The sequence below is a fragment of the Manis pentadactyla genome, chromosome 10, assembly GCF_030020395.1.
Source record: "Manis pentadactyla isolate mManPen7 chromosome 10, mManPen7.hap1, whole genome shotgun sequence".
NCBI lineage: Eukaryota > Metazoa > Chordata > Mammalia > Pholidota > Manidae > Manis > Manis pentadactyla.
In genome coordinates this window covers 19,060,998-19,191,296 of record NC_080028.1, presented here as the reverse complement: position 1 = coordinate 19,191,296, position 130,299 = coordinate 19,060,998, and the positions used below count along the sequence as shown (strand labels likewise).

The 130,299-nt window shown below is 38.7% G+C and overlaps 1 protein-coding gene across 10 annotated transcripts; it reads left to right on the top strand.

Moving 5' to 3' along the window:
• The first annotated feature begins 36,324 nt into the window (after positions 1-36,324).
• On the top strand, positions 36,325-119,831 carry MYBPC1 (myosin binding protein C1). 10 transcript variants are annotated; one of them, XM_057486471.1, is made up of 33 exons: positions 36,325-36,480; positions 52,304-52,357; positions 54,094-54,135; positions 61,589-61,627; positions 62,144-62,179; positions 63,877-63,984; positions 65,329-65,477; positions 65,813-65,930; positions 67,412-67,463; positions 69,559-69,615; positions 74,716-74,882; positions 76,734-76,866; positions 78,347-78,471; positions 79,405-79,510; positions 80,725-80,891; positions 82,176-82,338; positions 83,284-83,390; positions 83,720-83,853; positions 87,287-87,446; positions 88,541-88,645; positions 89,413-89,601; positions 90,489-90,623; positions 93,709-93,762; positions 94,641-94,808; positions 98,500-98,588; positions 105,533-105,728; positions 108,472-108,611; positions 111,303-111,462; positions 112,909-113,045; positions 115,004-115,190; positions 116,850-116,908; positions 118,362-118,404; positions 119,557-119,831. In XM_057486471.1, exons 1-32 carry the CDS (start codon positions 36,456-36,458, stop codon positions 118,383-118,385), a joined length of 3,585 nt encoding a protein of 1,194 aa, XP_057342454.1. In that variant the 5' UTR covers positions 36,325-36,455; the 3' UTR covers positions 118,386-118,404; positions 119,557-119,831. The 10 variants fall into 10 exon arrangements, with proteins under 10 accessions (XP_057342454.1, XP_057342453.1, XP_036747236.2 ...); XM_057486470.1 differs by having other exon boundaries at positions 116,850-116,917; XM_036891341.2 differs by lacking the exon at positions 93,709-93,762 and having other exon boundaries at positions 116,850-116,917.
• Positions 119,832-130,299: the final 10,468 nt, after the last annotated feature.

Genomic DNA, 130,299 nt, shown 5'->3' with positions numbered 1-130,299 from the left:
TCAATCAGATTTGCCTTTTGAAAAGATAACTACATAAAATGTGGGGTTAAAAGGGTTAGAGGAGGTTGCCAGAGAATGCAGGGAGAGAAGAACATCACTGCTGTCATCGATGTGAAGACAAGTAAGTGGATTTGAAAAACAGAAGGTAACACCAACTAGACTTAAAGATGTATTGGCTACAGAAAGTACGAGGGAGATGTCAAGAATACTAGAATTTTAAGTTGTATAACTGGATGGATTGCCATACCTTCTTCAAGGTATGGAGCACAGAAATATCAAGATTTGAGCAGAAAAAAGTGGGGAATTTATTTTTCACCTTGTGGAATAAAAAATAAATGTAAGCCTGGTCTTACAGGAAGATATTAAAAAATTATCACACAAACCTGACTGGTGATTGTTGATGTTATAAACTGAATGTATGTGTCCCCACCAAACTGTTGAAAGATAGTTTCCTCTAATGGTGTTTGGAGGTGGCCCTTTGGGAGGTGATTTGGTCATGTGGGTGGAGCCCTCATGAATGTGATTAATGCCCCCATAAAAGAGACCCCAGAGAGCTCCCTTGTCCCCTTCTACCATGTGAGGACTCAGTGAGAAGATGGGAATCTAAATTGGTGTAACCACAATGGAAAACAGTATGGAGGTTCCTCAAAAAATTAAAAATAGAACTCCTATATGATCCAGCAAGTCCACTTCTGGGTATCCATCCAGAGGAAATAAAATAATTATCTTGAAGAGATATCTGCATTACCATGTTTATTGCAACATTATTTACAATATTCAAGATATGGAAACAATCTAAATGTCTGTTAATGGATAAAGAAAATGTGATACACACACATGTATCTACAAAGGAATATTATTCAGCCTTAAAAATGAAGGACATCCTGCTGTTTGCAGCAACATGGATGAACCTGGAGGGCATTATGCTAAGTGGAATAAGCCAGACACAGGGAGACAAATACTGAATGATCTCATTTATATGTGAAATATAAAATAGTTAAACTCATAAAAGCAGAAAGTAGAATGGTGGTTTACCAGGGGCTGGGGTGAGGGGGTAAATGGAGAGATGTTGGTCAAAGGGTATATACATACTTTCAGTTATGTAAGATGAGTAAGTAAGTTCTGGAGATCTAATGTACAGCAATGTGAATACAGTTAACAATACCATATTGTACACTTGAAATTTGCTAAGAGGGTAGATCTTAACTGCTCTCAACACACACACCTACAAAAGAAAATAGTAACTGTGAGGTGCGATAGATATGTTTATTAGATTGACTGTGGTGATTGTTTCACAATGCGTATGTATATCAAAGCATCCAGGGTGGCAGGTAGACAACCAAAGGGGCTGAGGAAGGGGGTAAGTGGTTCCTCAAGAATAACTGGGGTTCCAGAAGAACGAGGAATGGATGCCAAGAAAGCTCAAGGATTCCCATCAGTGGTTTGTGGGAGAAGGTGACGGTATCAGCCTAGTTGGGTCAGGTGCTGTGCCACCACTGGCCCCCAGGGGAGTAGGTTACTACTTCGGGGTTACACATAATAAAAGGTTTTGTTTCCTTCAGACCAGCTCAAGCCAAGCTATTTGTCAGCCAGATTAAGTCCCAAGTTTTCCAGGGTCCTGGCTCCCAGAGGTTTTGGTTTGCTGATAATCATTGGGTTGCAAGAACTGCAAGGGGACTGAGCACTCCTCATTTCCCAGCTTCCGGTGATTTGTGACCTTGGCCATGTGCTTTTATTCCAGTTTTGACTTTTGTGTTGCTGAATCCATGTAGTGTGGCTCCTCAACTTCCACTCTCCATCTCTGTTTATAGTTTGAAAAGGGAATTTGAAAATCCATTAATTACATCTGCCTATCTTTGATTCACTTTTCTTCTAGTTATTATGTCAGCTTGATTAGTATTCCATTGAAGAGGGAAAAGAGAGACTGATTCTATCTAAAATTTCATGATTTTTAAAGCAGCCCAGGTTGGCCAAACTCAGGAAATAAATTTGAAGTGACTCATGGCTTAAATGTAAAACTTCTGGCTATTACTTTAATATGCAACTCCAAGAGGGACAACGTTATATGGTGCTTTGGCCTATGCTTTTTGAAAGAGAGGCTTATGCTGAAATTTGACACCTGCTTAGGTTGACCTGCATCCTAATATGGAAAAGAATCTCTATTAAGAACATCAACAATACCAAGTGAAAAGCCTGGTTCACTTACTTGAGTATAATTTTCCAATGCTGTGAGTTGACTTTTTTCAAGATGTACATGTCCTTTTTTAAGAAACACCCTATTAATTTCCTCTTTTTATTTATGCCCCCCTTCCTCTAAGCTTTAAATAGGTTCAGTTCATTTAAAAATATTTTTCAAGTTACCTTTGCAAACTCCTACAACACAGACCCCTGTAAATGTCACAAGGATATCCACTATAGTCCCTTCTCCAGGGAAAGTGGACTTACATAATTCTCCGTGCTTCCGTTTTCTCATCTGTCAAAGGAGAGTGACCTCTCAGAGGGTTGTTGCGGGGAGTAAATCAGTCAGTAAGTGTAAAGTATCTATACACGTACAATGGTTTCTGTATATAGTAATCAATTAAAAAGTGTTAGCAATTACTTAATTATTTTCAATGTTAGTGTTACATGAGAGTTGGGTGGCTGGTGCGAGGCATTCCTGGTCCAGCATTTTCTTGGGATGCTGTCAGAGAGAGAGAGAGAGAGAGTGAATTGGTCCTTGAGAGTTCTTGATCTGTCCAGGATGGATGAGTGTGGCATAGCGTGTACCCACCACAAACTCATGTGGGCCTTAAACTCTGCCCTTGAGATTTTTCTAGAGTATACAGAGTCATTAAGCAGAATGAAGATTCCTTGAGTTTTTAACCACTTGCAATTTAAACTGATAGATTCAAATGATAATACCTTCCACCCTCGTAAGGAACCCAGAGTAGACAGGATTTGTTATCCATCCCTGTATCATATTCCCAAAGGAACAACCTAAAGTGAAGGTGGTATGACTGTGACCGTGAGAGAGTAAGTGACGTGGTTAATGTGGCAGAGCACAATCTCACATCACAGGCCCTGCACAGCTCTTTTATACGGAACATTAGGCCATGCTATTCCTAGAGCTGATCCATCTGCATAGCAACTCCTGCCACTAGTCCTTACCCAGGGTGTGATTTATGAGTGGCCAAAGCACACCAGCTAATTCTCTTTGAGCCTGAATCTCTCCCCAGCTTTCCATTTGAAGGTGGTTTATGGGCCCAGATCTCATCTCTACAGTGCTGAAAGAACTAAATATTTGCCCAGTGGTCACTGCACCAAAGGCGGCCCCAGCTTTTTAGCTTTGATGGTTGCTTCAAAGTAGGATTTTTTTGCAAATCTGTCTTGCTGCATGCTTAGCCATAGAGACAGACTTCTCGGCTTTGGGCAGGCAAGCCAGCTCCCAAATTCCCTTTATCTAAATTGAATCAGGTCTCCATGACTGCCCCTGTTCCTGATTCCAAGTGGAATCCTTTCATGTTACTCCTGCAAATTAGACTGGAGAAGGGTCAAAGAGCTTCAGATAAAATTCAAATTAATTTTGAAGTAAGGGCTTATCTCAACTGAATTTGAGAGTCCATTCCTTTCAGCAGCTGGTGGTGTATTTTCACATGTATATATAAAAGTGTTCTGTAGAAATGTCAGTCCTACAGATCTGGGGGCAGGACAGAAGGTAGATTTAACCAATCGGGAGATATTTTTCATGCCATCTCAAAGTAATTCACAGATGCCTGACAGCTGCAGCTGTCCTGGCCCCTTGCGAAGGCATTGCTCTGTGACTCAGAGGGATGTTTATGCCAGAGAATGCTGCCACTGCAACACTACCCCAGAGATGCCCCAGCAGAAAATAATTTGGAGCAATGGGCAAGAAAGGAAGGTCCCTGGGCAGATTTAGTCAAACCCAGCCCCATAACTGAATGTAAATAGCAATATATGGAGAGGTGGAAATGCACAGGCTTTGTGGTCAGACAGACGCAGCCATAACCTTCAGCTCTGGGCACTTGGTATTCAATCAGTCAGTCATTTATCCATTCCCTCACTCATTCAGCTAATATTTATTGGGGATCTACTATGTGCCAGATGCTGTTCTAGGTGCAGGGATGTAATGATAGGCAGGACTAGGTGTGTACTTTGTGGGGCCAGCGAAAAAGGAAAAGCAGGTCCCTTTGTTCAAAAAGTATTCGGATTTCAAGATAGCAGCAGAAGAATGTTAAAGGAAATACAGGGTTCTTTTGAGCCCTGTGAAACAGCACTGCATGAAGCCAGGCCTTACGGCAAGCCTTAGGAGACAAAAGACTTTGTTCGTGGAGCTGAATTTCTGGGGAGAAACTCCTTAATCACAGTAATATAAAAGCCTGTGGATGCCACAGCAAAATGCCAGAGACTGGGGGCTGCAACAGCAAGGATCTATTTTCTCCCAGTTCTGGAGGCTGGAAGTCCAAGAGCAGGTCCTGGTGGGCTCTGGGGAGAGTTCCTGCAGGTCCTGGCTTGAGGAAAGCCTCCTTCTCTCCATGTCCTCACATGGCAGGGAGAGAGCTCTGGCCTCTTGCTCTTCTTATAAGGACTCTTTAAATTCTTCACAGAGTCCCCACCCTCGTGACCTCATCTAAGCCTAATTATCTCCCAAAGGCCCCATCTCCAAATACCATCATACCAGCAGTTAGGACTTCAAGATAGGAATTTGGGGGGGGACACAAACATTCAGTCCATAGCAAGGGGGTCGATTAGTGGAGAAGATCACCAAGGAAGTGATGCTTAGGATGAGGTTTGGGTGATGACTAGGCATGAACTAATGAAATGGCAGCTGATCTTTGAGGGCCCCCATCATTCCAAAGCCTGGTGGACAGCTATGAGCCTGTGAAGGAGAAAGAGTAGAAAATGACAACATAGGAGGAAACCAAGAGAGGCATGAGTCGTGGGGACCAAGGGAGGGAAGTGTTTCAGGAAGCACAGAGAATTGACATCAGGGACCCTGGCAAGTGGTCTCACATATCAACACAGGGATACACTCCCAGAGGTGTAGTGGGATTCCTGGCACATATCATTTTTTATTTCCTTCCTGGTAATTAACTGTCTCTAGCAGGTGCCTCTTTTCCCAAACAGGTGATTCAGTTCTCAGTCTTGGTGCAGAGAGGGAATCGAGACACAGAGAACCGAGTTGGAGAGACTCTTCTCCAAGGAGCGAGGTAAGGATCTTGCAGGGACAGACTCAGGGTACACGTGGTATGGAGCCACCAGTATTCAACTGCACCCCCATCTCCCCACTCTTCATCTCACTCACTAGACCCCACCCTCACTGCGCTTTCCGTCCCAGGATACAGCATCTGCTCTCCCACCCCACAACCTTTGCAAGCTGCTCCCCCCTGGATCATCCTCCTCTCCACCCTGGACATGGCTCGTGACACATACTCATTCTCCTGACCCAAGTTTACTAATCCTTCGTTAGTGAGCCTCCCTCCTCCAAACCAAAGTAGATGCTCTCTGTTTTCCTCTTTTATGTTGTCACAAATACAACATGGACATAAAGAACAAATATAGAATACAATTCTCCTTATAGCCCCTGTTCTTTTCGTGTTACTATTTATCCTGCTTATGTACCTGCTTGCTAACAGGGGTGCCTCTTTCACCATCAGCTCCTGGCAGGCAGCTACTGTGTCCCTGTTCCCCACTATGTGCCAAGCACTTGACCCACTGATGTTATTAAATGAATGAACATAGAAATGTGTTCACCACAAGTCAAGGAGAGCAGCAATACTTTTACCCAAGCCTGACTTGGAAAGGGAATGTTCTTGAAGATTATTTAAGCCTCCTTTACAGTCACTTCTGGAAGCACTTCTCAATTCTATTGTTCTCCTATCACTATAGCAACCCACAAATCAAAGTTTTCTGAAACTTATACTCTGTCACTTCACCGAGATAATGTGTGTGTGTATGTAATGAGATCTATCAACAAAAATTTTAAAATAGTAAATAGAAACACCTTATATATAAATATATACAAATAAATAAATACAATCAGCCTCTCTATACAGCTCCTCTCTCCATCTGAAATAACCACTTTTACATTTTCCAGTCTATAAAGATTATTGTTTCTCATGCATGGATTTCTAAACAGAGAAACACATTAGAAAGTATTTATAAATAAAAGTGGATTCATAGAAGAGAAAATTCCCTAAAGGGCTAATAACCATAACAAATCTATGAAAAGATATTCTATCTTACTGGTAATCAGGGATATGAATATTAAAGCAATGTGTTACCATTTTGGGGGAAAATATTAAAAAGATTAATAATATCAATGTTGACAAGGATTTGGGGAATAGACATTGCCATGCATTGCTGTTAGGAATTTGAGTAACTGCAACTTTGGGGGAAAGAAATGTAACAGCATACATTAAAATTAAAACACACATGCCCTTTTGTTCTGTCTGGAGTATCTCCTGAATAAATAAAAACACCAGAATATAAGGATTAGTTATACAAGGGTGTTTATTGCAGCATTATTTGGGCAAAAATATTAATTTCATTAACATGCTAAAAATGAAAATTTGTGGTATATCCATACTAGTAAAAAAAAAAAGTAAGTGCTGTATGTACTGACTTTGAGTAATATTCATGACATAGTAATAGATATCAAGATATCAATACGTTGTAATGTGTATAGTTCAATTCACTTGAGGAAAAAAAGGAAAAAGAAAAATGCTTGCAAATGTACCTATGTGTTTGTAGGCAACAGAGAAAGGAATCGAAGGATATGCTTCCACTGGAACCGCCAGGTCCCTTGAGGCTGGGAGGGCACTGGGGAGATTCCGAGTGGAGGGTGTACCACCGGCGAGAACATCTGTTTTGTCATTGTACTGTTTGGCTTGTGGCAAAAAGCAGATACTTCTTTTGAGGTTTGAAAGGCAAAGCAAAGTGGGAAGGAAAATGCCCTCAGTGCTGGCAGGACTGCAGAGAAGCAGATATGTTGGCAGACGATTTGGGGCCTGGAGAATCATGGAATCACTGTGGGAAGGATCAGAGCAGGACAAACAGGGGTCTTAAAACGGATGTTCCTCACGTTGGCATCACATCCCAGAGCAAGAGCCCCCTCTCCCCTCTCTGTGATTCCTTTTCTCTTCTTTTGTTTTGTTTTCTTTTCTTTTCATTAAGGTATTACTGATATACACTCTTATGAAAGTTTCACATGAACAATGTGGTTACTACATTCACCCCTGTTATCATGTCCCCCCATACCCCGTTACAGTGTGACTACTTTTCTTAAAAAAAAAAAAAAAAGGCATTTTTTTCTTCAGCGGTGCTATAGAAAATCCACATGGCCAGAAATTAGGGAGCAGTTGAGTACCCCATAATGTACCGGGTACATTGCAGTAGACAAGTAAAGGCCAGAATGAGGTATCTGTTGGGTCTACATTTAAGTTCAGACTCTTACTTGGTGGCTGTGTGATCAGAAGCATGTCATTCAAAAAAGGGATGGGGTAACAACAGTATCTAACTCACAGATTTGTTCTGAGGATTAGATAAGATGTACATATCAGTATGAGTACTTCTACTACTTTATAACTTATATATAAAATGAATAAGTGAAGACAGAGATGAATGGAGAACTCTATGACATACTGCTAAGTGAAAACATAGAACAGGACCTATGTGCTTTACATTAATTATGTAAAAATTATTTACACAATGATTAAAATAGGAAGGTCAAAAACTTTTATAAGTGCCATTTTTAAATGTATTTTGACGTGAAATTGTCTCTTTAATTTTAGTGATCTTTTATTTTAAAGGTGGTTAATTATGTCATAGCTTAAGTGCATATATAATATGAAAGCAAATCCCAGAAACGAAATTGCATAGGGGTTTTCCCTTTGACAGTAACAATTATGACTTGTGGTGTGCTTGGGAAAAATATTCATTTTGTCTTTCCCTGTTTGCCTTCACACACACACACACACACACACACACACACACACACACCCCTTAGGCTGCTGTTCACTGAGCTTATGGCGCTGGCAGTTGCAGTCTTACCAAAACACAGATCTCCTAGGATGTCTTTCCAGAAGAACAAGGTCCAGGTTAGCAGAGGCATTTGGAGCAGGTTCACTCAGATGGAGCTTGAGGGGCAAGGAACACACAGCTACTGGCAGGGAAACAATATAAACCTGGTTGTTAAATAAAAAGAGGAAGCCCAAGTTCCTTAGCAGAGCAAATAGGGCCCCTCAGAATCTGGCTCAGCTGCCTTGCTGGTCTCCACTCCTGGCACTGTGCAGGGCCCTGCCAGGCACCCTTGTGCCCACTTTCCAGTCCCTGATCTCAGCCTGATGGACATGCCTCCATGCCCTCGCTTGGGCAGCTTTCTCTGTCAGGAATGCCCTTCACACCCTCTGAGCTTCCTCTGGAAAATTTTCCCTGACATTCTTTTCTTTTCTTCCCACAGAGGATGGAATCGCTGTCCGCTGTGCGTAGCATCGGGCACATTTCTCCACCGAGCACCTACCATCCTACAGCTAACTGTTTGGTTCTCTAGTGTGATGGCACCAGCCTGTCTCTTTCACCCTGTGCAATAACTAGTAAACAGCGAGTGTCCAAACCTGTTGGTTGGCAAAGGACATGGGGAATGAAAATACAGCAAGAGAATTGTGTATTCAGTGACAACCAAGGACAATTTAATTTAGAACCTCACTATTACACAACCAGCTCTACCACAGAATTAAGTATAAACCGAGGTCATGGTTCAAATATTATCCAAAGGGTTCTAGTTATAAGAAGCAAAAAAAGAGCTATCTTAATAATTTTACCTAATCTAATCTCTGCCCTCCATGAACTGAAGCAGAGTAATAGACTCCACTTGATACTGATTTCCTTTCTTTCCTTCCTTCTTTTCCCTCCTATCCATTTCACTCATACTATAAAGTTTGACCAGGTACCTAGTATTTGCTTAGCACTGTGCTATGGAGATACAAGCTTTAATAAGATATAGTTCCTGCAATATTTAGATATAGAATCTTGGCAGTATCACTTAATAGCAGAATGAACTCTGGGGAAAACAACCTCTCTGACCCCCTGTTTCCTCATCTGTGAACTGACCTAGCTTTTTTCCCATCAAGCAAGAATCCTCCCTCTTTAGGACACTGGGAAGAGGGAGAATTCTCTTTGGCAGGACAGGGAGGAAAGGAAAGTTGTGGATACTCTTACATGACTTCTTTTTGTCCCATCACAAGGATGTTTGGCAACCTTTGGGAAAGAATGTATCAGGGTCAAATGCAAGAGGAGAACCAAGTTAGGGGCGGAAAGGCACGTGAACCAGCAGGAGGGTTTGCCAGGATGGAGAGGAGAAAGGGGTGACCCAGCCACCTGACTGTAGCTTTTCTATTCTATTGATATGGTTATTGGACATTACTAAGGTGGGAGAATTTGCACAGTTAATGAATGAATTCTATCCATGGGTATAAGGCTATCTGATGTCCTTGGAGAAGATGTTATGGCTTAAATTTTCAAGTGCCATATGTGAAAGTGAATTCTTGGAGAACTGAATCAGGAATAAGCACACCACTGGATTGTTCTCAAAACATATGAACAAGCTTATTCTTGGGTGGGGGAGCTAAAATGAGAGACTGAGGGTGTTAGTTAGCTTATATTTTCTCCAAGATTCAGAATACAGCCTAACAATCTAAAATCAGATTTAATTTTCACCATTTACTAGCTGTATAACCTTGAGCAAAATACTGCAACTTTTTTTTTGGATTTCTTTTTTTTCTTTTTAAATTTTATTTTGGTATCATTAATCTACAATTACATGAAGAACATTATGATTACTAGGCTCCCCCCTTCACCAAGTAGCCCCCACATACCCCTTCACAGTCACTGTCCATCAGCATAGTAAGATGCTGTAAAATCACTGCTTGTCTTCTCTGTGTTGTACAGCCCTCCCCATGTTCCACCCCCCCACATTATACATGCTAATCATAAAGCCCCCTTTCTTTTTCCCTTCCCTTATCCCTTCCTTCCCACCCATTTTCCCCAGTCCCTTTCCCTTCAGTAACTGTTAGTCCATTCTTGGGTTCTGTGATTCTGCTGCTGTTTTGTTCCTTCAGTTTTCCTTTGTTCTTATACTCCACATATGAGTGAAATCATTTGGTACTTGTCTTTCTCCACCTGGCATATTTCACTGAGCATAATACCCTCTAGTTCCATCCACGTTGTTGCAAATGGTAGAATTTGTTTCCTTCTTTTGGCTGAGTAATATTCCATTGTGTGTATGTACCACATCTTCTTTATCCATTCATCTACTGATGGACATTTAGGTTGCTTCCATACCTTGACTATTGTAAATAGTGCAGCAATAAACATAGGGGTGCATCTGTCTTAATTCTGCAACTTTTATTCCCAAGTTTCTTCCTCTGCAAATAAAAATAATGATATTATCTACGCATAGGATTGTTGTACTGGATAAATAGTCACCAGCAATATTACATTAGCCCTCTTGAGATGGAAAGTTGAGAATGTTTTTTTCTGACAGTAAACCTTTTGACAAAATAGAACTTGAGCATTATAATTAAATCTGCAAAGGATGAAGAAAGAAAGCAAAGGGGCTGGGAGACATTTCATTTGACTGAGTTGTTATTAGGTTGGATAATACAATCACAACATTCGACAAGCAAAGAAAGCTCTGCAGATTTTCAGCCAGGTATTCGCTGAAGCCATTAGCACTTCGTTTATCAGAAGTGAAAACCTAACCCTTGAGTAAGGCTTGCGTAAGGCAGTTTGAGCTTATATTTATAACTGCTCTGGAAGTCTGTTGCTAAGTTGAAAGGTCCTTGCTCACTTGGGATCTTTGTCAAGCTCAGGCCAATGGAAAGAAAAGGAGAAAGACTCCAGTTAGCTGCTGCTAATCTAAAGTGGGCTTGGGATTGATGTTTTAACTTGTCTAAGTGATGTTTTCCAGAATGGACCCTAAGTGATATAAAATTTGGAGAGAAGTTAGTATTAATCCCATTAACCATAGTGTGACTTGTTTATTCCTTTTTTTTTAAAGTGTATTCTCTGTATTATTTAAAGCTTATTCTCCTGTATTTGTCACAGGAAAGACTTGAAAGTTTGAATATTCCTGAATTGCTTATCTGCAAAGGGAACTGAATTTAGGCATATGTTATTGGTATCACTATTTTTCCTTTCCTGAATTCAGCCCCCACCAGGACCCAGAGCCATGCCACACAGACAAAGTTGGCTAAAACCAAGTGTAACAAGAGTTATTAAGATTTTCTTACTGTATCTGTCACCAGCTATGTCCTATGCCCACTCTATATTTCATCGGTCCTATCAAATGTTCCTTGAAGCAGATTGTTAGAAACGCTATGCCAAAACAGGGCATAAACATCGGCTTCGGAATACTATGGGTTTTTTTAGGAGAAAGGCAGACCCCCAAAATAGAAAAGACCTGTATTCACTAGCCTTTTAATGGGGGTCTCACAGTTGCTGCAGATTCTGGGCACTCAAAACACTTTACTCCCATCTGCAATGAGATAAAGCAAGGAGAGCTTCTTTGTTCAGGGTTCAAGTACTCTTGTGGCCATCCCAAAATAACTCTAAGTGTAATACAGTAGGGCCTCGCATGGCTAAACCCTCCAGCCTTCGACCTGTCACCATTATCACCCTAACTGTTCATTCCTTCTTAGGCAAGCCAGGCCCTTGAATAAAATTTTCTGTCAACACTTGGAGTTGTGTAAACCCCTTCTTTTGCTTTTCCAGATCTACTAGGAGTCTCCCTGTCAGTTAAAGAGAAAAGTGCATAAACTGGATTCACCAAGCATGTCTCTTCTCAATAAATTTTCCTAGTAGTTTACATTGTTCTTCACTCAGATTCTAATCAGATTACATCAGTCTTCTTGGTTGGCTTTTGGCTTCATTTCACCAAAGGATCTTATTTTCTTAATTTGTCAGATTTTGCAAACATTGGGATATGTTCGACCAACCTTTCATTCATGAAGCCATGTGTGCCACTGTTCCACATCTATTTAATCCATCAGCCAAGTTATTATGCTGAGTTAAACATTAAAGAAATCTGATCATTTCCTTGGTCTTTATTTTGGAAGATGCAGGAGTTTTATCCTTGGTGACAGCATGAAAACAATATTTAAATGAGGTTAACAAAGAGAAGGGGTTGAGATGGGAGGGTAAAACTGCAAATACTTTATTTTAAATTACCTCATAATGCAGCATTGGAAAAAATAAGAGTTTCTTTAAAACTGAGCAGTTTCTAGAGCTATTGTCATGTGACACAGAAAAGCAGCACATTAAATATATGTATACAGAACAGTATGAAATGGACACCAAAAGGAAGGAAATATACAAATAACATTAAATAGTTGGGGAATGGAATTTCAGGTGATTTATGTTTTTCTCTTGTATTTCATGTGGGATTTCTTTCCCTTTTTATTTCTACAGCTTTCCTGTATCTTCTTTATAGCTATGTGATTTTACACAATATTTTTTATTTCATGCAAGTGTTTTTCATAGAATAAATTCCTAGAAAATGTGTAAACCAAAGTTTTTAAAAATGGCATGAACCAGTTTTATTTTAGAAATGTATAAAATTTAAATACCGAAATATTACATAGCTAAAATTTTGCACATCTTTCATTTTTCTTTAAATGTTATGTGTTGGTTTCCTTTTATCCTGGTTACAAATGGCACATGATATAAAAGAAAGAAACCTGTTGCTCCTTTAATGAATAATCCTCCATATTATTATTATTATTATTATTTACAAAATAGGATCATATTATAATACTGAGCAGCAACTTGCTGGTTTCCCCTGACGTATCTGGAGCATGTGCTTCATGCCAATCTGTGTAACTCTACTTTTTCTCTTGGAATGACAGCAAGCTCCTCTGTATGTGCAATTTCACTGTGTAACACATACACGTATTTAATCAGACTCCCATTACCGGACGCTTGACCTATCTCCTTAGTAATTACAAACAGTTCACAGTAAACATCCTTTTATGTAATCTTTACCATCTTGTGTGTGGAGTTTTGTAGAGTAAGTGTTTAGAAATGAACATGTCAGTTCCCAAATCAGGCTGAGGAATGGGTTAGACAATCTTCCCACCTCCTCATGACACAGGATGACGATTTGTGTGGCCTACAACCAGCCGCTGCTCACAGCATTGTCTGAAAAGACCCTTTTTGCTGGGAAAATGGAGTTTTCAGCTTCTTCACCAGTAGATGGCATCTAGTCTTCCTTTATAGTGATGAAAATCCCCTCTAACTTCAGTGCATTCCCAGCGTGTCCCTGCGTCTGCTCTAACAAAGCGATGATCACATCACGTACAAATGCTCCTTTCTCGTTCCACTCATCCCGTGTTTGTATTGTTCTGGTTCCAGGGCGCTGAGACTTTAAGCCCGAGGCTCTAACTTGAGCAGGAAGAGTTTATTTCGGGATGAAGAACCTTCCCCCATAGGAGGGCCTCTCAACCAGTGTCTCGATTTCGCTGTCTTTAGAAACTGGGAAATTCAGGAGGGGAAAACTTTTCCTATGCTGCAGAATTGCCTCTTTCTCTCAGAAAATATCAGGCTCATGTGTTGGTCAAATTTATTCAGTTGATAGAGAGGAACACAGAGCTGCAGGGAACTTGAGGGGTCCTGTTGAGAGAGATTTCAATCAATTAATGCTTAGGAAAATGACCCTATAAATCTCCTTAAGTATGTCGAGTTGATGGGATAAATATACACAAAGTATCCATTCCATCAAACCTATAAATATACATGTTTAAACTGGTCAAGGAGGAAGGAAGGAAGAGCAAACTGTAATTTTAAAAAATGTGATGACACATCATTTTGTTTTATGTAGGTATCAGTTTTCTTTGAGATAAGTATTTCAGAAAATATATTTATACTCAACTTAGTATTAGACTTTAAAAAAAAATCACACAACTGTTCACTGCAGGATTCCTTTTATAATAGCTTTCTTGGTGAAGTTCTTGATGGTTATTAGATCGACCATGAAGCTCAAGCGTCCGTGCTCAGCCACAAATGGAGAAGAAGTTTTTGAAATGATGGTTAGAGAGTGGGGTGTTCCAGTTACAGTGGCCTTTCAGAAATGCCTCCATTTGTATAAAGTGAGGTACATCTGGAGGAATCCTTCCTCGGGACCAATCAACCGCACCACTTGGTCCTTAAAATCTGACTGTTGTGACCTGTGGTTTCAGCCTTGGCTGCACATTATAATCACCTGGGGGAACATTAATAAAAACAACACTGACGCTAGAGCCCCATCCCACCCACCCCAGTGAAGTCTGAATGTGGCCCTGGACAAGGCAGTGAAAGCCCCAGTCTGGGTGTTCTTTCAAAGACCCCCCAGGACATTCTGATGTGTAGCAGGGTTGCAAACCACCTACATCAAAAAGAAATTGTACATTTCAAATTCTGAGCAACTTACAAGCATCTGGGTGGAATCTGAAGTTTTTCTTCCCTTCCTCAGAAGGGGGCAACTGGACTGTGCTAATGATAAAACCAAGACAGATGAGGAAAGAAGAGAATCTGATGTATGTAAAGATCCAAAGATACCCACTGAAATTATTTAAAGAAAGTGAACTTTTCTTGCTGAGGGTGCCTCATGGGTGTTATTTATGATGTGTTTGTCAAGGTCTTTTCCTCCTTTCAGAGCCAGTTTGCTAAAAAAAGGATGAAGCCAAACAGTTGGCCTCCTCCAGTATCTTGCCCCATCCCCTATTCAGTAAGCCCTCGTGATGATTTGAGCCTGTAACATTTTTCAAGAAGAAGACGTTTCTGGTCAAATGGGGTTCTAGTGTAGGTAATGGGAAAGCATTTTATCATTTCTTCCCAGCTTTCCTGGGTGATTGAGCAAGAGAAGTAGATAAGAGCTTGTGTTGGAGACACACCATCTAGATTCAAATTCTGACTCCTCTACTTTCTAAACGGTGATGATAATTTTCAGGGACATTGTAAGAATTAAACAGAATCATGAACAAAGAATGTGAGGATTAAATGGAATAATTTATGCAAAATGCTCAACATAGTGCTTGACTCAAAGTAGGTAGTCAAGAAATAATGGGTACCATCAGCCACTGTGGAAAGCAGTATGGAGGTTCCTCAAAAAACTAAAAGTGGAAATACTATACAATCCAGTAATTCCACTTCTAGGAATTTACCCAAAGAAAAAAATACCCCTGATTTGAAAAGATATATACACCCAAATGTTTATTACCACATTATTTACAATGCTAAAGATATGGAAGCAACCTAAGTGTCCATCAACAGATGAATGGATAAAAAATATGTGGTACATATACACAATGGAATATTATTCAGCCATAAAAAAGAAATCCTGCCATTTGTAACAACATAGCTAGACCTAGAGGGTGTTATGCTAAGGGAAATAAACCAGGCAGAGAAAGACAAATACCTTATGATTTCACTTATTTGTGGAATATAAAAACAAAACAAAACAAAATGAACAAAATAGCAGTGGACTTATAGACATTGAGAAGTCACTGATGGTTACTAAGGGGGAGGAGTTGGGGTGGGTGGGTGAAGAATGTGAGGAAGGTAAAAGGGCACAAAAATTCTCAGTCATAATATAAATTGATCACAGGGATAGTAGTACAGCATTGAGGATACAGTCAACGATTTTGTAACATACTTCTGCATTGACAGTAACCACATTAGTGGGAGCGAGAATTTAATAATATGGGTAACTGTTGAATCACTGTGTTGTATATTTGAAACCAATTTATCAACAATACTTCAATAAAAAAATAATGGGCATTATGATCTTAATCCACTTAACTGATTAAAATTAATCACCTCTCTACACTCCCTCTAAAAAAATATGCTGACTGATGCCCAGGCACACTAGAATATCCTTAAGTACAAAGGCTACATTTTGTGAGTTGAGTTATGGCCTCATCAAGAGTACGTATTGTTTGTTTCCAAACCTGTTTATGCCAGTTCCACTTGTAATTGGAATTAATTCAATGTTATACAAACAAATGAAATATGAATGTGGAAAGCTCCTTCTATAAAAACTAGGTTGAATGCATAAAAGTATTCAAATTGCAAAAATAAATACCGAAACAGGCAAGGTGAAACAACAGGACTATAACAGAAAATGGTGATAACCTAGAAGAATTCTAGGCCTAGAGTGATTTTAAAGTGACTTTAAGTTTTGGTTCTACTTTTGAGAAACAAATATCAGAAGTCATATGGATGTCATTTATGTAATAAAGACAACAAAGACTCAAATAAGCATATCTAATAAAAAAAAAGACTTGGTCTTATGTCAAAAGATTGATGGCTGACTATATACTTACAGAGTTTACATAAAAATATTGGTACATATCACTTTTTAAAAATCATCAGATTTTCTCATTAATGTGCTATCTTATCATGTTTGATAAGAGGAATTTATTAAATTATTTACCAAAGATTCACACTAGGAGAAAGTGTGTAAAGGTGCAGCCTCTTTCCTCTTTATTCGCTCAGTAAATACGCATTGAGCTGAATTGAATTGAGATCCCTTATAAGCATTGGTCATAGGAGTCTTGTATATCTAAGAGGAATGTAATTGAATAAAATCACAGAGATGCTTCCAGTTCGTGGAAAGTTCAGGATGCACTGGAGGGTTTTGTATGCAGAAAAGATGGTTCAGAAATTACTTTAAAATAAACAGTTGGTATTAAATGCATGTAATTACACATATATAAACCTGGTTTTCAAAAAGCTTTTAAATTAAGCTTACAAATCTAATAATTATATTCTTACCCCTGGCAAAATTTAGCCATCGCTTTTTAGGAGAAAGCATAGTAAGATTGTTCCATTTACAAATCCAGTTAGCTAAAGTATCTTTCTAAACAGCATGTCACTCTAATAGGTCAGATTTTATAAATTCAATATATTTGGTTTTCTTTTTAAGTATTTTACTTTTATTAATTAAATAAAACCTTAAATACTTAAATTACTTCTGTATGCGTAAATTGAAATTCTTTGAGGTATGCTAATTATATTCATAAATTCAGTGAGATTTCAACTTACAACCACAAGTCGAAATCAATCACTCAGTTACACATTTTATTTTATTGTATTTATTTTTTCTCATTTTAGTTTTTGGGTTTTGGCTATACCCTTAGCTCTGCCTTTGAGTAAGTCTAGATTTCCCAGGCACCAAACCTAGACAGAAGGGAAGGGAAACTTTTTGTTTTTTCAATGTTCACAGAAGGTATTTTTCCAATTTTTTAATATTGAAATACATACAATAAAATGCACAAATCTTAGTGTACAGCTTTGTGGAATGTGACATGTGTACACATTCATATAACCATCACCCAGATATCAAATATTCCCACTAATTTTTTCCCCTTCACCGACCTCACCCTTCTCCCACTCTCCTCCCCTATGGTAACCATCAGTCTGCTCTCTGTTTATGAGTCTATTTCAGTTTTTTTGTTTTTTGTGTTTTTTTTGTAGATAATTATTTTTTATTGAAGGGTAGTTGACACACAGTATTACATTACATTAGTTTCAGGTGTACAACATAGTGATTCAACATTTATATACATGATAATCCTAGGTACCAGCTATCACCATACCAAGTTGTTACAATATTTTGACTATATTCCTTATGCTATACATTACATCCCGGTTACTTATTTATTTTACAATTGGAAGTGTGTACATTTTTTTTTTTTTTTTGTGAGGGCATCTCTCATATTTATTGATCAAATGGTTGTTAACAACAATAAAATTCTGTATAGGGGAGTCAATGCTCAATGCACAATCATTAATCCACCCCAAGCCTAATTTTCGTCAGTCTCCAATCTTCTGAGGCATAACAAACAAGTTCTTACATGTAGAACAAATTCTTACATAATGAATAAGTTACATGGTGAACAGTACAAGGGCAGTCATCACAGAAACTTTCGGTTTTGCTCATGCATTATGAACTATAAACAGTCAGTTCAAATATGAATACTCATTTGATTTTTATACTTGATTTATATGTGGATACCACATTTCTCTCTTTATTATTATTATTTTTAATAAAATGCTGAAGTGGTAGGTAGATACAAGATAAAGGTAGAAAACATAGTTTAGTGTTGTAAGAGAGCAAATGTAGATGATCAGGTGTGTGCCTATAGACTATGTGTTAATCCAAGCTAGACCAGGGCAATAAAACCTCCATGTATGCAGAAGATTTCTCTCAGAACAGGGGGGGTGAGGTTCTAAGCCTCACCTCTGTTGATCCACAATTTCTCACCTGATGGCGCCCCTGCGACTGTGCCTGTCTTAGGTTGTTCCTCCCTTGAGGAATCTTACCCGTCTCTGGCTAACCAGTCATCTTCCAGGGCCATACAGGAAAATGTAAAGTTGGTAAGTGAGAGAGAAGCCTTATTGTTTGAAATGGTTAGCTTTTTACTTCTTTGCATATTTATGCCCTGTAGCTTCTATGCCCAGCATTTGTCTTGAGGTATCTTTACCACTTGGAAGAATTATGATACTCGGTAAATTTGATATGAGGCACGAATTCTATTTAAGGGTTGTAATTAGGAAGGAAGAAGAAAAGCTATAGAAGTAGCAGGCGGCAGAAAACATGGGAAGATTGATTATTTCTTTGACATATCTTCTTGTAGAGTAACTTCAGCATGTATAGGTTTTAAACTACTACTTAAATTGCGCACACACATTAACATAATAGGAGTATAGTTACATAACCAAAGCATACCTGTAATTACCAGCCATTTCCAGTGAAACCAAGAAAACCAGTTAGGCACCTTAGGCATTTGTGAAAACTTATCTATGATATGGTGGATATTGTCCAACTGAACTTGAACAGTCTGAGAGAAATCAGACAAATTAAAACAACCCATTCCTGGGTAGTGTTCACATCCCTTATGTTCCTTTAACAGTAAATAGTCTGTAGTTGTAAGATTTTGGAGCGCTACAATTTGCACTTCTCCTAATTCTTGGTTGAGTTCCAACAGTACAGATCCAGTCAAATTTGTTGTTTTACTGTATGCACAGGCCAGCTTAGATATCTCCTTCCTCATTCCCATGGCAAGTCCAGGAACTGGTGGGATGAGTGCATCTACAGCTGTAGCAGTGCGTGGATCTTTGTTGGGGTTTTTTGATGATCATCTTCTGTCATGAGTCTTCCAGAGAGTGCTGATGTTGGAAGTTCTTTTTCATATCGTATCTTAGTTCATTTTCGGGGTAGCCCAATTAGGCTTTGATCCTCTGTATAAACACAAACAGACCCTTTGTCTACACTTTTATATGTCCTTTATACCCTTGTGTAGAACTCATTGGAGGTTACCACACAGGAACTGCCCTTTTTTTTTTTTGTGGTATCACTAATCTACACTTACATGTTGAATATTATGTTTACTAGGCTCTCCCCTATACCAGGTCCCCCCTATAAACCCCTTTACAGTCACTGTCCATCAGCATAGCAAAATGTTGTAGAATCACTACTTGCCTTGTCTGTGTTGTACAGCCCTCCCTTTTCCCCACCCCCCCCATGCATGCTAATCTTAATACCCCCTACTTCTCCCCACCCCTTATCCCTCCCTACCCACCCATCCTCCCCAGTCCCTTTCCCTTTGGTACATGTTAGTCCATTCTTGAGTTCTGTGATTCTGCTGCTGTTTTATTACTTCAGTTTTTCCTTTGTTCTTATATTCCACAGATAAGTGAAATCATTTGGTATTTCTCTTTCTCCGCTTGGCTTGTTTCACTGAGCATAATACCCTCCAGCTCCATCCATGTTGCTGCAAATGGTAGGATTTGCCCTTTTCTTATAGCTGAGTAGTATTCCATTGTGTATATGTACCACATCTTCGTTATCCATTCATCTATCGATGGACATTTAGGTTGCTTCCAATTCTTGGCTATTGTAAATAGTGCTGCGATAAACATAGGGGTGCACTGATCTTTATCATACTTGATTGCTGCATTCTTAGGGTAAATTCCTAGGAGTGCAATTCCTGGGTCAAATGGTAAGTCTGTTTTGAGCTTGATGTACCTCCATACTGCTTTCCACAATGGTTGAACTAACTTACATTCCCACCAGCAGTGTAGGAGGGTTCCCCTTTCTCCACGGCCTTGCCAACATTTGTTGTTGTTTGTCTTTTGGATGGCAGCCATCCTTACTGGTGTGAGGTGATACCTCATTGTAGTTTTAATTTGTGTTTCTCTGATAATTAGCGATGTGGAGCATCTTTTCATGTGTCTGTTGGCCATCTGTATTTCTTTTTTGGAGAACTGTCTGTTCAGTTCCTCTGCCCATTTTTTAATTGGGTTATTTGTTTTTTGTTTGTTGAGGCGTGTGAGCTCTTTATATATTCTGGACGTCAAGCCTTTATCAGATGTGTCGTTTTCAAATATATTCTCCCATACTGTAGGGATCCTTCTTGTCCTATTGATGGTGTCTTTTGCTGTACAGAAGCTTTTCAGTTTAATATAGTCCCACTTACTCATTTTTGCTGTTGTTTTCCTTGCCCGGGGAGATATGTTCAAGAAGAGGTCACTCATGTTTATGTCTAAGAGGTTTTTCCCTGTGTTTTCTTCCAAGAGTTTAATGGTTTCGTGACTTATATTCAGGTCTTTGATCCATTTTGAGTTTACTTTTGTACATGGGGTTAGACAATGGTCCAGTTTCATTCTCCTACATGTAGCTGTCCAGTTTTGCCAGCACCATCTGTTGAAGAGACTGTCATTTCGCCATTGTATGTCCATGGCTCCTTTATCAAATATTAATTGACCATATATGTCTGGGTTAATGTCTGGATTCTCTAGTCTGTTCCATTGGTCTGTGGCTCTGCTCTTGTGCCAGTACCAAATTGTCTTGATTACTATGGCTTTAAAGTAGAGCTTGAAGTTGGGGAGTGAGATCCCCCCTACTTTATTCTTCTTTCTCAGGATTGCTTTGGCTATTCGGGGTCTTTGGAGTTTCCATATGAATTTTTGAATTATTTGTTCCAGTTCATTGAAGAATGTTGCTGGTAGTTTCATAGGTATTGTATCAAATCTGTATATTGCTTTGGGCAGGATGGCCATTTTGATGATATTAATTCTTCCTAGCCACGAGCATGGGATGAGTTTCCATCTGTTAGTGTCCCCTTTAATTTCTCTTAAGAATGACTTGTAGTTTTCAGAGTATAAGTCTTTCACTTCTTTGGTTAGGTTTATTCCTAGGTATTTTATTTCCTTTGATGCAATTCTGAATGGAGTTGTTTTCCTGATTTCTCTTTCTGTTGGTTCATTGTTGGTATATAGGAAAGCTACAGATTTCTGTGTGTTGATTTTGTATCCTGCAACTTTGCTGTATTCCGATATCAGTTCTAGTAGTTTAGGGGTGAAGTCTTTAGGGTTTTTTATGTACAATATCATGTAATCTGCAAATAGTGACAGTTTAACTTCTTCTTTACCAATCTGGATTCCTTGTATTTCTTTGTTTTGTCTGATTGCCGTGGCTAGGACCTCCGGTACTATGTTAAATAACAGTGGGGAGAGTGGGCATCCCTGTCTAGTTCCCGATCTCAGAGGAAATGCTTTCAGCTTCTCGCTGTTCAATATAATGTTGGCTGTGGGTTTATCATAGATGCCCTTTATTATGTTGAGGTACTTGCCCTCTATTCCCATTTTGCTGAGAGTTTTTATCATGAATGGATGTTGAACTTTGTCAAATGCTTTTTAAGCATCTATGGAGATGATCATGTGGATTTTGTCTTTCTTTTTGTTGATGTGGTGGATGATGTTGATGGACTTTCGAATGTTGTACCATCCTTGCATCCCTGGGATGAATCCCACTTGGTCATGGTGTATGATCCTTTTGATGTATTTTTGAATTCGGTTTGCTAATATTTTGTTGAGTATTTTTGCATCTATGTTCATCAGGGATATTGGTCTGTAGTTTTCTTTTTTGGTGGGGTCTTTGCCTGGTTTTGGTATTAGGGTGATGTTAGCTTCATAGAATGAGTTTGGGAGTATCCCCTCCTCCTCTATTTTTTGGAAAACTTTAAGGAGAATGGGTATTATGTCTTCCCTGTATGTCTGATAAAATTCCGAGGTAAATCCATCTGGCCCAGGGGTTTTGTTCTTTGGTAGTTTTTTGATTACTGCTTCAATTTCGTTGCTGGCAATTGGTCTGTTTAGATTTTCTGTTTCTTTCTGGGTCAGTCTTGGAAGGTTGTATTTTTCTGAGAAGTTGTCCATTTCTCCTAGGTTTCCCAGCTTGTTAGCATATAGGTTTTCATAGTATTCTCTAATAATTCTTTGTATTTCTGTGGGGTCCGTCATGATTTTTCCTTTCTCGTTTCTGATACTGTTGATTTGTGTTGACTCTCTTTTCTTCTTAATAAGTCTGGCTAGAGGCTTATCTATTTTGTTTATTTTCTCGAAGAACCAGCTCTTGGTTTCATTGATTTTTGCTATTGTTTTATTCTTCTCAATTTTATTTATTTCTTCTCTGATCTTTATTATGTCCCTCCGTCTGCTGACCTTAGGCCTCATTTTTTCTTCTTTTTCCAATTTCGATAATTGTGACATTAGACCATTCATTTGGGATTTTTCTTCCTTTTTTAAATATGCTTGGATTGCTATATACTTTCCTCTTAAGACTGCTTTTGCTGTGTCCCACAGAAGTTGGGGCTTAGTGTTGTTGTTGTCATTTGTTTCCATATATTGCTGGATCTCCATTTTGATTTGGTCATTGATCCATTGATTATTTAGGAGCGTTTTGTTAAGCCTCCATGTGTTTGTGAGCCTTTTTGCTTTCTTTGTACAGTTTATTTCTAGTTTTATGCCTTTGTGGTCTGAAAGGTTGGTTGGTAGGATTTCAATCTTTTGGAATTTTCTGAGACTCTTTTTGTGGCCTAGTATGTGGTCTATTCTGGAGAATGTTCCATGTGCACTTGAGAAGAATGTATATCCTGTTGCTTTTGGATGTAGAGTTCTGTAGATGTCTATTAGGTCCATCTGCTCTACTGTGTTGTTCAGTGCTTCTGTGTCCTTACTTATTTTCTGCCAGGTGGATCTATCCTTTGGGGTGAGTGGTGTGTTGAAGTCTCCTAGAATGAATGCATTGCAGTCTATTTACCCATTTAGTTCTGTTAGTATTTGTTTCACATATGCTGGTGCTCCTGTGTTGGGTGCATATATATTTAGAATGTTTATATCCTCTTGTTGGACTGAGCCCTTTATGATTATGTAGTGTCCTTCTTTATCTCTTGTTACTTTCTTTGTTTTGAAGTCTATTTTGTCTGATATTAGTACTGCAACCCCTGCTTTCTTCTCGCTGTTGTTTGCCTGAAATATGTTTTTCCATCCCTTGACTTTTAGTCTGTACATGTCTTTGGGTTTGAGGTGAGTTTCTTGTAAGCAGCATATAGATGGGTCTTGCTTTTTTATCCATTCTATTACTCTGTGTCTTTTGATTGGTGCATTCAGTCCATTAACATTTAGGGTGACTATTGAAAGATATGTACTCATTGCCATTGCAGGCTTTAAATTCGTGGTTACCAAAGGTTCAAGGTTAGCCTCTTTAGTATCTTTCTGCCTAACTTAGCTCGCTTATTGAGCTGTTATATAAACTGTCTGGAGATTCTTTTCTTCTCTCCCTTCTTATTCCTCCTCCTCAATTCTTCATATGTTGGGTGTTTTGTGCTGTGCTCTTTCTAGGAGTGCTCCCATCTAGAGAAGTCCCTGTAAGATGTCCTGTAGAGGTCGTTTGTGGGAAGCAAATGCCCTCAGCTTTTGTTTGTCTGGGAATTGTTTAATCCCACCATCATATTTGAATGATAGTCGTGCTGGATACAGTATCCTTGGTTCAAGGCCCTTCTGTTTCATTGTATTAAATATATCATGCCATTCTCTTCTGGCCTGTAGGGTTTCTGTGGAGAAGTCTGATGTTAGCCTGATGGGTTTTCCTTTATAGGTGAACTTTTTCTCTCTAGCTGCCTTTAAAACTCTTTCCTTGTCCTTGATCTTTGCCATTTTAATTATTAAGTGTCTTGGTGTTGTCCTCCTTGGATCCTTTCTGTTGGGGGTTCTGTGTATTTCCGTGGTCTGTTCGATTATTTCCTCCCCCAGTTTGGGAAAGTTTTCAGCAATTATTTCTTCTAAGATACTTTGCATCTCTTTTCCTCTCTCTTCTTCTTCTGGAACCCCTATAATACGGAAATTGTTCCTTTTGGATTGGTCACACAGTTCTCTTAACATTGTTTCATTCCTGTAGATCCTTTTATCTCTCTCTATGTCAGCTTCTATGCGTTCCTGTTCTCTGGTTTCAATTCCATCAATGGCCTCTTGCATTCTATCCATTCTGCTTATAAACCCATCCAGAGTTTGTTTCATTTTTGCGATCTCCTTTCTGGCATCTGTGATCTCCCTCCGGACTTCATCCCATTTCTCTTGTGTATTTCTCTGCATCTCTGTCAGCATGTTTATGATTCTTATTTTGAATTCTTTTTCAGGAAGACTGGTTAGGTCTGTCTCCTTTTCTGGTGTCTCTGTGATCTTTGTCTGCCTGTAGCTTTGCCTTTTCATGGTGATAGGAATAGTTTGCAGAGCTGGGACGAGTGACGGCTGGAAGAACTTCCCTTCTTGTTGGTTTGTGGCCCTCCTCTCCTGGGAGAACAGCGGCCTCTAGTGGCTTGTGCTGCGCAGCTGCGCGCAGACAGGGCTTCTGCTTCCTGCCCGGCTGCTATGGAGTTTATCTCCGCTGCTGCTGTGGGCGTGGCCTGGCTCGAGCAGCTACTCCAAAATGGTGGAGTCGCGTTGGAGCAGGAGCGGCTGGGAGGCTATTTATCTCCGTAAGGTGCCTCCCTGCTCCCTGCAGCCCAGGGGTTAGGGTGCCCAGAGATCCCCGGATTCCCTACCTCTGGATTAAGTGTCCCGCCCTGTCCCTCTAAGACTTCCAAAAAGCAGCCGCCAAAACAAAACAATGACCACAAAAGAAAAAAAAAAAGGGTGGCCACTCGTTTTTCTTTATTCTCCGGCGCCAGCCTCAGGTATCTGCTCACTGGTCTTGCTGCCCTGTTTCCCTAGTATTTTGGTCCCTATCCCTTTAAGACTTCCAAAAAGTGCTCGCCAAATCAAAGCAGCAAAAAAAAAAAAAAAAAAAAATGGTTGCTCGCTTTTCTGGTGTCCTCCTGTGCCAGGCATCCTGTGCCCGCTCACTGTTCTTGCTGCCCTGTTTCCCTAGTATTTGGTTCCCTATTCCTTTAAGACTACCAAAAAGCACTCGCCAAAACAAAACAGAAAAAAAAAAAAAATTGGTCGCTTGCTTTTCTTATGTCCTCCGGCGCCCGGCCTCCAGTGCCCGCTCACTGTTCTTGCTGCCCTGATTCCCTTGCATCCAGGGCCCCCTGGGCACGTACTGTGTCTGCACTCTGGCCCGGATGGCTGGGGCTGGGTGTTCGGCAGTCCTGGGCTCCGTCTCCCTCCCGCTCTGCCTGCTCTTCTCCCGCCGGGAGCTGGGGGGAGGGGCGCTCGGCTCCCGCGGGGCCGGGGCTTGTATCTTACCCCCTTCGCGAGGCGCTGGGTTCTCTCAGGTGCAGATGTGGTCTGGCTATTGTCCTGTGTCCTCTGGTCTTTATTCTAGGAAGAGTTGTCTTTGTTATATTTTCATAGATATATGTGGTTTTGGGAGGAGATTTCCGCTGCTCTACTCACGCTGCCATCTTCCGATCCCTCCTATTATCGAGTCTATTTCGGTTTTATGTTTGTTTGGTTTGTTTTTTTAAATTCCACATATCAGTGAGACCATATGGTATTTCTTTTCCTCTGTCTGAGTTATTTCACTTAGCATAATACACCTCTAGGTCCATCCATAGTGTTGCAAATGGTAAATTTCAATCTTTTTTAATGGCTGAGTAATATACCATCGTATATATGCACAATTATCTTCTTTATCCATTCATCTATCAATAGATATACAGGTTGTTTTCATATTTTGGCTATTGTAAGTAATGCTGTGATAAACAAAGGTATATGTACCTTTTCAAATTCGTGATTTTGTTTTCTTTGGGTAAATTCTCAGAAATGGAATTGCTGGGTTATATGGTATTTGTGTTTTTAGTTTTTTGAGAAACCACCATACTGTTTTCCATAAAGGCTGCATAAATTTGCAATCCCACCACCAGCGTACACGTGTTCCCCCTTCTCCACATCCTCTCTAACACCTCTTTTTTCTTGTCTTGTTGATATTAACTGTTTAGACTGGTATGAAAATTACACATTTTAAATTGGAACGATGAGATTGTCTCGTAAGTAGTACAGTACAAATGCCAAATATTAATACCATGGTTTTGATTGTTTGAAGCTTTTCTACATTTAGTTCTAAATCTTTGCAGAGTTTTAAAAAATGTATACTCAATGAAGATGATTTCTATGCTAATTAACTCAGGTTGCCTTTCCACAGTAAAGACAGATACCATCCTAGTTAATGGTGGTCATTTGGAACCAGAGATTTTGACCAGACTTGAGACCTAGTGCTCCAGAGATGTTCAGCAATTCCTCTCCCCACTTCACTGCCAACCTGAACTCCTTATAATCACTGTGTTTTGGGTTTGAAACTTGAAGGGAGGTTATCCTCTAATGTGCATTTCCCAATTCCCTGTCTGTTTTCAAGTCTCTGTAGCTCTGAACCAATGGCAGACTGATCACTTGCCTGTATGTTGTGTTTCTTTAGCTCTTGAGGTAAGTGCTTAGGTTTCTCACCTGTGTTTAACGGCTTTGGGACTTAACTGAATTTGAAGATATATAAATGTTTTTCCCACTTAGACTTTGAACTTGATGAAGTCCCAAGATATGAAAATGTTTCTCTGTTTTGCTTGATGGAAACTCTATACATTTCAGGAATATTGAAAATGATTAGGACTTTGAATTGTAGGTCTAACCCATGGAATCATTCTATTGATACATCCCTCAAAATTAAGACACTAAGATTCTTACTTGTGGGCCTTTACTCTTCATAATCAATAGATACACATTCTGAAAGTGTGTATCTTGCAGGCTATCAATAGAACTCTGGCTGACTAACTAGGGACTTCGCTCACTGGTTACTGCCGTCTCCCTTGCTTAGCCCAGATGCGTCCTTATTTGTTGCAGGGGGCACTGTGGAGATCTCTGGAGTGAGCCTGCACAGGAAACCTCTTTCATGCCAAGGGAGCAATAAACACTTAGGATTGGAAGAAATGTGTTTTCAAAAGGAAATATATTCACCTAAATTTATTTGAGGAAGTAGAGCTTAATGGTTAAGACCCTCCACCTCTTACAAACTCTGAACTTTGGGAAATTATTTAACCTCCTTGTACTTCAATTTCCTCATCTTCAACCCGGGAAAAAAAATGGTACTCATCTCAGTGTATTAAGAGAATGACATGAGATAATACACATCAAATGCTTAGCAGGATGCCCGAGCCACTGCATTTTCTGGGAGGCAGCTGAGGGGGAAGCACACCTTCCTCCAGGGAGGCCACATCAGGGCACTGGGACAGCAGCAAGAGTTCAGGCAGCTGAGCAGGACCAGAGTCTTTTCAAACAAAGGCAAGGGCAGAAAATAAATCTGAGCCCCCAAATCCCATCTCTCAGAGGCCCCAGCGCTGCAGCAGCTGCAGATCCCCGGCTGGCCTTTACATGTCCGCAGTGTGAAAAGGCTGGTGGTGACAAACGGATCTTTTCCATCACACCCACACAGAGTCAGCAGTCACGCAGAGGAGGGAATTCTGAATCCTGAGCAGCCATCTTTAGTGGAGTATAGCAGACTGCCTGGGAATACAGACTATGTGGGAACCAGGGCTTGGAGAATTTTTTGTACTGATTAGATGTTCTTGTATATAGAATAGTTGATTCTGGATCATTTAGCTTCCAATAATAACCCCTTCCATCTGTAGAAGCTGTACCATGTCCAGGCTCTGTGCCAAGGACTTCCCGTGTGTTAGCTCATTTAATCCTCCCATATCTCCGAAGGACAGATGGAATTATAGTCCCAGTCTAGCTCTTGAAAGGGGGCCAGCAAAAGACGAGAAAGGTAAGGCTCAGAAAGTTAAATAATTTATTAGGTATTGTAAAACTCTAAGTACAGAGCCAAGATATAAACCCAACTCTGACTGCAGTGTTTCATCTGTTAAATACTTTTCTGCTGCCTTGAAATTATAATGGTGTGTTGCTCACAAATTATGTTAACTCACATAATCCCCTATGGGGAGGGGCAGGGTGCCACATGTGTTTGTTTTGAATCTCCAGGCTTTCAACACATGATAGAAGATAAACAGAAACTTACTGATAGATTTTATTCATTGATAGATTGATGTGATGAAATAGGAGAACGGGAAGAGTTGGTCAGATTCCAGTGACATAATTTCAAAGTCACTTTTAAAAAAAAGAGACTTGCCTCTCAACCCATATACATTAATTTTTTTTTTTCAATGGCAAATTATCAAGTGCCTGCTGTGGTCTGTAAAGATGAGTATGATACTGCCTCAATACCATCTATGATTAAGTATTGCAAATTCAAATACTCACCAGGCTAGGCAGTTAATGCAAATGACTGAAGTGGTCCAAGAAGCAAAGTGGGTGGATCCTGTTAAACTCCAGTTTATTGTTTCTACCTGGACCCTGTATTTCTGAAAGAAGCCTGAAATTCGTATTTTATGTTTTTCACATGGAACAAGAGTGTGGGCCAAGCAAAATTCATTTGCAAATGGAAGTTAGCTCCCAGGCTACCAGGTTGAGATCTTCGGTTTAAATATAAGATATATAAACAAGGACAATAGAAGGTAAACAAGACTGTAATTACACAAGAAGTATATGCAGCAGTCAGGAAAGTGGGAGATCATTTCCAGCTGTAGCATTAGAGAAGACTTCGTGGAGAAAGTCACCTGTGGATTTATCCTTCCAAACTGGATCAGCTTTGGAGCTCCCGGGATAGGAAGGAATGCTGGAAACAGCAGGAACAAGACCTGAAGATGGGAAACGGTGGATCAAGGTCAGGGACCTCTAAGTTCTGCGGTACTTTGCGTTTTGCTTTGTTTTTTAGTTTCTTACTGAAAATTAACGTGCTGTACATGCAATCTATAGTCATCAGTATTGGGAAAAATTTTGTCCTTTAGGCACTGTAAGCCCCGAGTGGAAGATATGGAAGCTAGAAATTGTTAAGGTCCATAAGTTAAAGGAGATTTTAAGGCAAAGGTACTCTAGCTGCTCGTAGCTTACTGCATGGTGTGTGGTAGGACATGAAGCTTAAAAGAACATCCAAGTCTTGGAAGGGATCCAGCAAAGGCACCAGGACTAATTTGGGAGATGAAGGGTATGTCTTATGAGGAGAGGCTTAAAAGGCTTAACATGCTTCAACTTTAAAATAAGGCGGGTGAGCAGAGTTCTATTGATAGCCTGCAAGCCTTCCAGTATGAACTTGTACTTGGTGTAAAAAAAATTCTATTCCTATTTACTATAATATCTTGCCTAAAAGGTGTTTTTTTATTTTTCATCTTATATTTCTCTGCCTCAAAAGCTATATAAATAGAAAATTTTTTAAAAGTTTTTTCTGCAACTACAAGGCTTTACATGTTAAAAAATGTAGAGTTATTTGTGTTACAACTATTATTTGTATACTCCTGATTAAAGCAATAGAGGTTACTGATAATTACTGATAATAATTATTAGGCATAAAATATTTTATTGGAAATGCATCTGTTAGGTGGAAAATGCTTTCTTCCCAATTAGTTTATTCGTGGTTGAATATTATTTCTTATCAGAAAGGGATGGAATTCAGTATCAATATCAGACAGAATGTTCTAGCCACAAAAGGTTATATGGTTCCATTTACATGAAATATCCAGAATAGGTAAGTCGTTGGAGACAGAAACCCGATGGCTGGTTGCCAGGGGCTGGGCAGAGGGGTGATAGGCAGTGTTTTGCCAATGGATTTCAGCCCCAGGCAAATTCACTATGGATTCAATGTGACCAAAGTAATGACAGTAGAACGTTCTTGAGGTGAAAGGGTTATACCCAACTTTACTCCCATGGTGGCAAGTCAGTCACTAAAATCCAGTTCACTCAGAGCAAGTCTGCATGCAGCAAGCTGGTCTCTGCCTCTGGGTCTCTCTATCCGCAAGCCATCCTCTGGGCCTCTGTCCTTGGCACTGCCACCACTCCAGCCTCTGCTCTGCTCTCCTGCAGCCTTGCAGCCATTGCACCGTGTCACCCAGAGTACTGGGCAGGGCTCTCTATACAGAGTCAATAACAACACATTGCCCACACATGTGTAGTGAGCTAGTCAACCAGGGCCAGGTGAGAATCCTGGCCACAGGAACCTTCATTTTATCCACAGGCAGTAACTGTTTAATGGGTACCCAGTTTCCTTTCAGGATAATGAAAAAGTTTTGGGGCTAGATAGAGGTGAAGGTTATAAAACATTCTGAATATACTAAATGCCGTTGAATTGTTCACTTTAAAGTGGTTAATGTTATGCGATACAAATATCACCTCACTAAAAAATTAATTTAAAAAAATCTTCCTTAGAAATTGAGAATCCCTTTTAAATAACTTCTGTAATGATGAGAAAAATAAAACCAAAACCAAACATTATTCAGAAATTAATGAATAACTAGGTACATTAAGTCAAAACCTAAATAATAGGGCTATTGTCCTAGACTGAAAATAAAGCCTAAATTAAACCCTCAACATAAAAGAAAAGAAAAGCAACAATAACAAACTTGACCAAAAGAAATTTGAGGAAAAGATAATAAAATCACCAACTGGTTCTTTCAAATTACCAATTACAGTAGTTACATCCTAGAAAGGGAAGAGAGAAAATAAAAATATTAGGAATGAAAAAGGGGCATAAAAATCAAATATTACAAATTAAGGCAAAGCATTGTTCACAATATTCTTATTAAATCTAGAAGAAATTAATAATTTTCCAAAACCAAAAAAGGTAATTTAAGAGAAGTAGAAATCCTGAACATCTCAAGGCCTAAAGAAGCTTGAAATATTGTTAAAGATTTACTATTTAAAAATGGATCTGACCAGTTGGTTTTATAACCAATTGTTATCTATTGTCAAAGCACATATTTTCCTGTTATTCAAACTGTTTAAAATAAGAAAAAGATGCAAGTATTGATAATCAATTTTATGATGCTAGCATAACTTATATGATAAAGATAGCACAAAAAAGAATTTATTGAGTAATTTCACCAAGAGATATAAATGTAAAAGTATGTAAAGTAAAATATTGGCAAATGAATACAGAATTGTGTTAATAAAATAATACACTATATTGAAATAGGATTATTACTAGGAATGCAAGGGTTGTCCAACATTTGACAGTTTTTCAAAATATTATAATGCATTATATAAACAAAGAAGGAAAACACATGATTACAACAATACCTGCAAACAATACATTGATAAAATTTAATAGTTGGGACTAATGAACAGTTAAATAGGTGGGAATGAAAGGAAACCACCAAAAAGTGATAGACTCTTTACTGTAAATTAACGTCAAATATCATTTTAAACTTTAAAAGCTAGATCCATTTCCGTTAAAATCAAGAACAAGAGAGGAAGACCCACCCTACTTACTATTTTAAGACATATTGGGGTTTCTAGCTAATATAATAGTAAAATGAAAAGTTCAATATGTATTGGAAATTTTAAAAACAAAATTACCATTTTTTACATATTATACAGTTATATAGTAAATAAATCCAAGTGACTTTCCTAAAAATCTTATTTGAACTAAAAAAAAAATTGATTAGGTGGTGAGATGTAAAATAATTACACAAATCACTTCATAGTTTTTCTTCATACTCCCAGTAACCATTTAGAAATTGAAATGGAGAAAAGAAATTCCATCTGAAGTAGTAACAAAAGTCATAAGATGCATAGGCAGAAATTTAACATGAATGGTTTAGGATTTTTATGGGAAAAAAAATATAAAGTTTTATTAATAACTATAAAACAATATCTAACGAGAGATACCATATTTCTAGATGAGAAAGATTAATGTTATCAAATGACAGTCATGAATTAATACCTAATTTTATTTAGAATATCCTTTGTGCTGGAAGAAGATGACAGGAACTGACAAAATGTATGTAAAATTTATGAAAAAGAACATGAATGGAGAATTGCAAAGAAAATTTTGAAAAATTAAACCTGAGAGGGGAACTTGCCCTACCAAATATTAAAACTTAATGTAATGCTAATCTAATCCAAATAGTATGGTATTGGCCAAAGAACAATTTCACATTGCTGAGTGAAAAATGAACACTGTGTCTATAAATAGACTTGAGTCTATAAAAGAAAATTATTATAAACCCTAGGTAACATTTCAAGTCAACGGTAAAATAAGAGTGAAATGGTGCTGGCATGACTCCTTGTTAAACTGGGGGGAAAAGAGGATAAAGAAGTTTAGACCCCCTAATTCACACAATAAAAATATTTAAATTTTTAAAAATAAGTGAAGAAATTTATGAGACTATTTGAATAATCTTGGGTGGAGAGATTTTTTTAAAAATAAGATAGAAAACCCAGAAACCATAAGGAAAAGGTGACAGTTTTGAATAAATAAAAATTTTGAATTATTTTATAGCAAGACATCATAAAATCAAAAGGCAAAAAAAAGAGGAAAAACGTTATTTGAAACACATATTATAGACAATTAATATCACCAAAAAAATGAAGGATTTGAAAAAAGCAATTCACAGAAAAAAATAGAAATTACCAATAAGCATATCATATTGCTTAACCTTTTGGAAAAAATGAAAACTCAAATAATGAGTATGATTTCCCATCATTAAGTTGACCAATTTTTGCTTTTTTAATGATAACATCCAAGGCATGATGAAACAGGCAGTCTTATACTTTGCCAATCTACCTGTTGAATAGGCAACCTTTTAGAAAAGTAATCTAGAAAACATTTATTAAGATTTAAACTATACTTACAATCTCACTTTAAAGAACCTACCCTACTAATTTAAAAGCATCTGTATATAAGGTTGTGGTCTATAATGTTTATTGAAGTATTAACTGTGGTGGTGAAACATTGAAAACAACCTCAATGGTGTGTCCACCAAAAGGAAAGTAATTGAGAAAAATGACATACTATGGAACATCTGTTCTATGAGTGATTATTCAGCTATTATAGATTGATATACATGTGTGTGTGTATAATATGGAGAGATGTCTATGAGAGGTTAAATGGAAAAAGTTGAATAATGTAAATAAAAATAGATGAAAAACTCCTTACATAGGAATATGTAAGTTTATATGTGTATGTATGAGAAACTTAGACCCTAGTTCACACCACCTTGGAGAGATGTCAAGGCTGTGAAGAGGGTGAGGTTTATTACTTATACTTCTCTGTACTTTGGATTGGTCCAGGAGTATTATTGCTTTTATTTTGAAGGGTATAGCAGAGATTGATATTTGCCTATCCAACATTCATTCTTTTCATTTCCATAGTAACAGAAATCTGTTGCCACTGAGAATAAAAGATTACATTTACCATTCCTTTTGTTGCCAAATATGTCCATGTAATCAAGTGCTCGTCAGTGGGATGTATTAGATGCTTTACGTGGAACTTCAAAGAAAGCTCCTTATAATGGAGAAAGTGAGTCCTTTTTTTTTCTTTTTGTCTGCTGCCTGGAATGTGGATGCAATGGCTAGAGCACTAGCAGCCATTTAGACCATGAAGTTATCTGGAGGATGATGGTAGAGCAGGAAAAAGGAGCCTAGATTTCTGATGACACTGTGGAACCATTGCAATGACTCTAAGCTAGTTACTTTTGCACTTGCTTTGTGTGAGTAAGAAATACTTCAATCTTGACTTAACTGTTGTTACTTTGTGATGTTATATCCAGACAAATATAATCCTTAATAATACAAAAGGAAAAACCTAATAAAGCATTTAACAAAGAAAAAAATATCCCTGTTGACCACTTTCCCCACTTTCTAGAGTGATGTTGGAGATAGAGTCTGCAGCCTTCTAGGTAAATTTATAAGATCTGAAATAGGGTTATGTGTTTCTAAAACAATACAGCCTTGGGAAAAATCACACATGTCTACTTATTATTCTAACTTAAAATCTCACTTTAACCATCTAATACACTCTATAAACATTTATTCTAAAATTTTTCAATTCCTCCAGTAATATTTTATCTTTTTATAATCAAGTCCTTTATTACCCAAAAATTCCCCAGGTCATAAAATAGGTTCTCAATGCTTGCAATATTTCCTGGCACTTGTTCAGTTCAGTAAAATGATCAATGAATTAAAAACCCAATGGAGTTTCTGCAGAAGCCAACGATGGCATGGCACCTCTTTTGTGGCATGTGTGAAATCTGCCCATCACTATACACATTTTTCTGCAATATGGCACTTTGTCCTTATGTCCATTTCATACGTGGTGTTCAATGTGCTGGGAATGTTGGGAAAATTATTCCTTTTTAGGGTCTACCCATATAGAATCACAATTTTAAACCTATTAAGAGGCTTCAGAGATCATCTCATTTTTAAGTCCTTCATTTTACACAAAAGGAAACTGAGGCCTAGAAAGGTCACTTGATTTTCTTAGAATAACCAGCTGGTTAATGACAGGTCCAGAATTGGAATCCAAGGGTCTGACTTCAGATTCTAGGTTCTAAAATTTGTTTCTTCTGTTAATTGATTCTATCATGGTAGATTCAAGGGGGGAAAAGTCACTTTTTTTTTCCTTCAAGGTACATCTACCTTTGTATTACAGAATATGCTGTTTTCTGGATGCCATTTAGCTGTTTAGCATCTGAGAGCAAAGAAATGTTTAAAACACCAAAACAATGTGCTCAATAGCATTATGTGGTTAAGAAAAGGCTTTCCTTGTAGATGTTCATAGACCTTCTAGACTGGCTTTCCTCCTGCCTCACCACCACATAGCTAAAGCATGATGCTATTGAGTTCCAAGTTGAGTTTCCATCCTTACATGAAAAGTGAGTTTGGCACAGAGTTTGGTAGAGCTAAGTCTGACCAGCTGCACTCTCAGCCACGAGAAATTAAATGACACAGTGTGGCTGGTTCACAAGTCAGTCGAAGTCTCTTGAAAAGGACCTCAAAAACACATACCAATAAAGGCACGTGAGTGGTCGCCTTTCCATACAAACTAATGCTAATCTTGGAGTCTGAGGTGCCAGGCATGCAGACAAAGCAAGGAAGGTGTCCTTTGTAGTTTAACACCTTGGCAGTTCACATTTCCTCATCAGTTCTGTGAGAGTTTTGGGAGGAAGTGTGCAAATCTGATGCGGTCTGCCAATATCTTGAGTTACATTTGTGTGTCTGTTGGCCAACTTGAAACAAAACAATGGCTTGCTGACTATGTGACTTTATGTATGCCCCATATGTTTTTAAGTTTACAATTCAGTGGTTTTTAATATATTCACAAAATTGTACAACCATCACCACTATCTAATTCTAGAACATTTTCATCATCCCAAAGGAAACTCCATATCCTTTAGCAGTCACTGCCAGTTCTACCTCCCTTCAGCTCCTGGCAAAACCACTAATTGCTATTGTGTCTCTATGGGTTTGCCTATCTTGGACATTTCAAATAAGTGAAATTGTATGATACGTGGTCTTTGGTGTCTGCCTCTTTTACTCAGCATGATGTTCTCAAGCTTCATCTATGTTACAGCATATACCAGTACTTCATTCTTTTATATGCCCTGTACTTTTTTTTAAAGGGTGTTTCTTTTAAAAAGGCTCAATGCTAAGTATTCCTTCATAGAAACCTTTGCTATTCTTGGAGGAAAAACAGTTAGCCAAGATAATCTATATAGAGTTCTGGCTTGACAGATTAATATTAACATATTGATAAAAAAAAGAAAAAATTAAGCCCCAATAATTAAGAACTGGCAAAAATAAAAGAGCTTGTGGGAACATAAAATTATCATCTGAATATAGAGATCTTTCTTTATAACCTTAGTGAAAAAAAAGGGATTTGTTGAATTAGCACATTAGGATTTTTAATTTAAGTTTTTATCATCCGGCAAACTTTTTGCAAGCCTGAATCGACACATGGCTCTCTGTCAGACAAAAAGAGAAGGGTAAAAAGGAGCACGAGGCTGCAGCTGAATTTAGAAAGTTAGAGGTGTTCTCATAGCCATATGAGATGGACAGGAGATTCCTTCCAGTAGTCAGAGAGCAGAGTGCAGACAACAGATGTGAGAAAGGTCCCTGTAGCTGTCAAGTCCCAGCATCCTTGCGCTGAAGAAGGGGAGGTGCCAAAACGACTTGTCGAAAGGCACTATAAAAGCCCTGGACTTCTCCCCAGCGGCTTGTCACACTGACCTGCACCATCTCTCCACTGCTCGTGGGGTTTCTGTCAGCTAGCACTGGAGGGGAGCAAATTCTTTGGAGAATAACATTTTACTGTGGTCATGCCAGAACCCATTAAGAAAGAGGGTAAGACTAATCCGTACATCTTTTTGTTGTGCTTTTAAATACAGTGTATTTACTTTGATATTTACTTTCAGACAAAGATCCAATTTCTTAAATAGGCTATCAAATCATAAAATCACTGTGATTTTAGGAAAAGATCCTGTAGAGGAAACAGACCAGAGGAGAAATATAGGAAGAGTATAACCAACTGAAAAATATCTGATAATGATGGTTTATGAAGGAATAATGACTAAAAATGATCAAGTTATAATGTCATTCAATTGAAAGGGTCGTTTAAGGCTGTTGATTGTTCATGATGAGCAGATTGCATTTTCAAGTGTGTTTTCTTAGGTTTAGTCACAAATTGTTCACCATATATTTGCAATTTGTTGGGGGTGGGAGAGGCTTGAATATTAAATGGATAATAAATCTGATCATGATTTCAAAAGGAATTTGTGACAATATTTCCAGATTTGCTTTTTTTTTTTCACAAGAAGACATTTAAAATAAGCAGATGCAGGAACTTCTAGCTTTTATAACAGTGTTTTTGAAGCTTTATTAGTTATTACATTAAATTCTTGCATGGAAAAAGAATCACACTCCAGTAAGAGAGAATATCTTTGAATGTCACTGGTAGATTGTATTCTTTAATGAGGTTATTAGGAGTAGATAATTTCATACTATGTAGCCTTTTTAAAATAATTAAGCTGAAGATATGAAAATGTTCTTCATTAGAAGAACTGCTTCCTCCAATAGAGTTTCTCCTTTCTCCAAAAAACCATATCAAAAAATTATTAATTAATAAGAAATAAATTGGAATTAGAAACTACTAGAATGACTAATGAAAAACAGAAGTTAACACAAGTTCCCTGAGTTTCATTTCTGGTGAGAATATCTTTTTAAAATATTATTTTATTCATGTGAGTCTTCCTTAGTGCTGAGTGACTATTTTTGACTTGTGCAAATAAAAGCAAAAAAAAAAAAGATTAGCAGGCAACAGACTAGTATTTAGTGTTTACATTTTTAATTATTAAAACTGCTTTCAACTATTATTTTGAAGTATCTTGAAAAAGATGCTAGATGTTGAACCAAAGATGAAATGCTGCATATTATCAAAAGTCGTTGAAATGTATTTTCTTTATGTAATTAAGTAACCAGTGTTGACAGGCTGTGGTGATCAGTTTACAGGCTGGCTTTTCTTAGTGGTAGAGGGCATTGATGGATGAGGTCTTCCACCCAAAATAACCACACCAAATGCATGCATTAATATGGGAACTTAATCCTGACTACCAGGCAGCGAGTCCAACCCTGCTAAAGTGTCTTATTTGTAATGCAAATGATTTACATGTGTATTAAGTGTCCTTTTTATTTGATCTGCCACTTGACTAGCCTCTTCAAGGCTTATTTGGATGAAACGCGTTCTACGTTTCCTGACTGAAGACAGAATGTTGTTGTAATTCTTCTGCCTGTACTGGATGAATTTGCATCTGTTGTTTTAAAACTCGATTGAAAAATGACAAGAAAGCTGAGAAACTAATAAATCAGATGGCAGACTGTAGAGCCTATAAAATGAATTCAGTTATTCTGATTGCTAGATGTGATAGCTCTCTTCTTTGACAACCCAATCTGCTCCATTCTACTTTTAGAGGCAATGAAATTTTAGAGCTACAAAGAGGAAAATATCTTTAACTTCAGCAGACCCCATTCCAAAATATGTATTTTTTTCTTTTGAATAAATCAACACAGACACCAAAGTCCCCATCATCTCCTTTTGCTATAAAAGCACTGTTGATATTCTGTGAAGGCATCCCCACACCCAGCACAGTAATTTTATACTCAGATTATTTGGTTCGTTTAAATTTGCATAGTGGGGAGTGGGGATAAAATGAGAGTTACTGATATTTTTTAAATCCTTTGAGGAAGTCCAGAGATAATTTGTTTCCTTATCCAGCAGAACTGATTCTTAAAGGAACTGCACCTGGAAAAGTTTTCCGGGTGACCCCACTGCATTTTAATATTGTTAACATCAGAAGCATAAGGGGTGTGGCAATTCCAAAACTATTATGGTCCTTGCCACCTTCTCCTGATTGATTTTATTCTCACTGGGGTTGGTTTTGTCCCATATAAGCATCCCTCTAAAAGATAGCCACCAGACCAATTTCTCAGTCATTCTAAACTATCTGCAGAAAGAACAGGGCCCTCCAGCCCCCACAGATCTTATTACTCTCTTCTCCAGCTGGAAAAGCCATGCCCAGGAAGGACATGACCACCAGCTGTGATGGTGGAGAGGCTGCATGGACTGGTTTGGCCCTCCTGGGACCTGGCAACTCTTCAAAAGACACTGAGTTTTCAGCACCTGGAGGTGTGCAAGATCTCTCTCAACTGTCCCCGAGTCCACAGTGACCTAGTTCTGGGAGCTTCACATTAGGTCTTGGGGGAGCTGGACCTTCTAAGGAGGAGGAGGAGGAAGGACAGGTGTAACTTTGGACCTCCAGGAGGAAGTCTAGTGGAAGTAATTACTCAACAGGCCTCACTTAGGCCTTTGATAAAATTCTGGCTGCCTCAATAACCCCTTTGGGAGGAAGAAAATATGAATTTTAGGGAGTAACCACTCCTGCTCACCCTCTTCTCCACCTCATCAGCTGTGTATTCTCTGGAGAACTACATTACTTGTACTGTCAGTTCCAGATAAAAGCCCTATATTATACTTTGGATCCATGCAGAACCTAAAGCCTAGTAAAACTGAGTTATTCGAATCAAACAGAGCGGATGTGGAAGGAAGTTACAGATGCGTGGGAATCTCCCAGACTGCCTTGCTGATGCATTCATTTACATAACAACCCTTAATTGAGCACTTACTGTGACCTGGCATTTCAGAGACCTCTACAACATGATCTCTGTGCAAAAAGCCCTCATGGTTAAGTGTCTCTGGATTCTGTGTAAATAAATCCCCTTTTACTGGGAATTTCTCTTTTCTTGTCAGGAAGTAATTTTATCAACATGAAATTAGAAAACTGCAACAGCTTTTCTTCTGTGGTAGAATCTCTCATGGTTTAAAAATACTATGAATGGCTCCTAAACCCATAAAGATGATTTCCTCAGAATTTTATCTCTGCAATATGTGATGATTAAAACATTAAAGCCTGTTTCTTTATCATACTTAGACATTTGTTAACTAGAAATATTGTCATCTAAAACACTGAGTTGAGGCCTTAACAAGAATTTCAGTTTTTGTTAGGTGCTGTATGAGGCCCTATTTTATTTCATATACTTTACTTGTAGGGAAAAGGCAGAAGTTCCTCCTTGGTCCTTGGGTGCCAGTCACGAAACCTTGGGAGAGATGCTATAGCTTTCTCATCTTCCACATAGAACCTCTTCTTAAAAACTCAAACATATGACAAAATATAGGTCCTTATACAACCATAATTTTAAGGGGCCATTCTACTAACCTCAGGAATCAAAGGTATGGTATTGTTGCTGCAGATTCTTTTGCTATAATCATATACAAGATCTATCTAATCTATGTTGGTCTTTTTCACTAGGAAAAGGTGGAAATATGGTAACGGTGAATAACTTGTCTTCAGTCCATAATTTTTCCTTCTCTGTAACTTTCTTTCTTGATTCGTAGCGATTTCTTCACATGTGGAAGTTCTGTTAAGCCCAACAGCTATCTGAACCTAGAGCAGGATTCATCACCTTTGCCTAATTCTCGGCATTGCTCAAGGCTTGGTCATCATCAGAAAGGGTGTCCTGCTGATGGAATACCTTCCTCCCATATTTACTCCCTGACCTTCAGTTTCCACCTGTGTGAGACTGGATGGCCTATTTCAAACACCAACATAAATTTGTCTTTGGCAAAGTCATCATATATAGAATATTACCTTGCCCTGAAATTGGGGGAAAGTTCATTTGTAGGAAGTAAGGGAAAGAACAGAAGAGAGAGGAGCTAGTGTATCAAGGGCAATTATTTTCCTCCAAACTTTGAGTAGTTCATTCAGGCCAAGCTAAAGATGTGGATGAGAAATAAAGGAGACATATGAATGAATGCCGCAGTATTTTTTTCCCTTAAAAATATGTTTGCCATGCTGTACTGGAGATGTATGGTATAGATTTGAGCTCTCTGGTGGAACAATGAATACTCTGGGGCAAATGCGCACTAGAGGGGCTTAAAGCTTGGCAAAATTATTCTTTTTTAGTAGCCTGCGTTTATGACTGTCTGCACCTGTTAGGAAGATAAATAAAGGACTGGCCAATTCTTTCCTCTCAAGCGTCCTAAATATATCGCTTTGAAAAACTTTGCAAACACAAATTCTATCCTTGCTTCTCATCCAATCTGAAGCAGTCCCCCTGAGCCTTTTGGAGAGCTGTGAGGTCAGGGGTAAGGGAGTTCCTAAGATGAACACAGGTAGAGTCAGGCTCTCTGTCAGGTCGGAGGGACAGAAGAGAAGAAGGGAATCACTTACAATCCTTGTTTCTCTGAGTGGCTCCCTTTATTTTGATCATGAGAAATGGCTTTGAGACATTTATATTTTAGGTCCCTTATGGACACACAATTCACAGTTTCCTTATTTGTAATGACATGAATGTTGGAATAAACTACTCAGGCTGATGTTGCTTTTAAGAAATGCTTGGGCACAAAAATAATCTTTTTAAAAACTTGAGCAAATATGAAAAAGTGTTTTTGCAACACATTTGTAAACAAATGCATTTGTCTTTTAAATTTTAGAGATTTGTGGGATGAGGCTCCTGGGAAGGAAATGAGTGCTCTTGTTTTTACAGCCCTAGAAAGCATTTCTGGTATTTTTCCTTACATTTCCTCTGACTGTTTTAAAATGTATTCATAGGAACTTTTTGGACACACAGAGAATTTTTATTATTGTTAATAATTACTATTTTTATCTGCACTCCTTAATTAGTCTTTGAAACCTATATTAAGAGACACAAAATACTCTCGACAGTCCATGACTTCTGTGGTAATTCTAGACCTCCTCTCTAGACATACTTGGGTGTGTTAGATAATAGGGAACAGGATTAAAGCTCATGCAATCAAAAATGAGCAGAAAAATATTTTAATTTCATGTGTGCAACTGAGAGGATGTGGTCATGTCTTTGTTCTTATTCCTTATCAATTCTTGATGAGAACAGAAGCCTTTTCTGGAGTCCTTAGATGGTCCAAGAGTGTTACACCCTAGGGAAACCCAGTAAAGAAGTAGACAGGTAGTTACTGAATTGCAGTGTTTTGAGGTAGGGTAATCATGAAGTAGCTATTGTTTACTCAAGAGCAGTGCCCTAAAATTTGAAAACATAGTGATTAGGAATATGAAACTATGAAAAAAAAGGAAAGACTTTATCACTTCATTTCCTACATGTATGCAAACTGTCTCCTAACCAGAGAGAACAGGGCTCCTATCCCCACAGCTAGATAGCCCCAAAATACCAAAAATATCAAAATAACAATATTGTCTGCTCTGTTCTGCATGGATAGGCCCAGTTTTAATTTACAAAGAGTACATTTATTTTGGACAGCCACACAGATAGGCAACAAGCCAAATTTCAGGGCGTTCCTATTCATGGGGTAGATTATTTATGGACTTTCCATTCTTATATCATGGGTAATGCAATATTTATGCATTTCCAGAGCAAAATTTTAGATTCCATCAAATAAGGGCATGAAGTGGTTGATTTGGCAAAGAATGAGATCAGGATCATTTAACCACATGCTTTTTTGTCTCAATACGAGTTCAGAAAAAGCTAACTGTAATCTTACTTTCATTATGTCTTTCAAGTCTGAAATCCACTTTAATAAGTCTTTGGCCCTTTTTAGTCCCTTAGGAACCTTTCTATGGGCCAATTTGGCACATCAATACAACACCTAAAATTACGTTTATTAACATGTCAGATGTTAGATCTTATGATTTTGTTTTACTCATCTTTTGACTTGTACTTTAGATATTTACAAGAACCTAGAGCTAATGTATTTTCTTTTTCTCCAAAATTATCCAATTCTTCATCTCCATAGTTTCAAATCTCTATTTAAATTCTGGGAATTCTTTACTTCATCAAATAATAGATTTTGCCTTCTGTGCAATTCTATATATCTTGGAACAGAATGCTCAACTTACAACTAAAAACTCATCTATTTGTATATTCATCTACATTTTAATTTCTCATTTTTTTAGTTAGACATCCTTAGAATTGCTCTGCATATGATACATATTTTGACTTTTTCTTTATGTATATTAAGTAATACTCATTATTAAACATAGTGACATAAACAAAGTATACTATTCATGGAGCATTCTAAACAGTTACCATAACAGATGTGCCATGAACTGAGTTAGTTATGCCTTAATTTCCTCCTCTTTAAAATGTGAAGAATAATAATAGTGCCTAACCTATTTGGTCTTTGCAAGAATGAAATGAGATTATTAAGGTAAAAAGCTCAAAAGAGAACCTAGCACATCCTAACTCAAATATCTCCCTTCTAAAGCAGCAAACTCAGAAACATTGTCTGGCATAAGATGTTAACTGCCTCACATTTAATATAAACTTTGAGGGCATTTCCACCAACACGTAACAACTACTGTAAGGTCCATAACCACGGCTCACCTCCTCACCTTCTGTTAGTATTTATAATACATTCTAAACAGCTGCTGTTACCACAGCCATTACTGCCACCACCATGCATATTTACTTTTTTTTTTTACTTACAGTGAAACATCTTAGCTTTCACCCACAGAAGCTCAGATCAAATAAGAGGCTTGTACTCCAGAGCAGTGTTGTGTTCCCTCTGGAATGTGTCATGTCCATCTGGGCGTCTCCAGCTGTTAGACAGTGATAACCAGTTGTTTCTTCCCTGTTGCCTTGTGGGAGCATGGCCTTTCCCACATAGATGAAAGAGTCCCCTGCACACTGAACAAGTAACTGTATCTGCCACCGAAGGTTATGAAGTTTGGGTTTGTGGGAGTCTTCCTCAGGTCTAAGCATTTCAGAAATAAGCACATAAAGAACTCTCCATGACCACATATGGATATGGTGGGTGATTGATTGAGCCGTGTTTACCGCTGCGGCATTTTATTTTTATGACCCCACCTGGCATCAGGCCTGTCCTTTCTCTATTTTTAAAAAGTCACCCAATATGAGGCCCAGCAATGCCCTGGGGCAGGCCTTTGAGGGATTTATCTGATAACCCTAATCACATATGAGTGATGTGGTTGTCGTGGGACAGACCCCAGGGAAAGACCAAACGAGAGACTAAAGGGTGAAATTGTTGACAATTCAAGTCACTTTTGCAATAACTTCCTTTGACTTGTGCTAAATTATTTTGATTCTTCAAGTTGAGGGAAACTTTTCCCACACCATCTGCCCCATCTATGCCACTCCGGCCCCCATTTGATTCTAACTTCGAAACATAGTAAGAATAATGATGAAGCGGCAGTCACCAGATCTTAGCAAAAGGTTTCATTTCATCCAGGCCCATGTTAACAGTGAGAAGCTATTTGTTGCTTGGTAACACTAACCATATTTTAATCCTCTTCCTGTGTGGAATAACATCTTGAAGTTGGAACATGCATAATTAGAAAGACATAAGAACAATTTGATTAGGAGAGGGAAAAACCCCTGTAGATTCAGGGAAATTCCATCAAGCTGAATAAAGAGTCATTGGAAATTTACATACTTGATGCCCAATTAGACTTCCACTTATTCAGAACCTTACAATACAGTCTTTGGCAATATTTAGCAACAGTAAATGAGTGGATTAAATCAACTGACTCATTTTGATAGCTGGATCCTCTGGAAAAGAGGAGTTTATTTTGTTCTTGAACTTTATTATTTCAACCAGTTTGCATAGAAAGATGCCCAAAATGTAATATATAACTCCTTGCTTTTAAAAACAAAGTATAGTGGATATAATTTAACTTTGTCTGAAACTGCAGGTATCAGTTACTGTGCCAGCTGATATCCTGAGAGCCCAAATTATTGACTTTTGTATTACATGGTATCATATTATTTGTATTTTGAAATTGTGTACCATTTTCCATGGCTTTCCTGTTTTATCCCTTGCAAGAAGGCTGTGGTCCTCTTTTATTACTCTTGTCAGTCAGTATGTGAAACTGTCCGCTTCTCTTCCCTTCATCATTGGACCCCCAAACCAGGTCGTTAATCTGACTGAGCAGCACGGCAGTATGGAGTGTCCAGTAGGACACCGCGGCACCACATTTAAGGAGGCACTCACTCTCAGGGTCTTGCAAGTGCAGAGTCGGCCCCTGAGAATAAGTGCCTCCTTAAATGTTGCTCCCTGGGCACCTGGCCTGCCTCCGCCAGTCCCAGTTCCCAGGCTTATTGAAGACCTAGGCAGGGCTTCTCTTTTGAGTAAAGCACTTGAGCTCTTAAAGCGCAGGACTTGAGGAGCTTGAGACAAATCCATTTTGCTCTCCTGAGACCCTTTTAATTTGCTGGCCAGCAGCTGTTATGTGTATAAGTGAGTTTGTTAGCCAGCTGAATTCTGAACAGGGGAGGTGCTATTAAACACTATTGCTCTTTGTCTCTACTACTGTGGACATAGAAAAATAAGTTATTAAGCTGTCCAAATCAATTTATGGCTTTTATTTTTATTGCTTCCTTCATTGGGTTAATTAAAGCTACAGATTTTTTCCTAAATGAAGCGTACAAAATGAGGTGTGTTATTTTTTTTTAAGTGCACACACATAAAGTAATTTTTAAAGATTTACCATAAATTCTATATGGTCTCAGACTTTTACCCTCAGATGTATTGGCACTCAATAGTTATTGAGAAAACTAAAATATGTTTGTTGATCCCCATTGTATCTATCAATATTTACTTCTTAGTAATTAAAATGGATAAATTTTAAAAACACAGGAATACCCAGCACACATTCTATTACCCAGAACATTAATGTCATAACCTATTATATATCCTCTGGAAAACTCCAGTGAGTATTTGTGAAAGACTGTGAGGCAAAAGGCAAAAAATGTCTTCATATTACTATGAAAGTAGCTTTGACTTCATGGACTCCCCAGAAGGGTCTCAGGGGCTCTTGGCTATCCCAGCTCATACTTGAAGAATCATTATTATAAATCAACAAAGTATTGCCTCTAAAAGCTATGCAATTGTCTTAAATCCCAAGGTATAAAATATGTGGACCCATATCCTATAATGAATAGAACAGAGGGCAAATGAAGTATATATCCAAACCTCGATCTTTGCTGCATAAGCAATATGGCCAGTACAAATGCACATTATTGTTTGTTTATTGTTTTGGTGATTCATATAAGACTACGATTTGTATAATCAAAACTTCTCAAAGCGTTTTGAATGTCCCCATGCAAACAATATTTTATACTAAAGCACTTTCCATTGGACAGTTGTCTAGGCACACGGGACCCGGGTTACAACATGTACACAGTGCCATGACCCCACCATCAACAGGGATACACCTGACAGTGTTTATTACATATGTAATAGAGGAAGGAAGATAACTTGCTATACCACCAAAAGTAGCAAGATGGGAGGTGGCCAATAGAGCCTTACTCACCAGGATGTTTACATACATAAAGCGTTTACATATTTTCTTTCAAGCATGAATGTGACTTTGAAAATAAGCAATGAGGATTAGGAATAATACACAATTTCTTCCTGCACCCCAAATGACCAAAGGATGATTTTAGCCTATTTATTTTACCCAAAAAAAGTGAGTGAAAGTCACAAAGACCTACAATCTCCAAACTCAACGGTAACAACTGTTTCTAGAGGTTCTTCCTGTCTTTTCTATGCCTATCCAACATACTGACATGATGTAATTAGGTTCTCTATGCTGTCAAAAAGCTCAATTAAATTGCACATGTGCACCCATAAAATATTTTTAAGTAGGACAAACAATGTAATGTTTGAGCCAGTGAAGCCATGGGAAGAAAACTGGGATGTTTATATCATTTTGGTGTACAGACACACACATAGAGACAGGCAGGGTGACTCTTGAGAATTTTAATGACTCTTAAGACTTTTAAACACTCTTCATGACTCTTAAAACTTTACTGGCAATGGAAGCCTTGATCATTGAAAACAGAAACAGACTGCATTGGGGAGAGCCAAACCATTAATGGAGTGTCTGGGTTCCTGGTCTTTCAGCAGAGCACAGAGGCCACATCTGGGCTGCGGCTACAGTAGCTGCCCCCAGTGCCCGTCAGTTGCTGTGCAGGCCATGAGTGGCATACTGTGCTTTCTACAGTCGGTGGTCACAGGAAAAACCTACCACACATAGATCAAGCCCTCCGGAAGCATTTCAGTATTGCAGAGGGGAAGAAAGTCTCTATGTGAATTAGAGAGGATCAAGAACAGCCGCTCTTGCCCAAGAAGGAAGGAGTTAGCTTTAGTTGATGGCTCAGCATCCAGCTGATTTTTATATTGTCCATGAAAATATTTCACTGAGCTAATTTTTTTCCCCAGAGTATCCAGGTTCCTTCTCTTTACTCAAAAGAAAAAAAAAAGGAAGAAAGGAAGTTTAAAAACAGCAAATGTATGTATTCCTGCTGCTTTAGTTTATCCTGTCGGTATGTTTTCTAATTGAGACAATGGTCAAGGACGGAAGAGGGAGACAAAAAACCTACTTTATCCAGCTGTCAAAAGTCCCACAGAATTTTCCCTTTGGTTTTTGAATAAGCAGAAGCACAGCAGGAGCTCACCTCAATCAATACCTGTTTGCTCTCAATCTAAAGATTTAAAGAGCCTCCTAAGGCCAGGTGCCTCTTGGCAACTGCAATGTGGCCAAGCTAACTGACAATAGAGTTGGCTTGGTTGACTGAGGGTTATTCACTGTAAAACGCAGCCTGGACGTTGAAAGGGGGAAGTCCTTAAAAAGGTAAGGGGTGTATGAGCAGTGAGGGCCGACTCTCTCCCGCCCTTGTTAAGAAGTGATGGGGTTGGTTGAGTGCCTCAGAGCATTCCATTCAGCCAGTTGAAGGGTCAGCAGTGGGAGACATAGTGTTCCCTGTGGGTAGCACAGATGGAGAAAGCGGCCCTTAGAGTGCCAGGGGACAGTGCTTGATTTCTTGGCAACAATGAGAAGGGGCTTTTGTGCTGGTAGGAGCAGTCTGCCAGTCAACTATATTTATGGAACACCTGCTGTGCAAAATTTGAAAAGGAGGAGGAGACAGGCCTTGTCCTCAAGAAGCTTATGGTCAAAGAGATAGGAGATGTCCCCTTGTGCTGTAAGCCCTTTACTACTCACAGCCACATTTGTAATGAGAGAGGATTCAGTGAGATTCGGGGTATATTCCGAGGCTTCTTATTCAAACTGTGGGTCATGTATCGGCTGCGTCAGCATACCCTGGAGGCTGTTAGAAATGCAGACTACTAAACCCCGCGGCAGACCCCCACAATCAGAATCTGCACTTGGACAGACCTCTAGGTGATTTCTTTGCACGCAGCAGTTTCAGACTGGAGGGCCTTCGGAGGTGACTAGTCTCAAGGGATTTGAGAGAGCAGAGCCACCCGGTTCGATGACTAAGTTGACAGAAAAGGACAGTTGGTTTAACAGTGAGCTTCTTAGAGCATCTATTTCCTCTCAGCCACTTGTAGAAACCTCTGCCCTTGTTAAATTCATGATGGGCACCCACTGAATTCCTGTGGGTGGGTGCATCTTTCCACTGCCCCTGTTCAGCCAGTACTGTACAAATGGCTGTGGATGTATTATTGTTAGAGAGACAGCTAATGAATTTGGGGAATATGCAAATGATTTTTAGAGGCATGGGTGCAGCTGGGCATGACAGAACCTGTCTGTAGTTAAAGTAAGTGATGTATGAGCGGTTCCTTTAAGGCAAAGGGGAGGTTTCCCGGCAATGTTTCATTTTCAGTCCAAGTCACGCGCTGTTTGTCCTACTCCGCTCCTGGTTCCCCATCTCTCCAGGCTTAGGACAGCTGGAATGCTCATTTCAAGTGCCGTGAACATTGCTGAGAAGTCATCTTCTTATCCTTTCTGCCCCACCAGGACCGACTGGTCGATCAAACTGTAATATCTGAAAACTTTATCAAGGTCAATTATTATTGCCATTTTACAGTAGGAGAGTGAGGGGCCTATATCCTCTGTTCCGTTCCCCAGATGCTTCCTCAGCCCCCACCCCAATTCCAAACATGTTCTAACAAGTTATAGCCCACAAAGCCAGAAATAAGGCAGATCCCGGCAGGTGACACGTATGGGAAGACCTGAGTGTCGTTCTCACAGGTGTGTCGGAGGACAGCTACGGTAACAGCGACGACCACGGAAAGAGAGAGAAAACATATGTAGTGTTTACCATGTTCCTGCCCCTGCAGGATCTCATTCATTCCTGCCAACAGCCCTTGAGACAGGTTCCGCTATTAATTCCATTGCCTAGATGAGAAAATGGAGGGATGTTCCACTTTTAGAGAGAGGGCAGCATCCACATGAGGCTATGTGGTCATAACAATAGGACCAATCAATGCAGCGGGGTAAAAAGGCAATAAAAATCTCTGAAAAGTCCGTCAGCTCACTTCTGCCTCCACAAGCTTGAGCAGCTGAGACAGGGAAGTGCAGCCCCCTGCTGCAGAGCAGGGGACCTGAGTCCGCAGTACCTCGGGTAGAGCCTGGCTCCACCCCTCACGGGCTGTGGGACTTCCGCAAGCCTTCAATTCCCATCCGCAAAACGGGGGATAAGGGCTGCACCAACGGAATAGCGCTGTAAGGATTTAAAGGATAAATATATGCTAGGTCCCGCATGCAGTGGGTGCCAATGAGCGGTCATAATTTATTTATTTCTCCACTGGCTGTAAAGTAATAGGGTTTCTATGATTTTGAGAAGGAGAAGTTCTGGCTCTGCCTATGTACTAGGCAGGCATGCATTTTCCTGCTTCCACGCCCTGCAATTATCCTAAAAATGCACTGGCATTAATATCCTGTAGTGTTTCTGTAGTTCTGTTTGATACAGTTGGCTATGAATGACCAAAGATCTGGGGATTTGCTGGAAGTTGAACTAAACCCTTTAAATTCTCATTTTGGTTTGATTTTGGTACTCTTACACAGAACATTGGAGCTACAGACGCCATGGGAATAGAAAATTCACATTCAGGACACATTTACCATTTCAGTATCCAAGATGATTCTCTTTTATGTATCTGATTAGAATTCACCATTGGCCTGACTTCCAAAACAAGATTTTAAGCCACCATGACTTCCCTTACAAAATGGGCCCTTGTCCACACAGATGATGAGGAAGCACGGTCAGTTTTAGTTCATGCACCGTCACCAAGGACTCCCTTCTGAATTCTTTTCTATCAATTCACTATGCATTTCATGGGTTTTCAGCAATCAAATGAGGCACCAGGGAGATAGGGAAGGAATAAAGGATCTTCATCTTGTTTAGTTGGAAGGGAAAAGAAACATACTGAAAAAACTGGAAAATAATTATTTAGTAGAATATTACCATGTAGTCCAGAATGCCAAGACAATAAGGGAGGAGAATAGAAGGGAATAATTAGCTCTGAGAATCTTAAGAGAAATGCCATAAAGACCAAGATTGCCAAGAGGCAATAATGGCGATAGTTATTGCCGTGAATTATAGAGCTCGACCTACATGCCAGGACCCATGCTTGCATCGTGCACGTGCATAGGAATTGCACTCTAACAGGTCATTTATCTTTTTATTCTGATTTCACAGAGGAGGACACCAAGCCTGGTAGGGATTAAGGAATTGCCCCAATTACACAAGTGATAAGGCATAGAGTCAGGGTTCAAACCTAGGTCTGCTTGACACAATCACAGGTAGAAAAAAATACAAAAGGTCTGTTGGGGAGAAGATCATCACTCTTCTCAGGGGCAGAAAGGTCAGAAGGGGAAAAGAGAAGCCATCTCTAGTGCAGAGGGGCCCCTAGGGTGCACTAAGAGGAGGGAGGAAGAGGACGCACCCGCCGGCAATGGCTTTGAAGTGAACCGAGAGTGTAGACTAACCAGTAGGCCACAAGAACCCACCCTCGCAGGGTGAAACACAGCTGTGGCTTAAGTAATCCCTGCAGCTGGGGAACAAGACTGGAGGGCAGAGAAACTTGTCTGCAGAGATAGCCAGGAAGAGGCCATCAGGCACTGGGTGACAAAGGCCCTGTCCAAAGGATAGTGTGTCAAAGAAACTGGCTTCACACTCTCTGTATTCTGATATCTGTGTGCTGCAACAAGACCCCAAAGCCAGGAGGTCAACACTGCAGGTCCATTTCTGCACTCAGATCTCTGAAAATAAAATGCTTTGACCAGGGGTTTCGTCTTCTCATGGACACTGGCACTACAGATCTTTTCCATGACATGGCAGAGAAACTAAGGCACTTCCCTCAACGCCGTCTTTGGGGGACTCATTCTCTCACTGTATCTTCAAGCTCCATCACAGCCAACCACGTTATATTCTGACAGTCTGTAAGGTTATCTTTTTTCTCCTTTGGTTATATATATATTTTCTCCCTCATTAGTAAACAGTAGTTTATGGCCATGTGAATGAAAATAGCCGTTTTTTTCTTAAATCATGAATTGGAGTTTACACCCAGCACAAAAAATTAGTGATGGAAGAAAACATTGCTACATCCTGGCAGCCCTGTGCCCCTCCTTCCTTGCTTTCTGTTACGCTGCAGTCATTTCCTCCTTCTGTGTCCATTCCAGCCTGCCTAGACTGAAATAGGGCACTTGGTGTGCACATAGGGATGACTGTTGAGCTAAACTGCTTATTTAGGTACTGTCCTCTTTGCTTGAAAAAGGCCACTTGTGAAAAATATGTGGAAAACCCTAGAACCGGACAAACAGAAAACTCCTGGGGTACCCCAATGTGCCTGTAATACAAAAACTTTTCTTCGGGACTGATGTATCAAGCAGAAAATAATTTTAAAAGAGGTCACCTTCATTAGCTGCCTCTTTCTTCCTTGGAGTGGGAGCGGCTGGTTCACACACACGTCACAAATTCCCAGTTGTGGGCACCCATGGAGATCAGCAGGGGCAATTCTATGCCCCTGGGCCATTGGATGTGCCTTTAGCTGCTTGGACATAGTATATGCTCTAAGAGAAGTTCCTTTAACAGACTTCACTGCCAGACTGCTCTATAATTCTGGATATCCAAAGCCAGGTATAAACCCTCAAAACCAGAGCTCTAAAAATTTTGGATAAGTGTAGCTGGAAATCTACTCCAAGCATATGATCTTCCAGAAACGACTGGAAGATGGGCTGATTCTGCTTCTCAGTGAACAGTGGTTTGCCTTCTAATAAAAGGAAACACTGCAAAGCCAGAGGACTTTTATCTCATCATCATTCAGAAAGTCTGTCTCATGAGGGCAAGATGATGTCAAGATGCTGTGGCATCCTTTCTCTCCAGGGAAAGTGGAGTCTCATTTATTGAGCACTGACTTGACCTTAGGCTCTACAGGGTGTGAGCACCTGGGCTCTAAGGGACATGCATGCCACTCACTGTGTCTCATTTCATCCTCACAGCAACCTATGCATATAAAATAGCTGTCACTGTGTCCATTTTTCCAGAGAAGGGAAATAACCTGAGTGCCTTAATTGCCCTGCCTGCTGCCTAAGTGGCAAGTCACTTAGGTCCCCATTTCACCTGTGCTCTGTCCACACCTACACTATGCCGCCCCTGGAAATCTATGTAATAACATCTAGATCATCATCTCACACCAGACACCAAAAGGCAGTGTGTCTTGGGCCTCTTGATGCCACAGGTTGATGATTTTCCTGCTCTGTCCCTCTTGTTGGCACAGGTGAGATGGCTTCCTGGTGTTGAGTACAGCCTGGGACTGTGGGACTAACACTTCCATTACTCTTTTCATTTCTAGAAAATGAAGTGCCAGCCCCAGCGCCAGCCCCGGCCCCGGCCCCACCTCCAGAAGGTGAGTAAAAACACTGCCTCACCTGTTTGGGCTGCAAATTCAGAACACCCAGCCTGGCATGATTCAGCCTCAGCTGAAGCTGTGAGCTTTAACCTAACTCCTATAGAGAAGTTGGATGACCGCAGTTGTAATAGGTTTATAATAACAATAATAACACATCGTATTTATATAACCCTCTCACATTAATCTGATTTGGATGGCACATCATACACTTTTAAAACCCTTCAGTTATGCCAAAGTCGTTATGCCCACTTTTTAGCACTGTGGAGGCTTGTCTCCAAGGGCCTGAGGGCTTTGCATACATAGCTAAGGGCAAACAAAGCCCACGTCTTTCTCGTGAGAGCAGGGAGCAGATCCCACCGTAGTCCTGGGATATGAGCAACTTGAACTATGTCACCATCAAACACCTCCAGGACCTCCTCTGCAAGAGTTCCCAGGAGGGTTTGGTGGCTTACAAGGCTCAGCAGGACCAGCCTGTTGTCCACCTTAGTAGCCTTTTGTCCACCAGGTGGCAACAATATCATAAGGAGTAGAGTTGCAGTGAAACTCTAGCAACTGGAGGTGTCCAGCGACGCACAACAGGTGAGCTTGCTTTTATATCCATGTAAACCTAAGGAAGAGAACAGGATTAAAAGAATGACAGGCTTCTCAAAGATCACGTGTCTGCTCAGCCAAGTGGCCCCCAAGAGGGAGGCAACCAAAATTATGTGCATCTTCACATGAAGACCCCAAAGTGCTCCGTCTTGTCACTCTTCCTCCTTGAGGAGGAGAAACTGACATCCTTTCTAGAATCATCCACAGGGTGTAGACATTCTTCTCAGGATCTTCTTTAGGATGTTTTCTCCTTGCATGTACAGATTTATTTTGTGCATATTGAGCACATTAAGAATCTACCGGCCATGAAAGACATAACCTTTTTCTTCTGCTCCTCAGACCAGGTGCTGTCACTCGGCCACGATAGCTCTCTTATTATGCCAAATGTCACATGCATTGCACAATCCCCATCTCTTGTTGCTAAAACAGGTTGCCCAAACTCTGCTAAAATTGTCCTTATTTGTTATCTAAGATTCAGCTCACTAGTCATCAATCCAAAGAGAGAGAACTCTTTCTTGAAACAAGTCTTTTCTTACATATACCAGAAGTCAGATGCCCTTTGCAGGTATCTAAACTAATATGATTCTGATCATAAAGAAAGAAAAATTAGATGGCCTCAAGGGATAAAATCTGGTGTTCCTGCTTGCATAGCGCATTTAACTCAGCCCACAAGTTAATATGTGCACCAAAATATTTTCTTTGAAACTATTGTAGAATTAAAGACTTATATCCTGACTCCTTATGATAATATTATCTAGAAGTCCAACCTATTGGAACCAGTGCTTGGGGCAAACTCCCTTAAAATGTCAGTCCCTTGCTGGAGTCTAAAAGGAAGGGACCCATGTTTTATACTCATTCCCACACCAGCATGTTTTAACATGGTTTTTTAACAAAATCGGTATTGCGTGTTTCTATGTGTACTGTTTGCAAAAGTGATCATATTTATTAATTGTTTAATGTGACTACATACAAAATCATAACTCATGTATAGCATAAGTATGTAGCATATTTATGATCTGTTCTGTTTTCATTAATTTCTCCTCCCTCACCCCACCCCATTGTTCATCACACATTGCTCATCACAAAGAAGAAAATGCTCTCTTTAAGACACTTTAAAAAATGTACTTGTACTTTCCACACAGAACCAAAAAAACAGAAGGTGGCCGGAACTACCCCAGGAAAAGGTAAGTAGAAAGGAGAGAGAATGAGGCTGAATTCAACAAAATTAGAAGCAGAAAGAGGTCAGTAATGATTGCCACTGGTGACCCCACAGAACTTCTCTGCAGTATCCTTCCACGGTGATTTCGAGCTCTTGGTTTGCGTCTTATCTGCACAACTCAGTCAGCATAATGACAAATGGTGCATTGATCAGTTTTCATTACACACTTTTCTAAAAGAAGAACAACAATGATAATGTATCACAAGCACTTCTTAGGACGCTAGCAAATTAATTGGTAATTTCCAAGTTCTAAAGTGCATGTGAAGGGAAAGGGGTGTTTTGGGATTATACCAACTTGGAAAATTGTCTGGATTACCCTGATTTTTTTAATGGAATATTTTCATGTTACTGCATGAACTGTTCCAGCTTTCACTAGTAATTTTGAAGACTAGCATCTCATTTTGTAATGCCATGTCTTTGTGTAGAGTTATATAATGGTCTATATAGGTTGACAATACAACTTTAAGGGACATTTTGTTGCTCCTTAATGAATCAGAAACTCACTTATTCCTGTAATATTATTCTATTTTTATTTTATATGGAGATGACCTAGTTTTAGAAAATGAATGAATAATCTTTATCATGTAGTGCTATAGGATCCATGAAACAGTAATTCCTTTGTCTCTCTTATGGAGGAAGTCACTGTTATTACTGACTTTCTGTCCTAAGCTAAGGAACATTAGTCTTCTACGGAGGAGAGTTTTCAAAATATATTTGACAATTCTGCTTTACATGTTTGTATCATCATTTTTTAAAGTTCCCCTTTTATTTCTGTAAAGAATAAAACCATGTAAATTTGAGAATAACCTGAGAATTATTGCCTGACTGCCGTAAGACATTTCTCTTTTTGCTGGACACCCCTCAAAAGCATGTTAAGTATTTGTTCCTTCTATATCAGATTTCATGACCTAATTCCTATTATCTTATTGTCTCCTTTACATTAGTGAAATACTTCTTTTCTTTCTTTCAGTTCATTGGACCACTTTTCTTCAGCTAACTTGAACTTACTCCCTCTCATGATCGAACACATAGTGTTTGTACAGTCATTTTGTCCTTGACGTTCAGTGGCTCCTATGGATAGAAATAGGAATGCTAATCCTGGCCACGTGGGCCACAGTCTGAAGGTTATTTGCTTATGGAATGCAGGCAGTGCAAACTCCAAGAACTCCTTCCACGAGATCGGTTCAAGGATGTTTGGGCATCCTGGCTGAAGCTACGGTAACACTATTCCCTATGAGGCTGACAGCATGCACCTGTTTCCAAATTTGGAAACGTGCTTGAACCAGGCTGCAAGACTCAACCAACAGAGCAGATGATGTAATCCAGAGGGCAAGCTGTCAGAGTTAAAACAGAGCCTGTGCCTGACCCTTAATCTGAAAAGCCATCATATTATATTTGTATGCTTAAATGAGAAAATGTCTTTCTGTAAGTTAAAATCAACAAGCCAACCAGTCAACCAGTCTCTCAACAAAAATTATTTTCAATATGCAAAACACAGTATGATGGAAGAGCAAGGCCAGATGACTAGGGCACCCTGAAATTAATAGTACTTTAATGTGACATTTACAAAAGTTAAGCAAGGCCATGGCCACATGCCGTCACTTGCCCAGGTCCATAAATTGCCATATTTACTGTAAGTGCCTAGGATGCAAATCAATTTAGGATAGGAGGTGACACCCCTAAATAATGAAGGTGGATGAATGGAAGTTATTTCTTAATATATAATCCTCTTCAACTATTATTCACTTTCATCAGGGACAGGGAAATTTCGAAGAAAATACTTAAGCAAAAAGTAGACACCATAGTTATTGCTGTGTGTATATCCCCGGTTGAGAAAGAAGCCTTGCATGAACATAAACAAGATGGACAGGCACAAAACACCTTTCTCCAGCATTGACTAGGGTGCCCTTCCCGGCCCTTGACCATCCTCCAATCCCCAGTCCATCTAGTTATGTTCTAACCATTCAACTCAAGTTTCACTCCTTAATGCGTCTTTCTCCTGATTATCTTAGCGCACTTTTATGTCCCCTTCCTCCTCCTGATTTCTCCTGGACCTATTGCCTCTGTCGTTAAACCACTCTTTTCTCCACTTAATCATGTATTAACAGGTCACTCCTTTCCCTAACAGGCTGTAAACTTTTTGTCAGTCAGGCACTATGTCTTAACACCTCTTTGGGCCTTTATCTCATTTCTTCTAGCATCTGGCAGAGAGCTGTGCTTGGTAATCTCCTAATAAATTCTTGTAGAATGAATGAACAATTGAATTTCCAGGCTGGCTTGGCTGTTGATCATACAGATGATGGCAATCCAGATAAGAGTTTTATTTCCATTCACCACATTTGCTGGGCAGTGGGGTGAACACCCCATGCTTACTCCCGGTTATTGAGGTTCAGAATGAGGTACCACAGCTGTGAGTTCTGAGTGTTCATCCTCAGAACGGATGGATGATTTTTACTATAAGAATAACTTGCTTAAAACTATTGAAAAATGGCCATGCCTGAATATTAGTACATTTTCAGCACTTTAATTAGTCCTCTATTGAATTAGTTGAAATATATTCAAGTAATAGCTCCAACAGTGTCACTATAAAGAACATAATTCACAGCAATACAGCCTTAATACCTTTCCCAGATTGCCTGAATCACTCTGCAAAAGCTCGGAAATGTTCTGGAAAAGATTTTTTTTGTAGCCACAGAATGTGTATGGTTTCAATATCAATCTAGTAAGTAGTGGTTGTGGTTAGATTTGCCAACTTTTTCACTTAATAGCAGTGTCTAGGAAACAGCTGATTTCCCAGGCAGGGGTTTTATTATTAGTTTGTTTGTTTGCCTCTGGACTTCTCTCTCCAGATATTCTGTTCCCTGATACTGCCCGCTTTGTCCTGGAATTGAAACAATAGAGATGACAATAAAAACATGGCGTCTAACCAAACAGCACTGACAGACATCAGATGCACAAATCCCTTTCACAGTGGTCATCCTGAGAGATGACGTCCTTATATAATGCTGCTGTGGCTTAGAATTCGTCGAGAATAATTACAGGCAGCAAGTCAATGGAATGCTGAGTAGAGATTCCTCTCTATATCCTCAGTAGGGCCAAAGAACTGCCTACCAAAATGTTTTATTTTAACATTCATTTGTCCAACAAGTTTTCACTGAGTGTCAGCTCTATGCCAAGTGAGGGTCTGGGCGCTGGGTCCTGCCCTCCTGGAGATGGCTTTAGGGAGCTTTAGAAGAATGACCATCAGCAGAGGACAGTGGATTTCCCTTTTGGAGGCAGACAGACGTCATGGAGGGCCATGCGTAGAGCATAATGAGGGTGATCACATGGGATCACACCATTTTTGGGCAACCAACAATGTATCTGTGAACATAGGGTGATGAGATTGGGTTCTGTCTGTGCCTTAACAGTTGACCTATGGGAAGTTTAAAAATTGGCTCTCTGCGTGGTTCCCGTGCACCAGCAGCATTAGAATCAGACTACTTTGAATATCAGTACTCATTTCAATTTTTATTTTTGCATCTTACTAGTTTTGTTGCCTGTGTATATTTTGGTAAGCTCAATTAGAATAGTTACTGCATCTCTTAATTTTTCTTCCAGAAAAATATTTGCTTTTGGTCATCACTGCAAGTGAAGTAAAAACTTATTTTCCTTTTTCAGGCATTAACATTAATATTACCACATAAACTATTTTTTGTGAATGAACCCTGTGCCTATCAAGGATCTCACATAACTTGAGATGAAGAGTCTTTCTTTTGACATGAATGTGGTTGACAGATGAGGAAGTGAATCAGCAGAAGTTCCAGCAAGTTTTCTCCTAAATGATATATTTTTTAAAGGAATGATATAAACATTTTTCTTCTTCATTTAGGTCCCTTTACATCTGCAATATAATGTCGTCCTATGGCTTGTTACTTGCATGTGCAAATATTTTTGTGTGGTTTTACCTTTAGGTATCAGGCAATCAACCATCTAATGTCCCTGTGTTTAATCTATGTGTTCTAATTACATTGCTTCCTTGTAATGAACTTCATTAAAAACTATATTACGTATGTTTCAGTTCTCCAAGACATAACCGTTGTAAGATGCAACATTGATTTAATAGATTTGGAGAAGAAAAACTCATTAAATATACACATTTATTGTAAGATAATCCTGATTTCAGAAGCATCAAAGTTCTCATTAAGAGAATATGATAAATTAATCAAATGCCTCAAAACATGATGTATTTATCTCAGCTATTAATGTTATTGCCTTCCATATGCGGGGTCACAGTCGCTGTTACTGTTTTGGTCACATATGCCTATGTTCACTACAACTGATTACCCTGCTCGAGGAATTCATCAATTTGTCTAAATCAAGCAAGGGATTGTATCAGTTTTTAACTGAGGTTTGTTTAAATTCACATACATTTTAATGTTATGTGCTTTTGGTCGTTTAAAAAATCTCAGTTGTTGAAAATTGTAGTATTACTTTAAAAATTAACTTAGAAAGACAAGGTAAATAAACCATAGGTAGAAATTACTTTTTGCTGAAGAGAGTGTGGGTAATTATAAGAATCTTTACCTTCTCCTATCTCTGGAGTTCTTTCCCTCTCAGTCCAGAGCATGAGTGGCCCCCTGAAATGCCAGGTTTGTACTATGAGACTGAGTTTTCTCTCTGCTTTCCAGGCATTCTTCCCTGGGAACTTCATTTGTTTAAAGAATCATTCTTACGGTTTTGCAAATGTTATTTTCCCGTTACATCAAGACAAATAAAATTCTGCTTTGGTAAATTTCCCTTCTGTGTCACTGGGGGAGATCCCTCTGCTGCTCTGGGTCTGTGGTCTTCAGGGATGCTGTATTCTAAAGAGCCAAAACCCAGATTTAAGTTTTCATTGTAGTCATCATCTCTTTCAAGTAGAAAAAAAGAGCATACGACTTACATATTGTATTTTTTGTTTGGTCCCGTTTGAAAATGTACTTTGTGTGATGTCCTGCTTTTCATGTATGTGTTGTTGAATCAGGCACAACTCAAAAGATTTGTATATTCACTTTCCCCTCTAGTAGAACCTGTTTTTCCACAGTAAATAAGAACAATGAAACTTTTCATTCTCGCCCAAGTCAATGAAACTCAAGTGGGCAACTTTTTAAAAACTTAAGGTGAGGATCCGACATCTCAATGGCATTTCCCAATCTAACGGGATGCTAGGCCCAAAGCTCCTTTTAAAATAAGGGAAACACTATAAAAACACAGCATAAGAAATTTTAGAAATTAATAAAAAGGGGGATTGTCACTACATTTTGCCTCCCTGTCGATTATATTTTCTAGCACTTCAGTAAGTTTGAAAATTATGTGCAATGAATCAAATATTCCCAATTGAGAAGTAGGTGCTGTTTGGAAGTAAGTATTGTATCCTCTATGGGATCATTTCCTGATATAATAAAGCACGGCTTTAATATGTGCTGCCTCAAAAGTCTAAAATAATTGTGCCTGTGCCCTCAAATAGTCTTAACATTTAGTGGACTTTGAAATTAATCATCCACCAAATTTTACTTAAAAAATTGATCCTCTTTTCATTTTCATTTTCTGAAAATATATGGATACTCTTTTCTCAATCATTTTGCATTATAAATAATTAACTTAAAGGTTCATTACATACTGTATCCAAAGCAAGCAAGCAACAACCTCAAAACCTGTATAAAATGAAACATTCATCTGACTCAAGAGGGTTCTAGTTTCTAGTTCATGTTTAATAAAGGAAGTTCCTTTCCAGGATTTGGTTAAGATTTTAAACTTCATTTTCAAAAATTTTTATGGAACTTTAAATCAAGATCCTTTACATATTTCAATAAATAAAAGCCTTTGAATAGGTTACAAGAATAATATACTAAATACTAAATTAAATGCATGGCAAATAATACAGAAATATGTATTTTATTTTTGGTTATGTAAAATTTTAATTACCTAATAGTCTTCTGAAATATAGAATTCCCCTGATAGCTCAGAAATATGTACACTTCTCCAATGGTATGATTGTAGAATGTTAGTGGATTTAAAAGTCAACTAAGTTTGGGGGATGCTAACTGCTGTATCATTTCTTGTCTCCACTCTCAGTACCGGCACACATTAGCACACCAAAGGCTTTGAGATATCCCTCAGTAAATGTACACAGACAATACAATAAAATACATGAACTTAACTTAAATTAGCTGAGCATTTTCCAAGCTTCCTTGACCACAAAAAGCTTCCTCTGAAGAATCGTGAAGTCCACAGTACCCAGTAAATCACCTCTTGGATTCTAAAGATAGGACATTAAGGTTCTCCACATATTATATTAGTCGTTTTGCTAAAAAGTCATAAAACATATCCTTGGTTGACAGTTTTAGAAATGAAATTTTAAGCTGATAAATAATATTGGGAGTAGATATTCTAATAGACTTTACAAAAATGTGCTAATTTACCTCCTCCTGTCAGGATTTTTTTTTATAAACAGTCATGTGTATGTGTTTTCTTTATCTGATTTTAAATAATCATATAAGTTCACATTTTGAAATCCACAGTTATTATAGTAGTCTAAGTACAAAGATCATTACTGTTTACCCTAACACTAGTCTTCATGCTTGGAAAGGGGAGGGGCAGAGGTTCAGAGAAACCCAAATGCTTATTTACACATTTAAAATGTAAAGACTCTTTGAAATTCAGACATTTTAGAAAAGGAGAATAGCCATGCCTCTGCACATAAACACTACAAAGCATATTTTGAACTTTACAAATGTGCATGGGTAAAAATTTTAAAAACTATACAGCATTGGCCAACACCAATATAATCTTGGGAAAATGCTTATCAAGTTCCTAAAATAATTATTGGTGAACTTAATATGACAAATTGATTTATATTTTTAAATTTTTGTTTGACATCTGTTTCCTAAGTATAGAAGGGGAATGAATCATGAGGTCTTGGGAGGCAGGGAAAGAATGAGTTCTCACACAGCACATATATGCTTGTAGTCTGTACCCAAATGATTATGATGAATGAATTTTGTGTGTCATTGACGTTAATATGAAATAAGAACCCAAAAACCACCTCAGTTGGTGGTTTCATCAAGGTCTGCTTTTTTTTTTTGTAAGCATTAATTTTTTTCCTAACCTACAATCACGTCCAATGCTTGCAAAGGGTTCCATTTTGCAATCTAAACTTTCATTGGCTTGCCCTACTCTCTTGCTCTTTTATTTATCTGTTTGTTTGTTTGTCTCTTTTGTCTGAAATACTGAAATCCAATCTTTCAGGTACCTTAAGTCTTCTAAGGCTTTCTCACCAGGTGAAAGTGTTTTGTGTAGTTTCTCCTTTTTAATTTTTTTTCCAGCTTTCTCTTTTCTCAGGATACTTGGGACAAAGTCCTTTTCTGCTTGACTCTTCATTCCTATTTCTTTTTCAGATGAAGAGGAAGTCTCCCCGCCTAGTGCCCTGCCTCCAGGTTAGGATGATTCCATTCCCACTCCCCTTTTTATTCATTATTAATTGACAGTAAAGGAAAAGAAAAGGCAGAGAATCTTGATAAGACAGTGCACAGAGTAGGGCCCCAGGTTTGGCTGGTGCCGAGGCCGAGAGGGAAAACCTTGGCTTTAATGGCAATTTTTTTTTACATGAGAAACCTCTTAAAAGGAGGTTTTGTGAAATAAATAAGTAAACCTTGGGTATAAATTCTAAGGGGAAAAAAAATGTTTGTTTTCCATTTCCAGCTTTATGTCCTTTTCTCATTCTTTAGATATTTGAATTCTTTTATACTATTACTATTTTTCCAATATGACACACTTTTTATAGGTGTTTCATAATTGGAGCTCTACTGATTTTCCATTCAAGCCAACTTCTAGCTTGGTTCTCCCCATCATCAGAAGGCAGAGGGTTGGGGGGAAAATCCAAGAAAGTTGAAGTGAGAAGTCCGTTTCCAGCCCCTTGGCCCTGCATCTTCCAAACCACGCTTCTCTTTCAGGTCTGAGTAGTCGGGCCCTGGAAAGAAAAGATTCAGGTGAGCACATGCCTGGAGCAAGGCATCCCGGCCCCTCCTAATATAATCACTAATGACCTCATTCCTTGAAGCTGTACAGATTCTAATCTTATTTCATTCGATTTGTACCTTTTGTAGCAATTTTTCATTACATAGCCTCTTACAAGAAACTAATGTAGTGAAGAACAATTAATTTTGCATGATACACACACATGCACACATTCAGGAATCTGGCCACGTACACCACAGGTTTGTTTATTGTAACTATCCTTTTTAATACTTAGCAAACCCACAGAGCTTAAGAAACTTACAAAATCTAAATAATAAATCACATTTTTATAGAACCTTACATATAGTTGATAAAATACCTCCCAAATGCATCCTGACAGTAGCTACAGTTTTTGTGATGTTATTCATTCATTCTTTCGACAAAAGAACTTTGAGGGACTATTGTGATAGGTCCTCTGTGGGCCTGGCACTTCTGCAAGCACTTGCAGGTAGGTATAGGAATGAATGAAACAATAATTAATAGTTCCTGCCCTCATGTTCTAAACGTGAATGGCTACAATTCACTATTACTATTAATATCACAAATACACCTAACACAAAATTTTAACATCAACCTTGGCATTAAAACCAATTGTGTAATCATATGACTACATTGCATTACTTCATTGTGACATGATGATCGCCTGTGGCTAGAAATACTAAGCATGATTGATAGATGAAAACTAAAATAACTGAATGTACATTTCCTTCTTTTCAATAAACATTGACAGGCAGAGCATTGGCAACCCATCCAGTTTGTTTTTTTTCCAGTTATTTAGTGGCTGAAATGGAACTTCTCTGCATTTAGGTCCTGGAGGATAGTGGGAATATCTACAGTTCTCTCTCCCATCCTCCATATCGGAGCTGTTGCTGCTTAATGCCAGCTAAGCCCTTGGAGTGCAACCTAGGAAATGACGATAAACTTCCCTTTCAGCTGGCCTCTCTTCACGGGAAAACCTCAAGAAGTTTACCTTTCTTCCTTTTTTCAGTATTGCTTTTTCCCACCTGCAGGATGCTCCTAGTATTCTTGAAATTTGTACCTGCAGGTCATGATCTGTTACTTAGTTGTCAAACTATGACCATATCTATACCACCCTAATGGAATCGTCTCATTATACAATAGCAAATAATCTAGAAATACCAGGCCATTTTTGGTTGCCTGACCCTTCTCAGTTGACTTATATCCTGATCCATCCTTTATTGTCTTTTCCAGTCCTGTTGTTGTATAGATATGGCCTTATAGTCAGTCACCTGGAAAAAATACTGAGAGGACTGCTTTAATATACTTTAATGTATTTCATATATTTTAAATAATAAAATATAATATTTCCCACCATTATTCATCTGTTAGGGGCCATACAGGATGGGGAAACAAAGGAACCAGGGCTGCCAACAAGGACAGAGTAACAACCTACCTGAAAAGTTAAACTATTTCTAGGAATTAGAAAATGCTCCTTTATCTCATGGTGGAAGAGACAACCCTCTAAGAATGGGAATCTGTCACTTTCTACTGATGGCTGCAGGGGAGATGGATGGAAAGAATGTTATATTTATCCAGGTTTATTAGATGAAGAAAAGCTTCAGCACTGATGAGAACAGCAAACCCAGGTAAGTCTGTCTAGGAAGAACCTAGCCCCGAAATGACCCTTCTCCTCCTTTCTGCTCATTAGAATGGTCTCTTGGTGAACCTGCTGGGGAAGAACAAGACAAGCAGAATGCCGATTCCCAGTTGTCCACCCTGTTAGTAGAAAAGCCTCAGTCAGGAACAGTGAAAGTTGGTGAGTGCCAAGCATTAAATCCTTTTTTTGTTTTCAGTGAAGGTGAAATCCATATAACATAAAATTAACTATTTTAAAATGAACAACCAGTGGCTCTTAGTACACTCAATAAAGTTGTGCAGTCACCACCTTTATCTAGTTCCAGAGCATTTCATCACCCCAAACAGAAACCTTTTGCCCCTTTGAGCAGTTTCTCTCCCTTCTCCTTCCCCACCAGCCCCTGGTAACCACTAATCTGTATCTGCTTTGTCTCTGTGCATTTCCCTATTCTGGATATTTCACATAAATGGAATCATACAGTATGTGACCTCTGTGTCCTTTGCTTAGCATAATGTTTTTGAGGTCCATCCAAACTGTTTCATGAATCAGCACGTCATTCCTTTTTATGGTTGAGTAATACTGTATATATATACTATATTGTATACATATATTAATCCTGCTTTTTATAACCTGGAAAGGTGAGTGACAGCTGTCATTTCAGTCCCCTTTAGCACATAATAGTTGAGTGCCTGGACCTTGAAGCCAGTTGAATTCGAATCAGTTTCCTCATCTGTAAAATGGGGCTAAATGATTTGTGTTCATTATAACCTGCCTCATTGTATAAGATAATTACAAATCTGCATATGCACTAGATGATATGTATAGTATCTCAAAGGAAGTTAGTTAGACAGATAGTTCACCTTTGGAGATATTCATTAGAAAATGCTCCTTTATCTCATCGTTTATACAGTATGTGACGATATTCTAAAATGGGGGGCATAAACTTTTCAGAAATAGACTTCTTTCAGGTCTAGAATATAGAAGCATATTGTGTGTGAATGGAAATGTTTTCTCCCCTGTGTTTCTGGGAGACATCAAAACACAGAGCTGGATGCTGGGGCACAGTTTCTATGTGCTAGGGGTCTAATTGGTTTCACAAGTGATAGGCAGAGTTATTTCAGAAAGATCAGTTCCACTTAGTCATATTCCTATGCTTCCAGACTTCCCATCATCTTGCCTAATAAAAAGGATGGGGAAAAAAACATGTGTACATTTTCCCATTTTTATTTCATATATATATATATATATATATGAAACATATATAAAACCAAATAAAAATATTTCCACTGATTAACCAATTGCTTCCTTTTCTGCTCCATAAACTTCAAAAGCAGAACACACCGGAGTATCCTAAGAACTTCTAGGGTACTCATGAAAAAATCAGGGCCATTTCATTGCAGAATCCCTGGAGCACCAGTCATATCATAGTCTACATTGTGGAGTCCTGTGAAACTCCTTTCAGTTGTGAGCAAAACAAATGGCGATTTTTAAACCACAGTCTGAAACATTCCTTCTTTTTTGTAGGTGAAAATATCACCTTTATAGCCAAAGTCAAGGCTGAAGATCTTCTTAGAAAACCCACTATCAAATGGTTCAAAGGGAAATGGATGGACCTGGCCAGCAAAGCTGGGAAGCACCTCCAGCTCAAGGAAACCTTCGAAAGGCACTCTCGGGTATGGCCCCCAACTCCCGGCACAGGGGCTGGGCTAGCCCATTCCTTCTGTGTGGATAAAAGGTCATTTCAGATTCAGCTTTGAGAGATTTCAGTCCCAGAAAATTTTCTGGAGTTACCATTCCAACATCTACACTCTAGCATGGTTGCCCTGTTACACCTAAGAGCTGCAGAATATAGTGACCCCCTCCTGTATTGAGAACTTTGTACTGGAATCCCCTGATGCAAATACATCTTTAAGCCAATGGTGAGGAATTTGGAAAATAGGTGAAATGTGATGGCCTCCTTCTGTTGGCAAGGCAGGGCTAAAATGTGTCCGGATGCATGTCATTGCAGATATACACATTTGAGATGCAGATCATCAAGGCCAAGGAGAACTTTGCAGGAAACTACAGATGTGAGGTCACCTATAAGGATAAGTTTGACAGCTGTACATTCGATCTTGAAGTACACGGTAAGAGAACCTTCTTATCTGGATAAATGTGATTTTTTTATGGGCTTTAGAGGATAGAAGAGAAGATGGTCATTTAATACTATAAGATTTTGAAAGTAAACTTTCTTTTAAAGCTGTGTGTTTTGATTGTGGTAGTCTCAGCAAGCCTACTGCATTACATCGTAATGAAGCCATTTAAAAGTGCAATTTGGGGGATTTTATTCCTAAGTATCTCATGTCCATGCTCTCTACATTTCTCAGTTTCCCAGATGAGGGCTGATACCATTTTTTGCTGCTACTGAATGTGCCTATTTCATTGGATTCTCTTATTCCCACACAGGTTTGTGGATAAGTTAGTGGTTTGAGGATATCAGAATACCCAGGTGGGAGAGAGGATTTCTCTAACAAGGACTCATGTCAGATATAGGAGTTCTCCATCCATATGTTCTGTGTACAGCCCAGAGTAAATTTAATAGGGATTAATGTAAAGGTGTGTGTGTGTAGTTTGGGCAGGGAGGGGACCACTTCCATAAGTAGACAAAGGGAAAGTTGACTTGGCAGCAAAGATCATAAACTTAAGAAGAATCCCAAGTGTGATAAAGTAGCAAAAGACAAAGCTGGTGTAATTTAAACCTGGGCCATTGCATTCTAAGCAGTGGAAGACCTATGTTCAGGAAATGAGACTATGCTCTGCAATGGGCCACTTTTTCCCTATTTGGAGTAACGTCTTTGGCCTTGGGCACCATGCCTCTACCTGGATCCTTTCTGGAGTAAGGTAACAAGGAAGATGAAGAATCCAGAAACCACTAACCACCCTATCCAGCTTGAGTGCAGGGTTAAGGAGGTCAGGCATATAGGTAAATAGGGTAGAGGCTGTCACACAGAACAAGGAAAGGCCATTTCCCACTTGGGAAGTGTTTGAGGGCAGACTAGAATCTGAAGGTGGAAATCACGAGGAGGTGAATTGTGTCTTCCCATCAGCGTGAGCTCTTTCATTAAAGCTATGCCAACAGCCAGGGAAGGGAGTGAGATTCCCATTTGGAGAGAGGTCAGGTAGAGACTAGATGATCAAGGGTGGAGGTACTCTCAAGATTTCTGTAGTAAGTGGGAATCTGGTCCTAAGCAGGGCTTCCTCAAGCCCACCAGGCATCTCTGAGAATCACCTGCAGGGCTTTTGAAGACTATTGACTTCTGGGTGCCCATCCCTGACCTGGGGAGTCAAAATCTCCAGTGGGGAGATGAAGAAGCTGGTGTTTTTCAGGTTCCTCGCGTGATCCTAATGGGAAGGCAGGTGGAATGGCACCTCCTCAGACCCTTTCCCTGATTCTGGGTGAAGGAGGGTGAATCTAATGTCTCAGCAGCTCAGCCGTCAGGAGGAAAGCCGCCAGACCCCCTTCACCTGGTGTTCTTTCTACCTGAAGAATCCCCACAGCCTGGAAGGTAGTTACACACAACTGCCCTCTTAATGGGTATTTATGTTATTCTTTTCTTTCCTTTCAAAGAATCGACCGGGACTACTCCAAACATTGACATCAGATCTGCTTTCAAGAGAAGGTAACGTCAAAAGGGAAATCATGAATTTGTGTAACATGGAATCATGAATTTGTATAACATGGAAGTGGAGGATTTTCAAAACTTACTTTCCCTTCCTCCACACTCTGATTTCAAATAAGAACAAGTCTTCTCTCTGTAGTCAAACATACCATATATTCAAAAGTTAGCCTTCTAGAGAATCAATGGGTTTAACGTCAAACCAGTATATACTGATTGTGTTTTAGAATATTCATGTTACATTGTAGCTCCCATTTTTACAGGTTTCACCTTTGCCATATAAAGAAACACTTTCAATCTATTGATATGTGGCTTCTCCCTTAATTGCCTTATTTCCCACCAAATGGCCAAGAAAGATCTGTAACAATACACACCTCATAGAACATCAGTTATGTAATGTCAGCAAATAATTTATTTATGTTGCTTTTCATTTAGAAATAACTTATGGAGCTATTAAACCATGTGCCCAGAACCCCACATTTAAGTAGCTACTTACTGAAATTAGCTCTTTTTAAATATTGGATTATGCCAAGTTAAAAAAACCATTGAGTCTGCTGGAATAAAGACCGCCACAGAAAGGAAAATATAGAGACCTATTTATTTTGCAACTGTCAAGACCAAAAAATCAAGGAGGGTGGTGGTCCAAGGAAGGAAAATGAAAAAATTTCTCTAGTCTTTGAGAAACATAACTAGCCCCTTCCTGCCATTATTTTACTCTCTGTACTTAATTCTTCTACAATATAATTCATTAATGAGAGTAAATGTTTTGTTCTTAAGACTAAATCTACATATACTAAGTAAGGAAAGTCATCCTGAACTATTATTAAGAAATGAGTCTGTTAATAAAAGGCATATTTCCCTTCTAAATTGTGAGTAATGAAAAATTTTTAAAGATATTTAATATTACCTGTTCAGTCAATTGGTAGGTTTTTTTAACTCATAACTTTCAAATCCTATTACTTTCCTTTTCCCTTCCTTCCCTTCACCCCATGTTCAGCAAATGCAGTGGTCTAAACCTCGGCTCATTCTATGTATAAGTATGTTTTAAGAGAGGATGACATAAGCTACTAAGTTTCGTGCTTTACAAGAATAGGAATGTGTTTCCTTCAAAAGGTCTTCTCCAAATGCCTGCTCTTAAATAAATTTCGAAACCACATTTGAATTTGATTTTTATAATTTACATGTTATACACGCTGTTTTTAAACCTGCAGACTCTTTTCTTAGAAACCATAAGTAACATTTGTAAAGAGCAGGAAACAAAATCTTCATTAAAAAAAATTAAACATGTAAGTGAATATGTAGTGCCATTTATATTTCAGCTCCATAGCTTCTATTTAGAGTTTATAGGAAATCACGAAAGTGGCTGCATGCCTAACGGAAGATGCATTTCTCTATAGGGAAGCACTTTTAAAACCTCCTAGTAAAGAGCTCATCAACAATTGGAAGACAAATTTTGAACAGTACATTCTTAAAGGCTACAAGTATTAATAAGAAAATGAAAAGTTTATAATGATTTCTCTTTTAAATAGAAAGGAATGCATCTTTTAAAAAGCTCTGCACTAGCTCCATTTTTATGTTATGTTGGTATCACACTATCTGAGTCATCTATTGATGGATACAAAGAAGTTACCTTTGCATATAAGCTTTGTACTTATATATTTGACACTGGTACACTTCATCCTGCAAGCCAATCTCTGTCTGACCTGAATAACAGAGATCAGCAAAAGTCCTTTGCTTTTTACACAGGTATGTTTCTAGAGACCCCAACTTGCAAAAACAAAGTACTTTGTGTTGCTTGGCTTAAGTGCATTTGTGTTAATCTTAACACAAATCCAAGCAGTTGTATATATGCAATCTACAAAAAAGTGTCTTCTGAAAATCGTAGAGTAACACAAGCTCCTCATGGTTACTTTTCCACAAGTACATACTCCAAAACTTAAAATGTCACTTGTGTGAAAAGAAATCATTTGTGTTTAGTCCCACAACTTGTGTGCTGGTATGAAATTGCATATGCTTATATGTGGAGTGTTTTGGGGGAAACTGTTGTGTATGTGTCTCAGCACTAAACCCAGATTTGCTTTTCTTTTGTTAATGACAGTGGAGATGGTCAAGAGGATGCAGGGGAACTTGACTTTAGTGGTCTCCTGAAACGTAGGTGAGAACCCAGTGATGGAGTGAGGCGCTGTGGCCTGGAAATCTTTTAGATACCCACTCAGAGAAGTCAAGTTTAAAGTGGATGTTTTTCAAAGAATTTCTCACTTTTTGAAAATGTGTTTTGCTTATAGAACGTAACTGAGTCAACTAAGAAAGAAACAGAGGAACCACTGCACACTAATCTGTTAAAGATTTTAGCTAATGCTTTTGTATTTCCTTTTTAAATATTTTATGACTTCACACTTTCTTAGTTGGGGATGAGGAGATTTGAAAACTGAGACAGCAGAATTAAATAAAAAGAAACCTCTGATTTCTCTCATGATTCCTATCATTTCAATTATGATTCCTTGTTAGGACTGAATAAATAAAGCCTCCATTCTTCTGGCTTTGATATTTGATTGAAAAATCAATTTCACAATTTTGGTAGAATTCTATACATATATATATATATATATATTTGTATGTATTTTGTATTTTTTAAAGGCAGGCCTACTTTAATACAGTTTTTATGATTTGCTGTATTTCATCAAATCTACAACACCATTCATTTTAATACATACCTGTATTTTATATATGGAAAAATTGGAAAAATTTTTGGAGCAATTTGCTCCAAAAAAAAAATTTGGAGCAAAAAAAAATTTTGGAGCAATGGAAAAATTGCTCCAAATAGTTTATGACACACTATTGAATATAAGACATGTCTTTACTTCAGAAATGCTTAAAGTGTCCAAAAAATGTACATTTTAAAATGTAGTAGTAAAATGGAAATAAACGTTAAGTATTATCACTCACACTCCCTTAACAATGCTCTCTTGCAATAAAATTTATAGATTTTCATCATGAATATTCAATTCATAAGCTTTTTAAAGGATTTCTGCTGATAAATAGGTATATATATATAATCATACAATATCCTATATTACATATTTGTTATATTTAAATTATACATATCTGTTTACTATAGTGCAGAAGAAAAAATTGATTTTTGCTGGGATTGTGTTTATCAAATTTGTGAATAAACAGTAAAACTACAATTCTAAATTAATAATATATAATATTGTTATCAGTTTTCATTTAGCTTTCCAGTTTCACTTTTTTACTTTTAGTGTTTTCTATGGTTACTAAAGAAACATAAGTATAAATAGGCTGCCCAAAAAATTACAAATAGTAATAAACTGGGCTCATGTTCATTCTCAGTTTAGTTGAATGGCTTTATTCAAGTCCCTCTGAATGAAAAATTTACCCCTAACTCTAAACATTTAGATTGAGAACAGAAATAAAAACTGGCACAATCTATTAATTGCCCGTGGATATTTGCCAATCAATAGACTTTGGTAAAATCGAATACGCCTTTGTTTCTTTGGATACCTCACATAATCATCAGTCTCAATAATATTTATTAATTCCCCAAATTTATTTAAAGCAATTCGATATGAAGTGGCCTTAGGTAGCCCTCACTTCCTCGTTCTGCAGGCGAGAAAACAAAGTCCAGAGATGCTGAGTGACTTACCCCAAGGCATGGAGCTAGTTAGAAGCGGGGCAGGGACCAAAATCCCAGTTTTCCTTTTCTGAGTCAGCTCATTTCCTTTGACTCCTTTGAATCTGCCTTGGAAATTGGTGCTTCAGTGTATAACCCAAAGTGACACTTTAAGAAGAGAGGTTTTTTTCCCTGCAATCATTTATTCAATAAGGAAAATACCAAATGCTTTCTTTGTGTAGAATATAATGCTTGGGGAGAATATCTTCTTGGGGAGAAGAAATCCAGCGCCTTCCAGTGCCTGGCACACAGAAAGAGATGATACATATTTGTGAGAAGGAAAAGGTAGTGGTAAAAACATGGATTTGAATCTCGGCCCTCCATCTACTCATTACATGACTTTGGTCAAATTATATGTCTTCTCTGAGATATGTTTTCTGCACCTGTAAATGTAGAGAATAAAAACTACTTGATAGGATTATTGTGATAATTAAATTAAATGTAAAAAGTCTGGCTCACAGTAGATATCAAATAAATATTCATTTTCATCCAAAATATGATGTGTTCCCTTGAAGAGCTTATATTCCTAAAAAGACAAAAAGCACACACATACACCAATCAATAAAAATTTGATACAGATTTTTAAATGCCATGCTCTAATTAAAAAGGGAAAAGAAACAAAAATGAGACTAGTTCTATCAGTAGTTGTAGAGTAAAAAAATTTAATGGTCAAAGTAATTAAAGAAAAACAAATTACTGGGAAAAAATGGGCCACCAACATGTCTCCAGTTCTCATTTTCTTTACATCCCTAATTACGATTTTGACTTATAATTAAATTGTTGTTAAAATATGACTATATTCATTTAATATGCTAATCTACCAGTATAATGTTAGATTTCATTGTGTTTTCCTACTAATTTATGAATTGCATGTGTTTTCATTGTGGTAATGACGTGATTACCATTTATACTCCAAGAGTTTGTGGCAAAATCTCTCTCTCATAATAAATAACATTACAGCCAACATCTCTATACAACAAAAGATCTCCCTGCCCTGAACAATAAATATTAGCTAAATCAGAGTAAATCTTTTGGGCAGTATCTTGCTATGGGACCTGACCTATATAAATACTTGGAAGTTTAATTCTACAAAAAAAATTGTATAACTGCTTTGTACTTCCCTAGGATCGTCAAGTTATAGAAATTTTGATGTAGATGGAAGTACTGTGAATATTATATAGGTCTATCCCAATGCCTGGCGAGGAATCAGTGGTGTCTATAGAAATATGGATTTTTCTCCCTACTGTCATTTAACATAGGCATGCAGTAGGGCCATGTGCAGCCACCATGGTAAGTAAAGCAATGTTCTGGATGAGTTAAGGAAATGCTACAGGTGGGAGCCTTGATCTCACATTCAAGTACAAAGTGATGAATACTTCTTGCAATTTGGGATTCAATTAAAGATGGAGAGAAAAGGGAGGAATAAGCAAGATGTCATCGGTGTTCACACACAAAATCTGGTAAGATTAAGAACAGAGTAGAGCCAAATGTACTTTGGCGTTTTAAATGAAAAAAAAAATGGTGAGGATGATCGGTTTTATAAATCTACCAACAGAAATCACACTAAAAATGATTATCTTTATTACTGGCTTCCAACATATAAACATCCATCTCATAGACCTAGACTTATCTCAGTGTTTGACTTGCCCCTCTTGTTAGCTATTTTAATGTAGTTTGGTATCTGTAAATAATTTCACTAGTGTCAGGAGGATACTTGAAATGTGTATGTAATTCTTCTTGGTTGGAATATAAATTTACCACAATGTAGTATGGCATAATTTTACAGTTTGGAAGCTATACATAGGCTGGAATGGGACAAAAATAGAGCTTTAATAGAGTGACTGAAGAAACACCCACAGAGAATATGTACATACATAGCCATTTTAATTGCGATTCTCCAAGACGTCCTAAAAAATATTTAAAGGATGTACTTGAAATTTAGACTGCTTTCAGGCAGTGGATTTAGTAGATCTGGCAAATTATTACCAATATTCCAACTTCAGGACAATTTTCTCAAGCTTTTCAATTTCCCCATGTTAATAGAGGGTGTAGTTATCATTTCAGTGAGATGAAGATACTTGTGTCTTGAATTTTTAAGAGGCACATTTTCTTAATGGTGTTGTCTAGTCTTCCCACAAAGGTTACTGGATGGACCAATAACCTTCTATTTCTTTCCATTGTCCAGATTTGCCTCAGCCTCCTCCTCTGGGAAAAGAGATTTATATGACGATAGAAATTAGATGTTCTGAAATCTTCCTTGCCTAATGCCACCCTAAACTCTGTTAATAGTTTATTCTCCTCCCCCTCCCATGATTACAATCCAGTATTTCCTCAAGGAATTCTGAAACAGGTATAATTGTGACAGTGCAAACATGAAACCGTTTTCATACTGATGTTTAAGATGTGTTGACCTGTTTTCCAAATAATAATCCAAACCATCATTATTTACAGTAAGTAGTCACTGTAATACTTCCAAATTAACCAGATAAAACCAATTAAGTAAGCCAGGACTAGCCAGCAAAGGAAATGAATTTAAATTTTCTTTTACACTTACTCTAAGGCTCTCCTCATAAAGCATTTATTCCTGAGTTTTGGTTTCATTTTATGGTTCTAAAATAAGGACAAGTGTGTCCTAAATCTTATATTCTTCTAATCATATATGTTCCTTATATGTTCTACATGCTCTTTAGTCAGTGATCAAAATTTGGGATCATAATTTTGATAATTACACTAAAAAGTTACCTTCCCCTCGTTCGTGGAATCCTTAACCAGAATTTGCCTTATGGTTTAACATTTACATTTTTATTATTCATCATCAACCTGCTCTCCCCCAGTTCAATAAAGTACTTTAAGATGAAAATGAGAGAATTTTTGGCAAGTCTTCTTTTTCCTTGCCAGTTTAGAAAAAAAATTATTTTAAGAAGCATATGTATCCTCAAAAATTATGAAAAACAGGCAAACCAAAGAACTCTTTGTGGCAGTTTCAAATATTTTTGTATAATAAACAGCAAAAAATGGTTAATGTACACATCTATTAATAAGGCAGGAAAATGCTATTTGCAAAATTCAAAGGTTTGAAACTTATTCGTACTGTCTCCATGTATAGCTAGGGTGTGCACCAATGAAGGTAGAGATTATTTTTCTATCACAGACCAAGTTTTTAAATCTTTAGGTCTTAATTCCACCTTTCAAAACTACTTCAATATCCACATTCTAGACGACAACTAATCTTAAATTCCTCAACACTCACCTCCTATCTAGACTTTTAAGTTAAAAATAAGTAAAATACCTTCAGAGTATTTCCTGATATCCTCCTCTCCCCTCTAATACTGTTTTTAACTAGGAAAAAAGAGAATGTTAAGTGCAAGTGTCTGACCGTTAACTATCCGTAAGTTTCTCCGGGGCTTCAAGCAAAGCAAGGAGACTTCCCTCTCGACTTCAAGTACTCAGGCTTTTACTGAACAGAGTTTTTAACACTGAACCAAAAAAATCAGTACAATCCTGCCTTGTGTTTAAGGATCCAGTGGGCAGCCACTAAATTAGGCAATGGTTCTCCCCGGTTAGGGAGGTGAAGCAGCAGGAGGAAGAACCTGAGGTGGACGTGTGGGAGCTGCTGAAGAATGCAAACCCGAACGAGTACGAGAAGATCGCTTTCCAATACGGCATCACCGACCTGCGCGGGATGCTCAAGCGGCTCAAGCGCATGCGCAGGGTGGAAAAGAAGAGCGCAGGTGAGCCCGCCCGGGGGGCGTGGCCGCGGGGCCCTGGCGCCGGGCGCGCGGAGGACGTAACCGTACACCCCTGAATTTGTGGGACTGGATCGGGTGGGATTTGCAAGGTTTACGCTTCTATTAGTTACCTTTGGCCTCAGGTGAAGTAGTTCACTGCCCCGCATATCACTGGCTGTGAGGGTAGCAGACTGCTGCTGAAGGTTTAAGGTAATAGAAGATGTACATTATAGTGCCACATACAACATATCAACATATAATGCAATAATAGATATTCCCGCGGTTACTGGGAATTTCTCAGCATCCGCTTTCTCCAGCCTCCACATCTATTTCACTCTCAAATTCTTGATTCTTACTTAGGCAAAGTAGATTCGATGTCTCTTTGTTTTACCATCCTAGTCTTCCACCGATTTGATCGCGCAGGGGGAATTCACTTCTTGTACCCAGTACAGCTCCCAAGCGTTTTGTGAGATAGCTATGCTGCTCCCTGGGGATCTGAAGTGGCTGCAGCTTGTTTTAGTTTTAAATACCATTAGAAAAAAAAAAAGTTGAGATATTGAAATTCTAAATAAAAAAACATTTTAAATTGATCATTAACTCTTCGAGTTTTCAATACTTGATTATTGTCATTGGTTTTATGACATGTCAGGGTAATAGATCAGTCTTATTGCTGCATATTATTTATGTCCAAATAGAATTTAAGGAATCTTACCACCTGTTTTTTAAAAATCTCTTCTAAAAAATAAAAATAAAAATATGCGTTTTGTTTCTCAAAGTCTCTGTAAACTGGTTGAGAGATGGCCCCAGAGAAATATAGAAGTGTTGTGTTTTTGTTGTTTTTGTTTTGTTTACATAACTCAGTCATTCCCACTATTCAGAACTCCTGAAGTTTTATTTTTGAGAGGTGACTGAGACTGTATAGTCACAAACGTGCAGAGCTGGCTGACATCTCTTTCCCCCACACTGACCTAGCTTATTGTTATCACCTAGCTCTGAATTGGTCTTGAGGTATGGGATAGATAATTTTTTTAAAAGCTAATATTTATTTTATCTTGTTAAAATAAGGGGAAGTGAGCTTATTTAAACAATAGTACATTAAAATTGGAATAATGGAAATACAAGGATGACAACTTCATAAGGTATTCCGTGCTTCTGTGTATTTTCCAATGTGTCTAAATGAGAATTTTTTAAATCAGGGGAAAAATATTTTTTAAAAAACTAATTAAATACTGTTTAGGACTTTTCAAAGATAATGTTTTTAAAAACGACTATGTTCTGTGTTATATAAAATGTTTTGAAATCCTGAGTTCCTGACCATATGTGTAAGGGGTGTTTTAAATGTGTCACTGTTTGGGCAAGTTTCCATGGTACAAAAACTTTAATAAGCATACTTTTTCAATTAGTTAAAGGTATTCAATTAATCTTATCAGTCATTCAATTTACCTCATAAATTCCATGATAAAAAACTGTGACATAGAAGGAGTAGAGTGGTAATGACAGTAACCCTGAAAGTAATCATGCTACTATCAGGAGAATAGGTATGTTCTTCAAATTCAATTTCATTTGTATACTTTGTATTATACATTCCCTGCAGAAGTAGGACAATCATCTTTAAAGACTTTTCAATAAATATTTTCTTATTTTTTTTTCTAAAAAGATGTTGTCTCTTTAAATTTTTAAACTTTATTGTATATAAATTGACACAGAATTCTAGAATATGAAGGATAATCTGGAAGGTTCCTAATTGTTTTCTTCTCCAAGTCTCAATTTTCATTTAGTTTTAGTTCTCATACATACATTGGTTACATTCATAACATGTATATACATATTAACATGATTTTGCTTCTCTACCAGCTTTTTCAAAAATTCTTGATCCTGCATATCAGGTTGATAAAGGAGGCAGAGTAAGGTTTGCTGTGGAACTGACAGATCCAAAGTTGGAGCTGAAATGGTATAAAAATGGCCAAGAAATTCGACCCAGTACAAAGTAAGTGGGCTTTGCAAATAACCAGTGATAACTGTGTACATCAAATAGTAGTCTGACTTAATTTTCTGTGAATAAAAGCACTTTCTAGATATGCCTTTATGATGCAAATCATATGGAAGTTGAGTAAAAATTTTTCATGTATTTTGGAACAATTAAAATTATAGCACTATATAAGTTAAATTTTGGTTTATGTTTTAAGTCTGTACAAACTATTTCAAGTGATTTCCAATTATGGTTTTGTGTCACTGTAGTTCTTTGTAATCATTTCAGTGCAAAATAAAATGTTGAAAAATTTTGAAATACATATTTGACATTCCAGCTGGGAATCATGCCTTATGAGTAGATAACTTTTGTTTTTCCAAAGTAGCATCTAAAGCCCATTTTTTATTTCTTGGCCTTCTCCCAATTGAAGGAAACAGACTAATCCCTGATATCTGATGGTATCATTAGTCTGTTATGAAACTACCTTACAGAGATCATTTTCAGCTTGAGAGATTTCCAACTCCAATATATTTTTTTAAGTTAACAGGAGCCACGTGCGTTTATAAAAGACTTTAATCCTGAAAAATCTGTCACTTCTGGGGTACAATTAGGTGGTTTCCAATTTCTTAATATGGTCATGCCTGCAAGTGACTTTGTGATGATAATGTTTACATCTGGTAAAAATCTTGCAAAGGCGCCTGAATTTGCCAAAAAAGATAATTTGGTTATCTTTAGGAAATATTGTGTAGTGTGTTGTTTTTGAAGTCTTCAGTTTTAGGATTTTCCAAATAAGACTTGACTTCTTTTCTTTAGTCTCTTATAATAACCTAATATACTCATCCATAATCCAAGTCAGACAATTAAACTTTGTGATCTTCTTGGCTTTTGTTTCCTAATACTCAAGTTCTTTCTTAGTAGATGGTAACTGTGATATATCAGTAGTTCTTCAGCTCATTTAGGAGAACATCACATTCTATAAAATTACTGCTTATAATGATTAAGCTCACATTATTGCTTACATTGTGTAATCACTTATTCACCTAAAAAAATCTGCTGTGTCACTGGGCTAGGAAATAAGTGGCATCAGTGAATCAATGAATAAGATTGAGTTCCTGTCCACTTATAATGTAGCTGAATTAGTTATCTAAAAAAGTATACAGAGTTAAAAATCTCTGACAACCTCAGCCAACCCTATTTTCCAATAATGGGTTAAAATTTTTTAAAGAGCCAACATAAGAGTACTGATTTATATTTGAAATTAAAACATATAAAAAATAGTAACAAATTAAATATTGTCTGTAAATATGCATAAATATTACATTATGCTTTATAAAGATAACAATTGGTTTCCTATTTCACATTAATTAAACTGTGTAAGGTATGCCATATAAATGGTATATGAAAATCAAACATTACTGATTTATAAGCCAAATTTGCTGACAATCAAAAGAATAAAATCAAGTTCACCAACTGTTTATTTTCCTCCTATTCAAAACAGATATATCTTTGAATATAAAGGATGTGAAAGAATCATGTTCATCAATAACTGTTCGTTGACAGACGATGCAGAGTATTATGTGAAAGCTGGTGATGAGAAATGTTCCACTGAGCTCTTCGTGAGAGGTAAAGTGAAATCTCTTGCTGCAGTTGTCAAGAGCCAGTGGCTCGCCTCCTCCCAGGGGTAGTAATCAAAATGAGAGTGACAGGGTGAGCCCTAGAGCTCCAGAGCAGGGATAATAGTACGTCTAGAAATGGTTAGTTAGGGTGTTAGATTGGCTCTGCCTTTGACGCTCCTCTACACTGGCAGTTCTTGTGTATCCTAATTAATCCTCAGGTTTGGTGAAGACTAGAAAAGCAGAGGGGAGAAAAAAACCGCTGAGTAAAATGCCTCATGGTTTTTGACTCAAGCAAGCAGAATTTTGCAATACATATTCTAGTTATAGCTTCTGAAACCCAACAAAGTGTATGGAATAATCCTCATTTCACCATTCTGCTGATCAGAAACAGATTTGCTTTGAAACCAGCTTCATTAGTAAAAGAGCATCGGTGATGGTTGGCACTGAGGGTGCTGAAGACCGTCAATTACTAAGACACCATGAAAAGTTCTGGAGGGTGTCAGTGAAGCCATGGCATTTACTTTCTTTATGAAGTCCTCTGATTACAGACAGCTCTGCAATTTCTATCATCCCTTAGAAACAGAATCAAATAATCTTATAGTTATAGTTTCTCCATCAGAAAGGTCTGCTGTCTGGTTTGTTTGCCAAGAGAAGGAAAACTGATACATGTTTTGCCTACTCTCTAGACCAATCCTTTATTTGATTTGAAGAGTTCTGAGGAAACTCAGATCTTGAGAAGACTTACCCAGGGTTTCCAGCTCTATTTTGCCAAAAAAAAAAAAAAAAAGACATAAAAAACTCACCTACCCATCACCATGTAACTATAACTCTATGGTCGATGATGTTTTCTTACCATTGGTCTATCATCTGTGAACAAGTCTGCAGTCGTAAGCAGGTTTTGGACATTTAATGATTCTGATGCTCCCTTTTCTCACACTAGAGCCTCCAATTGTGGTGACCAAACTGCTAGAAGATACAAATGCCTACTGTGGGGAAAGAGTGGAATTAGAATGTGAGGTGTCTGAAGAAGATGCCAATGTAAAATGGTAAGCAGCTTTCCTGAGGTCTTGTCCATTTTTAATAGATTTTTTTTAGATGTACCATCACTTGAAAATATTTCCCACAGTGGAGAGGGTTTCCCCAAGAAGAAATTTGTTTTGAAAAGGACTTTATTAAATTTGGATTTGTCCAGTGGTGTGCTGGCAAATGTTGGACAATTGGTTCTATAGAAATTCATTATGTATGTATATATGTTTATTATAAATTTTACTACCTTTAAGGATGTGTAGCACTCCATTTATAAATTACAACACAGAGCACAAACTCTTGATTTTAGATTCCATATAGTCAACTGATTTCACAGAATGCTTTTGTTAATTTTTGCTGAATTCTTGTATCTCTAGTCAATTTATGGTTGACATTCAACTGACATTTGAAATGGAGCTGCATTTGTCTGCTATCTCTGTTTCCAATAAATTTGTTGTCATTAAAAAAAAGTACCATCAAGAGTTTGGAGAACAGGAAATGGCTTTTATACATAGGAAGTGAATCTCAACCTCATCTGTGTTAGTAGAAGTGGTCACTAAAACTGAGTTTTTTTCACCTGTGTAACTGAAAAATGACCCAGAAACCTGTATTTGTAAGGATGTGGGGAAGTAGGCACTTACTAATACATTGATGGCTCAAGATTGCCCGGGTCTGTTTGACTGCAAAGCCTATAGATGTTCTTAATCTCTATACCATGCTTACTCTCAATATGCCATCCTGACAACTTACGTGGAAAATATATGTATATTTTTCATTTCATTCCTAGTTACTTTATTGTTACAGCACATCAAAAGAATACTTTACACTAAGAATCACCAATTACTTTACAAAATAAAAGTCTATTTATTTTGATCAGATGGGGAGAGTTTTCTCAAGTTCTCTGTGAGTAACCTCAGAATTAAAAATCAGAAGATTCAGAATCTTAAAATGAAATGCCTTGTTGAGAAGTATAGCAAATTACACAGCAGGAATCTGTAGCAATTATAACTAGTACAGAATAGATTGTTCTTTCTAATCTAGAACCATAACTATCTTTAAAATGTGTTAAATGATGCTAATCTTACTAGTGGTAATACCTGCTCTTCGCATCTTCGTCTGATTGGTTTTGAATGGGAAGAGGGGGCTTATGCTCCTTGAATAAAACAAAACCAACAAGGTCCATCTCCTGAAGGGTCTTTTATAATACTTTTTAAAATAATCTATTTTAACTCAGGTTTAAGAATGGTGAGGAGATCGTCCCTGGTCCAAAATCCAGATACCGAATTAGAGTTGAAGGCAAGAAACACATTTTGATCATAGAAGACGCAACAAAGGCTGACAGTGCAGAGTATTCCGTAATGACAACAGGAGGACAGTCATCTGCTAAACTTAGTGTCGACTGTAAGTAAGACTTCCTGGGATGTCTCCCAGCTTGGTGTACTGATGGTGTTATGCTCGTTAGTTCAGTTTTAGAAGAGTTCCAATCTACTTAATTTCTGCTTGTGGCAATTTTAAATACATAAAATTGAATTCCGTTCTATTGAGTGCCTATGTCAGTTCAGGCAGGGCCTCTGGGAAAGGAATCAACTACTCAATTTAATACTGGAGCACAATATTGAGAAGAAAGTATAAAAAATCACCTTCCAGAGAAGTTACCCAAAAAGCTAGGAAATCTTTTCATCCCAAGCCCACATAAATAGATGGTAAATACTTAGACATGATATAAAATCCTGATAGTATTTGCTTAATCCGTAAGTGATTTTGCTATCTATTCATTAAATAAATGTTCAATGTTCTGCAATGATATTTAGATTTAGAAGAAAGTTACTCAAACCAAGGCAGCTCAACTGAGAACATTGTAAGAATTCATTTGCTACTAGTATACAGAAGCATGAGAAACTTCATGTACTTCCCCAAAGACCCCCTGTATTTGTCAGTTCTCTAGGGCAGAGTCTGTTACTTCTAGTTAGCTAAAGAAAATTAAAATAGTGCGTCTCACAGGAAGACTGGTGTAATACATGCAGAGCAGAAATCCTGCTTTTTCTTTCTTAGTCCAGTTGAGATTCATATAATCATTGAATTATTCAGGAGTAATCTCAGTTATGCTCCTTACATTGAATGGGATTGTGGCCATGATGGCTTAATATCAAAACAAGTTTTCAACCATAGGCAGATGCCTGTCTGATATTTGTGTACACTGAAAGCAATTACAGTCAGTTCTGCTATAATGCAATACATGCATTTCTAACACCATTATGCCATACAAAGTCGTACAATAAAAAACACTGGGTTAATGGGGAAAGTCAGATCATGGGGCTTAACACTTAAAAATTTTGTTAGTGGCACATTAAAAAAAATAAGAAGCTAATAAAAAACAGTATCACAGTTTTGCACACTAAATGGTTAGTAAACACTACAACAAATGTATCACTTTACAATGACCTGAAATTGGATGCAGTTTCCTGCAGAAAGACCGAGTCTTTCTCTTGAATGAAATCGTTCACAATGAAACGTGAAATTTGTGATATACTCCCATTGTCCTTTAGTATACCCATTGCACTGGAATATATTCTCATTATCAAAATAAGCTTTATAGCAAAACTGACTGTACCATTGTGAAATGACCCCATCTTGGCCCGAATGGAGTGTGGGTTTGGCACTTACAACCATGTATTATTTCTGTAGTGAAACCTCTGAAGATATTGACACCTCTGACTGATCAGACTGTAAAACTTGGAAAAGAAATCTGCTTGAAGTGTGAAATCTCTGAAAACATCTCAGGAAAGTGGACAAAAAACGGCCTACCCGTTCAGGAAAGTGACCGTCTAAAGATTGTTCACAAAGGAAGGTAAGCAAGCTAGGTGATCCATAAGCAAAGGCTGGTCCCCAGCTCCACATTTTCCTCTTTCTAAAGTAAACATTTGGTGAGGACACTTAGCAAATGGTCATAGGGAGAGGATCTATTTCTGGTTCTTTGCCTCCAAATAGCAGGAACATGTGATTTCTCTTTTCTGCATCATGTCGCTCCTGTGATCCTGTATCTGCACCTCACAGCATGGTGCTTTGTCTGTTCGAAACCCACTGACTGGTTCTTTCCTTCTAAACATGAGGTTAGAGGAATGGTACTGAATTCTAGTTGAGGAACTCGTCAAGATGGATTAACTGTCCCTAACCACTAAGTATCAAGTGACTTTCCACAATTTGGAGGGGAGAGCATAATATCTTAAAATCTAATAAGATCTAAGGCAAGAATTCTTGACTTGGGATCCACGGATCCTTAGGCAATTATGAATGAACTTCAGGGGTCCCATAAAATCCTCTGAAATTGTAGGCAAATACTGTGTGTACAAAAATACATGCTTTTCTCCACAGTATCCATCACCTCTTCACTGGTTCATGACCCAAATAAAGTTAAAAATTACTGCCCTTAGATTTGGCCTATAAAGCCAAAGTCAAGTTTATTCACGGTAATTTCTTAAATCTTAAAGTGTGGCATTAATAAATTGTTATATTTTAGCCTTTTTTAAGCTATGAGATTAAAAAAAAAGAATAGTAGACCCTTACATACATAATAAGTAGGTTGAATTTGTAGAGATAAATTCATATACTCTAAGACAAATATTTAATATGGATTAATAAATAGGATAATTAAGTCTTCACATTCATATTCTCTTTCTCTCCAACCTGCAATAAATAAATTAATCAGATAAAGGCCAGATGTCTTGTCAACTTGGGTCATACAATATCTAAATCTTTGCAAACTCTTAAAAATATGTTTTTCTTGTTTTCTTAGAATCCATAAGCTAGTGATAGCCAATGCTCTCACTGAGGATGAAGGTGAATATATATTTTCCCCAGATGCCTACTCTATTACTTTGCCTGCCAAAGTTCATGTTATTGGTGAGTAGATAAAAGAAGTAATTGCAGAATTATGTTCTTATTTGTCTGTTTTTGCTTACCCTGGGAACATAACATACTCAAACTGTGTGATATTTAAATAAAAAATACATGAGTTGATATTAATCATTAATCATAAGGAGTTCATTCTTAAGAAGTCCTATAATGAAGTAGTTACAATGAAGGTGCCAGGCACCAACTACTTTGATCCTCTTATGTTCTGTTTGGCCAGATAAAGTACTGGTTATTACCAACAGTTGGCACTAGCCAAGTACTAGCCCAGATATACACATGGAAATGACTGATAACAAAGGCCATGTTTAATATTCTAGATCCTCCTAAGATCATCCTGGATGGTCTTGATGCTGACAATACAGTGACAGTAATTGCAGGAAACAAGCTTCGTCTTGAGATTCCTATCACTGGAGAACCACCTCCTAAAGCCCTTTGGAGCCGAGCAGATAAGGTCTGTTCTACACACACACACACACACACACACACACACACACACACACATACCACATATACACTGCCCACCCCCATTCCCTGCCCTCCACTCATCAGATGAAATAAGAAGGAAAATAAATGCACAGGGGTAGTGTATAGATATCATTCCTTTGATAAAGAAAATCACTGATTGTCAAGCAGATATAAAAATCATTCATTTACTTTCACATTTCTGACTACCTTGTATGTGACCAAGCATGTTTTCCTGTGCAGTGAACAAGATCTGTCTTTCATTCTAATGAGCAACAGGGAAAGGGTAGAAGAGAAATAGACAATGAATTATTAAATAAATAAATGAGCAAGATTACTTTGCATGGTAATAAGTGCTATGAAGATTTTTGAAAAGAAAAAAACAGGTTATTATGATTAGCAAGTGGCTGCATGGTGAATGACAACAGCCTCTGTGAATGACCACAAGGAACCCATTACATGAAGATCAAAGGAAAGAAGTTTCTGGGTGGGATCAATGCAAGTGCAAAGAATAAAAGGAGAGAATTGAGCTTGATTTGTTGGAGGAATAGAAAGAAAGCTGGTGTGGCTGAGGCAGAGTGAGTGAGGAGGTAAATAATAAATAAGGCTGGAGTATACAGTCACACCAGCTGTCAACCTACAATTCTATACTCAGTATTTTCAGAACTGTAGGAAAAATAAAATTATTTCCAGATATAATAAAAGCTAGCAGACCCACATTACAAAAAAATTCGAAAAGAAGTCGTTAAGTCAGAGGACGATGATGCCAGATGGAAACTTTTCCACAAGGATGTGAAGAGCATCGGAAATGATAACTATATGGATTAAACAGAAGGGGTTCTCCTTATTATTTAAATCTCTTAAAAAGATAATCAGCTGTTTGAACAAAAATAATAACCATGCACTGTGGGGCTTATAGAATAAGTGTAAGTGAAATTTATGACAATAAAATCATAAGGTCAAGAGGGAAGAAATGAAAGTAAAGATTAGGAGGGGTGAATGGAAGTATTGCTGTTACAGATTTCTTTAGCTGTATGTCAGATATTTTAATGTGATGTGAAAGTAGACGGAGAAGCTGAGGATGTATACTATAAACCCTAAAGGAGCCACTAAAATAATAAAGCGAAAAGTTGTAGCTAATAAACCAACAAAGGACACAAAATTGAATCATAAAAAATAATCCAAAGGAAAGGTGAAAAAGAAGCACAAATAACAGATGGGTCATGTAGAAAACAAACAGCAAGATGATAGACTTGCAAAAGAAAAGAAGATAAATTAGAGATTTCAATACTGCTAACAGTTGCTAGAACAAGAAGGCAATCAGTAAGGATATTCAAGGTTAGAACAATACTATCAGCTATCTTAATCTAATTGACATTAATAGAACACTTAAATGACCAAAGCACAATGGGCATTATTTATTTATTTATTTTTATTAAGGTATCATTGATATACACTCTTATGAAGGTTTCACATGAACAATGTTGTGGTCAGTACATTCACCCGCATTATGAAGTCCCCCCCATACCCCCACTGCAGTCGCTGTCCATCAGTGTAGTAAGATGCCACAGAGTCACTATTTGCCTTCTCTGTGCTACACTGTTCTCCCCGTGATCCCCCACACCGTGTGTACTAAACATAATATCCCTCAATCCCCTTCTCCCTCCCTCCCCACCGACCCTCCCTCACCCTCCCTTTTGGTATCCATTAGTCCAATGGGCATTATTTTTAAATGCATGTGGACACTTTACCAAGATAGACTAGAAATAAGTCTCAATAAATGTAAAAGGATTCAAGTTATGCAAGGTATGTCCTCTACCCACAATGAAATTAATTAGAAATCAACAACAGAAACATATCTGGAAATTTTCCAAATATTTGAAAACTAAGCAACACTTTTTTAAGTAACTCATGGATCAAAGAAGAAATCATAAGGGAAGTTAGAAAACATTTATGAACAGACCACGTATCAGAATCTGTAAAATATCAGTTCCATGGGTGATATGGATGATAGAAATGGAAATGGGAAAATGTGGTACATAGTTACTGATAGGGTGCTCCTGTGATCTTGGTGTTATAAGCACCGCACTCTAACCAGCTGAGCTAACCGGCCTCTATCCAGATCAGGGAGAAATGCTGGGGTCTTCGAAGAGCAGAGGAGTCAAGGAAGGGTTGGGCAGCTCAGAGGGAAGAAGAGAGAAACCTTTGTCCCTTCAAAGTGTGATGACTTCCAGACCAGGCTGGCAATTTCCAACCCTGCAGGGACCAGTAGAGCAGCTAATTCACCTTCTGCTTGCTCTCTTTTCTCTGTTGGACATTACAACCTCTCATTTCTTTTTCCACTTTTGTACTCTGTGTTTCATCTGAAGTTAGTTGGCCCATTTTATATGCAGTAGGCTATTAGTAGTTATGTTTGGGGGTACCAAAAGTTATATGCGGATTTTTGACCACATGGCGGTCAGTGTCCCAATCCCTGCGTTGTTCAAGGATCAGTGGGATGAGAAGATTTTGTTCCATTATAAAACAGAAAAACTATGAAAACTATTTCAGTTATTCTTATTGTGGTCACAATCTTAGATTACTGATGATTTATGAGTCCTAATCCAGGATAAGAGTAAAGAGTTAATATTGGAATATGACCTGGTTTCTAAATGACCTTGACCTCTGTTTTCCTCTTTGTTTATTGGCTGTTCACTGTCTTTTAGAAGCTATGACCTAGGAATTAGGGAAATGGGAGGCTGCTTTAAATCTCTGGTTTAAGAAAGAAGGAAAAAATGAGGGAAGCGAAAGAAAAAATGAAAAGGAAGAAAATATGCTAGAAGGCTCAACCACACTCTGTCTCTACTTTGGGGAATTAATGTTCATTCTTTTATGTCCTATCAGAGGGGAATGATCAATCTACTTGTATGGAAAATTGGCATTACAGCCTGCTTCAGTCATGAACAAATCGTTATTTAGTTTCTAATATGAATTTGTTTTGGTATCACTAATATACAATTACATGAGCAACATTGTGGTTACTAGATTCACCCCACTATCAAGTCCTTACCACATACCCCATTACAGTCACTGTTCATCATATGAAATTAAGTATTTCTAATTTCGTGGACAAAGAGGCTCCTCTCCCATAATGACACTTCTGCGCTCATATGTTTAGTCTCCAACTTACTCTTTGGTGAGTTAATGATGAGTGGACTTTAGAGTCAAATCCCACATCTACTACTTCTTAGCCATGTGTCCTTGGGTCAGTTTTCTCCTGTGTAAAATGGGATGTCAATCCTTTGTCCTTAGAGTTGGTGGAGGATTAAACTAAGAACATGTATTTTAGGCATTAGCACCACATCCATCTTAAGTTACAAGGCTCTCTGGAACAGTTCTTTCGCAGTATAGGTCGCACCACATTTTCTTTCTTTCCTCCATAGGCCATTATGGAGGGCAGTGGCCGGATAAGAGCAGAATCTTACCCTGACAGCAGTACTCTGGTTATTGATATAGCTGAAAGAGATGACTCTGGGGTTTACCACATAAACCTGAAAAATGAAGCTGGAGAAGCACACGCAAGCATCAAGGTTAAAGTTGTGGGTAAGTCCTCTGGTTCAACAGACTTCGAGAATCAAGTCGACATGTCCAGATCCAGAGCAGATTTTACAAGCTCTTGGTTCTCTCAGATTTATATACGTGGCCAAAAAAGGAAAGCACAGTATAGCTGTATTGGATAAGCCATCGTCTTTTTCTATCTTTGCCACTTCTTTTCTTTTCTTTCCTCGTCTTTTCTTCCTCTCCCTTGCCTTTCTTTTTTACTTCTTGTCTAGAGGACTAATCCCAGGAATGAGTAGCTAAAGTAAGCCATTTGGGGTTGCTGGCCATTAGCTCTCCACACTCATAGTCCCTGTCTGTGCTCTCTGAAGTCACTGAAACACAGTTGCTAAAAAATTTCCAATATCAGATCCATTGCCGAGGAGTAAGATCCACCTTGGTCCTCAGACGGCCACCTAAGTGCATTTTTCCTAAGCCTGAAGTCAAGTGAAATGAGGCTAGCAGATTATTGATGGTCCACAGATGGTCTTCATCTCACTTTAGTGTTCCCTTAAGAAACATAGTACAAACTGACCAAAAATTAATGTCACTTTATTAGCACTGAGCTCTATTTACAAGACATGGTGACTTGTCATTTTTGACCTGTGTTCTACCAGTCAACATCTTGAATCTTCCAACTCATAAAAGTTGTAATAATTATTCCTTCTTTTAGTTCTGCTGGAAGTTCACTTTGTAGCTGAAAAACAAAAAAACGAAACCAAATCCTATCTGACGTTTAAGCAAGTTACCATTTTCAAGGTAAAGAATAAAAGCCTTGAGTTCCTTGTGGGGCTTGTTCCCTAACATTCTGGCACTAGTGTAAAGCATTTAGGGACATGATCACTTTTATTTTTATTGGGCTTACCCTCCCTTATTTCACATGGAGCCTGACTTCATGCCCAAATTAGTTACCAAGTACAATTCAGCAAACACAGAAAAGGTACTGAGAAATAACACTGCCTCAGAGGTTACCACCGAAAAACACTTTCTGATTGACGTTTTTCTTTGTGCTTCTGTTCACTTATTTCATTGTATTTCATTGTTTTTTATTTTGTCCTCTTTTATTTTATTCCATTCTATTCTGTTTTTGTTTGCTACAGACATCCCTGATCCCCCAGTGGCACCGAATGTGACGGATGTGGGAGATGACTGGTGCATCATGAACTGGGAGCCTCCTGTCTATGACGGAGGGTCCCCAATCTTAGGTAACTGCATGTAGGCCAGTCCACGGAACTGCCAGTGGAGTTGGTGCCCTCCTTCTGCACCTTGGTACAGAGCACATTTTAAAATATTGCATTTAGAAGAAAACGTATTGTATTGTGACTTCAAATATCCATTCAAATTGAAATATATCTTGGCATGCTCTGTAAGTACTTGAGATTTAAATAGCGCTGATGAATACCATGTGACTGCCTGTTCTCTTTTTTTATTTGAAGACAGACAATATCTAATTTTAAAACAACCTTTCAACTGTTCTGGACAGAAAATGTCTAGCTCCAGAGAATAATGTCTATGAGGAAATTTCTTTTAGAGTAAATTAGAATAATTTGCTTCCCCTATGAAACAAGAATTTTTTTTCTACATGCTAATAGTGAAACTCACAAAACTGGTCACTTCCCCCTTTATACCTACATTGCTGGGACTTAGAGCCAAATCTATTGCTCAACCATAGTGACTGTATAAGTTTCTATGGCTTACATATCTGATCTATTTTTCTTTTTTCTTCCTAATAGAACTTTAATTTTTTTTTAGTCCTGTTATTTTAATCTATATCCTATAATGTTAGTATTTGTATTCCCTATAATCTCTCTCAAATATCTTATGGAAGAAGGTGGGTTAAAAATACATGCATACATGACTATTTCACTTAGAGTGCTGAGAATATAGGAAATTTTAAGAACTCTAGTACCCAACAAAATTTAATTTTCGAGACCAGGGAAAACCCTCAGTTTCCACTTTGTGTCACCTGCAGGATACTTCATTGAGAGGAAAAAGAAACAAAGCTCCAGGTGGATGAGGCTGAATTTTGATCTCTGCAAAGAAACAACTTTTGAACCCAAGAAGATGATTGAAGGTGTGGCCTATGAGGTCCGCATCTTTGCCGTCAATGCCATTGGCATCTCCAAACCCAGTATGCCCTCCAAGCCTTTTGTTCCTTTGGGTGAGTCAAGAGAGATGGGTCTTTGTTGGAGAAATCATTGCCCAAGATTGTAGCTGCTTCCTTCTGACCTTTAACTGGAGCAGACCTGGAGGCTTCTTAGAGTGCTGGGTGAGGAGGAGGTTGGTGGTGATTAGGGACAGTTTTCTGTCTAAAAAGGCTAAAAAAAAAAAAAAAAACATTGGTGGAGTTCAATGTCTTCATAAAGTAGGTCCTGGGATTTATTATGATAAATTCCAGTGATAGCTGTGAGCGGCTCTGTTTGCCACTCCCCGTTGAAAATGTGTAGCCCACTGACACATGACTACTTTCTATCTGTCCTTCTGAAGGTATAACCCAGCACCTTGGTGTAAACACTGAATGTAAAACAACCTGAGATCAGTTCAACAAAGCACAGTTGAAAACTAATCTCTTTACCTTAAAATCACACCTTAAATGATATCCAGTGAACCAAAAAAATCAGTTCAATAAAGACAAAGAAACAGAATGAAACGATTACCAATTTATCTGTCCACTGATTATGGTAGTGAATTTTTTTTCTTCAATAGAAAGAAGACTTAGTATAAGAGTTTGTGCTGTAGAGAGTTATGGGAAATCTACTCTAGATCATTAGATATCAGACTTTGACTTTTCTCCCTGGGCCTCCCAGAATCCCATACCAGCTTCCCAAATTAGAGGGAAAATTCAGGCCGCATTTCTAACATTTTCCAGATCTAGCAGATCTTTGCCATATACACAGCCCATGCTCGAGGGGTCCTCACTGGATTTTATGAAGACATGGGCCTTCTGTGTATATTTTGATTTGTATCCTAGTTTATTTCATCACAGTTCCTATGCCCTAACTCTGTAGTTAGTAACATCTTCTTTTCCTGTTTCTTTTATCTTTGAAGCTGTGACCAGCCCTCCTACTCTTCTTGCGGTTGACTCTGTGACGGACACCTCTGTGACGATGAGGTGGCGGCCCCCAGACCAGATCGGTGCCGCAGGCTTGGATGGCTATGTGCTAGAGTATTGCTTTGAAGGAAGTAAGTACAACTCGTAGTTAGAACGAGTGCCGTCCTCACTAGGTGAGATGTGGTCCTCCTGTCTTTTGTTTTCTTAAGAACTCATCTCCTTCTTACTGAAAATGACAACCAGCCAAAATCATCTTCCTAACATGAATAAAAATTTCTCTCCTCTTTGGCACTTGAAGCTAAAAGATGGAGATCTTAGAAATATCCTAGCAAGGTGGCCAGATGGGATGACACGACAGATCGAAGACAGAGGAGGAAGTGTTTCTGACAGAACTTTAGGGGCTTCCACTTCCTGAATGGGCGGAATTAAATTGTACCAAAGCAAAACAAAAGTCTAGCTAGTTGGGATGGAAACAAGTTGGAAATTCTAAACCCTACACTGAGCAGAGCTATCAAAAGAGCTGCCTATTTCCGGTATAGGAGAGACGATATGTTTGGCTATCTGGTGATCATCCCCTGCCTTCTTAAAGGAAAAAAAGGAGAAGAAAATTTAAAGACGACTATCACTGTTTAAAGGAAGCAGCATTAAATCCCAGAAGGTGTAAGAAATAGGTCCAACATGTGACAATAACTTGTCTGAGGGCTTGGGTATATAAAAATTTAGTTTTATGCATAGTTTCTAGTAATTTTTAAGTAATGTAATTTAAGAAATACACATAACATGCAATTACTGATGGGAACAATAGAAAAAGGGAAGCTGACACATAAAAAAGTGACCAGGGTGTATCTAAAACCAAAAAAGATAATGATCTTCACCGAAAGCCTCTTGTGATTTTTTGATTTCCTGCTTGTCCTGATCTGAAAATGGGTGCGTAAGACTGCCCCAACTCTGGACTCGGGCTCCACTCTAAGTGATGGTAGGTAAACAACCCACCAGGGAAGCTTGTTCTTATCCCCACATAAGACACTTAGCCTCTAAGAAAATGCTTTGGGCCCCAAACTTTAGCGTGGATTGTACATGAAGGAAAGAGAGTGTGCAGAGCACATTTGGGACATCTGGAATGTAAACACAAATACAGCTCCCTGGGAGAAGAAACCTCTCACGAAGAGAAGCTGCTGAAAAAGAAATCCCCAGGCCCCTGGATTGGGGCCCCTGTGGAAACAAGCACCGTGGGTGGGGCAGGAAGAAGGGGGGGCATGAGGCACCCCATACCACTCAGTTCCATTTACATGCACTTGACTCCATTTGAGTTTTCCAGGACTTAGGAAGCCACTAACCAAAAGCAATGGAGACAGAAGAAAGTTTCCAGAGTCCCCAGCACGGGGGCGGGGAGCATGTCACTAATGCGATAGGTAAATTCGTGAGCACTTGGAAATACGGTTTATTCCCATTCCATCCCCCTCCTCCCTATTCGAAAAAATCATGAGCTCTCCACTTTGTTATTTATATCACCCAGCCAGCTGAATTTCCCAATCTTATATGTGATGTGGCCGCTGAACACGACCTTTTTGTGTATGTATGACACAGAGCAAATTCTTTACTCTTTTCTTTCTGATAGGTTTAAAAAGTAAGAAGATACAGCAAAATGATAGATGGCTGTCATTTTGATGTTACCCACCTTAGATAAAATACAACGAAGTGTATTTTACATAATTCTGTGTGTGGTCCGTGTAGATATGTATGTATATATGTATATACATATGTATATGTACACAGTTATTATTATGTATATATTTTGCCACATAACGTTTTGGAGTTAGCTTTCTATGGAAGTTCTTTCATAACGTGTTTATCTTTCTTCTTGCAGTCTTTTCTTATTTATGTGGCTGCCCTATTCTTCATTCTCTTTTAATGGCTGTTGTCCTCCAGACTAATTTTTTGTAGTGTTTAATGCTTTTAGATATGTCAGGTTTTATTCTGTCAAGAGAATTCCTTCTTTTTATAAGATCGTGTGTTGGTTTTGACTCTGTCTTTCTCTTGTTTTTTTTTTAATGCCTGCAGCATTTTACTCTTCCTTGTTTTCTTCCTTCACTCTAGTTCTTTCTTTTCTTCCTTAAAAATTCTCCTCTTGTATTAAATAACCTTCATATTCCTTCTCCATCCCCCAACACCATTTTCTTCCTCTCCCTCAATTAAAATGGTGCAAATGTGAAGGGGTGGGCTGTTTTGTTCCCCTCTGATCTTGTTTCATCCTGTTTCCTCTCGAACTTTTCTCCTTTCGAGTTCTTCACTCTTTTGTGCACGTTTTCTCAGTCTCCTATTTTCTCTTTCTCATCAACTGTCTCTTCCCTATGAAAATGTCAACACCGTAGCTCCCAATCTGACCATCAGCTTAAAGATGTATCTGTTTCAAAGTCCTAAGTAATATTTATCATCCACCTGCCCTCCCAGCCACCAGGATATTTTGGTTTCCTTGTCGCTGTTATTCCTAGAAGGGATGGAATAAGAGGAGAAGGTTTCCAGAGGGGCCGATCCAGTCCCATTCCCCTGCTCCTCTCCTGATAACCAGGAAAGTCATCATCCCAAGCCAGTGGGTTATGCCCACAACCGCCCTGCGAGCCAGCTCCGTTCCCTCCACCCGTGCAGAATGCAGGGACCCAGGCAGGCACAATTTGTTTCCTTGACCCAGAGCTCCTTGTCTGCAACCAGGAGCTGCCTCTCTCCAGCGGCTGGTAAGACAAGCTGGTCTTACCATGAGGGCCAGCCTCTGATGCGTGAGCCCTACAGTGGGAACACTGCATTCCCTGGAGACCCAAGGACCGTCCCAGCCTGGGGTGACAGGGACAGGAGAAAGGACGGCCTGTTCCACTGTGTGCTTCTCCCCTGTGGAGTCCGGGCCCCGCTCCTCCTTTCTCTTTGGGGTCTTACTTTGTTCCTCTCTGCCTCTTGCTCCCACAAGCCGGAGGTGCCCCAGCCTCCTTTCTCTTCTCTGTGGCAGGCGCCTCAGCACAAAAACCACAGCCTGAACAGAGCAGGCTGTGCCTCTCCTGAGGAACTCCCCCCTCTAATGTGTTTGGTCTCTTCCATCACTGCTCTGAAGACAAATCTTTGCATACTTTGCATACTTTACTAACAGAGAATGCTGACTACTGATACCATATTCTTCTGGTGTGAAAGTGGGTGTCTGTAATTAATTTTAATGACGGATTCTCAAAGGTACATCAGCCAAACAGTCTGATGAAAATGGGGAGGCTGCACATGATCTGCCAGGTAAAGTACACTCTATGAAAGCTCTCAAGCTTTCTTACTATATGATAAAGTTTCTGGGAATGACACATGAAGTACACCCATCACCTACACACAGAAAAGCCCTTAGAGATGGAGGCGGAGGGTGGTCACTGAGTTAATAATGTGGGATCCTAGCCTTGTTTCTTTTCCTGTAGGCATAATGTATATAAACTTTCAGAAGCTGAAATCTTTGTAAGCCTGGATACTGGGTTTAAGCTCTCTTGATGTTGTAGACAAAGATATGAAAAGATTTAAAATAAAACAAAATGTTTTGATTGAAGTGGATTCCTTATGAGGGCTTGGCTCCTGAGCTGTGGTTCCTCTTTACTGTGGATATAAGCTGCTTTCTTTCATAAGTGGGAACATAATGGGGGCATAATGGAATCATTAGATTCCCTATGCTCGTATTAATGTCTCATAATAATAAACTGGCCGAGATAAAACATCATATAACTATAAAGGTCAGTGGCTCTCATTCTTAAGAAATGCATTTTCTTGTTTTGCTGAACTTTGATGTATATGGATGGCTTGATATCATGGTTACATCACTCATTACACAACTGAATTGGAATAAAACTGCAAAATTCTTGGGGACAGCTACTACGTACTGTAAGAGGTTTTTTTCCCAAAATACCAGAAACTGACTGTCCTCCTTGTTATTTACATTAGCCATTTGAGGCCATTTTTCATTTAAATATTAAAAATGCCCACCCATCCAGCCTGAGTCCAGAACAAAGTTGTATTTCCTTCAAATGTTTTGATTACAAGTACAGTATTAATTTGGAGTCCGCTGTACCAGTTAGGATGATTTCTCTCACTAACTGCCATTCCTTCCTTTCTATTTTTTCTACGGATTTTAGCTGAGGACTGGATAGTTGCAAACAAAGATCTGATCGACAAGACCAAGTTTACCATCACAGGTCTGCCCACGGATGCCAGGATCTTTGTGCGCGTGAAGGCTGTGAACGCCGCCGGCGCCAGCGAGCCCAAGTACTACTCTCAGCCCATCCTTGTGAAGGAAGTCATAGGTAGGCAGCAAGCCTCTCGAAACTTTTGTTTCCAGCTCACATTATGTATTTGCTTATTTTTTAAATCCCTTTCTTTCTCAAAACCTCTTATTTTGCTGTCACTCCTTTGATATTTTCTTAATGCTTCCTGGGAGCTAAAAGTGAACAAAACATTGCTTTTCAGACAGTGTGGGACAGCAGCTCGGGGCTTATAACTTGGTAGGAGGACCAGTTGGTTAGCCTCACCAGGTTCTGTGGGCCGGCTCTGGCTGCGCTCACTGGGAAGAGGGAGAGTGTGTGGATGCGGCCATGCAGACCGTCCCTACGTCAGCAGCATGGCTCAAATGGGTCTGCAAGGTCAAACCACCTTCATAATAAGATGAACACATGATTTGCTCATTTCCATGTTTGACATCGGCACTGATGGTACAAAAGCCATGATGAGTAAAGCTGCCGGTGCCTCAGCATGGATCAAGTCAATGCCACCAAAATGTTTGAGCTGTTGCTATTTTCCTCACCACCGTGCACGCTCAGTTAAAATAAAAGGGCCAGTTCTGCCTTGGAGTGTTCTTGATGAAGCATAAAAATTATTCGGTTTATTAAACGTTGGTCCTTGAGCACACATTTTTCCTGCACTCTGTGTGACAGTGAAATACAAAGTATGGATAAGGCCCTTATGCTGCATACCGCCCCACAATGGCTGCTTCTGGGAACAGCACCTGTGCCACTGAGTTAAAAGCTGAACCAGGGAGTTTTTCATGAAATTTCCTTTTTTAATTTAATTGAAATTTTTTATTGCAGTATTGTTGATATACAGTCTTATATTGGTTTTCAAGCATACAGCACAGTGACCAACTTACATTATGATTGAGAATTTTTGTTCCCCTTATCCCCTTTGCCCTCCCCACCCACCCACACCAACTCCTCCCCCATGTTAACTACCAGTCACTTCTTTGTGTCTATGAATCTAGCACTACTTTGTTCATTTTGTTTTGTTTTGTTTTTATATTTCACAAATAAGTGAAGTCATATGGTATTTGTCTTTCTCCACCTGGCTTGTTTCACTTAGCTTAATGCCCTCTAGTTCCATCCATGTTATTGCAAAAGGCAGGATTTCTTTCTCTTTGTTGAATAATATTCCATTGTGTATATGTACCACCTCTTCTTTATCCATTCACCTATTTATAGACACTAAGGTTGCTTCCATAACTTGGCTATTGTAAATAACACAGCGATAAACATTGGGATGCATGTATCTTCCATGAAATTCCATTTTTACTTGAAAGAATGACTGGGCATTTGGCAGACATTTTCTAGAAAATGTCACTTCAAGGAAAACAGTCTAATGTTGTTAACCAGGCAATGAAAAAATATTGATCTTTCAAGGAAAAATTCGAATTTTGGAAAACTTATATATACCACCATGGACCTGACCAGTCCTAATACTTAAAAACTTTGCTGATGAAATAGCTGGTGATGTTAATGAATGTGACTTTTTTGATATTGAATAATGGAATGTGTCAATATTCGGAAGATTTGCATGATTCCGTAAAACAGTATTTTCCAAATGATCCATACAGGTTAAAAAAAATCATGCGTGGATAAAATGTACATTCAAAATGCTACTTAGACCAATGGATTTTAATGTAACAGTGTGAAAAGTTCATTGAAATGGTCTCACATTCCACACTGCAGCTAACCTTTAAGAAATTACAGTTTATTGTATTTTAGTGTAGAAACAAAGAGGAATACCCACAATTTTCAAGAGGCTTATTAAAATATTCCCCGTCTGTGTGAAGCTAGATTTTCTTCATATACTTCAACCAGTATAACATACTGCAACAGACTGAAGGCAGAAACAAATACAGGAGTCCAGCTATCCTCTATTAAGTCAGACATTAAAGAGATTTACCAAAATATAAAATAATGCCATTCATGACGCTCATTTTTTGTTAATATAAAATATGTTTGTTTCCATTAAAATGGTATTTACACATTATTTTTAAATGAATAAATATCTTTAAAGTACTCAGTTTTAATTTCTAATATGATAAATATTAATGAATTCAGTCCACATAAACAAAAGCTGAGAAAAAGCTTTTTTTTTTGGAAGCAGGGAAAATTCTTGATAATTAAGAGTGTGATAGAGTACTGAGACCAAAGAGTTTGAGAATTGCAGTTCCAGGGGAAGGATCACTGGACTGGGGGGCCTGGATATCTGAGCTTCAGACCATGTTCTGCTACAGATTCATGGTGTGGCTGCCTAAAACCTTTGGGAATGAGTGAGGAAATGGATGGATGGATGGATGGATGAAAGCATGAAGTGTGCACATTTCCCTAGAAGATTCTGGAGACATAAGTCGAATCCTATTTCCATCATTTACTAGCTATTTGACCTTAGACAAGATACTTGATCTTTCTGAGCCTTAATTTCTTCATCTGCAGAATGGAAAAATAACAGTACTTACCACATCAGGAGGTTGTGAGAAATAAACAAATTAATCCATGTTGCTTGCTTAACAGTGTTTGGCCCAGAATATGTGTCAGCTTTCTGATGATGATTTAATTTGCTGCAGAATCTTGCAGAGTCTCCTTTTCGTTGGATGTAAAAGTGGGGAATTAGAGCACTTCCATCTTCTCTTCTCCAAGACTCAACAGCCATCATCATCATCACCTCCTCAAGTTCGTTGGGCATTTACTACTCTCAGCCATTATGCTAAATGCTTTACAGATAAACTTATTTAGTTCTCACAACAATACTACGAATCAGGTGCTGTTATCATCCTGATTTTTCAGAACAGGAATCTGAGACCAGATCTGCTACCTGTCTGATCTAGGACTCAAACCCGGATCTCAGATCCAAAGTCCATGCTTCTAAGCAGAGCATGGGCACTGGAGGCTGTCTCCAGGATCTAATCCTGGCTGTGTCATCGAAGGCAAGCTACTTCACTGCCCATGCTTCAGCTTCTTTACCATAAAGTAAAACAATAGCTACCCCATAAAGTGACTGTGGGGTTTAAATTAATCCCTTGGTGAAAAACATTTAGCCCCATGTGTGCCACCTGCTCAGCACTGGAGTGATGAGACCTGTTTCATCACTGCAAGCCTGGGAGCCCTGGACTCCCTGCTCCACATGGGTTTGCAGCTCCATGTGCTAATATCTTCATGGTGTTTAATGAAGGAACCTCAACACACAGTGGGCTAAGGGCCCACTTCATGATGTACTTCGCCATAGCCACACTATCCAATTCCAACAGAATTACCTAAATAACAAGTGCTAGGTGCTAAAACGTTTTTGTTTTTATTTTGTTTCTGGTAAGAAAAAATGGGCAGTCCTACCTACTAATGCGGTGCCTGTAGACCATTTATGGAATGTTCACTGAAGAATATACCTGTGAAAAACTATGAAAAAAATACATGAGAGGGCCTAAGAGAAAATTTGGTGTTTTTCTGTAAAGCTACTTTAGGCTTCCAAGGACAATAAAAATAAGAAGTTACATTAAAATCAAAGGAGTCAAAAATGAATTTTGTTGAGTCATCTCTGCTTGAAGAAAACATTGGAAACCAAAGTCATTGTACCTAATCTGTTATGCCAGTAGCCTGAGCCCTGAGCACAGGGCTGTCTCAGTGAGCTCATGCCGGTGCGCTTATGCAAGGCTATTTGCAGTTCACTGTGCTGATCACAAAATTATGCTCTTCTGCTCTCACCCAGAGGCTCCGAAGATTCGCATCCCGAGGCACCTGAAGCAAACTTACATCCGCAGAGTTGGAGAAACCGTCAATCTGGTTATTCCTTTCCAGGTAATAATGCAGGGGTCACTCATTTTCTCTTTCCAGTGTGGGGTATTGAAGATGCAGCTCCACAGGCAGGGGTTTGATGTGTGTCTGCAACATCCCTTCTATTAACCTATCAACAAGCCACAACGGGAGCCCATAGAAAGGCTGTGCCTTACCTGACTGAATAGATGCTTGGTTCCTGTCTGCAGGGGGAGCATGTGCGCTCCGGAATCCTGGGAAGCTCCTTTGTAATACAAACTGAGGCTCATTTCCGAATAGAGGATAACTTCTCAAAGTCTTCTCTTAAAGAATAGTTTCAGCACCTAGAAAGAGCAGAGAGAGAATTATAGACAAGTCTGGAACAAGCAGTACGATACAGCTGAGTACTATTTACATTGAGGTGATAGTAACAGAGCGCATGTAGCGTGCAGAAGCTCCTAAGAAATTCAGTCCTATTTTTTTATTGAAGTATCATTGATACACAATTATTATATTGGTTTCAAGTATGCAACACAGTTACCCACATTATTAAATCCTCACCCCCACTAGTGAGGTTACTACCTGTCAACATTGGAAGATGTTACAGAATCACTGTCTGTATTTTCCATACTGCACTACTATACCCATGACCATCTTATATTATGATTGAGAATTTTTGTGCCCCTTTTTCCCCCTCATCCTCATCACCCACCCATGGTAACCACTAGTCGCTTCCCAGTGTCTATGAATCTACTGCTATTTTGGTCATTTTGTTCTGTTTTTAGATTCCACCAATAAATTAAATTGTATGGTATTTGTATTACCCCACCTGGCTTATTTCACTCAGGATAATACCCTCTAGGTTCATCCATATCATAGCAAATGACGGAATTTCTTTCTTTTTTAAGGCTGAATAATAATTCATTGTGTATATGTACCACCTCTTCTTTATCTATTCATCTATTGATGGACACTAGCCTCACCAACCCTTATTATTTCTTATCTTTTGGATAGTGACCATTCTAACTGTGTGAGGTAATATCTCATTGTGATTTTGATTTGCATATCCCTGATGATTAGTGATGTGGAACATCCTTTCATGTGCCTGTTGCCCATCTGTATTTTTTCTTTGGAGAAGTATCTGTTCCAGTCCTCTGCTCTGCCCATTTTTCAGTCAGGTTATTATTTGGGTTTTTTTTTTTTTCTTGGTGTTGAGTCATATGAGTTCTTTATATATTTTGGATGTTAACCCCTTATCAGATAAATCATCCACAAATATATTCTCCCATACTGTAAGATGCCTTTTTGTTTTTTTGTTGCTGTCCATTGTTGTACAGAAGCTTTTTAGTTTGATGTAGTCCTGCTTGTTCATTTTTTATTTTGTTTCCCTTGCCCAAGGAGGTGTGTCCAGGAAAAAAAACCGCTCATGCTTATGTTCAAGAGATTTTTGCCTATGTTTCCTCTAAAAGTTTTATGATTTCATTACTTACATTCAGGTCTTTGATCCATTTTGAGTTTACTTTTTGTGAATGGATTTAGACAGTAATCCAGTTTCATTCTCTTGCATGTGGCTCTCCAGTTTTTCCAACACCAGTTATTGAAGAGACGTCTTTTCCCCACTGTATATTCATGAGTTCTCTATGCTATATTAATTGACCATATATACATGGGTTTACATATGGCTCTCTATTCTGTTCCATTGATCTATGGATCTGTTCTTGTGCCAGGATCACACTGTTTTGATTACTGTAGCTTTGTAGTATAGCTTGAAGTCAGGGAGCATAATACCCCCAGCATTGTTCTTTCTCAAGGTTGTTTTGGCTATTTGGAGTCTTTTGTGGTTCCATATAAATTTTAGCATTATTTACTCTAGTTCATTGAAAAATGACATTGATATTTTGATAGGAATTTCATTGAATCTGTGAATTTCTTTGGACAGGATGACCATTTTGACAATATTAATTCTTCCTACCCATGAGCATGGGATAGATTTCCATTTATTGGTGTCTTTTCAAATTTCTCTCAGAGTTTTCAGAGTACAGGTCTTTCACCTCCTTGTTTAGTTTTATTCCAAGGTATATTATTCTTTTTGATGCAATTATAAATGGAGTTATTTTCCTTATTTCTTTCTAATAGTTCATTGTTGGTATATAGGAAAGCAACAGATTTCTGTGTATTAGTTTTGTATCCTGCAACTTTGCTGAATCCAGTTTTTAGTTCTACAGTTTTTTGATGGAGTCTGTAGGGTTTTCTATATATAATTTCATGTCATCTACACATAGTGACAGTTTTACTTCTTCCTTACCAATCTGGATGCGTTTTTTAAAATTTTTTTATTAATGTACAATTGATATACACTCTTATGAAGGTTTCACATGAAAAAACAATACGGTTACTACAGTTACCCATATTATCAAGTCCCCATCCATACCCCAATGCAGTCACTGTCCATCACTGCGGCAAGATGCCACAGATTCACTATGTGCCTTCTCTGTGATACACTGTTCTCCCCTTGATCCCCCACACCATGTGTACTAAACATAATACCCCTCAATCCCCTTCTCCCTCCCTCCCCACCTGCCCTCCCACACCCGTTCCCTTTGGTAACCACTAGTTCATTCTTGGAGTTTCTGAGTCTGCTGCCATTTTGTTCCTTCAGTTTTGCTTCATTGTTATACTCCATAAATGAGGGAAATCATTTGGCATTTGTCTTTCTCTGCCTGGCTTATTTCACTGAGCATAATGTCCTCCAGCTCCATCCATGTTGTTCCAAATGGTAGAATTTGTTTCTTTCTTATGGTTGAATAGTATTCCATTGTGTATATGTACCACCTCTTCTTTATCCATTCATCTACTGATGGACACTTGGGGATGCTTCCATGTCTTGGCTATTGTAAAAAGTGCTGCAATAAACATAAGGGTGCATATGTCTTTTTGAATCTGAGAAGTTGTATTTTTTGGGTAAATTCCAAGGAGTGGGATTCTGGGGTTAAATGGTATTTCTATTTTTAGTTTTTTGAGGAACCTTCATATTTCTTTCCACAATGGTTGAACTAGCTTACATTCCCGCCAGCAGTGTAGGAGGGTTCCCTTTTCTCCGCATCCTCGCCAGCATTTGTTGTTCTTAGTTTTTTCAATGCTGGTCATCCTTACTGGTGTGAGGTGATATCTCATTGTGGTTTTAATTTGCATTTCCCTGATGATTAGTGATGTGGAGCATCTTTTCATGTGTCTGTTGTCCATCTGAATTTCTTCTTTGGAGAACTGTCTCTTCATATCCTCTGCCCATTTGTTAATCAGGTTATTTGCTTTTTAGGTGTTGATGTGTGTAAATTCTCTATATATTTTGGATGTTAACCCCTTGTCAGATATGTCATTTACAGATATATTCTCCCATACTGTAGGATGCCTTTTTGTTTTGTTGATGATGTCCTTTGCCGTACAAAAACTTTTTAGTTTGATGTAGTCCCATGAGTTCATTTTTGCTTTTGTTTCCCTTTCTCGAGGAGATGGGTTCAGAAAGAAGTTACTCATGCTTATATTCAAGAGATGTTTGCCTATGTTGTCTTCTAATAGTTTTATGGCCTCATGATGTACATTCAAGTCTTTAATCTATTTCGAGGTTACTTTTGTGTATGGGGTTAAACAATAATCCAGTTTTATTCTCTTGCATGTACCTGTCCAGTTTTGCCAACACCAGCTGTTGAAGAGGCTGTCATTTCCCCATTGTATGTCCATGGCTCCTTTATCATATATTAATTGACCATATATGATTGGGTTTATATCAGGGCTCTCTAGTCTGTTCCATTGGTCTATGGGTCTGTTCTTGTGCCAGTACCAAATTGTCTCGATTACTGTGGCTTTGTAGTAGAGCTTGAAGTTGGGGAGCATAATTCCCCCTGCTTTATTCTTCCTTCTCAGGATTGCTTTGGCTATTCGGGGTCTTTGATGGTTCCATATCAATTTTAGAATGATTTTCTCTAGTTCGTTGAAGAATGCTGTTGGTATTTTGGTAGGAATTGCATTGAACCTGTAGATTGCTTTAGTTGAATGGCCATTTTGACAATATTAATTCTTCCTATCCATGAGCATGGGATGTGTTTCCATTTATTGGTATCTTCTTCGATTTCTCTCATGAATATCTTGTAGTTTTCAGGGTATACGTCTTTCACTTCCTTGGTTAGGTTTATTCCTAGGTATTTTATTCTTTTTGATGCAACTGTGAATGGAATTGTTTTCCTGATTTCTCTCTCTGCTACTTCATTGTTAGTGTATAGGGATGCCACAGATTTCTGTGTATTGATTTTGTACCCTGCAACTTTGCTGAATTCAGATATCAGATCTAGGAGTTTTGGAGTGGATTCTTTAGGGTTTTTATGTACAATATCATGTCATCGGCAAGCAGGGACAGTTTAACTTCTTCCTTGCCAATCTGGATGCCTTGTATTTCTTTGTGTTGTCTGATTGCTGTGGCTAGGACCTCCAGTACTATGTTGAATAGAAGTGGGGAAAGTGGGCATCCTTGTCTTGTTCCCAATCTCAGAGGAAAAGCTTTCAGCTTCTCACTGTTAAGTATGATGTTGGCTGTGGGTTTGTCATATATGGCCTTTATTATGATAAGGTACTTGCCCTCTATACCCATTTTGTTCAGAGTTTTTATCATGAATGGATGTTGAATTTTATCGAATGCTTTTTCAGCATCTATGGAGATGATCATGTGGGCTTTGTCCTTCTTTTTGTTGATGTGATGGATGATGTTGATGGATTTTTGAATGTTGTACCATCCTTGCATCCCTGAGATAAATCCTACTTGATCATGATGGATGATCTCTTTGATGTATTTTTGAATTCGGTTTGCTAATATTTTGTTGAGTATTTTTGTATCTATGTTCATCAGGGATATTAGTCTGTAATTTTCTTTTTTTGTGGTGTCTTTGTCTGGTTTTGGTATTAGATTGGTACTAGCCTCATAGAATGAGTTTGGGAGTATTCCCTCCTCTTCTATTTTTTGGAAAACTTTAAGAAGAATGGGTATTAGGTCTTCACTAAATGCTTGATAAAATTCAGCAGTGAAGCCATCTGGTCCAGGGGTTTTGTTCTTAGGTAGTTTTTTGATTACCAGTTCCATTTTGTTGCTGGTAATTGGTCTGCTCACATTTTCTGTTTCTTCCTTGGTCAGCCTTGGAAGATTGTATTTTTCTAGAAAATTGTCCATTTCTTCTAGGTTATCCAGTTTGTTAACATATAATTTTTCTTAGTATTCTCTAATAATTCTTTGTATTTCTGTGGTGTCCATAGTGATTTTTCCTTTCTCATTTCTGAATCTGTTAATGTGTATAGACTCTCTTTTTTTCTTGATAAGTTTGACTAGGGGTTTATCTATTTTATTTTCTCAAAGAACCAGCTCCTGCTTTCATTGATTCTTTCTATTGTTTTATTCTTCTCAATTTTATTTATTTCTGCTCTAATCTTTACTATGTCCCTCCTTCTAATAACGTTGGGCTTCATTTGTTCTTCTTTTTCTGCTTTTATTAATAGTGAGTTTAGACTGCTTCTTATATGGGATTATTCTTCTTTCCTGAGGTAGGCCTGTATTGCAATATACTTTCCTCTTAGTATTGCCTTGTATTGCCTTTCTTAGTATGGCCTTGGCTGCATCCCACAGATTTTGCGGTGTTGAATTATTGTTGTTCTGGATGCCTTTTATCTCTTTATCTTGTCTGATTGCTGTGACTAGGACCTCCAGTACTAAGCTGAATAAAAACGGTGAGAGACATCCTTGTCTTGTTCCTGATCTTAGAGGGAAAGCTTTCAAATTTTGCCACTGAGTATGATGTTAGCTGTGGGTCTGTCAAATATGGCCTTTATTATGTTGAGGTATGTTCCCTCTATACCTATTTTGTTGAGTTTTTATCATGAATGGATGTTGAATTTTGTCAAATGCTTTTCCAGCATCTCTTGAGATGATCATGTGGTTTTTATCCTTTTTGTTAATGTCATGTATGGAATTTATTGATTTATGAATATAATACCAAGCTTATATTCCTGGAATAAATCCCATTTGGTTGTGATGGAAGATCCTTTGATGTATTTTTTAATTTGGTTTGCTAATATTTTGTTGAGGATTTTTGCACCTATGTTAGCGATATTGGTCTAAAATTTTCTTTTTTGGTAGTGTCTTTGGTTTTGCTTTAGAGTGATGCTGGACTCATAGAATGAGTTTGGAAGTAGTCTCTCCTCCTCTACCTTTTGAAATACTATAAGAAACATGGGTATTAGCCTGTCTTGGAATGTTTGGTAGACTTTAGCTGCGAAGCCATCTGCTCCTGGAATATTTGTTTTTTGGGAGTTTTTAATTTACCAATTCAATTTCATTGCTGGTAACTGGTCTGTTCAAATTTTCTGTTTTTTCCTGGATCCATCTTGGAAAGTATTTTTCTCGGAAAGTGTCCAAGAAATTCAATCTTTATAACTACCTTATGAGATGGGAGATGGGTACTACATTGTTATAGTTTTACAGAATGGAAAATGGAGGCACATAGAGTTTAAGTAAGATTACACAGCAATTAAGTGATGGAGTCAGGACCCAAGTACAGATTCCAATGCCCCAGAGCCCATATTCTTAACCATTGCATTGTGTTGTACAGGCTTTGGATGTAGAGAGACCCAGTTGTAAGACCTGGTTCTAGCACTTAATTAGGCCTTTGGGCAAGTCATTTCACTCCTTCATCCAAAAAATTAGGATAATGTTACTTATTATCTTGATGTGAAATTTAAGGGAAAGAGTAAACATGGTACATACCTAACATAGTGCCTTGCACACAGAATGCAAGCAACAGGCAATAGTGAGCATTACAATCAGTGCTGTAGTTACCCACCAAACTGTTTTCCAACCTAGAAGGGGTAAGGCACTGTCACTTTTTTGTAATGCTGAAAAAAAGTCTTGAGAAAATCTGATTTCCCTCCCCTTCTACTTTTTCTCTTTTTAGGGAAAACCAAGACCAGAATTAACCTGGAAGAAGGATGGTGTAGAAATTGATAAGAATCAAATAAACATTCGCAACTCTGAGACTGATACAATCATATTTATCAGAAAAGCAGAGAGGAGCCACTCTGGGAAATACGACCTGCAAGTCAAAGTGGAGAAATTCATGGAAAGTGCATCAATCGATATCCAGATTGTTGGTAGGTTTGAAAGAAGGAACTAGAATGTCCTGTTGAAGTAATATTTAGACTGATTGTCCTTGTCGTCAAGGCAAGAGTAAGAATTTTGGTTAGGCTGGCTCTAGAGAAAATTCTTTTCCCTGGAATTTTCTAAAAATAGCTATAGTAGTGAGATTTGTTAGCATTTCAAAATAATTTCTCACTGACTATAAGGACTAATCATCGGAGACTTAGGGCATAAATTTGCATACTTTTTACTACAAACCATCTGTACTGCTTTATAGTTCATTTCTTATTCTGTTTCACAACTGCTGGATGATAAAAGTATTTCCTGCATTGAATTCTTGCATAAGAAACATTGTAGATTCTATAAATAGTTTAGCATGTTTCTTACCATTCCTTAAAGTTGGTAATTAGAAAATTTTAGTGGAGAATGAAGAATTTTTATTAAATGTCAAAAAGAAGTACCTAAATGAGGTTAAGTAGTTAAACACTGAGTTAGTTGATACCACAGGGCTAGCTAGTTACTTACCTGTCCAAATAATAAATCCATTTAGTTCTCACTTCTGTCCAGAATTAGGGGAATAGAGGGAATCTCTTACAGATAAGCCTGTCTCACTCAAACTGTTCTAGAATTTTTGCAATGTCAATAGATAAATTTAAGAGCACAGCTAGGGAAAAAATGACTTTGTTTCCAGTCATTTAAAAATTAACATTTCAACAAATTTACTGACACTAGAGATTTTCTCTCCAAAAGAACAACTTCCTAGGACAGGTCTTCCCTTGGGTGAAAGTTTATGCCCTTTAAACTAAGCATGCTTTTCATTCTAGCTAAATCATCTTGACTTCTGAAAAGCTGAGGGGAGTGTTGAGCTACCCTGTGCCCTTGGCTCTGGCCTGGTCCATTCTAATGGAAGCTCCCACGGAAGGGTCTAGAAGAGCACTGCTTTCTGAAACATGAGGAAGGAGTTTTTTTTCTACTTTGCTATGTAATTGCTTTACCAGGTAGTTATAAGCGCCTGGCTCATTACTTGCACAATTAAAGTGTTCAGGGAATAGTAACTATTATTCTAATTATTTCTTAATTCCAAGTATATGTGTCTGCCATGGCTAAACATCTAGCAATGCCATTTACTGTTAAGCAGCAAGTGTTTGAAAAATCAGTGTGAGCACTGAAGACAAAGCTGGACATGGGCTGCAGGATGGACTGGGAAAAGCCAGGCTCTCTGTGGGATGAATGGGTGAAGACAGGAGATAGAAAGCTGTGGTGGTAGAAACTCATGGTTTGCAATTGTGGAAAGAAAGGGAAGATTATCGCTGGAGGATCCCTCATGGAGCCCATGAAGACAACTTGTTACATCACATTTGAAAGAGAGAACAGTATTATCAGAAAGCATAGTAGAGTTTATTCTTCTGAGTCTGACATTTGGTATTGGAAAAGTAACAATTTTAATATTTGAAAAAATATTTCGGGGCATAAAGGGTGATGTTTGCACTCAGAAGGATGTTACACATGAAGTTCCCTGAAAAAAATAAGAAATACTATGCAAATACAGTTATTGTCCTTCCTCACACCTCTGTGCATAATTTGGGGACATGAGGGGCGGGGACTCCCAGTCAAGATTGGTTTTCTTGACACTTTGGTGTCCCTGAATGTTACTTCAATTTACTGGAAAGTCAGAGGTCACAGAAATTCACATGGAGCAGAAAATAAAGTGAGGAAACACTTCAACTCCTCATTAATGTATTTTTTTTTACTTGAAATGAAAAGGCTTGATAAATACAGATCAATCTTGGAGGGAGTGTTGGTAGAGTGAAGAAAAGAAGTTTCCTTCATGGCCTTCTGGTGAAACAGAAGTACCCACTCAGGCTGTGGACCTAATGCTTCTCACCAAAAGCCAGAGCCGCCCAGCCCAGGTGGGCTCTAAGATTACACAGGTGTCAGCTAACACTTTGCTTAGGCAGGCTAGCCTTGAGACTTACTGCCAGTGGCCTATCCCTGGAGGGATGGTTAATGAGGTTTGAAGTTCCATTTAAATTTTCTTTTCAAAATCCTTTTCTCCTCCTTGAAGATGAAAGTCCAGAGTTTCCAGATAAGCTTAGCTGGAGTGCATTCCACTTCTCTGAAGTTTAAGAATGGCAAAAGACACATAGGTAGAAATGCAGGAAGGGTAGGGCATTTTAAAATATCCTCCTGTAACAAGGTACAGTAGTCCCCCCTTATCCAAGGGGAATACATTCTAAACCTCCAATGGATGCCTGAAACTGTGGATAATGACAAACCCATATATATATATTATATATGTGTGTGTATATATATATTTATTTATTTATTTATTTATTTATATACTATGTTTTTTCCAGTACATACATACCTCTAATAAAGTTTAATTTATACGTTAGATACAGTAAGTGATTAACAATAGCTAATTATAAAATAGAACAATTGTAATAAAAGTTATGTGAATGAGGTCTCTCTTTCTCATAACGTCTTATTGTACTGTACTCACCCTTCTTGTGATTATGTGCTACACTAAAATGCCTAGGGGATGTGATGAACGGGGGTAAATGATGTAGGCATTGTGATGTAGCTCTCTGCTCTTACTGACCTTCTGACACTGTCAGGAGGGACTCTGTCTGCTTCTGAAATGTGGTTGACTGCAGATAACAAAGCACAGAATGCAAAACCTCAGATAACAGGGAATGACCACATGGTTTGGGAGGGCATGTGTCCTCATAATGATGCCATAAATTTATCATACAGATCGTCCAGGTCCACCCCAAATTGTGAAGATTGAGGATGTCTGGGGAGAGAACGTTGCTCTATCATGGGTGCCACCGAGGGATGACGGGAACGCCGCCATTACAGGTTACACTATCCAGAAGGCCGACAAGAAGAGCATGGTAAGGTCTGGCCTTCTCTGGGTCAGCGGCAACAAAATCACATTTCATCAGAAATGAAAGGAGGACGCATGAGGTCCTCTCTGGTGAGGAACCCCTCGGGGCTCTCAAGAAATGATGTGGCCTTGTGGGAAGAGTAAGGCCTTTGGAGCCACAGAGAGTTCGGCTTGATTCCCAGCATTGCCACCTAAGACCACATGTACATGGACAGTCACCTAACCTTTGTGATCTCCATTTTCCTCATTTATAAAATAAGGACATGGATACTTACATTGCTTGGTAATCATGAGGCTAATACTATATAAAGCAGCTGGCACAAAGCTCAGTGGAATCCAATCAATTCATTTGTACAACAAATATTTACTCACTCTGGATTCTGACTCAGATTTACACCCACGGAACTCTTTCTTCTTGTCAAATGAATGTTTGAAAAGCATGGATAAAAAGCATGTGCAAAGGTACTTAGGAAGAAAGGACCTTAGGGCATTCAAGGAACAACTTGGTTGGAGTATGAATTATTATTGCTCATGTTTTATAAATGAGGAAACTAAGGCTCACAAGGATAAGTGACTTGCTTGAGATCACCAGATTTTAGATATTAAAGTTCATGTCTTCCTGAATCAGGGTCCACTATAGATCTTACTACTCCCCTACCTGTAAGTATATGAATGAATAAATCAATGTTTGGACCCACAATGGCATTGAGCCATTTTCATTTTTATAGGAAGAGTAAAACATCATTTTAATGATATTGACAGTAAGTCTTCAGGTATTTATACTAGTAGATCTTAGTAAGAACTTAGGTATAAAGTCACATCAGAGTGTAACTTCATAACCTAAATTATAAGGGTGAAGATTAGAAAGGGTAGTCTAAGTAACAAGAATGGATTTCTAGCCTCTCTTTTTCATAAACTACTTCTAGCACATCTTTTTTTGTGTTATTTCTAGGTGGGTGTTACATTACTAAATAAGATTTAACATTTAAAGCACCACCTTTTAGCTAACTATGAACAGCTTGAGAGCTAGACCAGGAGATGACTTTGCAAGGGAAGTGTCTGAACATTTTGGATTTCCTTAGCAATAAGGGTTCTTCTTTGGACCTTAGGCCAGATACAGGCAGTGAATTAAGGGATGCCATGGCTCCTAAAGAGGGCTCTGCAGGCCCCGCCCTCCTGCTTCCATCCCCAGCATCCTTGCCCATCATTTGTCTTCTTCTACTAAGTATCTAGTCAAGTCCAAGTGACCCAGGACTTTCCCCCTGCTTCGTGTGCCTGAGTCTGCCTCATGAGGGGATGGTCCCCACCCCATGCCCCTCTGTGTGTCTATTGCATTTCAGCAGGGACAGACCTCCCAGGAGATCTCACTCTGCCCAGTGCACTTCCCAGGAGATCACCACACCATTGTCTCCTTGTGGCTACAGATGCTGTTCTTCACTCAAATCCTTATGGTCGTTCATAACTTCCATAATTATTGTTTTCATAATGTGTGCCAACCCATTCATTTTTCCATTCATTTAGTATGTGTTGAGCACTGTTTTAGCTGCTGGATAAAAAAACAAACAAACAAACAAAAACCAGGAAAAGACAGCTCCTACTCGTGGAGCATTCGCAGTCTAGTCAAGAAGACATAAAACCAAATGATAAAAAAATACAATAAATCGTGGAATAAAGGCTTGCATAACACGGTTTGGGAATAAAGGAGGGCATAACTACATTTGTCTGATGGCTTAAAAATATCCAAAATACAGGGTTAATGATGGCCCCTAAAAGTTCTAAGGAAAATCTTTTTCCTTTATTAACCTTTTCTCAGCAAATGTACTTTCTGTTAGTGGTACTAAACATACATGGTACAATGTGGCTTTCTACCGGTTGCAAGATAAACTTTGAAACCACTATTTTCCTTGGTATGGTGAGGAAAAAATTGAGAAAGAATTTGCTAGTTTTAGCTTCTCATTCATTCAAGTATTCAATAAGCAGTTTTTTAAATTTTGCGCGTTGAACCTTCTACGTGCCATGTACCATGATGGGCACTAAGATACAGGACATGAGAAGAAAAGTCCATCTTTACCATCATGTTGTGTCCATTTCAGTGAGAGAAGTAGAGAGTAAACAAGTAAAATTGTGAATATATAATACAATTTAAGGTAGCAAGTACTATATAGAAAATTAAACCAGGGTTCAGTGATAATGTGTAACCAAAGTAGGGTGGTGAGAAGGTAAACAGTTAGGGAGAAAGTAATATCTGAGCAAAGACCTGAAAGAACATAATATTAGGCAAAGTTATTGGATGATACTAATTTTTCTTTAGTGATTTAGCATCAACTCTTCTTCAAAATAGCTAAGTCAGCACCAAACTTCTGTAATTATACTTTGTTATTCAAAAGACAGTTAGGCATATGGGTAGGTGGATAGATAAATGACAGACCCTACAGTTATGAAGAAAATAGAAAGGTAGTAGTAGTTGATATCTAGGGTATATGGATCTAATGTGCAAATGAAGATTAAATGACATTTTAAGTGTTAGTAAATTAGAAACTTAAATAAATCAAATGTGCATTGTTATTACTCTCACTATGAAAATTAGTGCTATTTTTCTTTTGGTCAATGAAACGTCCCTGTTACGTATCCCAGTCAGCAGTTGGAATAGTTGTGTATTTTCAGATGATTCTCCTCAAATTATTATGTTTTCTTTCAGGAATGGTTCACCGTCATCGAGCATTACCACCGAACCAATGCCACCATCACTGAACTGGTCATAGGAAACGAATACTTCTTCCGGGTCTTTGCTGAAAACATGTGTGGCCTCAGTGAGGATGCAACAATGACGAAAGAGAGCGCTGTGATTGCCAAGGACGGTGAGTTAGCAGTGGACTCCACGGGGGGTCCGGACACGATTCCAGCCTGTGGGGGGCTCTCAGACACCAGCTGGACGGCCTACGATTCAACTCAGTCTGACAATGCCAGGAGAGAGCGTCGGGTCCCCCAGGAGAGGGGCTCAGTTCCACAAGCCTGCCTCCCCACCCCACCCCACCCCCCACCACAGCACTTCGGATGTCAGCTGAGCTTCGGACAGGCTGTAAATCAGAGGTTCCAATGACCCCCTACTCAGATTCCACAAATTCGCTAGAGTGGCTCCTGGTACTCAGAGAAACATTTTACTTAGTAGATCATTGGCTTATTATAAAAAATTTATTGTAACTCAAGAAGAGCTAGACGAAGGAGATGCGTAGGGCAGGGTATAGGGAAAAGAGCTTCCACGCTCTCTGAGAGCGCCCCTCTCCCAGAATCAGAAGGTGTTCACCAACCTGGAAGCTCTCTGAACCTGCTTTATTACACAGGCCTGATGGATTAAATCAGTGGTCCCTTGTGACTGAACTCAGTCTCCTGCCCTTCTCCCCTCCGTGGAGATCTGGACCTGGAAGTCTCCATTCCCTAGTCACCCGGTTGGTTTCTCTAGCAACCAGTCCCCATCTTTGGGTGGGTAAGGTGCAAAAGACCTCATTAACATAACAGAAGACCCCTTTATAGCTCTCATCACTTAGGAAATTTCAAGGGTTGTAGGAGCTCTGTGTCAGAAGTGGAGCAGAAGACCAAACATATTTCTTACTATAAATCACAGTATCAAACTGGACATCTGGGAGCCATGGTTTTCAGTGGTAAATGGAGAAGACAGAAAGAGGAAAAGAGATGGCAAAAGAGAATAAGAAAACAAAGGGCACCCATTTTTAAATGGTGGTAAAAATATCTGAGTGAAATGCGATTTTACAAGTAAGGCTTTTCAAGGAAAATTAAACTATTATTGCATTCTTAAAAACACAAGCTTTAATCCATTCCAACTTCTGGCCAGTGGATCATACATGGCTAAAATCACAGGGGTAGGAGAAAGCAGACATTCACTTCTCAAGCTTGGGTTGCTTTTATTCTGGGACCCCTTCAGTGTAGCTACCCATGAGACCTGCTCTGCAAGGAAAGGAGAAGCTGAATTCCATCCCTATCACTTCATTCCCTCATAAACCACTCTCCTGAAAGCTCTATCCCACTGCCTTCGCATTAACACATTGTTCATCAAAATACTCAGACACCAAATTCTTAAAACTTGTTGCAGTTTCAGACAGTATCCAGCTTTCTGTCCCACGTGCGATGGGCTGTACACTGTGCCCTTCAGAATCAGTGCTGTGCGGCGTTCACTCACAGTTTTTCCAATTTTTTCTAAGCTCGGGGAAGTTTTAATCGTGAATAAAGTATGCCAATAATGATATGTTATCAGGACAATTTGTATATTTCTAATACTTGCTTTTAAGGGAAAATCTACAAAAATCCAGTGTATGAAGACTTCGATTTCACAGAGGCACCCATGTTTACTCAGCCTTTGGTTAATACCTACGCTGTAGCTGGTTACAATGCTACCCTGAACTGCAGTGTGAGAGGAAATCCTAAGGTACCATGTTCTGTTTTATTTAATCACATTAGTTAAGTGTAAGAATTAACCCAGACTTCCTCTTCTATATTAGACAAGTTGTAACTGTAAGTAACACTATGAATTGACCATCCAACTGTCTTTTTCTGGGATAGAGAGTAGGACACAGGGTGGTAGTGTTGGTAGATAATTAAGTGCACTGTTTAAATAAATAGTAAAAAGTGCTAACAATTCTTTACTAAAGAATATCTTCTAAGGAAAAACTAAACCACCTATCTTTAAAATAACTGACAGGTAAGGAGATAGAAGAAATACTGGCTCACCTGAAAAATTTGGTGGTAACATTGATTCATCAAATTTCTGAAACAGATTGAAGCAAATAATGATGATATTCTAATACAAGGCAGAAGTTTAAATGTGCTGCGATAAGAGCACAGAGTACTAGGAAGGGAGAAATCGCATCTGATTAAAGAGCTTTAGAAAGGTCTTAAGGTTTCTTGTTGGCATTTGAAAAGAACAACAAAATAAAGAGTGCTGCCCATAGGGAAATCTGTGCCTGGGTGCACTGAGGGAAGGCCCGCTAGAATCTGGAAAAATTGCAAACAGTGGTTGTAACTCCCGGGGGGGGGGGAAATATTTTCCCAGCCTGGGGCAAAATACCTTTGAACCTCAATCAAAGGGAGAAATAAAGTGGGAGAAACCTGTTTACTGTTTACAAGCAGTCTGTCCACTTCTGCTCACCAGTGTCTCTTGCGACCCAGCTGCAAAAAGGGACCGCACCCTCCCCCACCCTACTCCTACTCCTGCTCCGATCCAGATACGCCCTTGCTCCCTCTGGTGATTACCTATTGATGTGGAGGTGGACTACTTCTCTCCACCCCTTGGAAACACCTATTGATATGGAGATGCCAGGAGAGAGAATCTAGAAATATTGCAATTTTACCCACAGTTGTGTTTTCCTTGCAATACACCATGAACAGAAATAGAGAACTCAACTGAAGAGGCAGACTGAGGATGGGAAGAAGATCCTGAATTCATTTTTAATCGAAAGTGATGTCAGTACACCCAAGTGAGAATGACCAGGACGCAGAGGAGAGGCTCACGGGAGGAGGGGAGAGAGGCCAGGGCGCTGACGCGCTGTTTGGGAGTCCCAGGCGCGGAGGGGCTATCTTCTATCCTCTGGAGCTGAAGTTCTAGAAAGGAACATTATTGAGGAAAGAAGGTAGTGAGCAAAAAGCAAAAGATGAAGGTGTGAACCTCAGTGAATGCGCCCCCTTGGAAAGAGGAAATTGGCAGTGTGAAGGAGACACAGAGGCATGCCTATAGAATCTGAGCAAAGCAAAACCGTCTAAGGTGGAAGAGAGAATGCGGAGGGTGTGCATTTACCAAAGGAAGGAGAAGGGAGTGGAGGCCAGTGGTATCAGAGGTAGTTCAGGAGTCAAGGAGGATAGAGTCACCTTCCTGGACAACTGGAGCATTACCAGTCTTGCATTATATGGAGTATCCATTTCCACTGGATGGTGAATATGATAATGGATTAAATTATTAAATTATTAATAGAGATTAAATGGTGAGGAGGCATAAACAACTCAGAAAGAATTATAAAAGGAATAACAAGAAAACAAAGTGGAGAAAATCAGATGGTTGTGATAACGTTATGGGGATTCTCTGAAAAATGTCCAACAATATACACTCTCTAGGATGCAATGACTTCAGGAACGTGTAAAGCATTTGGGAAGATTGTCCCAGAGCTGTCCTCTGAACAAACCTGGCTTGCTTCTTGAGAACTGGCCATTTGCTTTCTTGCCAAGCATTAAGTTGAATTTAATTTGAGAGAAAGAGTGCTCAAATCAGTGTGGATCCTTCTTAAATACACTTTCTTTCTAAGCCATGCTTTAAAATTGTATCCCAGGCTTTGATAGTCTATTAGGCTAAGTGCAGGTGTGTTTTAACCTAATTTACTTCAATCTTAACTACAGCCCAAAATAACCTGGATGAAAAACAAAGTTGCTATTGTGGATGATCCAAGATACAGGATGTTCAGCAACCAGGGGGTCTGTACTCTGGAGATTCGCAAGCCCAGCCCCTACGATGGAGGCACTTACTGCTGCAAAGCAGTCAATGACCTTGGGACAGTGGAAATCGAATGCAAACTGGAGGTGAAAGGTATGCCATATAAACTAAAATGAAAGAAAACCATTCCATTATTGTCCTTACTGCAAAATACAAATTGTCTGCCAAAATGTTAGGGGGTTGGCAAGGAAAGGGAGGGAGAATTCAGGGAGAATACATTTTTGCAATCTACATTCACTTGGATTTACTGAAGTAGACTTCTTTTCATTTCTTGCAATTCTTGTTCACTAAAGGAATATTAGTTTCAGTGGAATGGCGGTAAGAATGAACAGGTCAAAGAGATATTGCTTTGGTGATATAGTTCATCTCTAAATAGAAGCCTAGTTTAAAAGCTCATTTAATGAAATCACAATTAAGGAATTTACACTATTATTAATTCATTTACTATTTTGTGAAACTTCCTATAGGTATATTTGGATAAGTTTGCTAATTTAGTGTTTTAACATTATACATATAGAATATAGCATATACATATTATAACCAGTTGCTTTTCAGATCTCACAAGAGAATTTCTATTTATAGACATGCATTTCATTTATACTAGTTTTCAAAAGTGTTGCAACTAGTGTAAACCAAGAAAACATACAAGGATTTACATGCTAGAAAAGTCTCAGAATAACCTGTCGTATCTTAATCAATTTTTCATATTAATTGAGTATAGTTTTTATATGGAAGTTTTCTCTTGACAAGCAAAACCTACTCTGGGACACCATGAAAACTCCTACAGCTGTCATCATCATTATGAGACGATAGGTGACATGATCCTAATGTCTCTTCTCTCGTTCTTATTGCATTATATTGCCTTTCTGTGACAACCGAAGTCTGGTTTTTCTTACATCTCTATAATGAAGAAGTTATGATCTAAAAGTCAGAAAGATAACTTTGTAAATATCTATTTTATAAAAAATACAGTAAATGTCTACAGTATTTTAGTCCTAAATCTACTATAAATATAGTAAAGAAACATCTTGAAAAAAACTTCCTTTTACAACTTTTAAAAAACAGTGTTCTTTCTCCTGTGGTTTCTCTCTATCCTCAGGTAATACAGTATAGTAGATTCGGAGTTGAGTGAGAGTGAAGAATTCTCCAGTTTTTATCCTCTCATATGTAAAACATATTCTTAGAAAAATGTCAAACCTTACTATTGAGATAGTGCTCACAAATTGAGATGTTATTATTTTAGCTGTTTATTTAGCTTTAAATGCAGATTAAGTTCACCGTTGCAAATACATCTGGTTTCTAACCTTGTAGCATTATTAGTTCCATGGCATTATTGGTACTTTTGCCTCAACATCCACAAAAGAGACCAAGAAAAACCCCAGTACCACTTCCATGTGCTTTGAATATAACTGAATGTTGCTAATGATACAAAATGATGATTTCATAAACAGTACAACATTTGGGGTCCTCCATAAAAGCACATCATGTTATGCACATAGATGATATATTCTTTCTAATAATTGTATAGTAATTGAATTTAATAATAAAAATAATGTATTTTAGTACATAAATTCATGATAAGTTATCGAATGTGATATATTGATAAAAGCTTTTGGTCCTAAAAGCAAAGCCAAGATTGTTTATCATCTGATAATAGGTGACTTGAATCAAGTTAAGCTGTGAAAAAAAAAAAAAGGTAAGAAAGTCAACCAAGAATAAATAAATACCCATACAAATATTCTAATTCTACAGTGATATATCAAGGAGTAAATACCCCTGGACAACCAATCTTCCTGGAGGGGCAGCAACAGGTTTTAAAAGTTCATATCCCACTGGATATTTCTACTTGCTGTTCCATTCCTCTTACATGAAATCTCACTTTGCATGTAAAGCTTGACTTTCTCATTTGCTTTTAATTGTATTTCTTAGTGGCTCATGGCATACAGTGTTTATGCCATGACCAAGGAAGGCCAAATTATTCAAGGACATTGAGTAATGTAGGAACTCAGTTTTGCCAGAAAACTAAACACCATACCACAGGTCCCCATAATTAAAGCCAGGAGGCTACATTTGAAGATGACCCATTTTAGACATGAGATTATCAAAATTTAAGTATCAGTGGAACTTCTTCAATATTTTCATTTTCAAAAGGTAGAGAAAGATGATCTTTCTTTAAGGTAGCTTGCAGTGTAGTTGCCTTTGATTCTTGTTGAAATTCAGAAAAATGTATCTTCTTAAATTGATAAGTTGTAGAAAAAATGTATTCTGGGGATTTTTGATGGGGAGAGGACACAAATTGCAATTTTTGGAATATTTAAATCCAATATTTGGAAACTTTCATATTTAAGATTTCCCAATGAAAAAACTCACTAATAGAATCTTTATAACCCACCTATCTGCTGGATATTTTGGCTATTTCCAAAAGATCAAAATTATTTCATATATTCAGAAACTTAAAAGAAAATTCTAGGCCCCATTACTAAATGTATTAAGTGATAGATGGGTTCTATCATATATGCATGATTTACCCCCATTTGGGAGAATGAATTAAGAAGTTCTTTGGGGCTGGGTAAGCAACCCGACGTAAACCCTAATGACATACAGCTTACACCTGAGTTTACAATAGTTCCTCTCTGAATTCCCAGAGGTACTGTCAGCTTTCAAAAGAGGAAAGAATTAAGGCTCTTTCTTTAAAGTTTTGTAGATTATACATGTAAATCACTTTCCAGTTGAAGTTTGTTTAAGCCTTGTGTTTATTTAGACCAGTCATATATATAGTCAGTTCAGAACACAATATTATAGAATATACTAGTCTAATATTTATATCTACTTGATAATTTTGCCTTTTAGAATTTCAACATATATATATGTACACTAATGCTTTGTCTTTCGTCTGTTTTTCTTTTGTTGAAAAACACTATATATATATGTTGTAGGGTTTTTTTTTTTATAAGCTAATGGTTTGGAAGCTCTTACCATAAATATTCATTGTACAATCCAATTGGCTTTGCCACCTTCTCTGGCGAAGTGGTTGTGCATATTAATTATTGTGTTACATATTAATTATCCTTTTGAAGTGACTGGACCCCTGCCCTTCATTCCATGCGCTCCTATTTTCCTATATCTTGCACAAGACTAAGGATTAATGAAATCACCTCATCATAATCATGACCATAATTTCACCCAACAAGTACTCAACTTTGGTTTTAGCACTTTATTAATGCTTACAACTTCTCTCTCTCTCTCTCTTTCTCTTTTCTTTAGTTGTATCACAATAAGGATTTTTGAATGTATATTATCATCTAAGGTAAGCTTTCATATGGTTTCGGCATATGAAGCTTATGACTGTCATAAGCCATACAAAGCCTGTGGAGTATGGCATGATTTTCATTATGTAATCCAATGAAAATAGGCTATTTAAAACCTCTAACTTTATAGTTGTAATTTGTATTTCAGTATCTTGAAATTAACAGCTAGTACTTATTCCTCGCAACCGTCTCCTGTTGACATGAAGCAAGGTGTTGAATGCAGTAGAGCATGAATTACAGCATTTAATGTAGATGAAAACGAGTGATACGCAAGCATTCTGAACTCTTTGCATCAAGGAATGGACATGTACATAAGTGGCATCATTTCTACCAATATGTGACTTGAATTTTTTTTAAAAAAAGGAGAATGACTTTCCCAAATTTGCATTAAAGAAGTTTTAAGAATGTTCAAATGGCATGCTGTTTTTGTCTGGACGTGAATTTATTAGCAAATAATGAAGCACTTCTCTAAAGGACCATGAATTTTTATGATTTCCTGCATTCTCTTGGGAAGGGTACTTTTATTTTTAAAATATAATTCAGAAACACAGAAGGTAAGTACAAAATATTCGTAGGTGTTTCTCTCACCCTCAGAAGGTACTGGACAGGTTTTCCTGTTACAAAATAGTTCCAGTTTCTGCACTGTTAGCAGTGTCAAGAGCCCTAGTTAAAGGAGGGGGGTAGTCCGTTTTTCTTCTCCAGTGTGCCTGGGAACTCTCTGGGCTTACTTAGAAAGAACATTAACAAAAGAAACAGTTCTCCCCACCGATTCAGAACACGGTTTGTATTTATTCTGCCATTCAGTCAGAACACTGAAATCATCTATAGAGGAATCCCAGAACCTCTTAAAGAGCAGCAAAGACTTTCCAGCCAGTTAGGAATTCAAACTAAGATTGCATAATAGCAGGGAACCAAAAAAAAAACTGCTGTGGGTCTCCCAGGAATTTGCTTTTCCTTCTAGATGCCAAGTGCTTTAAGTTCTAAGTGTCCTAAACCCAGGAGAAGATTTCCAAGTAGGGACTGAATGAATCGTTGTAACTCACTGGAACTTAATTAGTCACATTTCCAGGCAGCTAGTGAAGAGGTGTTCTTTCAGTGAATTTTTTGTGTAGACAGTTTTGACTTTTCCTTTTCCTTTTTGCCCTCTCCAGGTGGACTTTCCTTCTGCAGGCTCCTCTTGCAAGGTGTGCCGCCTAACATAATTGATGCATATTTGCGAGACTTGCAATCAAGCAATCCTGAGGAATAGTAAGGGCCTGGGCACTGCTCTCTACACACCACTGCTTTGAAATCTGGTTGCACTGAGAAAGCTTTTTCTGTTTTTCTGCCAGGCACCCACGTGTGGTCATTTTCTTTCCTCCTAAAGTTGAAGAAAAAAAAAATGTTTGCTCGGATTACTTAATTAAAAATGGCAAACAGAATCTCATTTGAAGTCAGCATTTTGGTCATTATTGTCTGTGCTTGGCCACTGTACTTTACAAAAAAAATCAAGCTGTAGAATAGGTGAAAACAGTTATTTTAATTTAAAATAGAAGGCTATATATGCTTTTTTTTCTCCAGAGTAAGACACATAGAATAATGCACAGTGGTAGAATCTTAAAAACCCACTCTTCATCTAATAGATCTTCCTAAGCAAAGCAGAATTGTTTATTTCACACAACCATGTTTAACACCAGTGAATCTGTGCCTTTTTCCCCTTTGAATTCACCAAAAGGCTTCTTAAAGTCTTTTGGACAAGTTTTCTCAACAGAAGGTATAATGTACTCAATAAATGGTACAATGAATATGAAGTGTACATGACGAGATAACACAGTCTTTGTTTGCGTGTTTGGGGTTGTGCGCTCAGAAAGAATTGAGGACAAAAGGCTGGGGGGTCAGGATGCTACCAAACTCAGGCCTGACCTCCATCGCGTGTCCGGCATGGCATCCTGGTTGAATCCCCGAATCCCCCGCCAAAACAGCCCCTCATAATAACAGACAGCTGTTGCAGACTACAGAGCAGTTACAGATTTAGGGTTTGCTGACGGCATCCATTCAAACTGAGGAAGCTTTCTTCAAAATCTAGACGCTGAGAAACATTTGTAACAAGCCCATAATTTTATAGCAGCTTCCTTCACTCTTCCTGACAGAGGGAAAGTGTCAATTAAGGGAGTGGAGTAGAGTGTGAGTAAAATACCACACCATTATTTACTCCCTTGCCTCTCCACCTTTTTTCCTGTTGGTCTTTTGTTCCAGGAGCGAAATGTATTGTGACCTGTAGGTGGGCCCACAGCTCTGAGACACCATTTTAAAATATCTGCTCTGCGTCCTTTCCAGACTAGAGCTGGGAGGTTGCGATGGTCATCGGCTCCCTGGGCTGGTGTGGAGGGAAGGAGAGGACGGTCGGGGTAGTGACAGTGCACGGCGCACAGTAAGGGGAAGCTCGAGCTCTTGTCCAAGCTGTGGTGGCTGCCTCTTTTTCTGTCCTGTTGGTGACCTTGCCTTACTAGTTGTTAAGAATATCAGCTATCATCCCAGGGTCTCAAAGACTCTCTAATAATAATGGGTGCAATCCCTATGTAAACCCCCATTTTAGTCAGGAAATCTATTTACACATTATTGACTAAGGAATTTTCCACAAAAGAAGTCTGGCTTATCTTTAAAGACTTAAAGATCATATATCTACACGCAAACCAAATAAACAATAATGTGGCAAAACCAATCGGTGTGGCGCCCGCAGCCTGGCTTCTGGGTCAGACTCCCATGCACAGCTGGGCTGCTTGCCTGATTCAAGCAACCACCCGCCAGTGTTGCCAAGCCACGGTCAAGTCGTTAGGCTATTTGTCAACATTGCCTGAAAGTGACTAGAAAACATCCTTACAAAATACTGGATCTCCAGTTATGACTTAACCTCTCACTGTACTTTGTAGTAGATAAGGTCATTTTTCCACATGTGATCTCTTATGTTGAGGGTACTCACACACCACGACATTCCGGCAAGGAAGAAAAGGTCTATTTAGAAACTATGAAGGGCAAAAAAAATCAGGAGTGGTCATTGCTATTTGCTTTCCTACAATTTTGTTCTAATTTTGTTTAAATTCCACTCTAGTAAAGAAAAATCATATTATAAGAATTTACCAAAAATTCTGGGGGGAGCTAAGCACTCATTAAAATGCTTAAAGGATCACATTTATTTCCTTACTTTATAAGAAAGCTTAGTGAATGTTTTTATCCAAACTGATACAGATATAGAAGAAAAAAGCACTATTTCCAAGAAACACTGGAACAAGTTAATATGTCTGCAACCACTCATTTTTAAATTGAATTCTGGAGCAATCTACCCAACAAATGAGTTACTGAATGCCTGACGGGTGCATGTGATGGATCAGCTAAGAACCCAAAGACGAATAAGCCACTTCATGCCTTCAAGGAATTTATGACATATAAGACTAGTACATGAAGGAAAGCGTATAAACGAGTGGTCTGCAGATGTAAGAGCACCATAAAGATGCAGAAATTGTATAATGCGGCTTGTGTATTATTATCCATGTATGTATCACCCTAGGATGGAGTACAGGACATGGCACATGATACTATTTTTCTAAATCAAATTAAATATGACTCTGAGCTCCTCACTAGCCAAGGATTTTGAGAAATTCTCTCTGTTCTGCTTAGGGGTCCTACCTCAGGCCCTGGGTCAACTGGAATCTTTCCTGGTGCCTAGAAAATGGAGAGAAGGAAAGTCTCTCCATTTCAGTCTATACTGGTGGCTTCAGGACCTGTGGCTCAACCCAGTGTGGCCACTCAAAGACAGGTGTCTCTGAAACTTCCGGGACAAGGTGAACTTGGGGTCTTTTCAACCTCCAAGGCCAGAGCTTGGCTATTTACCTGCTACTTTTAAGATGTTCTTTACGGAAACCCTGGACAGCTTTATCGCTTAGTACCACCCTTGGGCTTGGCAAGAGGAAGCTGTCCACTTGCGAGAGCCTCACTCTGGCCCTCCTCCACCCACGTCCCTCCACAAGGCAGGGAGGCCATGGAGCCAAGAGGGGGTGCCTACTTGGAACCCTTTACCACAAACCCCCTCCTTATTGACTGTCCCCAAGCTCACTTTTGGGGACTTTACAGGTTTTTTCCTGGGTTCAAACCCCCAAGAAAGAACCATGTAGCCAGTTTCTGCATCCTGAGACCCAAGAGGTGGCCTAGAGGCACCTGTTTGCCAGGTGGTTGGGGGCAGGGGATGTGGCTAGAGCTTGTGCGTGAGGCTGGGGCACCTGCACGCACACCCCCGAGACCCTCATGGTTGATGCAAGGAGCGGGGATGCACACAGCAGCGAGACCAGAGACTGGCAAGTATCCCTGGAGAACCTGATAATTTTATTCAAACCTGGCCTTCCAGGTCATTATGAGACTGTCCTCATGAAGACTAAAGAATACAAACATTTTATTAACCATCTGTTAGCTTGGTTTACAACTTCTTCATACTTATGTACATGAGCTATAAAAGTTAGGGGTTAGCCCCAACCACCTCTGTTCCCTTTCCTGTATTCCCTCCTCCCCAGCTCCACCATCCAGGGTCACCCACCTGCCCACTGCCACCACTTCCTCCTTCCCACCCAGCTCACCCAAGTCCAGGCCTGACCCTCCCCTTCCTTCCTCACTTAAGTTCCCCTGAATAGAATTCTACAAATCCAGGTTTGGCCTCTTTTTCCTGGGAGTAGGAGTAGAATAAGGAAGAATAATATCAGAGTCTTGTTACCGACTCTCCCTGCATTAATTATATGGTACATATATATTTGTAGAGCATAAATAACTGATTCTAAGTTGAACTCTACATTTGTTTTACTTCCTTATTTTAGCCAGGCCTCTAACTGCCATTCTTGCATCAAGGATTCAGTGATTGCTACATGTAGATATTTATAAATCCTTTGTAATTAAAATTTGATAACTTAGAATGAACTAGAGAAACGCACCCACAAATGGAATGACCGGTTCTCCTGATTCAAAGAGCTGTCATCACTCTCTTAAAAGCATGTAATGATTTCTTTCTGTCTCCAAATGCACTGACCTGCATCTCTACCCTTGCTCAATATTTTTATTGTATCTGGAGTAGATTACTAAGAACAAAATACAAGAGGCAATAAGATAGTTAAACACTCCCAGAGGGGCCACTCAGAGTGTGGCCTTGAGCACTGGCTGGCTCAAGTCATTAAATGAGAAAAAAACTTTGCACTCAAGTACATAATCAAGTGTAACTTCTTTTTCTCCAAAGTAATAGCTTTAGAAATAATCTTTCTGCTCTTGAAGATAAGCACTTACACATCTACCCACAAGCAAGCAATTCCTTTCTTTACTACTCTGCTCTCACCTTCATCCTAGTTCTAGAGCCCAAGAAAACAGCTTAAAGATGTTATACACCAATTTAAAAACTTTGGCATAAAAATTTTCAAAGTTAATTAAAAAGAAGAAAGAAAACCTAGGGGTTCCCAGCAACACTGTGGAAAGGAAAAGAATCATTATTCAGACTTTGTAAGACATCCCTCATGGACAGTTGGGACAAAGAGTAATTGGAAATAAGCCATGTTGCAAAATAAACCAAAGCTGATATGAAGTCATGTGGTCATTTGGAAAATTCCAGGCACTAGACAGCCAAATAATGTGTTCCTTGCCGGCTATGGGATGAAATGCCGTGGGGCTGGTCATCCCAGCCCCTCTCCTGAATATCCACTGGAGGTCATTGGAAATTCAGTTCCCATTCCCGCACTGGGAGTTACCACAGAGCTGGAAGCAGGTGGAGTAATACTGGAGGGTGCCAAAAGGAAGCAGAGCATGGAGGGGTGTTTTTATGCACTTCTTAATAGTTTCTAGTTAGGGTTCCACAAACATTAACTAGCACAAGTGGTTCATTGGTGAGCTGAGTTTTTCTCTGGGTCTTTCCACCATTGGCGAGCCCCTTAGGGTGGCAAGCCTGAACTGCTTTCAGTAAGTCCACTCCCTGAGAAAGTTGAGCAAGAGTGATGGGCAGATCGGGAGGGTGCGGCAAAAAGGGGCTTAATGAAGGCCAAGAACCAAAATCAACATCAAGCAGGAGGGAGAAAAGGACAGACTAACACACTATTGTTTGTACAGAGGGAAGGGCAGTCAAACGCGGCAAGAAAGAAACGAAGCCAGAAAAAACCTCCCCTAACAGGGAACTAAAGAAAGAGGAAATGGCAATGAGAAAATCAACAATGAAAAGGGCACCTCCTCAGGTGCTTTACAGGCATCACCTCAGTCCCTGGCTCCCGATCCTATGGAACGCAGGGAAACCGTGGACAGGCCGGAGAGCATAGCCTGAAGCCGTGGCCACAGCCCTCATGTGCTAATTTTTCAAGTTATCCACATGGTGTGTCCTTCCCTGTGATACAGGAGTTTACTTTAATAGAAATCAATTTTTTCAGTCCAGATTCTCAAATGGATACTGTTCCAGGCATTTGTCAGGGAGCTAAAAGTGTGTCAGTCTGGGAAGCACAGCAAAATCTCGAAAGAACCTCACCATCTGTCTATCATCTACCTATCATCTATCTCTCTATCCCTTCTTTGCCCTGGAAAAAACAGCCGGTAGTGAATTTAAGTGAGCCAAGCTGGTCTTTCTCTCCTTTAATTGTCTTCAGTCCCTTCTGCCTTGATTCTGCCCCACTGCCTTTCTGCCTGGGGCTCGAGGTCTTGCTCAAAGCAGTGCTTCCACCCCAGCCTCCCAAGACTAAACGCTGCCGTCTCTCACTGCTGAGAAGGTGGTCCCTGTGACCAGCCGCATGGGGGTCACTCGGGAGCCTGTGAGGGAAGAGAACTCTCAGCCGCACTCTCCTCTCCAGGTGCAAGTCCTCTAACTTAGAAGCTGCATTGTGACGGGGTCTGCAGGTGAGTCCCGTGCTCATTCCTGTTGGAGAGCTGCAAACGCCTCTTTCCTTCTATGCCTTGCATGAATAATTACTTACGGCCGTTCTCTCCCCGCTGTCCCAAAGGAAAGGCAGTCTGATAAAAGTATCCCTCCTAAGGTATCCCTGATAATGACAATCTAACCTAACATCGAAATGTGACCTAACCTGTCACTCCTGAAGGCCCTAATTCAGGGACAGGAATAACTCCCAGTGCGGTGTTAGGCACCCAGGCTGCTGAAGGACATTTTGAGGAAGGGAATTCCCTCTAGTGCTCCTCTAATCACACCATGGAAAACATTTTGAAGCGTTGGATGTGAACTCAGAAAAAGATAATCGTTATAGGGTATAAACAGTTCAGAGTGCTGAGAACTGTCTGACAGAAAGCAGTTTCCTTAACCCCAAGTTACTGTGACAATTTCAGGAATTCTATTGTGAAATTTGGTTTTCTGATCTTGTCCAGGAAATTCATCATTTCTAGAAAAGAGAGCAAAGGCTTTTGGCAATCTATCATTGAAAACTGCATGTCGGCTCGTGTATTTTGCAAGGTACCATAGTTCTCTAACATCTGGACTTTCGAGTGTCTATTTATAGAGATAGCCAAATATTTTGTATCAAAGTACAGAACTATAAAAACATAAAGCACGTAATGAAAAAAGGTCAGTATTCACACCACAGAACCATACTAATCTTTGTAAATACTCTAGCCTGTCGATCTACACCTCTAAATACTTACACAGATAACTTGACTCTCTACATGGTAAAATTCTGTCAGACAGGAAGTCTAGCCAGGTGATTTCTTGACTTCCAACCCATGGCTTTTTGCAAACCAGTGAAAGTCAGAGGCCTTTAGAAGCCCTTATTTCAGACACAGATGCACCTTATCTGGCTATGAAAGACTGTAACATTTTATGAAATGTTGGCCTAGATGTTGAGGAAGCTGAGGAAACGAGAGAAAAAGTTACACAAAGAGAACCACTAGTAAAACCAGTATTTCCTTTCTCCTTTAGGGAAAGGATTCAATTCAGCTTAACCATTAAATAAAAACTTACGGACCTACTGTACTACACATATGTAAAATATTATTGGGAGAGGTTGGGTGAAGAGTACAAAAGATCTCTCTGTATTATTTTGGCAACTTCCTGTGAGTCTGTAAGTATTTCAGAATAAAAAGTTTTAAGAAGTATGTGTGTCTGCTGGGTGCCAGGCACTGAGGAACGCATTCAGTGAAGGGACAAGGTCCTGGTACTCTATGAGCTGGGTGAGAGGCATATCGGTATATAAATTACAAAAACAGGCTGGAATACAAGCACAAAGTACTCTGGTTGTGGGGAAGCAGGAGAGGTCAAACTGAAAGGAGCTGAGAGGTCTCCACAGAGAAGGTGGAATTTAAGCTGAGCCTTTACGGGTGGGCAATGTTTTAGAGGTGACGAGGGATGGTACTCCTCAAGCCCAAGAAGCAAATGAGGGCATGCGTAAGTGCTGGGTGTGTTTGGGAACAGCTGAGAGCCCCATGAGGCCAGAGCAGGGGATTTAGAAAGGGGAGTGAGTGATGAGAGTTGGGAGATAAGACTGCAAAAGTCAACTGGACCTTTGAATGCCAAGGCAGGGAGGTTGGACTTTTCAAAGGTATCTGAGCAAGGGAATACATTATCAGTCTTAGTAATTTAGTAAAATAATTCTTTACATAGTATTTAGAATGGACTGGAATGGCACAAAACCTATCAGATAACTAGAAACTAGACTATTCAATATTGACAAAATACCCATTTAAGTCCATTATATAATGTATGTAGTTTATTAGGTGGTGTTTACCAGTGGCAAGGAGCAGAGGCTCTGGAATCAGACTCTGTGGGCTTGAATTCTGGCTTCACTGTTGCTCTAGCTGTGCGATCATGGCAAGTTATTGAACCTCAACTGTGCTCTGGTGAAAATTCTGCAAAAGGGGGATAATAACAGCATGTACTTCATGGGATTTTTGTGGGTATTAAATGAAATAACCCGATGCTTAGAACACTGCCTCACAGGGGCTTATAAATGGAAGCTACCAGGTTAGTTCAAGAAAAGGAAAAATTGTGTACATCAATCACTATGTAATAAACCATGATGATCGAAGGGAGCCATGAAGCAAGAGGTAAAATAATAGGAAATCATCTTCTTTTCTTTAACATTAGACAGATATGCCTTCATATGTCTTGGGTTAATTTAAAATTTCCAAAAATTCACAAAAAAACATGGGAAGAGCAGCTAAGGAGCATGAGTGTTAAAGAAAATTTACTTTAAAATTTTTTGTTGCTTTAACTACTTTTTAATCAGGAAATATTCCATATTTGCAAAAGAAAATGATTATACATGTATATAGCAATAATAATAAAATTAATACCATGTTCTTTTGCTTAGTTTAAAAATTAAGGCAGAGACAGTGATGTCTGTCCATTCTCCCACTTTTCAATAATAGGAATTGGTACCTGCACAAATGGTTGCCCAGCTAAATGCTACATTTTTAGCCTCCCTTGCAGCTAGGTGTTGCCATGTGACCAGATTCTGGCCAATGGGATGAGAGCAGAAGTGAAATGTACAACTTCAGGCTGCGCCCTTCAGCTGCAGGGGCACAGCATCCCCTTCTCTTTTCCCCTTCCGATTGGTTGTAAATTGTGACCAGCTGTTTTTGACTACAAGGACAAGGACAAAATCCTAAGGGTGGCAGACTAATATAATAATCTGTGTTCCCCACTCCTTGAAGCTGCCATACTAGCTTAGAATTGCCTGCTCAGATACTGAAAGAAAAATGTCTAACTTACTTAGGCCCTGTGGTTTTGTATCCTAATACAATTATCAATACTTTTCTTTTTTTCCTGACCATTGCATTTTGTAATCAACTTGAGTTACAGAATAGGGGCACAAAGCCTAAAAGAAAGCCATTGACCCAAGGTAACGAGCAACACTTTCTTTGAACAGGGTCGGTGATTGTGGAAGGACAAATCGGAAGCAGCAACTACAAAACAAGGCAGATTTCACTGTTGCGATCTTATACAATGAAAATTAGGTTAATTTTAATATTTAGTGGAGACAAAATATAATTCTAACGTTGCTTTAATCAAGTAACGTAGGTGTTTGAAACAGGAAATTTTAAGACGGTTGAACAGGGCAATATGAAAGATTACTCTATTAGGAAAGCCTCTCTGAATCAAATTCTTATTTTGTGGATTTGCATTGCACTGGAAGTTTGGCACCAGACTGACCACTGATCCAAGCCAAAATTTTCTCTTTAGTGTTTAGAAGCCCTAAATATATTTTCAAGAAAAGTTCCAGAACAGAACCTCATTAGCTTGACACTAGGTATGTTGAGTATCTTGACTTAAGTCACCAGTATCTCCTCGGGATTTCAGATAATGAAAGCAAATTGGCCCATGCAAAGAATTTGAAACCCAAGTGAGATTTACATCTAAAAACCTTTCTCTTTGGCGTGACAAAGCACATTCCTTACAGGTAAGGCTACGGCTCCTGCTTCACTCTTATCAGAATCTATCAAAGGCAGCGGGAGGACAATTTGTGTCCCTCCAGCGAGATTGCTAGATTTCAGTTCTATAAAATACCAAGCTGACAAGGTTTTATTTTATCAAATGTTTGTGTAATTTCTAAGTTAAGATCTCATTATAATCTGTGAGACGGATCACAAAGAAATAAGAGAAGTGAGTGATGTAAGCTAGTGCTCCCTATGGGCTTTTGATTCTCACAGTACACTTTTTGTGGAAAGGAATAAACGCAACACATTAAAAAAATTTTTTTTTTATTAAGGTATGATTGATGTACTCTCTTATGAAGGTTTCACATGAGAAAACAATGTGGTTACTACAATTACCCATATTATCAAGTCCCCATCCATACCCCAATGCAGTCACTGTCCATCACTGCAGCAAGTTGCCAGAGATCCACTATGTCCCTTCTCTGTGATACACTGTTCTCCCCATGACCCCCCACACCATGTGTACTAAACATAATACCCCTCAGTCCCCTTCTCCCTCCCTCCCCACCTGCCCTCCCACACCCCTCCCCTTTGGTAACCACCAGTTCATTCTTGGAGTCTCTGAGTCTGCTGCCATTTTGTTCCTTCAGTTTTGCTTCACTGTCATACTCCACAAATGAGGGAAATCATTTTGCATTTGTCTTTCTCTGCCTGGCTTATTTCACTGAGCATAATGTCCTCCAGCTCCATCCATGTTGTTGCAAATGGTAGGATTTGTTTCTTTCTTATGGCTGAATAGTATTCCCCTGTATATATGTACCACATCTTCTTTATCCATTCATCTACAGATGTACACTTAGGTTGCTTCCATATCTTGGCTATTGTAAAAAGTGCTGCGATAAACATAGGGGTGCATATGTCTTTTTGAATCTGAAAAGTTGTATTCTTTGGGTAAATTCCAAGGAGTGGGATTCTGGGGTTAAATGGTATTTCTATTTTTAGTTTTTTGAGGAACCTCCATACTGCTTTCCACAATGGTTGAACTAGCTTACATTCCCACCAGCAGTGCAGGAGGGTTCCCCTTTCTCCGCATCCTCCCCAACATTTGTTGTTCTTAGTCTTTTCGATGCTGGCCATCCTTACTGGTGTGAGGTGATATCTCATTGTGGTTTTAATTTGCATTTCCCTGATGATTAGTGATGTGGAGCATCTTTTCATGTGTCTGTTGGCCATCTGAATTTCTTCTTTGGAGAACCATTTCTTCATATCCTCTGCCCATTTGTTAATTGGGTTATTTGCTTTTTGGGTGCTGAGGTGTGTAAGTTCTTTATATATTTTGGATGTTAACCCCTTGTTGAATATGTCATTTACAAATATATTCTCCCATACTGTAGGATGCCTTTTTGTTTTGTTGATGAAGTCCTTTGCCGTACAAAAACTTTTTAGTTTGATGTAGTCCCATGAGTTCATTTTTGCTTTGGTTTCCCTTTCTCGAGGAGATGGGTTCAGGAAGAAGTTGCTCATGCTTATAT

Coding starts and splice junctions, on each gene's coding strand:
- MYBPC1 (XM_036891337.2), top strand. CDS start 36,456: ATGCCAGAACCCATTAAGAAAGAGG. Junction 61,628..62,143: donor GCCTAGTGCCCTGCCTCCAG/GTTAGGATGATT, acceptor CTTCTCTTTCAG/GTCTGAGTAGTCGGGCCCTG. Junction 79,511..80,724: donor GAAGATGCCAATGTAAAATG/GTAAGCAGCTTT, acceptor ATTTTAACTCAG/GTTTAAGAATGGTGAGGAGA.